This window comes from Cricetulus griseus, chromosome 2 (genome assembly GCF_003668045.3).
Source record: "Cricetulus griseus strain 17A/GY chromosome 2, alternate assembly CriGri-PICRH-1.0, whole genome shotgun sequence".
NCBI lineage: Eukaryota > Metazoa > Chordata > Mammalia > Rodentia > Cricetidae > Cricetulus > Cricetulus griseus.
The window spans coordinates 357,997,092-358,118,987 of NC_048595.1; the positions used below are offsets into that span (position 1 = coordinate 357,997,092).

The following is a 121,896-nucleotide window of genomic DNA, read 5'->3' on the forward strand; positions in this document are numbered from 1 at the left end:
AGCAGCCAGAGGCCTCAAAGCAAACCAATGACTCATGGCAATGAACAAGTGAAGATTAAAAAGGACTAAAGGGTTTACTGTGTGAGACTCAATGGGCCACACTACAGCTTCCACAATGAGATTCTTCTCCTTTGAAGGGGAGGTTGTTTAATTGTTTTCTGTTTTGTTTTGTTTGTGTGCTTTGTTTTGTTTTTCTTTTAAATTTTGTTTTGTTTTGGGGGGGGCGGTTGCAAGGGCAGAGGGCAGATGCAGTAGATGGGCAGGATCAGGATGTACCATGTGAAATCTATAAAGGATCAGTAAGATGTTAAAAAAAGAAAAAAGAAAAAAGGCTATACCAGAAAAACAGTCTAGCTTGTAAATACAAAGCCTTCATCTGTGTTTCATAAAAGGGAGATCACCTGATATAATGATGGCAATGGCATCATAAACCTGTCCCCTAACTGTCTGAGCATGTGTCGAAGGATGGAGAGGCAGAGCATGTATCTGGAGCTGCAGCTCTGTGGTCTGTCCACCACTATCTGCCCATCTGTCCATCCGTGCAAACCCAGGTCTATGCCTCACTTACAGGACCTGCACCTCAGTGACTTGGCTCTCTCCATTGGGTTTATATTTTTCCTAATCACCCGCAGTGGCTCTCTGTACCACTCCTGTATCAACTCTCAGCAAGCACCTTCAATAAGACCCATGAGTGAACTGTAATATGTGATTCAATAGTTAACATTAGTAGCTAAAGAACTAAAAGAACCTGCTATTAGTGGTAGCTACACCATCCAGGAAAGCTAGATTGCTTGGTGAATTGCAACAATAGTTTCTGTGAATTGACTGTTACTCAATACATTTCTGACACAGTGCACTCATGGTAATCAGTGTTGTTGATATATCCCCTTTCCAGTGGACAATCTGGTGATCATAGCTGAGTGTGAGTAGGTGGCCCTGCTTCAGGATTCTTCAGCTAGAATGACTCTGCTCCTCACATCTCTCATCTTCCTGGGACCACTGGATAATCCAAGACATGTCCAGTGGCAGAGATACCAGAAGGAAAGTGAGGTGTCAGGCCCCTGAAGCCCAGGCACAAAACTGACATACTTTTATCTCCAGCCACACAGTACTGATTCAGGAAAGCTGTTTAGGAAAGCCCAGAGCCAGGGGCAGTAAGTGAAATCCATCCCACCCATAACAGAGCAACTGAGTGAGAGACATAAAAAGAAAAAAGAACTGGGTCTCATAATAAAGCTGAACACAATTTTTATCCCTAAAACCCTGGTGGATAGAAACTGCATTCAAACACAAAAACTGGATAGTTGTTGTTTTTCTTTGCAGTGTCCAGATGTAAGTCATATTGAGAACAGAGCTCCTTGAATCAAAAGCCTTAGCCAAAATGAAGTGTATATGGGGAAGCTACTTGGAAACCTATGGTCTTGCATTCCTAGTTTTAAAAAAAAAAAACTGTAATGAGAGAGGACAGTGAATAGCCTATCATACCAAAGAATGGGGAGAACTCCGGAAACTAACAAAGATTTAAGCAGAGACGGGGACCGGTGGAAAAGGAAAGGAGAGGTAGAAGTGGGTCAACCAAAAAAAGAATGTATTCATACACTTGGAAAATAGCTCCTAAACCAATTAAAAATAGAATCTTATATTTTAAAAGGAATTTTAACAGAAGTAGCCCACATAGTAGTTACTCATGTGGTGAACAGCGAGGCTCCCAAAACACATGGACTCTTAAGTGAAAATCTTAGAGCCAAATACAGGTTATCTCCCTACAAATTAATCTTCAAAGAGGTCTCGGAGGCCCCCAAAATAATGCAGTCTACTGCCAATACTATCGGTGGCCCACTATAACTAGAAGGTAATACCCTATGCTGAAGACATCATACGCTTTAGTTGCAGGACACAAATGTGATGCTGCTACATCTCTAAACAGATGCAAATACAAGTGCTGAACCCATGTGGGAATCATGGCTACAGTTATGCCCTGAACCTAAGGCAGCTTAGGTCATGGGGGAGGGAACACGTAAGCACCAAACTTACAGGAACACTTCAGCTGAGGAAGGTTGGCACACACCAACAGTGTTGTGTTAACTTGATAGTTGGCTTTCCGGCTTTATTCAATGCCTTCTCCTCCTGACTGTAAAAGATTCCTGGGTTACTGACTCTTTGCCACGTAATAATTCACTGGACTCTGTGGGTTATTACATGGTTTTGACTGAGACATAGTTCCCAATGATGTCCCCATCCTAACCCTCAGAACCTGTAACAGCTTACTTGGTGGGAGGGACTTTGCAGGTGTGATTCAGGTACAAACCCTGAGTTGGGAGATTATGATGGGCTTTCCAGAAGGGTCCGATACAATCACAGGTGTCCTCCTAAAAGGAAAACAGGAAGGCCAGAGCCCGAGAACTTGTCATATGGACACAGCATGGTACAGCCACATATCAAGAATGTGAGCCATTTCTCAATGCTTGAAAATGTAAGGAAGTAGACTCTCCCCCAAAACCCCCTAGAAAGAACTTAGCTATGATATGTCATAAAACTTGCCTCAGAATTCTGACCTCTGGGCCTGTGAAATAAAAAAAAAAAAATTGTGCTGAGTTCCCTCTCTGGATGTGTGGTCATTTGCTACACCTACAATGGGAAAGTAACATACTTGATGGGAAATAATTAGTGCTACATTGTCTGTGGATATAGCTCAGAATTCTAGACTCAATGAAAGCAAGACGCTCAAAGCAATCGGCACTTCTGCCTTGTGGTGGAATGCCATGTGGATGATGACAATGAGTATAGGATAGAATGAGTTAGGTCAAGAGCTGAGTGGAGAGCAGTTAAATGCAAATCAGACATAGTCACCGAGGCCTGGAATGCAGTCAATTCATGGCATTTCAAGAAACCCTTCAGTCACCCCTCTGCAGAACAATGCTAGGCTGCTACTGCACACCATTCCCTTTAATAAAGCTGCTGACAAAGGATGGGTCTGGCCCAAACAGTCACTCACTTAGATGGAAACTTGGCCTTTGGCAACAAAAGAAAGAAGGGAAGAAAGAAGAGCTCATCTCCACTTTTAACACTGTAGGGACGCATCTGAACAGCAGGGAATCCAATCTCCGTTCCAGTTCACATGATGGTAAAGAAGGTAAGAAGTTAATGTCTTCCTCGCTCCATCACTGGATGCAAAAGTTAATTCAGTGGGCATGGTGGCACCTGCCTGTAATTCTAGCACATGGGAGAAAGAGGCAAGATCTTAAGTTTGGGGCCGGCTTGGACTACCAAGGGAAACCCTGTCTCAAAAGAGAAAAGCAGAGGTTGCAGTTGTCCTGAAAGGGGATTTGTTTTTTAAACTTTTTTTACTTATTCACTGTTGTGGGAGTGCATATGTTTGTGTGTGCTCTGACATGTGTTTTCAGCCATGCATGTGAGGGGTCAGAGGACAGCTGTCACGAGTTGGCTCTCACCTTCTGCCCTGTGGAGGCGGAGATTGTCAGTTATTTCTGTTGCTGTGCTTTGTTGGCCATACTAGCTAACGAGTAGGCTGCTAGACAATTCTACTGTTTCTACCTCCTATCTCTCTACAGGAGGGATTGCATTACAGATACACACAACCACAGCTCGCCTTCTCCCAAGGATCAAACACAGGTCATCAGGCTTGTGTGGCTACAATTTTTACCCATGTAGCCATCTTGTACCCCAAAAAGAGATTCTTCTTTCTTCATCATAGCTACCTAACACCATTTCTTCCTAGACAATTACTACATTAAATGGTACCAACATGTGCCACAGGTTGGACAACGGGAGGTAAGTGGCAAACTGCACTCCATGGCCTCAATAGCACCCAGAGCTGTTGGAGAGTGTAGAAGAAGCCCCAATCCCAACTGGATTTTTTCCACTAGTCCAGGCTCTTCTTAGGAATGAAAAATGTCTAACTTATGAATTTCAGCAATTTGACCACAGAATGACATGCACGTGATCTTGTAGAAAAAGACATGAAATTTCTCATCCACAAGAGAATTAAGTTAACCAAAAGTGTTCTTGGAGAGATAAGTAATGAGTTCTCAACAATTGCTGTGTGAACAAAAACCTGAAAGCTAGGTTAGACTTTAAAAACTCCAGTGGGGAATTTATATGGCTTGGGGTTTTGTTTGGGTTTCTTGGGGGTGGTTGGGAGTGGAGATAGTTAACAAAGAAAGTAATGGACTTCACTGTGGCACTTTACACGTGTATCTGGTTATGCTTGGTGTTCCTTTGCCCTCCCACTGCTACCCTACCCCAGTTCTCCCCCAACATCCCTCCCTCCTGCTTCCTACCCATGGACCTCATTGTCCTCTCCTTTTTCCATTCCCTTTAGACTTCTCATTGCTTACTTTCTACTTTTACATCCCATATACATGTATATATACATATGTATACATGCTTAAACTTAGTTTACAGGAAACCACTCTCACTGTAAGTCCCTTGTCTTTGTGACCTAGGTAGACCATCATCTTGATGCCTTACTCCACGGCTATGATTTATGAAGAAAGTCTTCATGGTTTTATAAAATGCTATCAGATTCATCTCTGGCCAATCTCAACTCAATGCATCTTCATTTTACAACTGTTTGTTTACACCATGCTTATCGCAGGCCCACATTATGAACTCGGTCTTTGATTTAAGTGGAAAATAAAGGTCTCATGCTAATAAAAGGTAAATATGTTAGGGATGGAGTGTTGGCCTTAAATCTTGTCAGGTGAAGGAAGGAGAGGAAAATTACCTCGGCTCTGGCTTTTTGCAAACATTTACAACACACTCAGTTCCCTCACAGAAGGGTATAGCTGCAAGGTACAATGAGCACAAGCCTGCTTCTGCTCAGAACAACTGGAAGTTTTGCTTGTCTCTTACTGGACTAGGCAACCATTAGCTCTTTAGCTCTGAAACTCAGTCTTCCCACCTGGAAACCGTTTCAGAAATCTTCAGCCTTGCTAACTGTGTGGCTGATAAGAAAACAAGTTAAATTTTCAACCAGTGTCCAAGATAAATAAATATGTATAAACCCATATAAATCCAAGGATTACAATGGTGGGGGGTACTGGCAAAGCCAGATCCTGAGATCAACAGGGAAAACAGACAAAGTTGAGAGTTCCCTCCCTGCAAACAGAGCACCCCGCATACAACCCACCTCACAGCTCACACTGCAGGCCTTCTCTCCTGCAGAAGAAACAGTACAAACTGATAGATCTGAATCATCCCTGAACTTAGGAGGGTTCTTCCCGGTTTATCCAAAATTACCACTGTGTATAATTTTTATTAAGCTTTTAAAGAGGCAAATACATTAAGGCAAGAAAAAGAGCACAAATGTAACTTATTGTCCATTATAACTAAAGAGGAATGTCCTAGGTTTGCTGTCTGTTACTGAGATAAAACACTGACCAAAACCAACTTAGAGAAGAAAGGGATTACTTTCATTTTACAGTCCATCGAAGAAGGAAGCCAATGCAGGAGCTTGAAAGGGATTCTCAGGGGAGCAACACTTACAGGCTTGTTCCTCTGGCTTGATCAGCCACTTCTTATATAGCCAGGCCCACCAGCCTATGCATGGTACCACCCAGGGTATGCTGCACCCTCCTACATAAATTAGCAACTTACAAACCACCCCAAACATGACAATAGGCCATTCTGATGTAGGCAACTCTCAAATGAGATTTCCTTTTCCAAGGTATATCTAGGTTTGTGTCAAGTTAACAAAAATCTAACTGTGACAAGATCTTTATTTTCTGAAGGTTTTGCTTAAAAAACTGAAGTTGAGAACTATACAGAAAATAAGTCCAAGACAAGGTTGAAGACAGAAAGAACTCCAATGGCATGTTTGAACGATGATGGCAATGATCAAGATGGCGCAAAATGTGTATCACCTAAGAGAATGAACAGATTGGTACAGTGGAAGATTTTCTGTTTTTTTTATTCCTCCATGCTGATGGGGGATGTTCTTCTGCATATATGTTTCTCTTATTGATGATGAACAAAACACTGTTTGGTGAATAGAGGCAGGAAGATAGGTGGGGCTAGGAGACAAGGAGAATTCTGGGAAAGGTAGACAAAGAGAGCCTGCCAAAGAGATTGCCATGTAGGAACCAGGAAGAAAGGATGCGCCAGGCATTCTTCAGTAAGATAAGATCACATGGAAATACATAGATTAATAGAAATGGGTTAATAATTAAGACAGAACTAGCCAATAAGAAGCCCTAGCCATTGGTCAACAGTGTAATAACAGCGTCTGTGTGTTTATATTGGGCAGAGAAGGGCAGTGGCGGGACCTGGCGGGACAAGAAACCATCCACAACACCATGCTGTCAAGATAACAACTGTGTAGTGAATTTCCTAGCTGGTGTTATTCCTCTGCCTTCTCATATGTATGATATGACAGCTTAAAGATACACAAAAGGTTTTAAAAATAATTAATGCACAGAGTCAGAATGTAGTATATTTAAAAAGAGTTTGATGACTAAAAATATCAGGTATTGGATGATGTCACAAGTGACTCAATTTATTTAATATAAGATGCCCCAAACTGTGAGAGTCTTTGGCAACTAGATGGCCATTGGGGACTTCCATGTAATTCTACTTTGTGAAAGCATAAAGGCTTTTGTTTAAGAGTACTCATTACCCTACATCCTGCCCTGTTCTCTGTTGTTACATGCTTAGCAAATACTGGCAACTGAAAAGCACAGACTGTGTTTTATGTTGTTACCAAGTACATTGAGAAGTCCATCAAAGGAGTGGGTAGAGAGGTTACACCAAGGAAAGGGAGAAAACTTCCTGAATCAATAAGCCAACATGCCCTTCGAAGAGTTCCTACCTTAACCTTTTTGTTTCCACATCAGAAACAGCCTGCACTCCTGATTTATACCCTGAAACCTGGCATTCCTAGCAATATTACTCTGTTGTCACTTATACAAAGTATATTTTTCTATGCATCAGATTAAAGAATCATATGAAGTTTTTCTTCCACAAGCTAGAGTTTTCCTTGTTGTATTTTGGTCCTTTGATTCTATGAAGGTGGGGGTGAGGGTGGGTTGTTCTCTGTAATCTCAGGTAATGTTTTCTTTCTCATCTCATTTTGAAATGTTAAGCAGGATCTCCCTGAGTACATACTTCTCTCAGCATAAGTACACTTAAGGAATACAGGAAAGCCTTTGTCTCTCACATCAGAAGTTTGTGTTTCATTTACTCTGATTTACCCCGTGAGTTTTCTGTCAGATTGCTCTAATCTTCCGCGCCATTACACTCTCAGCTTGACCCATTTCTGTAGTGCCTATTTTCTGTCATGGTGACTTTTCATTCTGACATCATGGCTCAGCCTGGCTGCTCTGCATTATTCTTCCCAACAGATAGGAATTCTTTTAGGCTTGTTTCTGTCTTTGGGAGGGGTTTGCTAGGGATCAACCCCAGAGTCTTCAGCATGCTGGGGACATGTTTAATCACTGAGCTGTACCTCTCAAATACCTCTGCTCCAGGAAAAAGAAAAAAAACTAAGGATTTTGAGGACTTGTTCCTTCTTGGGGTCCTATTATTTTATGGATTCATTTTTATTTACTTATCTGTTGATTTAAAATGGTAACTCCACCCATAGAAAAAATGAACTTCTGGAAGCTGGAGAGATAGCTTAGTGGTTTAGAGAACTTACTGCTCTTGAAGAGGACCTGAGTTCAGTTCCTCTCGTCCACATTGGGCATCCACATTAGAAAGTTTGTAATTGCCTGTAACACTAGCACCAGGGGCATCCAATGCCTCTGGCTCTCACAGGCACTTGCACTCATATGTGCACATACACACACACACACACACACACACACACACACACACACACACAATTAAAAATAAATAATTTTTAAAATATAATTTCTGTCCATAAATTCTACCACTGAGAGTATATATTAGCCTTCAATTATGTATATATTTAATTTGCAAAACTATTCAGAAATTGTTACATGAGAAATGAAAGTTACTGAAATGAGAGGGTAGCGTGATGCCCATCCTTGCTTTGGGTATAAAATACATCTCAAAGACTATAGATGAGACACCCCTTAAGGTAGTACCTGCCTGTGTTCCTAGCACCCTGCTTCCCGAGTGTGGATAGAAATGTGGACCAGCCAGCTTTGGCTCCTCCATGTCATGCCTTCCTCATCATCATGGACTCTAGCCCTCTAGAACCATAAGCCAAGATAAACCCTTTTTCCTTATGTTGCTTTTGGTCATGGTATCACAGCAAGAGTAAATGGAGTCAAAGACTAGCCTGGGATACAGAGTGAGGTCCTGTCTCAAAATATGATAAAAAAAATTAATGGAGGTGCTTTCATCTAAAATTAATAAATGAGTGATGGATGCCAGAGTACAGATGCTGCAGTAGGGCATCCTGGCTTTGCCTTCACTTTGAGAAAGACTTCCAACTGGACTAAACAGAATGAGAATGAAATGTCCTTTCTGTTCCCAAGGAACTCCTTCCTGGGAAGAGCAGCCAGTGCAAAGCCAGAAAGAGGGAGAGGACTGGTGGACTCACAGAAAGGATGGTGGACTCACAGAATGGATGGTGCACTCACAGAAAGGATGCTGGACTCACAGAATGGATGGTGGACTCACAGAAAGGATGGTGAACTCACAGAAAGGATGGTGGGCTCACAGAATGGATGCTGGACTCACAGAATGGATGGTGGACTCACAGAATGGATGGTGGACTCACAGAGTGGATGGTGGACTCACAGAATGGATGGTGGGCTCACAGAATGGATGGTGGGCTCACAGAATGGATGGTGGACTCACAGAACGAAGGGAGAGAAGGGACAGCCCTCTTACTTCTGTGAGGTGAAATCGTGTTCTATATCAACAGTTAATAAAATTAGATTATAAATGGGATTCATATAGACTCATAAAAGTTCTAGTAATTTGTATGACTGGACAAAACCAGAGAAATCACAAATCTAAATCACTTTTCCTCACTTTTATATTTTCGTGTGAAATCATAAGGCTAACTTATTGACATTACAATATATCAGATTTTTTTTTCATGACATGGTTTCTCTGTGTAGCCCTGGCTGCCCTGAAATTCAACTCTGTAGATCAGGATAGCCTTAAACTCAGAGCTCCACCCATCTCTACCCACTGAGTGCTGGGATTAAAGGCATGTGACACCTGACCTCACATAGTCTTTTTAATTAACTTATTTCATATATATATATATATATATATATGAAATATATATGAAGTATATATATATATATATATGAATTATATATATGGTGTGTAACCATATATATAAATATAATTAATTTCAGCACCACATAGGTGCTGAAAATCCATGGACTAGTAGAGCCTGGAGTCAGTTCCTGCAGTAATTTCTAGACAAGCAGCTAACCCAGGCTGCTTCCCCTACAGATCCCAGGAGACATCTGTGCAGTAACCCTTACTGTGGCAGAATATTATTTTCAGGTGTGTGACTTTTTTTTATGCTGCATTTGTTTAACTCTGTGAAGCTGTGATCTTTTGCCTGCCTAAAACACCTGATGGTCCTAAGGAAGCACTTAACAGCCAATAGCGAGGCAGAGTGTGAACAGGTAGGGCTGGCAAACAGAATAAATAGAAGGAGAAATGAGGAAAGAGGAGAACAAAAGAAGCAGAAGAGGAGAAAATGAGGACCCAATCACCCAACCAGAACCAGCCACAGAGAAAAAAGTGAGAGTAAGACTTACAGAAGAGAGAGATAAAAGTCCAAAGTTAAAAGGTAGATGGGATAATTTAAGTTAAGAAAATCTGGCAGGAAAGAAGCTAAGGCTGGGCATCTATAACTAAGAATAAGCCTCCGTGTGTAATTTATTTGGGAGCTGAGTGGTGGACTCCCCAAAATGCCAAAACTTCTGCAACATGAACATTTTCTGTGAAGTCTGATGATGTAGCCCTCGACCCACAGGACCTGGAAATGTGGTCTTACTCCTTTCCTAGATGTCTTCTGGGAATCTCACAAACAAGACCAAACCTTTGTTTTCAATAAAAATGTCTTAACTGCCTTGCAGCTCATAGGCTTTACTTTTATCATCTGAGTTCCCACCCAGAGAGCAAGCATCAGGAACCACCCTAAGATGCCATTTATGGAAAAAAACATTCCTATATGTAACTTCAGAAGCCACATGAAACAGTCACACGGCCACTCTCAGGATGTCTAAAGAAGCCCACACCATGCTCTCAAGTGTGTCTAATTCCCCCAGTGTCCATTCTTTCTATTGATGCTACACTTAAAATCTATGTTAAACTTTCTTCCAAACAAACCCCAACTCTGCTTCACAATGACTCATCCTGAAATGTGTTTCTGTCATAAGTCAAGAATCCCTTCCTCACCTGAACATAGGTCTCTGAAGAGGATGTTTCAGGTTTTTACCATCCACATGGAATTATGATGTCTTGGGCCCACACCCCTCTGACCAGTCACTGACTGAGTTACATTTTTATGTATGTCCAGCCTACTAACCACTTGTATATTCCATCTCTCACTCATGAGCCAAACTCTGGTCTACAACTAAAATCAGAGCTGCCTATTATCTTCATTTTATATGATGCTTAGGACACTAGTTCTGGGTGTGAACTGCTTCCTGTTATAACTGCTTTCTCCTTTGGAATATGACCTAAAAGAAGGCTGAGTAGAATTCATGGTTGTCCCATCCTGTGATCATTACCTCCAGAAAAAGTGTGGGACCTATATGTTGCCACTGTTTTCTTTCAAGCCTGGTTCTATGGCCACTGTAGCCCCAAACAAACCCACAAAGACTTATATTAACTATGAAACTGTTGGACTATGGCTAGGGCTTCTTATTAGCTAGCTCTGCTTTATTTATTAGCCCATTTCTATAAAATTATGTATTTCCACATGGTCTTGGCTTACCAGAGAATGCCTGGAGCTGTTACTCCTTTTGGCGGCTACATGGTGTCTCCTCATGGTCTCTTTCTGCCTACCTTTCCCAGAATTCTCCTCATCTCCTAGTCCCACCTATCTTCCTGCCTCTATTGGCCAAACAGTATTTTATTCACCAACCAATAAGAGAAACATATATACAAAAGGACATCCCCCATCACCTATACTTTGTTTTTCTAGGATAAATGTCTTTTCAAGTAGCAACTCTACTTTAAGCATAAACAGGGATGTACTGGCAGATCACCCTTCTAGGAAGGCTTGCCCTAATTTGTGAGAGTGCAGTCAGTAGACAGTCCTGCCTGATTACATTAGCTTTCTCGGGTTTCCCAAATGCTAAAGACTACCTCATCCTACAGTATCACCCAGGGGATAAACAAACCCCTGAGAAGACAGAGGAAAGAAACCACTATTTTTTCCCAGAGAGAGTAACAGAGAAGAATTTCCTCAGCCTACAGCCTAATTTCATCATTCATATGACCCAGATCTCATCTTCCTTTCATGAAGGCTGGTTCCTCATAAAATCTTCATCCAAAACTCTACATAAGCAAATGTTCTGGGGAACCAAACCTGTGAGTCTACACGAGAGCCTCTCTGCCATTGGCTCCTGGGTTTTATCCTGCAAGTGAATCTGGTCAACAGAAGTATGAATACACTCAATTCACAGCTATGATCCTCATTCCTTTACATCATAAACACTCATGTGCATGCATACACACAGAGAGAAACAGAGACAGAGTAATTAGAGACAGGATATTCAAGGAGATGCACAAGTAGCAGCTTATTTGTGACCCTGGGTGTCTGATATGCAGGGATGGAATTCAAATCCAACCATAGGCCCTGGGGAATATAGCTCAATTGGTGGTGTGCTTGCCTAGTAGGCACGAGGCCCTGGGGTTGGTCCCTAGTGCTATATAAAACAGTGTATCAGTGCAAATTGTAATCCCAGTGCTTTGGATGCAAAGACAAGAGGTTTGGGGGCATCCTTGGTTACATGGTGAGTTCCAGGCCAGCCTTGAGATCCTGCCTCCAAAACAAAACAAAACAATAAAGCAAATCCAGAGAGTAAATTGTCATCCTCTCTGTGGAAGTAATGGAAGAGCTGAATGATATCATAGCTCCCTGAGCCCTTCATCCAAGTGTGAGGAAGCACTGAATCCAAGCTTGTCTCTGAAGTAATGTAAGAACAGAAAATAATAATAGAAAAAGTTAACAGAAAGAAAATTAAGATTGGGTTTGGGAAAGTTGTCAAATTTCCCTCATGGTTTACAGTTTAACTTCCAGGCTCAGAATCCCAACCCACAGAGAGAATTTAGCACAAATCCTCTGAGTCCCTGGCTGGTTTGGGCATGTCTAACTGTCTGGCCATGTCTACAAAGTCACCAGCAATCTTAGACTGTAGTTCCAGACAGCTCCTGGATTAAAGAGAAAACTTTTTCATTGGTGCTAAATTAAATATGATCCAAAGCCTCACATGACTAATATTTTCTACTTTCTTCTCCTCAGATGATGATTTATCAGGAAGAGGAGATAGACATTTGGAGCAAATAGCAAAGCGAATGAGCCTGAGCCTGAGCCTGAGCCTGAGCCTGAGCCTGAGCCTGTGAGAGGAGGAGAGTGTGTGGACCCAGCCTGCTGACTGCTGAATCATCCACCCACTGTACAATTATCACCAGCAATGAGAAAACATCCATCAAGCTGACACTGTGCAGCAGAGTCTATGAACATGAGCCAAGGAAGCAGCCCATTGTCCATTTTGCCCTCAAACAAAACCTCATTGCTGTGAATCATTGTGTTCTGGTAGCTGTCTGTCTCTTGCCCTTAAGGCTTTGTATTGTCATCTTCTGTGAACAGGATGCCTGGACCCTGACCATGAATAGCAGGTCACTTTTGGGTTGAGACATTATAGAACTACAAAGGACAACACCAAAACAAAACAAAAAATGTGGTCAAGTCTGCAGGTTGAGAGCATAGGCTACCTCCCCTCCCATTGCAGACTGTAGAAATACCAGGGAAGGGTTTGAGGGTGGGGTCCCTGATCTTCTGTACACAGGCATCCATGAGAGGTGTGGAGCTTTGAATTATCTGATAGGATTAGAAAGATTAGGACGTGTGTCCTTGTTGGAGGAAGTGCATCACCAGGGGTGGGCACTGAGATTTTCAAAAGCCCACATTAGCCCATTGTTTCTTCCTTCCTACCTACGGGTCAGGATGTGGCTCTCAGCTACCGCTCTAATGCCTGCCACCATGCCATGATGATAATGAGCTAAACCTCTCTGAAACTGTAAGCCAGCCTCCAAAGAAATGTTTTCTTTCATAAGAACTGCCTTGGCCATACTGTCTCTTCAGAGCGATAGAACAGTACTAAGACAGGGGTGTCTGCAAGTTCCTGTGCACAAGCATACATGGGTGTATGTAAGAGAATTTATTCAGTGCCTTAGTCCACTTTCTGCTTTTACATCAGAATGTCTGAGGCTTGGTTAATACTATTTTTAAAAGTTTATTTTGCCTCACAGTTCTGGAAACTGTAAAGTCTAAGATGGGGTGGTGAGGACCTCACACTACTGCAACTTGGGAGCAGAAACACAAGCTATGCATGGCACATGTAAGGGACAAAGCCTGAAAGAAGGGGCTGCCTCACTTCAAAAGATCCCATTCTCAAGGCTGCTAGTATGCTCCTGTGAGAACCAACCCGGTCCTAAAGGAAGGCATTGAGTCTTCTTAATACCTAATTACCTGTTAAATGACTCGTGCTAGACAATGGATTTCAACAGGAGTTTCAAGGGAACAAAAAGCATTTAAAAATAAGTAACAGTGTATCAGTGGGCTAGAAACCTAACTTCCAAATGACATTGGTTTGACAGAGTAAAGATCCTTCCAAACTGAGCTCAGGAGAGGGAACTATGAAAAACAGAATCCCAGCTGAGTAGCACCTGATCCTGAATGTTTACTTCCAGAGAGGTGATAAGGCCACCAGTGTTGTGGAAACATCTGTAGCCATGTGAGCACCTAGTCAGGCTCATCCTACCTTCACCATCCCCGCACTCCACACTTGTACTTCAGTCAGAAGAAGGCATTTTCTCTGCTCTGTAGAAGCTAGTCTGAATTCTCCAATGAGAGGAGATGGTGGGTGCCCACAGTAACTCCTGAAAAAGAGAATGAAAAGGAATGCTCAGAAGACAAAGGCTCCAGAGTTCTGCCAAGAAGCACATTCTGCCCTTTCTCTGTAACACAGGAGGCAAATGAGACACCATCACACACATACATGGGCATGAAACAAATATTTAAGGGAAACTAGCCAGTGTGTACCATTATGTGTAATAATGGGTAAACTGACAGAATTATGTTCATGCCCTTCTAAGATAATTGTGGGTATTATTATTTTGTTAAAATTTGACCAATATATAGATGAGAATTATTGGGATTTTTAGAAATAGAATGATACGTTATATATGCTTGAATCATTTCAGAACAATATTGTCTAACATTTATATACTTATTTTTATTTACTCCCTCCCTACTTTCTCCTTCCCTCCCTCCCTCCCTCCCTCCTCCTGTTTATGGATCAGATACAAGCTCTCAACTACTGCTCCAGCCCTATGCCTGCCTGTCTGATATAATGCTCCCCACCATGAATATCAAGAACTTTCCCTCTGAAACTGTAAGCAAGCTCCCAATTAAATGCTTTCCTTTATAAGTTGCCTAGGTCGTGGTGTCTTTTCACAGCAACATCCTTCTGGGGCTTTGAAAAGAAAATTCATCTTACAAGCAATCTTACCTCACTTCAGAAGGGTCCAGTGACATCCATGAAGTAGAGCACTGACACAACTTGAAATGAGTGGATTGAGAATATAGCAAAGTCATAAAGCAAAGCCAGCTGTGAGAACATCTACCAAAGAGCCCTGCTGCTCACTGAAATTCCTTCTGCTGCCGGATCAGCACAGCTTCCTTTGTCCTAGAAGTTCTGTCCTGTCTTGGACATCATGTCCCCAGCACCTTTTCACTCTGTCCCTGCTTCTATGTCTTATTTCAAACCTTTGAATATTGAAGAGATATGGAAAGAGTAGACAGCCTTATCTTGTTCCTGATTTTAGATGAGTAACATTGACTTTCTCTCCATTTAGTTTGATATTAGCTGTTGGTTTGCTGTATATTGCTTTTATTATGTTTAGGTATGTTCCTGTTATCCCTGACCTCTCCAAGACCTTTATCATGAAGGGGTGTTGGATTTTTGTCAAAGGCTTTTTCAGCATCTAGTGAGATGATCATGCGGTTTTTCTTTTTCAGTTTGTTTATGCGTTAGACTACATGGATGGATTATTGTGTGTTGAACCATCCCTGCACCCCTGGGATGAAGCTTACTTGATCATGGTGGATGATTTTTCTGATGTATTCTTAGATTCTATTTGCCCATATTTTATTGCCAAAACAACACTGTACAATAAAGGAACTTCTGGAAGCATCACCAACCCTGACTTCAAGCTCTATTATAGAGCTATAGTCCTGAAAACAGCATGGCACTGGCACAAAAATAGACAGGTAGACCAAGGGAATCCAATTGAAAACCCTGATATTAACCCACACACCTATGAACCCCTGATTTTTGACAAAGAAGCTAAAGATATGGAAAAAAGAAAACATCTTCAACAAATGGTGCTGGCATAACTAGATGCTAACATGTAGAAGATTGCAGATAGATCCACATCTATCATCATGCATAAAACTTAAGTTCAAATGGATCAAAGACCTAAACATAAATCCAGCCAAACCTCCTCTTAGAAGAGAAAGTGGGAGGTATCCTTGAATGAACTGATACAGAAGACCACTTCCTGAACATAACACCAGTAGAACAGACACAGAGATTGACTATTAATAAATGGGACCTCCTGAAACTGAGAAGCTTCTATAAGGCAAAGGACACAGTCAACAAGACAAAATGGAAGCCCACAGAATGGGAAAGATCTTCACCAATCCCACATCTGACAGAGGGCTGATCTCCAAAATATACAAAGAACTCAAGAAGCTAGTCACCAAAACACCAAATATTCCAATTAAAAAGTGGGGTACAGAATTAAATAGAGAATTCTCAAAAGAAGAATCTAAAATGGCTGAAAGACACTTAAGAAAGTGTTCAGCATCCTTAACCATCAGGGAAATGCAACTCAAAACAACTCTGAGATACCGTCTTACACTGGCCAGAATGGCTAAAATCAAAAATACTATGACAATCTATGCTAGAGAGGATGTGGAGAAAAGGGAACAATTCTCCACTGCTGGTGGGAGTGCCAACTTGTACAGCCACCTTGGAAATCAGTATGGTGACTCCTCAAGAAAATGGGAATCAGTCTACCTCAAGATCCAGCAATTCCACTCTTGGGCATATATCCAAAAAATGCACATTCATACAACAAGGACATATGTTCAGCTATATATTCATAGCAGCATTGTTTGTAATAGCTAGAACCTGGAAGCAACCTAGATGCCTCTCAACAGAAGAACAGATGGAGAAAATGTGGTATATTTACACAATGGATTATTATTCAGAAGGGAAAAAAACAATGAAATCTTGAAATCCACAGGCAAATGGATGGAACTGAAAAAAACAATCTTGAGTGAGGTAACCCAGTCACAGAAAGACAAGTATGGTATGTACTCACTCATTTATGGATATTAGACATAGGGGAAAGGACTACCCATACCACCAGAGAAACTAGGAAACAAAGAAGACCCTAATAGAGAAACACATGGGCCCCTGAAGAAGGGGAAAAGGGACAAGAATCCCTGAGCAAATTGGGAGCACAGGGGGTGAGGGGAGGGAGGTAGGAAAAAGAGAAGGGGAGAAGAAGGGGGAGGAGAACAAGAGGGATGAGGAAGACTAAGAAAGGGGAGGAATCGATGAGAGCAAAAAAAGAGACACCTTAATAAAGGGAGCCAGTATAGGTTTAAAGAGAAATCTGGCACTAGGGAAATGTTCAGAGCTCCACAAGGATGACCCCAACTAAGAATCTAGGCAGTAGTGGAGAGGCTGCCTTTGATGCCTTTCCCCTATAATGAGATTGATGACCACCTTAATTGCCATCCTAGAGCCTTCATCCAGTAGCTGAAGAAGAAGGAGGCACCTACAGCTAAGCACTGAGCCATACTCCTGGAATCCAATTGTAGAGAAGGAGGAGGGAGTAGCAAAGGAGCCAAGACTGTACTGGAGAAACCCACTGAAACAGTTGACCTGACCTAGTGAGAGCACAGGGACCCCAGTCGTAAAGCTGGGAAACCAGCATTGGACCAAACCAAGCCCTCTGAATGTGGGTGCCAGCTAGGAGGCCTGGGTAGTCTATGGGACCTCTAACAGTGGAGCCAGTGTTTATCCCTAGTGCACAAATGGACTTTGGGAGCCCATTCCCTGCGGAGGGATACTATTGCAGCCCATAAACAGGAAGAAGGGCCTGGGCCCTATCCCAAATGATGTGACAGACTTTGATGATGCCCCATGGAAGGCCTCACTATCCTTGGGGAGTCAGTGCAGGTGGGCTGGGGGGTTCGGTGAGGGCATGAGAGAATGGAAGGGCAAGGGAATGGGGGCGTTGATATATAAAATAATATTGTTTCTAAAATAAAAATTAAAAAAAAGAAAAGGCCACTGCTTTTATATTATTAAATGTATCTGAAGGTTTGTTTGGTAATGTCATGCTTTTCATAAAACCCAAATCCTGGCATTTCTTAATTTCAGATTGTTTTTAAATATCCTTATCAAATGTTGGGAAGTTGGCCTTGAAATTCATCTTCTTATTTTGCAAAAAGAGAAGTCTATCTAAGAGACCTCGGTGGCTGGGCTGGCGTCATTCTAACTAGATCTCAGCCTGCCCCAACTTTGGCTTAGACAGTTCTCACCACTGGGCTTATGAAGACAATCTTTCTATCACTCCTGATGTTTTTGTAGTGCTGTTGTAAAATGCCATGGGAGTGTTTTGAACAGATTGGTTTTCAAAATGAACAGTCTATACTTGAAATAAGAATTCAAAGGTCGCTCTTCAGCAGAGATAGCAAAACTTCCTCTCTTTAAATTTTTAAAGGGAATGTAAAGTGCTTACTATATTAATATTCAAATGACTATGTGCAGTTCCATAAGGTGGATAAGCATATGACCTTTCAGCTACACTGCATGATTATATGAGAAAAAGTGAACTGTAGATATAGTGTTTTCATGAAGATATTGTAAAATTTATTCCAGGAAAATTGGTTTTTAATGGAAGATTGAGAGCCCAGGAAGAAAGTAAACTAAAACTGTCCCAATTCAGCGCATATTAGAAGGTTCTGGTGGTGGGGTGCTTGTGTAAGAAGGGGGTGATGTTTGCACGTGTGTGCACTTATCATGCATCAAGATGCTGAAGTGATGATAAAAGCTCGAATACCCTTATCTAGGAACTGAAAAGCAAAAGCAGATCACATCAAAACCTCAGGGTGTGTGATGGAGCCAGAGCACATCTCCAGGGCAAGAATATTGTCCATGGGATGGTTTCTGAAGCCAGGAAAATGGTAGGCAGGTAACTCATCCCTAACTCATTGCCTTCAACTCGAATGCACAGGCACAATAATTCCACTCTGAAGAGAAATCCCTTCATGATCACATTGCCTTTAAACAATTGAATGAAAAGTTGCTTTTGTGTTTTTATCACTAACGTGTGCTCCAGAGGCTGGAACTCTAACGTGCTACAGGGTGGGAAGCTGGAATGAGGAAATGCATGGAAACACATGAGCCTTGCAAATGGGGAAGTCATGGCTCAGCCTGACCTATAACTCATCCCTGGTAAGAGGTCCCAATGTTGGCACAAAAAGTCATGTTTCTGTTGCACTCTGGGTTCTGAGTCCTGACTCAATGGTACACAAGAAAATACTCTCACAACGATGTCCTCTGTGAGGTTAAGCAAGGTACAGAGGAATCTAAGGAAACAAATGCAGGATATTGTTTCACAATATATGAGAATGACATCGGAAATGGAAGCAACTTGACTTAGCATCACACATACTCGAAAGCCCTGCTTTAAAATAATGTGGGGTACCTGTGAAAAAGAAAAAAAGAAATCCAGGTGTGTACAGAAGGTATTTGACATCCTTCCTTGCCTCCCAGGATGAAGCAGGCCTGAGGATTTGAAAGCAAGCAGCTGGTTTGGTCCTGGTTGAAATGCCTTCTCAGCACCAGACAACAATTATTTATAACGCTTTTTAAAAGAGGATAACTGAGTCTTGAGTCTTCCCATTACTTCTGCAGTTTCTGGGGAGCCAGCAACACGTGGCAAAGTCAATCATGAGTGTTAAAAGATTTACCCAATTTCCTTCAAAAAAGTATAAGTCCCACAAAACAACAGCCCCAGAAGCAAAGCACCTGTGGGCAGAACCAGATGCCTCCTGGGCCTAGGTCCCAGGTGGTGAGTCCAGGAGTACAGAGACATCTGTAGACACCTATGGGAAGGGTCAAAATGACTGGAAAAGGACAAGCTTAGGACCAAGGCCATCTTCATGGATGCAAGATCGGTGAGATCACATCTTTCAGAAGGGCCTCAAACTTGATGTCAAATGCCCTCTGGTCTTGAAATTCTTTAAAACTGTCTTTCAATTTGTATTTATAAAGATTGGTTCGACAAGAGAGACACACACAGGAACCTGGAGCTCATGTCACCTGGAGTCCCTCTTCTACTCTCCCAGTACCAGATCTTCCCAGCCCACAACTGACCACTACCACACCCTCTGCATCCAGCAGGGCCTGATCCCTGGCACAGATTCAGGGAACAAGAAGCAGAGTCCAGGGGCATGTGGCCTCAAGCATCTTAGGGTGTCCGGCTACAGCTATCCTCAACCAGGGTCAGCACTGTGGTGTATTAGGAAGCCCCTCAGTAACAACCTTATCAAGATATTTTACAAAGGTTTTAACTCTTACACCACCATGGACTGTGACTACTGAACACAGGAAAAGGACACCAACTCACCTATTTCCCTCCCCTCTCCCCACAGGCATAGTACCCACTCCAGAGACTGACACAGTTATCCAACAAGACTTTCCAAGTCACAAGGTGGGACTTCTGGGTCTCATGTAGGTATAGATTGGCTCAGTCAGTGTTCTCATGCCCAAAGAACAATGATATTAAATAGAAATTGAAGATGGACCTGAAGGTGCGGGCCCATAATCTCAGCTACTCGGGAGGCTAAAGCAGGAAGATTACAAGTTCAAGGGCCAAGCTACAGAATGAATTTAAGACCCACCTGGAAACCTTATTAGACACTTACTAAAAATGAAAGGTGAAAGTGGAGCTTGTAATATAGACCAGTGCTTGTCTGATATGTACCAGACCCTATAGTACAATGTCCAGTACATATCTATTAAAATAAAAGATGGGGGAGGGGAGTTTGGAGAGATGGTACAGCAGTTAAGAGTACCAAAGTTCAATTCCCAGCATGCACAGCAAGTGGCTTACAACTATCTGTAACTCCAACTCCAGCGAACATGACACCCTCTTGTGGTCTAGCCTCTGTAGGCATCTGCACAAAACACAAAATAAATAAATAACAGATTTTTTAAATTGCTATGGAGATGGCTCAGCAGTTAAGAGCACTCGCTATTCTTGCAATGGACATACAGGTTCAGTTACCAGCCCTCACAGGGCAGCTCACAACCATCTGTAATTCCCACTCCAGGGAGTCCAACACCCTCTTCTAACTTCTGCAGACAACAAACTGTATATCCCAAACCAAAGGCATAAAATAAACTGCTAATCTGTACAGAGCCCTGGTGTCCCCAAAATGCTATCCACTCTGTACACAAGTTTCTCAAACCAATAAATTCCATTTTTTCCACAAATCTAAACTGGAGTCCTGTCACATTCAATTAGAAGTCATGAGATGCACAGAGATTCTAAAATCAATAGTTATTAGTTTCCAATCCTAACTTTCGCTTCTGTAGCTCAGGAGAGGGATCTTGGAAGAAGAGAAACACATTCGCTTCACATTTGTCTCACAAAATGCATTTGATTAGGCCTAATCTATTGCCTCAGACCCCACAGACTGAAGATCATTTCCAAAGAAAAATTTAAATTAATTGAATGCTTATTCCAAATCCAGAAAATAACAAAAAATAGGCAAGATGTGAGAGCAACCTTGATGAGAAGACTATCGTAAACAATGGGTTCCTGGAAATTAAAAGGCAAAGGAGGGGTTTCTTAATTACTATCCTTTAGTCAGTGTGTGTGTGTGTGTGTGTGTGTGTGTGTGTGTGTGTGTGTACGTGCATTCATGTGCCATCAGCATGGCATACATTCGGAAGTCAAAAGACAACTTCTAGGTTCTTTTGTATGGGACAGAGAAGAAAAGAGGGAAAGGAAAAATGAAAGAGGGTTGGAGAAAGATGCCTATTTTTGAAGAATGATTTTTTAATAAAAAGTCAACCAATATCTACCTGCCCCTACACACACATGCACACACATGTGGACACACATGTGCACACACACACACACACACACACACACACACACATGCACGCACGCACGCACGCACGCACACTTACAGATGAACATCGTACACATGCCTGCAGATACTGTCAGCTGTCACTAGAGGTTACCATGGCCTCAACTCCCTGTTCCTCTCATTATTCAGATGTCCTTTTTCCTGGTCTCCTCCAATTTATAAACTATGTTAGTAAACAAAAGAAAACCACCACTAATATTTTCAACTTTGAGAAAGTAAAAAAATCCACTTATAAACCTACCACGAAGACCCAAAATAAAGTGAGTTTGCCTTTGTAATGACCCTTCACCACCTTTCTCAGAGTGAAATAAGAAACAGACTTGAACACTAGAGGGCAACATGGATCCTCAAATACATACTCAGGAGCCAAAGAAGGATCATAAAATTCATATACACAAGCACATGTACATATATATTTCATGTGTGTGTGTTCCTAAATATATCAATGCAACCTTCTCAGTCTGTACCATGATATCTATGTGTATATAATCTCAGGTCTGACCACTTTGCATTGGATAACCAACGGGTTGGGATTGGAGGTGAGGAATGGGAAATGAGGGATTCTGCTGAGGAAGACCTTTTATCTCCCACTCTCAGCAGTCCTCAGTTGCAGCAGTTCTTTGTCTGGGGTTCAGACCCCACAAGTTTTCCCCTTCCATGTTAGCATGTTCATTGGTGTCTTGGTTGTTCATGTCTTGCTTAGGTAGCCATACTGATAAGACATCAGGAGTGTGACCTTTCTGACATCTCTAGGAGACATAATTTCACAGCAAAACCCCTGTTCCTCTGGTTCATACTATTTATCAGCCTCTTCTTCCACAATGAACCCTGTGCTTTAGGTGCACAAATTGTGTTGTAAAATAATCAAAACATTGTTTCAAATTTACAACTGAAACTGGGCCATATTTCATATCATATACAACAATCAACCCAGGGCTTAAATAAAAAGAGTTGAAACTATTTTTAAAAAGTATTTGACACTCCTTCTTCCCTTTAAGAGACTTTTTTGGAAAAGCACTGTATCCAGTGTGCTCCATCCACAGGTCAACACACCCCAAGCCAGGCACATTGTCTGTCTGTCCCTTGGGTGTCTGTTTTTTCACTGGGTGGATACTACTTGCAGATACCAAGACAGAGATTTATAAGACAGCTTTTTGTTGCTAGCTTCTCTCACTTCATTTAATTGTCTGCTTGGTTCACTCTCATCCTCAACAGACTTTCCTTCAAGAAGATCAGGAACTTGGTTTATCTTATCAGCTATTCTATTCCCCAAATCCAGCAGTGTCACTGTCATGCCCTGGGGTTCAGTAAACCCCAGTAGATAAACCTCACTGAACACATTCTAGACATCTCCCTTCTCCTATTCTATGCTTTCCAACAGCTGTCTAACTCAGATTCGTTTCTAAATGTCGCTAATTTGTTTCTTCCCTCCATGCACAAAGACCTTTACCTGACCAAACTTTGGTCAGGCAGCTGTGTGTGTCCTTGTAAAATCTGGTTTCAGGGGGAAAATCTACAAAGTAAGTTTAACAATAACCCAGGCCCCTCAATATCTCATCATGTTTCTTGTCCTCCATAGTCTTCCAGGTGAGTTCTGATCAGCCTGGCCTGTCTCCATCATGAATTCCACCATGTCAATTTTGCAAGGGTTCCCCTATCTGCTCATTGTTGCCTCTTAGTGACTTTCTTTCTTCCAACCCTGACCCTCCTTGTCTCTACATTCTCTTTGCTCATGCTGTATTCAGAGTTGAGTGTAATCTCTCTGCTCCACTGCAAAACCCTACTGCTGTGCTGCCTGAGCCCCTCTCAGTAGACTTGAAGAAAGTCTTCTTTCCTGCTCTTTACCAAGTCCCATGGTTATCTTTTAAAAATACCATTTCCAACATTCATCTAAGCCTTCCTCATCCTTTGCATTAATAATGGGAATAACCTATTAAATAGAAACTACTTCCCAGCTCCTCTCTACCTTTATGTACACAATAATATCCCTTCCTGGGTACTTTTTCAATTCCTCGAGTATTGTTCTGGGTTAGAGAGATGGCTGAGAAGTTAAGAGCACTTGCTGCTCTTACAAAGAACCTCGGTTGAGTTTCCCAGCCATAGTCCAGCTCCCAACTACCTGTCCAGGCAATCCAGTGCCCCTTGTGGCCTCCATGAACATTGCATGAGCTTAGTACACATAAATTTATGAAGGCACATGTACACATCAATTTAAAAACATATGTATTTTTTAAAGAATTCTCCTTGTCTAGCCTTCTCCACCAGTCTGAATCCCATCTCTTCACCCTCCATGAGCCCCTCATTCCCCAACTAAACTGCTTCCCTGGGCAGATCCTGTCCTACTGCTGCCTCTGTCCCCGATTCCATCTAGGCCACTCCCACACACCTGAGGCTGCTTAACCCACTCTTGGTCATTTTTAGATCATGGGTAAACACCTCCAGGACAGTGACATCCACTTCCCCAGAATTCTGCTCCATCTTCTTCCCAGAGCCTTGAGCACAGTTCTGATTGCTTCTTCACATCCTGGAAGTTGGTTTGAAGGACCCTCAAAACATCATGAAGACATCTTTCATTTTTGGCCCGGCCTTCCCCTTCATTTGTCTGTACTTCCTTTAGTTTCTCTGCTTCTCATGGTGTCTTTTGTCTGGTTGACTTTTTGGATTTCGTTTTGTTTGGAGACAGGGTTCTGCCAAGTGGACAAGGCAGGACTGGAATCCAGAATCCTTCTTTCTCATCCTCCCAGAGCTTCCATGATGAGTGTGCAGCACCACACACACAGCTAGGCTTGTATTCCTATGACTTCCTTAATGTAGATTTTACTGAACGTAGACATTGGAATTCTGTGGTGAGTGGGTTAGGAGGATCCAAGAAATGACTGGACTTCCAGACAGTTTATGGAGGCCTGAGGTTTTCCAGCTTCTAGACTGAGGCATGTGAACTCAGGGAGGTCTTGCCTAGACCTGCTCTGAGCGACAGACAGAGCTGCCATCAACCTGGGCCTAGGGAGAACTGATTGCTAGCTCCTCACTTGGTATGTTCACAAAGAGCTCACTTGTTCTCCTCAAATATTCCTCAGTTCTTGTTCTTAAGCTCAGAACCTCAGAATGTGGTCAGAGACAGAGGCAGGGTTTTTCATAGGTTAAGTTCAAAGGAGATCCTAATGTCATCTGACTGGCGTTTTTATACAAATAGGAAATGGTGACACGGTCTGCACAAGCTGACAAAGCAAAAACACTGTCATTTCAAGGCAAGTCTAGCAGCCTCAGAAAAAACCAACTCTGAGGACACCTTCATCTCAGACTTCTAAGCCCCAGAACTGTTTATGCCCCAATCTTTGTCTGTAGCATGGCAGTCCTGGAAAATCCCTGCACCAACAGCCTGAGTATCTGTCCTGGCTCTCCATCCCTCTCCCAGGAGTAGGGTCTTACTAAGCAGTGTGACAATGGAATTAGGCATATATAATAGATAAACTTCTTTCCAAGACATCATGTTATTAATTGCCATTGTAGCCACTGTTATTATTACTTCTTTTAATGGGTAGAATCATATGCCATGGTACATTTGTGGATGCCAGAGAGCAACTTTTAGTAGTTGGTAATGTCCTTCCAACATATGGGATCAAACTCAGGCTTGACAGCAAGCACCTTTATCAGCTGAGCCAAATTGCTGATGCAAGGCTCATATTTTCAATGGTGTGGAGCTGTTTTGAAGTAGCAAGACACTAGAGGACTGGACCTGGTGGTGCACAACTGGAATCCCAGCATTCAGGAAATAAAGGCAGGAGGATCAGGAATTCAAGGGTAGACTTGGCTACATGAGACCCTGTCTCAAGAAAACAACAAAAACATTCCACAGTATTTTCTTAAAGGACTTTCTAGGACAGTTTTTTTTTTTTTTTTTTGACACATGATTTCTCTATGTGTCCCAGGCTGCTCTCAAACTAAACTTCCTGTCTCACCCTCTTGAGTGCTAGGATTACAGGTGTGCACTGCCGCTCTCAGGACCCTTTGAAACACACAACAAAGTGATGGACTCTTTCTGACAGATGCTCTCTGGCTACCTGATGGCCACCAGCCGTATGTCCTTGCTTTTATTTTGGGTGGGTGGGACTGGGAAAGAAGAGAAGAAAAATAATGAATGAGACCATAACAGCCTCTCTTGGCCAGTCCTCTGGCTCACTTACCTTCCCCTTTGCAGCTTCAAACACAAAGAATTAATGACTCCCCACCATCATGGAACACATAAAAGTCAGTTTTTTAAATACCATGGGTCTTTGTGTTTGTTTGTTTGGTTGGTTGGTTGGTTGGTTGGTTGGTTATTTGTTTTGTTGTTTGATTGGTTGGTTGGTTGGTTTGGGTTTTTTGTTTTGGGAGGGGGGTGTTTAGAGACAGGGTTTCCATGTATAACAGCCCTGGCTACCCTGAAACTGGCTTTGTAAACCAGGTTGGCCTCAAACTCTCAGAGATCCAGCAGCCTCTGCCTCCTGAATGCTGAGATTAGAAGCATATGCCACCGTGCCCAGTTTAAGACCACCTCAGGTCTTAACAGTCTATTTTTATGTATTCTGGAGACAAAAGACACAGTCAAGAGATAGCTGGGAACACACTTGTGGTAGACTTGTAAAGTGTATGTATGTATAAGTATAAAGTATATTTAAGGTATGTCTAAGTCAGAACATACTGTGGCTCACTGTGCTATTATACACAAAAAAGTGTCACTGTATTATTAACTGTAGCATGGTGTACCTTAGTATATTCACGTAAGCTATAATACAATGTGACTTGTTAGATATTAATGCTATTTGTCATGTGTCTGTTGTTTCATATTTGGGTCCTGTAAAATAGAACAAAATATCTCATAGGCATGTCCAGTGCCTCTTGTGGGTTTGGTTCATGAGAGACACTCTACTGAATTGGGTATGAACTTGAGATTGGGTAGTTGACAAACCTCTAGTCAGATCTCAACCATGCTACTAATAAAACCATGACACTTGGGCTGAGTCTTTGTCCTGCGGGGATCTGGACATCTGAAACATGACATGAAACTGTTTGAAAAAAGTTTCAGAAAGTAAATATAGACAGGGGCTGAAGAGAAGCCTCATTCAGTCAGTCAAATGCTTGCTCTGCAAGCATGAGGACCTGAGTTTGATCCCCGGGACCCACGAAACAAAGCCAGGCAAGATGGCATGTTCTTGAAGTCTCAGGCAGTGGGAAGGTGGAGACATGTAGATCCCTGGGGAAGATTGACCAACTACACTGGATAATTTTGTATATACTCCCAGGCCAGAGATAGACCCCGTCGTTAAAAAAAAATTAAAAAGTGGACAGCATCTAAGGAATGACACCCAAAGTTGTCCACTGTTCTCTGTGCAGAGGTGTACCTGCACACCCCTGATTATTCACACACATACACGTACAGAAGAAAGAAAAGGAGATGAGGAGAAAGAAACATGATGATAACTACACACAGGTGGGTAGAGAATGATGGAGTTTGATGTTCCTTGGGCCTGAGGCTGTAGAAAGAGAGGATTCAGTGAAAGCTGTGTAAATTTGGGCACTGGTTGTTTGTTGTTGTTGTTGTTGTTGTTGTTGTTGTTGTTGTTGTTGTTTAATGGCTTGTTTGTTGAGTCAGGGTCTTGTTAGGTTAACACCACTGTGCCCAGCTTCCACCAATGGATATTAATGGCTTCATGCTTTAATAAGAAGTTGTCATTGTTCCCCATAGTTAGACAACTTCTTCTGCTCCTGTGTAGTTTTGGAGAACAACAGTTTAAACAAAGTCATTCTCTTCTCACAAAAGTTGATCTCAGTATTTTTAAAGAATTTGGATGACTCGAATGCACCAGTGTAATGTAAATCAGCCACATTTTGCAGCTAATTTGAGCTTTCCCTGGGAAAAAAAATTATACCTCATACTTCCTCTGCTTGAGAAACTAGGTTGCTTTTGCTGCTTTTTAATTTTAACCATAATCTCCTTTCTCAAGTCAACAACACGGCTTTGAAGGATTCCAGCCTTCCATCTACCCTTCATCAAACCACTTCTGATTATGATGTGGAGAATCTAGCCCTTTGCCAGAATCCCATAGTTCACTGTATAACAGGGCAGGCAGGCTAGCCTAAACACATCCATCCATGACTCTGAAACTTCTGAACTGTGTCTTTCACAGAAAACCAAAGATGCCCTGGGCTTGGCACCAAAGCAGCTTTCCTTCTAGAAGCACACAGAACCTGAACAGTGTCTGAGCATCATTGATGTCGGTATTTAGGCATTTTACTGGCCTGCCTTTGGAGTTCTGACAAGATATGTTCTCAGTTGCTGCCACTAAGAGCACCACCTGTGCCTGTTCACTATGTTCCCTTTTCAAAGGGTCCTGACCACCTCCCATCCCTCTCTTTCTTTCTCTCCCTTTGTCTGTCTCTCTCTCTCTCTCTCTCTCTCTCTCTCTCTCTCTCTCTCTCTCTGTCCCTCTGTCCCTCTCTTTCCCACTCCTCCTGTCCCCAGGAGCCAGTCTCCCTGCCTCCCCTTTCTCCCATTTACAATTCTTTTCCCTTAATAAAAAAAAAAAAAAAAGCCTCCACTTGAACTCTGTTGCATGGCTTCTCTGTCTCTCAAACTGCTTTTGTTTTTTAATTACAACATTTGCTAAGAGATATTATGTGTTTCCCTGTTATCGACTGAGGGCTGGTTTGCTAAACTAGTATATTTCTTTTGAAGCTAAGGAAAGAGAAAGCCTTAAGGAAGACAGGGGTTTTTTATTACTGAAAAATTACTTCAGGTTCTTCATCTCTCCTCCCTGCCTGCCCACACCACTGCAGGCAACTACAGGAATCCAGCAAAGCCAAAACACACTGGCTGAGTGGAACCACAGTGCTTCCTGATGCGCCCCACGCTCAGTCTTTGGGTGAGGGAAGAGAGTTAGTCATGCACAAACAAGAGTGTCCCTTAACTAGCTTTATTTGCTTGGATTCCAAGGATCACCACCTACACTGGACCAAGCCTAGAATGTTGATGACACTTCTCTTTCTTCCTTCATGGATGCAGCAGCCCATTTATCGATCAGCATGAAGATTGGTACACTGGAATAAACTTAAGTGAAGGAGTGTCCATGATGGTACAGAACTCCTCCAAATCAGCTGATAAAAATGATACAGGAACTCAGGGGTGGGTAGGAAGCAACAAAGATGAACTTCTAACTCAGGGGACAGGGAAGAGGCTGTAAGAAGACAACCCAGGAAGAGCAAGACCTCAACTGAATGGGATACTAGAAGTATGTGGACCTGGAGGTCAAACTATTCTCAAAGTTAGGTGTGTTGCCACATGCCTGTTAGCTCAGCACATGGGAGGCTGGGACAAATAGATCACAAGTTCAAAAGCTAGCTGGCGTAGCTAATGAGATACTGTGTCTAAAAATAAATAAATGAGGGAGCTGAGGGGACAGTTGAGTCATTAAAGTGCACGTTGTATAAGCATGAGGACCTGCGCTCAGACCCCATAGTAACTTGTGCCTGTAGCCCTGGCACTGCAAGGAGAGGGAAAGCAGATCCCAGGGACTGACTCACTGACCATCCAGTGCAACTAAAACACTGAGCTCCAGATTCGGTGAAAGACTCTTGAGAAGAGTCTCCCGTGGAATCTACACGGGAAAATGTTCATCGACCACACACACACAGACACACATGTCACAGACACACATATCACACACACACACACACACACACACACACACACACACACACACACACACACTTCATGTGCTTAGCAAAGTCCCCATGTGGCCAAGAGATTACTTCTCAAGCCAACAGGCTCCACAAACATTGGAAAATGAGTTCCGGAGCTGTGATTTCATTTGGGGATTAGTTTTTGCTAATTTGCCTTCACTTCTTCACACGGGACTTAAATTATGAGGCCTGTCCACACAGGTATGCCTTTACTCACAAGACCTTGGTAAAGAAAACATTTATTTCCTGCTCAGTTAAACAAGGTCCTTGCAGATGCTTGTTATCAACCTTCTGCCAAAGCCAAAACAGGCATGGGCTATGATGATTGGGCAGACTTTAAATGGGAGCATTGGATTCCAACGGGTGTGTCTCTTTGTGATCACTGATTTGGGGAAAGGTATTGTGTGCCTTTCCAGCCTGGGTTGTTCAACTTAAAATACATTTTGCATATCACTTAGGGGGAAAATAAAAGCCCTTATGAACTGCCTATAAAATTCCCAGCACAGGCTAAGTCCCATCCTCAATTATTTCATTTTTCCATTGGACCCAACTTCCCTGGAGCTTTAAAAAATAATTGAGACTTTAATTAAAGACAAAGCATATTAGTCTTTTAAGGATGGAGAAGCTGAAACATTAGCTCAAAATGAATCATAGTTGCAGGAAAGAATCAAGCTCTATTTGCAAGGGCCGATTTTGATGCCAATTCAGTAGGTATCATTTACTTCTGACATTCCATTTTAGGATGATGCTTTCATTATCTGTAGTACAGTATAACTCTGCAAAAGAAAATACATAATATCAAAATGGACATCAGGACTGTCAGGTTGCACTTCAATTATCTAGTGCACTATATTAAAAAAATATCCTGTTGCTTGCTATATATTTTTTCAATCTTTCTGAGTATATGCCTATGCTATACTGTCTACTAAACATTTACTCAGAAGGATCTGAGTAAAGCTGTCTCTGTTCTCCATAAAGCACATTCTCTGGCCATACGGATATGAGGCTGCTCTTGTGCAAATGTGTTGGTTTATCAGCTTGCTTTGTTTGTTTATGGCACCAAATATTTACCAAGAAATACACAGATGGGGCTGGAGATATGGTTCAGTGGTTAAGAGTGCTTGTTGCTCTTGCAGAGGACCAGAGTCAGTTCCCAGAACCCACATCAGGCGGCTCACAACTGCCTGTAACTCAGCTCCAAGAGCTCTAACAAGTATCCTGGTCTTTACAGAGCATGTCCTTGCACTTACTCACACAAGCACAGATAAGTAAAACTAAAGCCTCCTTAAAAAAAAAAAAAAAAGGACAGAAATACATAGTTAATTCTAGACAGTCAGATGGTAATATGCCATTTTGTGATAAGACAGCTCTTCGCAGACAGTGTCCTTAGCAGATTTCTCTCTCCTTTATCTCCTTCATCTCCCTCCCGCTCAGTCGAGGTTCTAATGCGTCCACCCAAATGGTGATGTTAAGGCTAAGACTTCCTTTAGATTCTCAGAAGCCATATCTGACACCCTCTGTCCATAGCCCTTGGTTAATTAGCTGCAGGAAGTCTATGGACTCTGTTGTGTTTGGTGAGAGAAAAAGAAAAGTGACAGCATCCTAGATAATAAAGACCTGTGCCTTCCAGCCAGTGTCTCCTTATCCTCTCTCTCTCCCATCCCATAAAAGCCCCTTGTACCTACCTGGAAGCACCAAATAAGGACCCTGTGTGTGGCAAGACCTTCCTTTTCACATCTTCCTATCTTTACCTTCATCGTGGAGACAAAAGTGGACAAGAGCAGACTAATGAACTGGTGGGGCCAAAACCAACTTCTGCACCTGCCAGATATTGTCCTGCTATGAGCATAAAGGTAGGATCGGAGATAGGATTAGGGATGGGCACATTCCACACATAAGGAGGACTCCAGATGGATAAAAGGCTATGAGTTCAGAGCTTAAGAACCTATCTGTCTAATTCCCATAAGGGACACCTCTCTACTTGCTAAAAATTCAAAATCATTTTCAAGGAACTAAAAAAATCTTACCTATGGCCACTATGAGCCAGCTCCCTGCACACACATTTCTACCCATTACTCCCAGCTCCTCCTCCAGGAGGAAGATAATCCCTGTCTCCATTTTGCAGAATAAACTGAGGTTCTCAGAAGATACTGTGATTTTTCCCAAAGACAAAAAAACAGAAAACTGACTGGGCTATGACTTGAACCAAGGGTCCATTTGACCTCTATCCATCAATGTCTATCATGTCTTCCCTTTCTCTGGGACCCACTCAATCAGCAGTAACTCCATCAGGTCCTCACAATATTAACCAGCAAAGGCCCGCACATTCATGGTGAGGGACACAAAGAAGGCTAGTGTCTTCCTAGTAGCAAAAGGGTGATCCAGACAATTTACATACACTCTCAGTCCCTAAGTTTCCTTCCCAACAAAACAGCAGTTTCTCCCTTCCAGAGTTCTGAGATGATGAAATACCATGACTATGAACCGAATTCTACACAACGCGTCAGTGTGCAGACACACCAACACTTGCTGGTACAATTATCTTGATTATTGTCATCACAGTTGGTCACACATCCCTCCATCTTTTTACTCTGGATAGCCTTTAACTTTTCAGAGCAGAATGTGGTGACAACTTTAAATGGAAAACTGTAAATAAGACTACGTGGAGAAGGGCTTAGGCCATATGTAGAGTGTCCTACAGCAGTAGGGTGGTGACAAGCAGCTTTGCCCATTTCCACTAGATGGTGCTAATTTATTACAACCCACCCACAACACTTTGCACATACATTCCACAATAAAAGAAATGTGCATGAGGGCTGGCAGGCACTAAGGTATTATTTTCTAAAGGTCACCCACTATTCCACTTCTGGCACAGGGCAAGACAGTACTCTGCATCAGACCATTCATCACTCCTAAAGAAAGGGACTCTAGGCTACTTGCTTTATTTTAGAAAGAAGATGTACATGGAGTTCTTAATCGGTCTAGATAATAAAAACCAGGAGTCAGACATAGAGGGAAATGCTGAGAAATCAGAGAGAAGAAGCAAGCCACAGCACACTTTACCTCTTTAGCATCTCAGCAGACAAGAGAGTGATTTCCTGTTTCTCCCTGCTTAATTCTGTTTTTGCCCTGGTACCTCACTTCCTGTCTGTCTGCACAGACCTCCAGACCTCTATGGTTAGCTAGTAGCAAGCTCGGTTCTCTGACACTCATCAGGCTTTATTTGTACAAGCAAGATTAATGGGGGACGTCCTACTGTATACATTGCCACAAGATGATAGCTTGAACCATTCATTGACTTTTGAGATTAAAATAAGGGGGTCACACAGTCAACAAAAGGAATCGCTTCTCTATGGCAAACACAGAGCACCATGAATTGCTGCAATATGTGAAACTGACGCCAGGGGAGATTAGTGACAGTCTGAGAAGTTTTATAGTAGGTTGTTTTCTCCATTAAGAAAAATCACCTGTCATTAAAGGACCGCAACTCAACAGTAACTGTGCTAAATTTCTCTCTGCCCAATTTAGAAAGAGTTCCTGCCTTTTCTTTACTTTCCGGTAACAATAGTCCCCCAGTCCACCCACAGATGGAAACCCAGATGCAAGGCTTTCTTTTTTTCCCCCTGCAAGGACCATTCCAGGATTCCTGGTGATTGCCACATTGTCTGGGCTTTATCTGAAATGCTTGTAGACCTGCCTGGGAACCACGGGAGAGAGGGCTCTTTGCATTCTCTCTCAGGGAGGATTCTGCTTCAGCAAATTGCATGTCTCTTTCTCCAAGTGGAAAAATCTTTTCGTGTCCATCCTCGGATTTCCCGAGAGCAGTTCAGATACCTCTTTGGAAAGGGTGGGGTGGGGGAGGAGGAGTGCTGTGCCAAAAGGAAATATCTTGTTTTCTGTCCCCATGGCCAAGAGTGATTTCAAAGGGAGCCTTTTTAGGCATTTTGTTTTAAGCTCTATCCACGCATGGCAAACAGCCCTTGAGAGCTCTATTTCTGGAGATTAAATACGAAGGAGACTGGCTTGCCCAGGCAACCTTGGCATGGTGCAGACACTTCCCATATCTCATCTTCCAGTTCACAGCTCTTCTTACACGAATTTTATCCAGTCTGTCTCCACACCAAGGTTACTTGCAGACAGGCAGGCAATTCCTATGACCCCTCATGAACACTCTATTATAAACTGAAGATTGAAAATCAGGGGACCAGTAAGATGGCTCAACAGGTAAAGGCACTTGCCACCAAGTCCAAGGACCTGGTCAATTCCTGGGACATACATTATAGAAGGAGAAAACTGATCATATAGGCTGCACATAAGCTATGGTGTGCATACACTTTGCCCACCCCCCATACACATACAAAATAACTAAATGAAAGAATAATTATTTACATAAAAGAAGCAAGTTAGGGATGAAGTTGAAACTCAAACCTAAGTCTGCAGTTTTGCTCTTGCTTTCACCTTCGTATGTCACTTGCTGGTTTTTTGGTTTGTTTGTTTGTTTTTGCCACATTTTGCTCTCTTTGTAGTCACCATCAACTACCAACTATTTTTCCTAAAACAATGTAAAATTGTTAGACTTTTATTCTGTAGAAAACAAGAAGACTGATGAACTTGTTTTATTTATAAGCTATGGGTTGCAGAGAAAACTCAAAATTTAAACTCTCCTTCTATGTAGGGGAAATTTTATAAAGACATTAGTACTGGGAAATCAACTACTTTTTCTAATTTATTTTAAATGGAAAAAGTATGTCAGTGTGGAGCATACTCATTTCCTATTCTACAGCCATGGTGGGTTAAGGATATAATTTTGGATGACAGTAAAGGCACTGGGGTGTTTTGCTGTTTTCCTTTGCTAAATGACATGATTGAAGAACAAGGAAAATTGTGTTTCTGTGGATTCACCTCCATATTTACTCTCAACCTGACTCTCATTTTCCAGTGTCTCATAGTCTGGAGAGGAAGTGCGGTCTAGTGGTCAGAAAAACAATTTAGGAGACTAGAGTTGTGGCTTCTATTCCTGTCTTACCCCCTGAGTCACTGTAAAATGCTAGAGAGTCATTTGATGGTGATGAGACTCAGTTTACTCATATGGCACTACCTAAAGATGGGACTCAAAAATAATCAGGCGTTCTGACAATGTAAAGTTAAATACAAAGTTGGCTCTAAAAAGAAACAGCATGGCACCAATACAAAACCACATGCATACATCACAAGGACGTCAGAGAAAGTGTGGATCCTCTAAATCATGCATCAAATGAAAGATGTCATCAGGGATGCTTCCAATAAGTGTTGGTTCTGCTGGTGATGGGTGATGGGTGATGGGTGATGGGTGATGGGTGATGGGTGCTGGCTGTGATCACTTCTGAAAAACTACTCAAGATGGTCAGAAAATCTCAGAGCCAGGAGTCTAGAGAAGAGAGATACCAACAACTTGCGGCAGGGGACGGGGTGGGGGAGGGGCTGCTTTCTTCTAGTCGCCAGGGAAAATATAACTGAGGAGGAGCAGCCCAGGTTCACTTGGCATTCATATTCTGAGGTGTAACAGGACCTCCCCAGGGGCAGCTATTGGGTAGGTTGTAAGATTTACTTGCATCCTTTTCCCTCCTCAAGAAGAAAGCTAGTGCACACACACCCTGTTGGATGAAAGGGTGTGCTCGGCAAAGCCACTCCAGTTACTGCTGCATACAGACTCATTTTTATTCCACCGAATGCTCTCCTGCCTGGTTTGCTGGCTGGCACTCTGTGCCAAGAGTCACCCAGGAGAAGAGAACAGAATTGTCCTCAGAATTCACTGTTTGGCTCTGGAGTCAGTGTCATTGTGTTAGCAGTTGTGGCCTTCCCAAGACAGAGCCTGATGAATTGGTAGCACACTCTATTTCTGACACTAAAGCTAGTAATAGCCGCTGTTGCTGCCATAGACTAACATCTACTTACTAAGAATACTAAGAAGCGTCAGGCACAAAGCTCTACATAACCTCGATTACCTGTCCCTCAAATGCCATAAGGTAAGAATTGTTATCTTCACTTTATAAACAGGAACTCTTAGATTGAGAAATAAGATCACAGAGTGAGAAAATAAACCTAGAACTCAGTCCTGAGGTCGTGATCTTGGCACAAGGACTGGAGAATCAACAACTTGTTCAGATTCACTTTAAATGGAACAAAGTGTGTCCATTCGGGGCAGACTTGCATCCTAGTTCATATCTGTTGTGGCTGTAGGCTATAATTTTGGATGACAGCAAAGACAACTGGGCATTTTGCTGTTGTTCTGTGCTAAGTAACAATGGGTCAAACAGGAGCTTCCTTCAGCAGCTGTTAGGGGAGAAAGGACCTGACACTCACAAGCCTTCTATTCTGAGAAGCAGACAGGGCAGTATCCATGTCCTTCGGGTATTGCACTAAGTCCCCAACTGGCCAAGCTGGCCTTAGGCTTAAAAAAGTAGGTGAAAAGCAGGGATGATCCCCGTTGCTCCACACAGCAGAGCACTCCAGGGCAGAAGAAAGAAACTGATAATTTAGGACATCAAAGATCCTGCTGATATGGATGAGTGTGAAAGAAGAGAAGGAGAAGCTATTCTAAGACACTTTACCTTCATGGAAAGTGAAACCCAATGTCCACAGACAATGGGAAAAGAACCTGCTTAAGGATCAACCACGGCTATCCATCCTTCATGAAACCATCACAAAGCCTGAACATTGGAACCACTGAGTCAAAGCACCCACAAAAGTAAAGGACACATCCAAGCAGAAGGCATCATCCAGAATACGGGAACTTCTATGGCTGGGAGCATATGAATGGAAAATCCCCAAGAGCTGGAAGGAAATTAGAGAACCATAAAACACAGATGCTCTTATCTTTATTGTGAACACTTAGCGATTTAGACTTTGAGACACGAGAGCATGAGGAATCAGGGGTATAGTTCAGTGGTAGGCACTTCACATACACAAAGCCCTCTACTTGAATATGTTACTGAAGAGAAAAAAAGCATAGAATGTGGGAAAGAGGTCATAGATGAGGTCCCAACTAGCACATTTTGAAAAGGAAAGGAGGCATTAGTTATTAATTACTCCAAGAACAATAGGTAAGTCATCCTAAGGAAACTATGGTGGGCATCACTCTAAACTTCAGAAAAATGCATGATTTAAGGAGACTAGAGAAACCTAGGTGGCCGTAACATGGATACATGCATAAAAAGGCATGCACATGTGTATATAATGTACACACAACAGATCGAATAAAGGGGTGCTGTAAGGGAGCATGCTAAGGAAATTGGCTAATGTGATTGTGACACTGATCATTAAATTGGCCTTACAGGCAAGGAATCAAGGAAAGGGTTTACCTGCTCAGAAATACTGGAAATTTCCATCTGCTACTCATGTCATCAGATAGCTGCCTGAATTTAATTTCCTTACTGACAATTTCATTTCTCAGAATGTGAAGGAAATGGCAAAGAAACTGCTACAATGGACATAATTCTCTCTAATAATGGAGAACTCTTAGGGGTTGCCATTTGTGTCTTTCTGCAGTTCTCACAAGTTTAAAAAAAAAAAAAGGAGGTAGAATTGCTCAGACCAAGGTGGCTCCAGGAGTGAAGAAACCTCTGCAAAATCAAGGAAAGACATGAAGTCAGAAATGCTAAAAGCAAGACAAGATAAAGCTGGAGCAAGATCTGAAACAATGAAGGAATGAAGGAGGCCAATCACAGAAATCACCTCAGCATTGCCCTGTGAAGAGGACTCTAAAGAAGAGAACAGCTATGAGCATTTTCTCGGATTTTTAACATGACACAAAATGAATGAATTATTTCAGATCTACCCCCATTAAACCAACTAAGTGAGGAAAAAAATAAAGAAATTTATTAGCCTATATCTTAGGCACTTTACCCAATTTTCTAAACCTCAGGTTTCTTTTAAAATCAATTCAAAAGCTGGGTGTCGTGATAAACTTTTGTACTCAAAGCACTTGAGAGGTGAAGGAGAAAGGATCAGGCATTCAAGGTAATCCTTGGCTATGGAGTTAGGTCAAGGCCAGCTTGGGCTACATGAAACTGTTTCAGAATGAAAAGAGTCTCTGAATCACTGAATGAAGGCTATAAATATAATTATATAATGTTCTGTTTATTTAAATAACCACTTTAAAGGCACCTTACCTTGAGGATGGTGGTTTCTTGATTGAATATTTATACGTAAACTACCTAGAATTTTCTGATTGTGTATTTATTTGGACTTGTTATTCAAAATCCATTGGATATAACTGAAGTAATTCACTAAATCTACAAGCTGTTGAGTTAGTAAAGTTAAGGTACCTTTTCTGTTCTTTAGCATCCCCTTCATCCAGACAGCTAATATCTGACTAGTCACCTATATGAAAAGACAAAATGAAACAAACCATCAGATGTCCCGGGAGCTATGACTGATTTTGCATAAAATACAAATAATCTAGTGAAATAAAAGATGTAACGGTCATAGAGACCATTCAGGTTCAACCCCATCTCAAGTACAGTGCTGCATCATCTAAGCAGAGTCATCTGTTGGGAAACACATGGTGTAAACATCACAAACCTTAACTATAGGGTTACATACATGCACACACATTTACACACACACACACACACACACACACACACACACACACACACAGAGCATAGTCTATTTCTTCTCAATCCACAATAAAAAAGCATGAGATTAGATTTAGTTCAAGAGAAAATGATGCATGGGAAAGACCATAAACACAGTTGGATGAGGCTGCTTGCTGCAGGCATAACACAGTGTACCCTTTTACCTTTAACTTTCTTATAAATCGAAAGAATGCATTCTAACAGTTGAAAAGCATAGTAAATACGTAAACCATTAACAGCCATTTGTAAAAGCATGCCCTGTACTCTCATGCAACTGTCAGTGCAGTGGGTTTGCTTATACTAGTGTCTTCAGAAACATGAGTGATATGCTATGAATTAGAACTATGACATGTCTAAGTGGCAGGAATTTTCCAGTTCCTCTTGAATTTTCTGCAGGCATCATTTTTATATATGCCTGTGATGGCTTGGAATTGTCAGTGTGACATCATTTAATATACCTGAAAAGGGAGTCTTAATGAAGGTGTGGTGATTTGAAAGAAAATGATCCCCAAAGGAAGTGGCACTATTAGGAGATATGGCTTTCCTGGAATGTGTATGGCCTAGTGGAAGGAAGTGTGTCACTATGGAGGTGGACTTTGAGGTCTCATATATGCTCAAGCCACAACCAGTGTCCCAGACCAGTTGCCTGTGAGATAAGATGTAAGACCCTTAACTTCTCCAGCACCATGTCTGCCTGCATGCTACCATGCTCCCAGCCATGGTGACAATGAACTAAACCTCTGAAACTGTGAGCTGCCACCTCAAGTAAATGTTTTTCCTATATATAAGAGTTGCCGTGCTCATGGTGTCTCTTTACAGCAAGAGACACCCTAACTAAGACAAAGGGATAGTCCAGATTAGGTTGGCCTGTGGATATGTCTATGTGGGATTCTTGGTTAGTTTGGTTGAAGTGGAAAGACCCACCCAATGTGAGTGGCTCCATTCCCTACTCAGGAAATCCTAAACTGTATAAGAGTGGATAAATCAAGATGAGCACTGGCATTCATGCATGAATCCATTGCTCTCTGCTCTCAACCACAGATATAATGTGATTAGGTACTTCAAGTTCTGCCACCCTTACTTCTCTGAAATTGTAGCATGAAAAATAAAAGATACAATGACTGATATTGGGGTTCAAGCTTCAAGCTAAAGACAAGAAAAGCAAAGCAGCTGGCCACTCTCACCTCTACTGAAAGGTAATACTGGCTCCTCAGACTGCATTCCCAGACTGTTATGCTCTCCTCAGTGTGGCTGGAGAATCCTGAGACTTCAATGCCTTCCTATCCTCAATGTGGCTAGAGAATGAATGCCAGCTCTAAAACCCTGTTCCTGTATTAAATACTGCTCATGAGTGCTGGAATTAGAGGTGTGTGATCCCAAGTGCTGATATCATCTTTGCATTAGCTGTTTCTTTTCAGGACTGGATATATTTCGTGTAGCTCCACGTGGTCTTGAACTAACAGATCTGTCTAACTCTACCTCCCAAGTGATGGGATTAAAGGTATGTATGTACCACCACCACAGCCTGGCTTCTAAAGCTTGTGGCTGACTTTATTTTCTGAATCCAGCTTTAATAAATCATAAATAATATATCACCACATGAAAGGATGGACTCTAACCCAGAACTGTAGCCAAATAAACCTTTTCTTCCTTAAATTGCTTTTGTTGGTGCATTTCATAACAGCAACTAAAAGTAAAACTAAGACAATGGCATTGCCCAAGGAGTCATTATCCAGAATATGACCATACACAGAGGGTAGAAAAGCTTTCCGTTTCAAGCATTGTCTACAGAAGAAATAATAAGTAACTGTGTGAATGTATAATTGGCAAAAACATTTGAAATTTGTTGTAAAAAGTGTTTGGTCTTCCATCTTCTCTCAATCTTTCCATGGATTACTGCCTTCTCTGATTAATTGGCATATTAGATTTGATATTTGTGTTCATTACCAAACATCCTGCTATAGTCATATCTAATCATCCTCTGTTGGCAGATGATATTGCTCTTTGTCAATTTCATTCCTATTTGAGGATTGAATGGTGCTAGGGAGTTGCTTCTAAGCAGGTAGTGTCACCCATAAAGAGCAGAGTGTGCATAATCTCTGAACCAACACTTTGAATGACAATATGTTCCTAGCTTGATATCAACCATGAAAGAAATATTGGTGTGTGCGTGTGTGTGTGTGTGTGTGTGTGTGCGCGCGCACGCGCGCGCGCGCACACACACACACACACACATGTGCACGCGCTTGCAAGTGCATGCTTTCATATGCCTATATATGTATAAGTAGTTACGAGCTTGGAAGCAAGGGCTTTATACTCACTAGGCAAGGGCTCTATTACCGAGCTATACCGCCTCTACTCATAAAGAAATATATTTACACTAAGAAATCAGTAAAGACTATAAATAAATTCTTTGTTAAATATTCACAAGGACACTACAGTGTTCTCAGCCACAGTCATATGAGTTGTTGTAGCCAATGACATGAGAACAGTGGCCTCCATCACTCACATGCAATTCTAAAAGCCAGCATGTGTTTGACATGGTCCCTCTGACACTACTACTGGCAATGCTCCACCTAGCACCCATCCCATCAGCACAAATCCTACCATGAAACACCACAGTGATAGCCCATGCCAACCAATAAGAAGGTAGGATATGAACAGAGCAGCTCTTTGTATAGAGCCACTCCAGTGTGGAGATTGTCTCTTATGTAGCCTAATCTTGTTTTCTCTGTCCAACTACAAACACTCTTGCCTCAGATAAGTATCTTTACATCCCTGAACCCCATTTTTCTCATCTCCAAAATGAAGGTATTGAGTGCTAGCCTCCTGCCAACTGTAAAATCTATGAAGACGTTACCAGAATTAACACTAAGAAGATGAAGATACCCCATTCCAACGGAAACAATCTCAGTTGCAGTTATGAGCCATATATCTAAGTCTAGCACTCCGACAATGAATCTCTTTGAACTCTACTTTTATTCCTCCATAAAATGAAATGAAAAGATGGAACCAGTTAACTTTTAAGAATTTAAACTATTAAAAATAATCTTATTCAGAGACTCCTGCTGATGAAAATACAGAACATTCATATTTTAAAACAGAGCTTCCCAAAGCTGAACATGAAATATGATGACTCATTGGAAAATCTTCTAACATGGATTCTGATTCAGTAGGTCTGGGATGAGCAAGAGTTTGGCATTTGTGAGTTCTCAGGAGATGTGCATGCCACTGGCTGGTGGACAACCAAGGTTTCTCTGGAATGAATGAGCCTCATTTTACTCAAGGAGGAACATTCTGATGACTGCTTTGTCATAAGGCCAAATTTTGAAGCAATCACACAGAACAAATAGGACAAAAGGGACCTGTATTGAGAGCTTAAGATATCAGTTTTTGTCTCCTCATTACACCAATTTGCCTACGGTGATAATACATTTGTTTTGCTTTGGGGTTTTTTTATTTTTTTTTTTTTGGTTTTTTTTTTCGAGACAGGGTTTCTCTGTGGCTTTGGAGGCTGTCCTGAAACTAGCTCTTGTAGATCAAGCTGGTCTTGAACTCCCAGAGATCTGCCTGCCTCTGCCTCCCAAGTACTAGGACTAAAGGTGTGTGCCACCATCTCCTGGCGAATACATTTGTTCTTGATCTTGAGAAAAACATCACAAAGGAGATCAGGGCTTGACTCTGTTTCCTCTGCAGACTAGCATTACCAGAATCAAATGGGACATGTCAGCTTCATCAGAGGATGACATTATCAAGGGCAGCCAAGCACTCAGGACACTGTTCTGTGACATCCATCTCTAGCATCTGCCTCCAGTCCATGCAGGTCTGGCATACAGGTGGGTCAGAATATTCACAGAAAAGGTCAATACTAAAGGGAAACCACATCAGAGGAAACATCCACTCAACTTTAATTCCCAACAACCAATGAGAAGTTGATGGATATTCACTATGAACACGTTCCTGTCTCTGCAGCATTCTGAGCCCACATTGGAACTCACCATCCTCTCTAGTTGCTTCCTGAACTACTCATCACTCTCCAGAGAAGCAGAAACAGCAGAACCATGGTTGTGTGCAGAGAGAGAGCACTCATTGAGGACCTGGGTTACCCCTTACACAAGCTGGTGAGCTGAAGCCCACAGGGACCTGTGCAGTTCTAGTAAAAAAAAATCAGCAAATAGGGCCAGCTGGCCAGCTCAAGCCCAAAGAGAGGACATATGGCCAGTAGGAATTCTCTTCCTCAGGGGAGAATAATGGTTTTAAGTTCTTTACCCAACCAGGTAGGGTCCACTCCAACAGCAGGGAGTCCATATTGTCAGTCTACATGCTTGAATGTGACTCTCTGCTTTAAAGTCACCATATAAATACCCTAGAATACACAAATATCTGGGTACTCCATGCCCCAGGCAAATAAGCACATAAATTTAACAACTGTGGTCCCTTTTGAATCTGTTTCCTATGAAGCATTAGAATTTCTCATTTTGAAAATATTAGTAACTTAATAAAAATACAAATCTGCTAAGGAGTTGAATGGAAGCTTCTTCAAATGAGATGAGATGACAAAGAGCAAATAGACATCCATAAGGATGGCCAATCCACGAGTCAATAAGGAAATGTAAAATGTACCACAATGCAACAGCTTCGCAGGTGCTCAATGACTACCCAGATGTAAGAACTGAAGCAGCAATTGACAGGTAATGGCCACTGGGGGATGGGCACCATTCTTCTTGAGGTATCACCACTAGTGTCCGTGTTCTGGTGAATGCTCCCACACCCAGGGTCATGTAAGAGACCCTAATTAAACCTAGTTTGTCACTTAGGAAAAACAGAGATGAAAGTCATACAGGGACCTTTTGGGAAGAATAAAGAATCTATATGTATTGAGAAAGTAATAAAAGAGGTTAAGGGGGATGAATGTGATCAAACTACATTATATGTGTAGTGAGATATCCACCCCGCCCATACCTGATGCACTGACCACGCCCATTTGGTCATGGTCTCAGGTGAGGTATTGACAGAGGGAGGACTAGATCTGGGGTCCTGGACTCTAGAGCTTTCTCTCTTGCTTCTTGGCGGGTCACAGAAGAGCAGCCTGTGAGGATCCTTAGAGCCAGAACCTGTGGCGGCCATCTGTTTCTTCTGTAAGTGACTTCTCCCCGAAAAAAAGTTATTAATATTATTAATCAATATTTAATATTGATACCTAGTCCAATAAAACATTATCCCTTCCTCCACATATATGCATGTATGAAACTGACAAAAACTAAATAAAAATATTTCAATGTTCTAATTGAAATAGAATTATGTCATTTCCTCCTCTTTTTCCTCCTTCCAACTACCTTCCCTCATGCTCCTCCCATGTTCCCACCCACTCTTAAGTTGATAGTCCCCTTTTTTATTACTGTTAGACACACACACACACACACACACACACACACACACACACACACACACACACGCATATAATCTCCTGAGTCTATTTTAGTTGTTGTGTGTATATGATTTCAGAGCTGTCCACTCTGCATTGGACTAACAGTAAGGGTCTTATCCCTCAGAGAGACTAATTCTTCCTCTCCAAGAGACATTAGTTACCTGTAGTTCTTATGCTAAAAGTGGATACAGTTTTTTCCCCTTCCACATTAACACATCTGTTGATACTGTAGACTGTTCCAGTCTTGCTTATCCAGTCATTTCTAGGAGAGACTGCTTCACAACAGTCTTAGTGATATTCTGGCTTTTACAGTCTTTGTTCCCCTCTTCCAAATGTTCCCTGGGCTGCAGATGCAGTAACTGTGATACAGATGTATCCACCGGGGCTGAGTTTCCCCATAATCTGGTGATCTCTGCATTGTGCCCAGTGCCTTTCTGTAGAAACACTAGCTGGTTGAAATAATGCAAGAGAAATAAATTAAAGGGATACAAATAGGAGAAATAAAATTATCCAAATCTCCAGGTAATATACATAAGAGATTCCAAAAATTCCACCAGAAAACTTCTAGAAAAAAATCTACAATTTCATCAAAGTGGAAGAATAAAATAACAACTTATAAAACTCAACAGCCATTCTGAACACCAACAAACACACAGAGAAAGATATCATGGACACACTCCCATCTAAGTAGTATCAACGACAATAAAATTTATCTTGGAATAAGTCTAACCAAGGAAGCAAAAGACTTTCCAATGAAAACTTCAAATCCCTGAAGAAATAGCCTGAGACACTAGACAATGGAAAGACACCCCATGTTCCTGGATCAGTAGAATTAATGTTGTTAAAATGACCAATGTTCCAGAACCAATTTAAAGACTCAATGCAATCCCAAACAAAATTCACACACCATTCTTCACATAAACAGAAAAAAAATCCCCAAATTCACATGGAACCAGAAAAGAACCCAGATAATCAAAGCTACCCTGAGTGAAAAAAAAAAGATTAATACTAAAGGGATTGCTATTCCAGATTTCAATATATATTATAGAGCTATAGTCTTAAAAAAACAATATGGTACTGGCACAAAAACAGACATATAGACCAATAAAATAAAGTAGAAGCACTTAGTTGACAAAGAAGATAAAAAAAGCCACCCACCAGAGAAAAGATAGTATCATCAATAAATGGTACTGAGAAAACTAGCTGTCTACAAAGCAGAAGCATGAAATTAGACCCATACCTATCACCCTGCACAAAAATTAGATCAAAATGAATAAATGACCTCAATTTGAAACCTGAAATGCTAAAACTGCTCTAAGAAAATATAGGCAGCACTGTACAAGAAAGATATAGGTATAGGAAGGCCTTTCTGAACAGCACTCCATTTGCCAAGAAATCAAGGCCAAGAACTGACAACTGGGACCTCATAAAATTGTAAAACTTCTATACAGCTAAGGCAACAACCAATCAAGTGGAGAAGAATAGGAAATAATCTTTGCCAATGTGGTGGTTGGAATGAAAATGGCCACCATAGGCCAACAAGAAGTATCACTGTTAGGAAATATGGCTTTGTTAGAGTAGGTGTGGCCTTGTTGGGGCTGGGGGTTAACTAGGGGTGCTTCCATGCTTCTCACTATGATGGTAATTGACTAAACCTCTAAACTATAAGCCAGTCCCAACCAAATGTTTTCCTTTGAAAGAGCTGCCATGATCATGATGTCTCTTCACAGAAATAGAAACCTGAACTACGACAGCCAGGTACATGTCTGACAGGATTAATGTACAGAATATATAAAGAACTCAAAAACTAATTCAAAGAAACAAGTGACCTAATTTTTAAAATGGGTTAGGGATTTAAATAGAGACTTCTCGATATAAGAAATAAAAATAGCTAAGGAATGCCCTGAAAAGTGCTATCATTCTTAGAAATTAGGAAAATACAAACTAAAACAACTTTGAAATTTCATTTCACCACAGTCAGAAAAGCTATGAGCAACAAAACAACTGGCATCCAGTACTATTGAGGTTTGTTGGTGGAAATGCAAGGCGGTGAAACTACTCTGGACATCAGTGTGGAGAATCAGCAAAGGAAGAAAAGCAAATCTACCATATACCCAGCTGTGCTATTCCTTGCCATATGCCCAAAAGGCTTGATGTCCTGCTCCACAAGTACTTGCTCATCAATTTTCATTACTGTCCTATTCATAATAGCTAGGTGATGGAAACAATGTAAATGTTTCAGCAGACAACTGGATATGGCTTATATATACTGTGAATACTATTCAGCTATAAAGAAAAAGGAAATCAGAATTTGCAGGTATATGGATGGACCTAGAAAAGATCATACTGAGTGAGGTAACACAGACCCAGAAAGACAATGTTACTTGTTCTCTCTCATCTATGGTTCTTACCTCTAAATTCTGAGATGTGGGTATACAACATGGATTAAACACAGAAACCAGGAAAACATGAAGAGACCAAGAGGGTGGGGCACAAAATGGGAATAGAAAGATACAGGTGATATGAAGTGGGAAACAGAACAATGGAAGGGGACTCCAACTGAGGAAGATAAAGGGAGTTCAACACATAAGAGAAAGTAGGGACAAGAGACAAATAACACCAAGATTGTTTAACAAGACCTCAAGGAATCATATTATTTTATGTATACCTGAAATTAAACACAATACATTTCAGTGTATATACACAAATACATATGTAGATGTTAAACCACTCACGCTGACAATGATCCTCACAAGAGCCATAAACTAGCCAAAACCTCAGTATCAGGCCTGCTCCTTTTGAGTAGTTGAGACCTTACATCTTATCTACAAGGACTAGGCAAATGGAATAGGCTTTTGAAATGTCAAAGCCCACATCCTGTGACACACCTCCTCCAACAAAGCCACACCTCCTAGTCCTTCCCAAACAGTTCCACCAACTGCATACTAAGCATTCAAATATGCAAACCTATGGAGGCCATTCTCATTTAAACCACCATAACCAAGCTTTGGAAATAGCTCATTTTATTTTGCTTCTTTGGTTGCTTCTTTGATTGGTTAGTTTTTCAAGATAGTTCTGACTGTCCTGGAACTCTCTGTAGACCAGGATAGCCTCAAACTCAGAGATCTGCCTGCTCTGCCTTCCCAAGGCCTGGGATTAAAGATATGTGCCACCACTGCCTAGCTGGAAATATTCCTTTTATTTTTTTATTTTTTTTAGTTGTTTATTTTTTTATATATTAGAATTACAAACAAGATTGAATTACATGACAATCCCAGTTCCCTTCTCCCTCCCTTCCTCCCCTACCACCCCCCCAACTAGAATCCTACCTATCATATGTCCTTTCTTCTAATCTACACCTGACTCAAAATTTCTGCTTCCTCATGTTCTCTGCATCCTTCCTTTTCTTCCCTTCTCATTCTTGTAGCTCCCTCCCCCCTCTTCCCATGTTCTCTATTTGCTCAGGGGATGGTGACCCTTTTCCCTTCTCCAGGGGAGAAAGTTTGTCTATTTTAGGGTCCTCCTTGTTTACTAGTTTCTCTGACAGTATGGATTGTAGGATGGTAATCCCTTACTCTATGTCTAAAATCCACATATGAGTGAGTACATATCATATCTTTTTGTGATTGGGTTACTTCACTCAGAATGATTTCTTCTAGTTCCATCCATTTTCCTGCAAATTTCAAGATTCCATTGGTTTTTTTTTTTTCTGCTGAGTAGTACTCCATTGTGTAAATGTATCATGTTTTCTCCATCCATTCTTCAGTTGAGGGGCATCTAGGCTGCTTCCAGTTTCTGGGAAATAGTTCCTTTTAAAAACACTTGCCTAACATATGTGTGATTCTAGGTCTGATCTCAGTATTGAAAAAAATCCACTCATGTGATAGCATTAAGAACAACCCTTGGCCTGATACTATGTACACCAAAGATGACCTAGAATTCATGGCTATCCTGCTACTTCCTACTCCCACAGGCTGGGATACATCCTTTTAGAATTTATTTATTTTATTATTGAATTGAAACTAGGCTTCCTATGTGTATTCTAGGATTCCTTCCTCTAAGTATAAGAGCCTCCTAGAACCATGGGATGAGTAGGATCATCTAACTTGACTTTGAACCTGAGACTTCAGCCATTCTAGTCTGTACCAGCTGTATGTAATTCTGCCCCAGCTGCACCTACCTGATCTTATGGTCAAAGGAGTTCCCACAGAATTTAGAGCATTCTATATACAAAGATATAAGGCTGTCTTCTTTGGTGTTAAATTGAGACTTTCTGGTATGTCTGTGTGGTGGTTTGATCAGGAATGGCCTCCATTGGCTCATATTTGACTTTTTGGTCATTAGAGAGGCACTACTAGGAGGTGTGGCCTTTTCATAGTAGGTGTGGGCTTGTTGGACAAACTGTATTACAAGAGTTGCCATAGGGGGAGGGCCTAGGCCCTGCCCCAAATGACTTGACAGATTTTGATGGGAGGGAGAAGAAAATTAGATCATTTCTAATTTAAATAAAATGTATAAAATCATTTCTATTTAAATAAAATGTACAAAATTGTTTCTGTTTAAATAAAATTTATGAATAAAAAGAAAAAAAAGAACAGCTCTTAGGAGATCATGAGTGGGATAACCTTCACATATATAATTAGAGCTCATCTAAAGGTGGCATAAGTTATTTTGCCTTTTTCTCCCACATGAGGATAAAGAGAAGTCCCCATACATGAACCAAGAAATGGACCTTAAGGATTCCAAATAATAATCCTCTTTAGCATTTAGCCTCATTACTGTGAGAAATAAAATTTCTTCTGTTGACAAGCCTCCAGGTTTGTGGTATTTCATTATAGCATTTGCAATGGACTGAGACAGTGTGGTCCCCAGAAACAAGCAAACTCACAAAGATAGAAATAATAAATATTTTCAGAAATTGGAGCTATCAAAATCAAAAGATGACAATAATTAGAATAGTAAAAATGGGTTCTAGTCAGAAATATTATAATAAAAAAGAAACTTTAGCATAAAAGAGAAACTCAATTCCACAGGCACTAAGATAAAGAGGAAGCTCACAGCCACAGAGTGGGTAGCAAGGCAGTGACTAAGAAATTACTAAGAAGAGACATGAGAGATTCACAACTGACCCAGCATGATTCTGGCTAAGATCCGGCCACAGTAACCAGACGTCACCTGGAGGACAGTGGAGTGGAGTCGTGAAATTTTATCAGATACTCAGGGGCCTCAGATATTGAGGGTGGAGAGTTCCCTCAAAACTGACTTATCAGGATTCTAGCAAATGATGCAATCTTGACAAGGACAGGTATCTAGGCCAAGGTCAAGGTCTAGTCTTGAAATTGACAAAGAATACAACTAAAGCGACTCCAGGAGAGTCACAGAAGTGAGATGAAGACCTAGCATACAGTGGGTGCAAAGTTCTATTCAAGGAAAATGGTTACTGATAGCTACATGGCATTGTGGGTGCATTCAGCCTCAGCCACCTATGCACATCAAGACTGTAGAAAAGGTACATGTACGTTATGTGTATGTCTCCATAGTAAGAAAAGCTCCACTGTAAAGAATGTTGCACATTGCAGGAGCTTTCAGCATAAGGTCTTTTATCTGACTGTACAGGAAGTACAAAAGCACTAAGCCCCTGGGACTGTTTCCACCCAGTGCCATCAGAGAAACATGGTAGATGACATCCAGATTCCTGCATCCTCCAATGGGGTAACTGAAGATGTTCTACACCCCTTCCTGCATTTCCTCTGGAGAGCTGGTCTCTAGGTGTCTAGAGTGGTAGCTGGTTTATGACATGCCCCTCTGGTAACTCCTAGCTTTCCTGCACTTTTTCCCCAGACACTTTCCTAGGACCACCACCCTTCTACTTACATCCAGTCCCCTGTCTCAAGGTCAGCCACATGGAAACCCAAACCAGATCACATGCTGATCTCAAGGCTGCTTGTGTCACTGCATCTCATCTGGGGTAATAACAACAGCATCTGGCTGAAGCTCCACATTAAATAAAATAATAGATGGCTGAGAGACATATTCAGTGTCGTGGCACAAGAGACTCCCACTCACAGGTTCTATAGCCAGCCCCCCTTTGTCCCTGTTTTGGTTGGAAAACCTATAACTAGAGACCCCCACAGTAGGTGCTCCAACATTAGCTATGTGAAACCACTGTAGTTTTTTGAGGAGTAAGATAGCAATAGACATTGTATTTCAGCAACTTAGTCTAATGTTAGCACGGGAAGGATAGCAATCCCCTATTCCAGTCACCTGGAAGAAAGAAGCAGTAATTTAGACGTTCTGATCCAAATACATTGGGAAACACAAGACCAAATGAGAGAGAAGATGGTTCTATCAGGGATCCCCAACCCTGTCAATAACTGGCCACCCTGAGACTGAACAAAGGTCCAGGAAGAGCAGGGCTGGGGATTAGGGCATTCAGCCCTCGGCAGGGTGCAGATGGCACACAGTAGCAGACAGAGCCCAAACCACAGGCAGGAAGTCGCCTCTGTCTGCAGCCCTTTCTAAGGTATTTATACTCCCCACTGTGGCCAGCAAACATAACTGGTGTGACTTGGATGAAATTTTAATTACACAGGATTTTAATGATTTAAGTTGCTGTGGGTGGAGAGGGGAAGCCAATAAATAGACAGCAAAGGTTCACCCAAGTACAGCCATCTATTTCCCTACAGGCTCACAGGAAAACCAGCTACCCTCCACACCCCCAGAGGAAGGTCTCGAGGTTCATGGTCCAAGGTAGTAGAGAGCCACATTGTAATCTGCTGGCCACGGCACTGGCTTTGTCAATATGCAGCCTCACCACAGCAGTGCAACAGGTTCACAGGTCTGGAATTGATCACCTTGCTATAAAAAGGATTATGGAGAAAGCTGTCATCTTTCCACCCCTCCCCCTTCCCATTCACTGTTCTCCCCATTTGTCCCTCTCTCCATTTCTGCTCTTTCCTTCAGAATGAGGTTTCCCCTCGCTTCTCTCTATTGTCGTGAAGTATGACAGAGGAGAGCACGCTGTTCTGCACTGCATAAGCCCTCCGTCAGCCTACACACACCAAGGAAGGATGGGCTGCAGTGTCCTCAGCCCACTAAGGACCCTGACGAGACTTTCACCCAGCACTGACTGCTGATGCATTCCTGGATCATGCAAGAGTAGCAATACCAACAAGCTCAAAAGGCCCTAGCTTTAATTAGCATGCGGCCTTATTTGGCAGACAAATACTATCCAACTACCACAGTGGGTGTTACAGGATGGCTAAATGGGCAATGCCTCGACAAAACATGTATTTCCATTCCAAGCATTTACTTTAAAAAAATAGCTGCTGAGGTTGATATCTTAATTAAGGCCATAGTAACTGAGGAATATGACAGTGGTTTTATCCTGAAATCACTGGTGGTCTGGCAAAAGGTAAGATGGAGTCAGAAGCACAGACTTCTGGGAATTCAGGAAAGTTTCAAACAACATTTGGTTTGGACTTAAGAGAATATACAGGACTTTCACACAGAAAGCGAAAGCATTCTGAGTAAGGTGAGCAAAGAAAGAAATGTACGAGGTAGCAGCATCCAGAGTCAAGAAGAGTTTCGTTTCTGCTAGTGTATGGATGCTAAAAGAGGGACCGTTGTGTTTTAAACAATGGCAGAGGAAGTGAACATCCGAGTACCTAGTCCTGTCCTCAAAGATTAGCACCTAGAGAAGTTAAAAATCTTTCCCAAGATCAGAGGGCAAGTCAGAGCCTATGCCAGCTCCCAGTCCAGGGCCCTGCACTGTGTGTGGCTATTTCACAATCAGAACTGAGCCTCGGGGTACCAATCTGGCAGCAGGCTAAGGAACAGATCCTACACGGGAAGGCTGTGGGCACTGGGCAGCAAGGTGGCCTTTACAGTTTCCAAGAAATGAATAGTAAGAACCTGGGCCAAGCTCCTGCCAGTGAAGGCATGAAGGAGGTAGGAAGCCAAGAGGAACTGTGGAGGGACATGTGAAGGACAAGATGACTGTTTGGATGTGTAGCAGGGAAGGAGGACAGTGGATCCCACGGTGACAAACCCAAGTGACAAGGAATGCCTTTAATGAGCAAAGGAACTTGCCCACTCTTTCCTTAGCCCCAGCAGTGTCCTCTTCCTCCATTCCTGGGAGGTTATCCTGACTCCCACGCCCATGATCCACACAGCACCAGTGTTCTCCAATACATGACAACATTCACACTGTGAGCCAGCCCCCTTTTTACTCCCCCTCTCTACTTTCTGCAATTTCTTGTCTCTGCAGACTCTTAACACTTACTGTTTGAGTATTCACAAACCCCTGATAAAGTAACTGTTTTCTACATTTGCATTTCTTTTTTATTTCACATTAGTGACATATGACAAAAACCAGTCCAAACATGTTTAAGTGAAGAAGGGACCTTACTGGTTCATAAAATTGAAATGTTTGAAGCCATATGTGGCTATAATACACCAAGACTCAAGGCCTTCAGGATTCTAAATTATCTCCCTGTGTCTCTCTGTCTCTGTCTCTCACTTTTCTTCTCTCTCACTCTCTCTCTCTCTCTCTCTCTCTCTCTCTCTCTCTCTCTCTCTCTCTCTCTCTCTCTCACACACACACACACACACACACACACACAAACACACACACTAGAAGATCTACAGTTTTCATGGCTTTACTTCTATGTGTAAAACCCAACAGTCAGATGGCCTCCTAGCTCTATTTTTACATTTGCATTTCTTTTACATTTGCAAGTTCTAACAATTGTGATAAAAATAGTAGAATTGGGCCAGTGAGATCTCGGCAGGTACAATGCCTGCTGTCAAGCCTGATGGCCTGAGTTCAATCCCCATGACATACATAGCAGAAGGAGAGAACTGACTCCTGAAATCTGCTTTCTGGCCTCCACATGCATACCGTGGCATGCTTGTGTGAATCCTTGTGATCTTGGGTAAATACACATATGTATTCCATGGCATGCTTGTGTGAATCCTTGTGATCTCAGGTATATACACACATGCACACACACAACACTAAATATAATTTTTTTAAGTGCTGAGATTTTAGTGCATTGAACCCAATAGGATGACATTCTATAACCAATCTGAGGGAAGGAACGCACTGATTGGTGAGTCTGGCTGGAGAGAAACAAAGTTTAGAATAATCCACACAAAACTGGGAAAATCAGAGTATACCATAAGGAACTCAAAATAAGACCACATAATTGTGGGCAATACAGAAGAAGAGTGAATGCCATTGAGGAGAAACAAAATGTTTTTCTCATCACTTGCACATATTCCCATCTAGCCACATCCTTAATATTTTAATCCAGTGGCCTGGTTTCCCTTGGCATACTTGGACTCCTCATTAGAAACTGTCTTCTAAACACACTGCTTCTGTTACAAAGTCTATACATTAAAAGATGTGACCAGTTTCATCAATTATATAACATCATATGTATTTTTTAAATAACCTTACTTAACCACGTATCGCTTAAACATTGCATAAGGATTCCACACAAATCAATCAGAATGGCCTGTGCTTCTCTAAGAACTTAAGTGATCTTTATTGATTAAAAACCCCACTCAAATGAAATATTACAGTACTGAGAGAGAAATGGCTTACTGCACGTCCTTCCGATTATTTGTCAAAGCTACTGTGTTTAATAGGCAATTTTAATCAAGCCAAGTACCTATTAAGTTACTTAAAGATCGAAATACTAAATAGTAAAAATTTCCCTGACCACCCATGCATTAATCCACCTGTTTTCCCACACAGTCTCTAGTGACTTCTGAAATGATCCCAGGAGAGGATGTCCCTACCCTAGAGAATCCCCAAGGTTGGGATCAGGACACGGGAAGGAACTGCTGTAGAAAAGGAGAACACTTTAAAAGTTAAATTGAGCATTCTTTTTGTTAGTAAAGAACCTCACACAGTTTCAAGCCAGATTCCAAAGCCCTCCGTTTTAGTGAGTGCCGTGGTCCCAGCAGCCAGTCTGTTGGCTGTCTTTACTGCATTTCCTCCAAGTGTACAGGAGGAAGAATAGTTGGCTCCTCTGCCAACAGGTAAGGTTAAACGGAAAGATTTTTTTTTATAGTCAGTCATAAAAATAAACAGTTAAGAATTTTGTTTTTGTTGAAAATACACCACCAGATAGGCAGAGGTCAACCTTAGCATAATCATAAAACAGGGAGAAGTGAGTGGCCTTGGTTCCTGGAACAAAGGCGCTCCTTGTGCTGGGGCACTGTCGTAACACTAGGTAGGCACTCTGGAAAAACACGATGCAACTCTAAACCTCAGACTATTTTCATCATTGTCACTGCTAAAACACACAAGGATATTCGATAGAGACAGCAAGAGGAAGAAAAATAAGAAAACAGGGCAAGAAGGATCTGATTTGGAAGGTACAACATAAAACCTGAAATAGTTTAGTATCATGAGACCATCAAATACATGCCATAAAATCCACCAGGGTCTACCATTCAGTATCTTGTGACAATGTTGTTTTCAGATGGCTTGCATGCAAATTGACATTTCCTGTCCTATTATAGATAATTACAAAACTCAAGAGCTTAAAAAAATTTCACAACCTATCCTACCTGCAAGATGTGCTTAGACAATGATGGCTCAGAACTTGTAGGAGTGGGAAACTGGTCTAACTTGAGACTCACACATTGAGAGGGAACCCCTGAACAATGCTGCCTCAATACCCAGGAACCAGAAGCTGGATAGCCCAAAGATGTAGGGAAAAACCAAACATGACTGCGGGCCCGGGGGAGCCAATGAAATGATTCCTAATAATAATCTGCCCAATTGTCATGAGCAAGGCTTCCTCCAGCAGCTAATGGGAGGAAATGCAGAGATCCACAGCCAAAACACTAAGCTAGATTCAGGGACCCCCTCAGTAGAGAGGGGAGAAGTATTATAGGACACCAGGAGAACACCACCCACGGAATCAGTTTAGCAAGGCTCATAGGGGCTCACAGAGACTGAAGCCGCAATCACAGAGCCTGCATGGGTCTGCACTAGGACCTCTACATATATGTTATAGTTGTTTAACTTGTGTGGGACTCCTAACAATGGCAATAGGGGTGTCTCTGATTTGTTTTGCCTGCTGCTGGGACCTATTTATTCCTACTAGGTTGCTTCATCCAGCCTTGATATGAGGGTTTATGCCTAGTCTTATTGCATCTTCTTAGGCTGTGTTTGGTTGCTATGCCTGGGAGACCTGCTCTTTTCAAAGTGAAATGGGGGTGCAATGGTTATGGGGAAGAGAGACAATAGGGAGGGGTGGGAGGTGTAGAGGGATGGGAAACTGTGATCGTAGTGTATTGTATAAGAGAAGAATACATTTAAAAAATTTAAAATTCACAAGAGATAAAGTTTGAAGAAATGATGATGGGGCTTAAAGAGATGGCTCAGTGATTAAAAGCACTTGATACCCAATCACTGGGATCAAAGTTAGGATCCCAACACCCCTACCTAACAAGACATGCATCCCACACATTACTATAGCCCTAGATCCAACAGGGTCAGTGGCAGGAGGATTGCTTGGGTTTAGCCAAGAAAATTCTACGCCTGGGTTCAGAGAGAGATCCTGCCTCAAAGGACTAGTCAGACAATGAATAGATGATACCTTCCTTTGGCTTCTGCATTCATGCACAGACACACACCCAAATACTCTCATACACAGACACACATTAAACCAGAAAAAAAAATGTAGTAAACAGACAAGTTTTATTTGCTTTTACTCTAAAATACCTCAAAGAACATACCAGAAAACAGTATGTGTTATATATATTGTATTGCTGGTTACTCTTGGTGTCTCTCAGTGGAATCACAGGCTAACCTTTTAGCTTTTTCCAGGTCTCTCTTAAAGAGAAACCTAAAATGGATTTAACTTTAAAGGGATCATAGACATTTCACTCTTCTAAAGCACCATGAATGTGTGCAGCCGTAGGAACAGACAGCATAGATTAAAGACTAACCCCCAATGGCTCTGTTGTGTTTTCCTCTTCATGGCAATGGCACTTTATAACCACTGATAGAGGTTAAAATGAACTGCTACAACCCACAAAAATAACAGGGCAAAAATAGGCAAGTCCCATGCAGCTGTTTGAGAAAAGCCAGAATTTCAAAGTTCTGATGTGTCCTATATATTACTAGGTCCTGTCTCCCCAGCATGGGCTGAAAAGTTCATACACTACATTTGTGAATCTATAAAAATACTGCTGCCATAGAACACACACAAACTGGGCCAGGCCCTGAGTGATACCAATATTCATTTCACAAAGGTAGAACTGAGATTTTTAAAAAGGATTCTCCCAAGATTGCACACCCAGCCAGTTTCAGAGCAAAGAGGAGAAACTGAGTCTCTAGCCATGCCACATAACGTTCTTTCATTTAGGATAAATAAGTAACCACGGAACTGTTGAAATAAATATTTCCTTGTAACAAAGCTGATAATGATAATGTCAAAGACAGACACGTGGATTGAGAGCTTTGCTTTGTAAGAACATCTTGCAATAGAGGGTTTTTTTTAATTTGTTGAGCAGAAGATCATTGAAAATCATTGCAAACTTATTTTAAAAGTTTACATAATCTGTCCACAAAACAAATCAGCTAAGAGTAATCAGGCCCCCATAACATTTAGTATCCCTCAAAAGTGATGGTCAAGTCATAAAATTACTTTATAGAGTACCAGAAGTGACTGGTAAGTATTGTTTAGTGACTGCTTGATAGTCTCGAGTGCTCTTCTGTTGGCTACTCATTACAGCCTATGGCCATCACCATCCTTGAGCTTCATGTGACTTACCTTTGCTCCAGATGCCATGTAACAACAAAGTACATGCAGAGTGGGAATCTCTCTGCATTACACAATATCTCCAACAATCTTAAGCCACCATTTTCTCAGCACATGCCCAATATCTGAATTATATCAGAGACTGTGTCACAATGAAGAATCAACTTTGGCACTGGAGAGATAGCTCTGCAGTTAAGAGCATACTGTTGCAGAGGACCTATGCTGGATTTCTAGCACTTACATAGGGCAGAACACAACTTCCTGTAACACCACTTCCAGGGACTGAACACACTCTTCTGGACTCATTGGGCACCTGAATTCATTTGCACATACTAACATGTAGACTGAGAGAGAGAGAGAGAGAGAGAGAGAGACAGAGACAGAGACAGAGCTAAAAAAATATTACTTAGTGGGCTGATGAGATGGCTCGGTGGCTAAGAACCTGTATGTGCTTACAGAGGACCTAAGCTTGATTCCAGCACCCACATCAGGCAGTTCACAATTTTCTGAAACTGGAGCTCCGAGAGATCCAACACCCCTCTAACCACCTTAGGGCTGTACATATACACACACATATACAGAAGTAAATTATGATAAAAGTACCTTTTAAAAATAAAAAATAAATCCTTAATAAAAAATCAGTTATGATCCTTGCCCTCAAGGGTTTCATAAACTTCAAGTGCTACAGAGCTGGAAGAACATAAAGAAATGCTTCTCACTGTACAAAAAGACCAAGCCATTATTAAGGCAACTTCAAAGAGCTGTGACTGCATTTATTGCTTTTAACAAGCTACCCAAAACTCAGCAGTTAAGACAACATTGACATTTATTTTGCTCCTGAGTCTGTAATTCATTGAGTGTTTGGTGGGATGATTTGTCTCTGTCCCCTTTATTGGCTTCATTGCCTGCTGCAAGGCATGGTACTAGAGTCACTCACTCAGCTGGAGATTGGTGCCCAGTGCCTGAAATACAGATTGGGGAATGTATCTCCACCCCAGTTGAATGATAATCAAAGTCACTGTTTCATCAAGCTGTGAATTGTGAATCTCCATTCATTGAAAGAAATAAGTGTTAAACAAGTTTTTACATATTTCATATTTCATATTACATTTTACATATTTCATATTTACAAATATGTAAATATTTACATATTTACATTTACTCTATGTAAATATTACATTTTTATTTAATAATATGTAATTATTTAAATAATATGTAAATATTACATATTTACATAGAGTCAAGATATGAGACTCTAAAACTACTAGCATATAATCTATACATAACCCATCAGTAATTTCCTGTTTATAAAGCAGGTGGTGAAAATTAGAGAATGAATTCTCCTGTCTAGAGTAGAATAATAGGCAGCCAGAGTTAAAAAACATCCGTGTACAAGGATCATGGTGGATTGTTCAATAAGTGAGAAAACCCATCATTTAAGGATTAGTAAGGTGCATAGAGACATTCCATATATAGATGATATTAAATGAACCTCACATTTAGAGTTTGATGACATAAATGTGTACACTACAACTTTAGCCACTTACATTAGGCTTCCTGTGTCTTTCCCTACACATCTCTTCCCCTTCTACAAGCCAGCCACAACTGCCTCTTGTTCCACTTTGAATATCAGTCATGTTTTTATCTTGAGTCCTTATTCTGGTAGGAAGAAAAGCTTGCCAAATAGGGGTAACAGCTAGAATTTCTTAGTATAATTTGCAACATAGGAAAGTTAATCTATTCACAATAGCATCTACAGTTTAGAAGGCAACTATTCACAATATGGAGCTGATAATTCTACTTGGTTTACAAAAGGAAGGCCCCAAAGCACTGCCCAAGACAAAACAGCAGGCTTCATGGGACAGTGGTGGACCACTAAAGGGCTCTGGACCTGACATCTTATCAGTAGATGAAATGAACATCAGTTTTGTTTTCTACGAAAACAGAATGAGGGACAGCAAGGTAGCTGGGGTGGGGGATGAAGATGCCTACCTCCAAGACTAACGATATGAGTTTGATCCTCAGAACCCACACTGTGGAAGAAGAGAACCCACCCCCACAAGCTATCCTCTGACCTCCACTCATGTGCATGGTGCCTAGGTGTACACATTCACATACATGATGATGATAGATAGATAGATAAATAGATAGATAGATAGATAGATAGATAGATAGATAGATAGATAGATAGGCAGATAGATATAGATAGATGATAGATGATAAATTTTAAGATCTACTTTAACTTTATATGTATGGGTGTCTTACCTGCATGTCTATCTCTGTACCACATATGTGCAATGCACACAGAAACCAAAAGAGGGAGCTGGATTCTCTGGAACTGGAATTATAGACCATTTTGAGCTCCCGTGTTGGTGCTGAGAATTGAGCCCATGTCCTGTGAGAGAGCAGTCCATTCTCTTAACTGCTCAGCCAACTCTCCAGGCCAAATAAGTAAATATAATTTTAAAGAAAATACAATGTGTCTTTAATAAGAGAAGATATGTAATCAGCAAGGTTAAGATATCATTTATTAGATAAACCCCAGCCAAACACAAGCCAGAGCATGCCAGGGGCAGCAAGGCAGGGAGGCCAGAGAGAAAGGGAACCCATGTGCTTTGTCTATCCCTTTAAACCCTATCCTGTGTCACCCTGACATCACCTTGACCACGCCCTAGTGGGCGTGGTCGGGCACACCTGTAGCCAGCTTCTAGCAGGCTACTGCAGTGTTCCCTATATCTCTTCTTTCCATTCTTAGTTTTTTTGGTTTTTTGGTTTGTTTGTTTGTTTGGTTGGTTGGTTGGTTTGGTTTTTCGAGACAGGGTTTCTCTGTGTAGCTTTGGAGCCTATCCTGGCACTCGCTCTGGAGACCAGGCTGGCCTTGAACTCACAGAGATCTGCCTGCCTCTGCCTCCCAAGTGCTGGGATTAAAGGCACCAACTCCCGGCCCATTCTTAGTTTTTGAGACAGGGTTTTTTGATGTAGTTCTGGCTGGCCTGGAATCTGTTAGGTACATCAGGTTGGCCTCAAACTCATAGATATCCACCTGTCACCACCTTCTGAATACTGGGATTAAAGGTATCTGCCACCACACCAGGCTACAATGTTGTCTTCATAATTCATGAATACACAAACTTCTAAGATGAAATTTATCCATCTTTATCTATATCTTTCCTACTCTAATAAGAATACAAAACCACAAATTTTTAAAATCATAGGATTGGGTTGATCTATAACTTTGGGGTGAGGGAATTATTCACCAGTAAACTCAGGAAGTACTGAGAAGACCTCAGCTCTGCTTAATAAAGATGTTCAGGGCAGAGGTGAGACTTTCTGGGGTGGTGGTTTGAATGGGTATGGCCCCACTGACTCATGTGTTTGGATGCTTGGCCCATAGGGAATGGCACTATTAGGAGAGTATGGCCTTGTTAGAGAAGATGTGATCTTGTTGGAGGAAGTGTGTCACTGTGGAAGTGGGCTTTGAAGTCTCACATATGCTCAAGAAACCCAGCAGAGGTCTCTTCTGCTGCCTGTAGATCTCTCAGCTGTAGAGAGATCCTGATAGATGGAAGATCCTGATAGATGCTGCCTGTAGAACTCTCAGCTCCTTCTCCAGCACCATATCTGCCTGCACGCCACCAGCCATGACAACAATGGATGAAACCTCTGAACTGTAAGCCAGCCCCAATTAAACATTTTCCTTTATAAGAGTTGCTGTGGTCATGGTGTCTCTTCACAGCAACAGAAACCCTAACTAAGATCCTGGCCAAGTCTTTAAGAACTTAGGGAGTAGCCCTGAACTAAATAGAATGTGGAGAACGGGTTTCCACTGGAGATGCTTTTCTTTCTGAAAACTCTAAACCTTCCCCTTCCTAAAGGAGGCTGCAGTAAACTAAATGTTTGTATCCCTCCCCACAAACCCTTAGGCTAAAGCCCTAATGCCCAGTGCAATGATATCTGAAAGCAAAGCTTTGAGGAGACAGTTAACCCTGATGTGCGTGGCACTAGTGAATGGGAACAGAGCCCTCACAAAACGAGACACAAAAGGCTCCTCTCTGCCGTGTAGAGGCAGGTCAAGAAATTATCTGTGGTCTGCACATGTGTCTCATATAGAGTGATCACTCAGCACAAATGAGGCTGTGAGCTTGATGTCTAGGACTGCAAACAGGAAGGAGGAGAAAGAGGAAGAGGAAGAGAAAGTGGAGGAGAGATGTTCTGAAAAACAAGAGATAGACTTCGCTGGGAAACAAATGAGCCAGTGCTATAATCTTCCCAGCTTCTAGACCTATGGGGAACAAATGTCACATGAGCATTGGTGGTAGCAACACAAAATGATTAAGGGGCTAAAACCATTGTCAGCCAAAAGTTGTAAGTAGAGTCTCAGCTCCTGAGAACTTCCCCTGAGCTCTGAGGCATTTGAGCCTCTCACTTTACCTGTGTTTAGAAACCAAGTTGTTTAGGGAGCAGACCAAAACAGAGCAGAAACAAGGGCAAGGTGTTCAAAGCCTCGAGTACATCCACCCACGGGCAGAACAACCCAAGTTCAGGAATAGGAACAGACTGACAGTGCTCTCCCCTCCCCATGACTTATAAAAAGATTCATCTCCTAGGTGTTTCCTTTGATAGCTTTCCCTCCAATGGGTCAACATTAAGGAAACATTTAACTACCTGCAAAGCCCCAGTGAAATCTGCATGTGAAAAAGATCACAAGGATTCCCAAGATTTTTCAAAAGCCATTTCAAACATAAATGTAAAAGTTAAGCTGATTTTTTTTGCCAACTTCAGACACAAAAACATAAAAATAATTTCAACTCTAATCATCTATTGATATTTTTTACACATTCTTCCAGGATTATATATGACAGTAAAAGGGAAAAAGCAGAAACCATCACAATATTAAAAAATGGAATTTAGCTAAGGAAATCATAGTGTCAATAATGTATTTTGCACTTAGAGCTACACTGTGCGGTTTACATGCATTGTCTCAATTTGCCTTCATAATAAACATTTTACATAGGGATCATCCATGACATAAAGATGTGAAGTAAATTCCCTGAGACCAAGACTCCAAGAAGTCATATTTTAAAGATACCATGTGATACAGGAGCAGAATAGTCCCTCCAGAAGGGTATTCATAGTTCCTAGTAGTGGCATATATGCAAGCCAAAATAACTCCAATATCACATACTTAGTATCATGGCAGAAGCCCAGTATCCTAAAAATACAGAATTCTAAAATCCCCACAAGGTTTGAAGACTGAATGGAATAAAAGAGGGGTAAAGAGAAAGCCAGAAGGTTGTCATCGCCCCCCCTTTTCTTGTTTCCTCTCTCACTGTGACATGAGCCCCTCTGCTCCGCCACACTGTCCCTTCCACCTCTGAAAAACCAGGAGCTGAAATAAGCCCTTCCTTGAAGTTGAATTGGCAAATAATTTTGGTCACAGCAACAAGAAACATCAAATGCAAAGCCCAATAACATCTCATCTAAAGAAATGACACTGAAACACAGCTGAGAACTTTGTTGGGTATAAGACAAGCATAGGCTAAATGGTGAGGAGAAGGGGGATGCATGACAAGGGACCACAGTCCTGGAGGACAGCACTGCATTGAGTCCCCTGTTTGTCTCTCACAGAGCTCAGGTAGATTGTTGAGAAGGAAGCAATTCACAAACAAAAACAAAGAAGACCAAAACTGCCACCAAGCAAAGTCTGTTCATTCGAGCTGAACAGTCTAGAAAGGAGTGACAGAACACAATGCAAAACATCTAGATGGTAACTGCCCTCCCCCCAGCTGGAAACAACAGGGAAAAAATGCAAGCCCCCTTCCCCAAGTACCAAAAGACAAGCACAGAATTTGTTCTTGGTCTAGGTGTGTATTAGTCATTTCTGCTTCTATAACAAAATGCTGGGGTTGGTGTGTGTGTGTGTGTGTGTGTGTGTGTGTGTGTGTGTGTGTGTGGTGTGGTGTGTTTTATGTATCTGTGTATTAAATATGTATAAAAGAGCTCCATTAATCTCAGGGTTTTGAAGGCTGAAATCCCAACATCAGAGGCCTGTGTCTCCAGCCTCTGGAAAAGTCTCATGGCAGATACCATAACAATGTCAGAATTGTATGCAAGGGGGAAGAGGTCAGACAGTGAGAAAAGCAAATTTGGAATCTAGACTTAATTATTTTATAAAAATACACTTGGTAGGAAGTAGACAGGATTCCATCATAGCTACATTAGTTTCTGCTAAGGGCCATTGCCTCATAGACCTAAATATACCCTATGTGAATCTATGGAGAGGGTTGGGTAGAAATTTCCTTCAAGTTGATATATTCCAGTCTGGTCAAGGCTCAAGAAGTTCTAAGTTGAAACATTCCCTAGGAACGAAGAGAGGTTCATGAGATTCAGGATGTAAACAACTCACAAATCTAAAGAAGTCCTAGAAATCAACAAGATTCACAAGCCTCCTCCTCGGGGTTATGGCAGAACTAAAAATGCTGTGCTTTGGCACTTGTTCCCTCAACCATACTGCTGTAGGTAACCTCAGTAAGCTCAATGGTTTGCTAAAACAGACTTTGGTAGAACCGTTACTTTAACATTTATGTCACATCTCCCCAGAAAAAGCCTCATATAGAAGGGGACACACTTAAATCACATCCAAACCATGTACATCTCCCAGTTCAGAAAATTATTAGGGAAGAGGAGCTCAAGATTCTCAGTGGCAAGACTGAATCCCTTCACTTCCAGTGTCAACATAGGCCATGTTGTGTCCTGGATTTCCATTCTTACTCAGTGCAGTTGAGGTCTCCTCTTCTCAGCTGTATCGGAAGGGTTTAGGGGATCAGATCTGCCACAGTGTCCAGTGTAAACACAGTTCCACAGGGTGTCAGTGGATGTCACATGGGGAACAAGAAGGAAATACCCTTTCCTTTTCTGTCAGGATGGCATCAACCAGGAACTGGAGTTACAGGAATATGGATGCCCTATGGGTGCTTTTGGTTCCCCTGCAAGAGCAGCAAGTACTTTTAACCATTGTTGAGTTCCTTGTGTTTTAAAAATACCTACAAGACACCAGAAAGCCCATAGTTGTCAACTGCCACCCTATCTCCAATCATTTAAAGGTCAGGAAAGCACTTTGGTAATATCAGTATACAGCATCAACATCAACACCACCAACAATGGAAAAGGAAATGAATGCTAACACAGCTGTCTTAGTGATGAATTAGACATGAGAATGAAGGGTGGGGAGAGAAAAATAACCACACAAAGATTACGAGTTCAGGGAAAACTGGGCACTGTCCACTGGAGTAAGAAACTAGAAGCTTTCCAGGTGGTGGTGGCACACACCTTTAATCCCAGCACTCAGGAGGCAGAGGCAGAGGCAGGCAGATCTCTGTGAGTTTGACACCAGCCTGGTCTACAAGAGCTAGTTCCAGGACAGCCTCCAAAGCCACAGGGAAACCTGTCTCAGAAAAAAAAAAGAAAGAAAGAAAGAAAAAGAAAAAGAAAAAAGAAACAAGAAGCTTGGTAATAAACTTAACAGGTTCGTTTAGATAAGCAGTTCTCAACCTGTGGGTGTGACCCTTTGGGGATGATAGACCTTTTCACAGGGTCTCATACATATCAGATATCTACATTAAGGTTCATAATAGTAGCAAAATTACAGTTATGAAGTAATGAAAATGATTTTATGGTTGACGGTCACCACAACATGAGGAACTGTTTTAAGGGGTCGCAGCATTAGGAAGGTTGAGACACATTGGTTTAGAGGCATGTCCAACTGTATGAGTCTGAATATGAAGGCACGAAGCAGAGGAGAGGCTGTTCTGCTTGTGTGCGTTGAGATGTCAGCATGGGTGGGGCAGTCCAGGAAGAACACAGTGAGGGGCAGAAGCAGGGGCAGTTCCCAGGGAAAAAAAGAAAATCATGGTGGATAGGAGAGGTTCCTGAAGAGGAGTTCAAAAGAACCAACTAGCAAGGAAGTGCGCAGCTGGAGAGATGGTGCTGTCACAGAAGCCAAAGGGAATGCCGAGGGTGTGGTCGGGTAACATAGGGCACAGAGTAAGACAGGGCACAAGGCTCTCCTGGGAATTGCCTTGTGGAAGTCAAAAGTAGGGGCACAATGTGCAAGTAGGGACAGGTCAGGTGGTGAATGAAAGAGTGAGAAAAGCCAGAGGATGCTTTCTTAGGAATGGTGGCTCTCACACTGGGTCCCTGACCATCAGCAGCACCTGGGAACTTTCTAGAAATGCAAAGCAAAGTCTGGGGACAAGGCCCAGAAAATCATATTTTAACACATTCTGTAGGTGCTCCTGGGATGCCCTTAAGGCTGACAAATGGATCTAGAGGCTGTCACACCTGCAAAGGACAGCTGGAGATGGTCATGTTTTCCAAAATGGGGGAAACTTTCCATGTGCTAGCATGGCATGAGGACAGAGAGCATTTAAAGAGTCTACACATAGAGAATAGAGGAGATCTGCAGGGCTGACTCTTGGGGGGATGAGGCAGTAGATGATGGTCATTTGGAGGCACAAAGCCAGAGAATCAGTTCAAGTGCACATCCATGAGTCAGCAGTGGCAGGACGTTCATGCCAATGAGTGGGTGTCCAAGACCAGTTACTGGCTCCTTCGAAAATCTCTGTATTTCCTTTGGTTGCATGACTAATATCTGTAGGCTTCGGGAGCATTTCATAGGATCTGATGTCTGAAATCTAGACAGCCCCACTGCAGCTTCCCACTCATCGGGTCTCTTGGGAGCTGATGGAGTAGCATCTTTGTACCATCCCTGAGTACAGCACCTGTTTCCACACATGGGAACTGAGTCCACACTGGCTCCACCATGCCCTAGACAGGCTGAGAACAGAATTCCTGGGCTGAGGATATGAGAAGATGTTCAGGGCTTTCCCGGACGGCATAAGTGGAAGACACATGGCTTTAGCAAAAACAAAGTTTCGTCTTCTACAGTGATTCAAAATGTCAACTACAGACTCAATTTTAATGAGGAAAAAAGACTTGTCTGGTAGGAAAAAAAGAAGGCTGCAGGCTGTGACGGACACTGCTCATGTTTATTTTGTTTTTCCTCTGGTTGAGTTGGTCTGCAAAGACCTGGCACACCCAGGCAAGAGACAGTTGCAAAACAAGTGTCTGTACATGAGACCTACAGGAAGACTCAAAGACTTTTAACTTTCATTAACCCTGGTTTTGACTTTCTCTTAAAAACATGATGCTAAATCTTTGTGGTCAAACCCTTCATTGACAGCCTTTAATAAAGAAGTCCAGACTCTGGAAACCCCAAAATAAACAAAACTACAGACCAAATCACCCCCTCCTTTGAAAGTTACTTTTGAACACCCAATGGAGCACCACTAAGAGGGCAGGAAAAGCCAGCAATTAATTCCTTCTTTGAGGTTGTTTAGTGTATTGGCCAGAGCCGACCATGAGCACAAATGAATACCATGTCCTGACATTACTCCAGATGATTAAGATCTTCTCTGCTAGGCACTACTGTTTACTGCTGACTACACTGGGGTATGAGCTCTGAAGAAAGTCCCTATTCCCCGAACTCTCCAATTGTACCTGATAATGACTTCCTTCCTAACCTACCCCATATCTGAGAATGAAAAAATCAACTTTGGGAACTATACAGTTAAATAATAAATGGATAAATAAATCCAGGCATTCCTGCCTGTGAGAGAGCACAAAGGAGAAAGGTTACAGATATTGGCAGACTTAGTACACCTGCACCACAACTGCAATACACTATACCTGCACTGCACCTGCACTGTACCTGCAATTCACTATACCTGCACTGCACCTGCACTGTACCTGCAATTCACTATACCTGCACAGCACCTGCACTGCACCTGCAGGCAGCAGAGTGTTCAGTGCATGAGAGCTTCTTTCATTGTAAGCATGCTACACTGCTGACTTTATTTTCTAGAAGTAATCAGTGGTTTGCCCTAAATATTAAAGTGTAGGCTAGAGAAATGGCTCAGCATTTAAGAACAATTGTTGCATTGCAGATGATCCAGGTTCTGTTCCCAGCACCCACAATTTGGCTCACAACCATGTGTAACTTCAGTTCCAGGGAATCTGGCACCCTCTTCTGAACTCTGTAGGTACCAGGTTTGCACAAAATGTACATACATATATGTGGGTATATCAGTTAAGGTTCTTTTGAGGACAGAACTGATGGAATGAACACACACATATATAAAAGGGGGATTTATTAGATCAGGTTGTAGCTTAGCTAGTCCAACAATAGCTGTCTGCCAACAGAAAGTCAAAAAATCCAGTGATGGTTCAGCCCATGACACTAGATGCCTCAGATAGCTTTCAGTAAACACCAAAATCTCAAAGAAGTAGGCTCTGATGCCAGTGAAACAAGGGACTTGACAGTGAGAGCTGGGGCAAGCAGGCCAAGAGCAGGAGCATCCTTCTTCCATGTCTTTATATAGGCTACCCTAAAGGCGTGGCCCAGGTTAAAGGTGGAGCTTCCCACTTTAAATGATTTTATTAAGAAAACTCCCTCATGGGTATACCCAGGAACTTGGGTTTTGGTTAATTCCAAATGTAGTCAAGTTGACTACCATGAATAGCCGTCACAGCAGGCAAAACAATAACACACATAAAATAAAAATTTTAAATGTCATAAAGGCATGATTAGAATTTTAGATAGAGAAATATAGGATAGGGTAGGGCCAGGCATAGTGGTACATGCCTTTAATCTCAGAATTTGAGAGACAATATCAGGCAGCTTTTTGTGAGTCAACCTGGTCTACAGGCCAGCTAAGGCTATATGGCAAAACCCTGTCTCTAAATAAATAAAATTATACGTGTGTGTGTGTGTGTGTGTGTGTGTGTGTGTGTGTGTGTGTGTGTGTATGAGAGAGAGAGAGAGAGAGAGAGAGAGAGAGAGAGAGAGGAGAATAGTATGGGATTTGATAAAATAAAGTAGGATGGGCAGGAGAGAAGAGTAGAAGATAATGTAAGAGAGGACAGATAGTTTTAGATAAAATCAGAAAAGCCCAGAATCGAGTAGATAAGATTAGAAAGGACACAGTAGATCACGCTACTTTGCATTTCTTTGCACTAGAAAGGATAGATCGAAGTATACAAGAGAGAAATGGGCTGCAATGGGGTAGGGTGGAGTGGAGTGAGGTGGGTTTGAATTCATTGGATTTCACTGGGCTGATCTTGGATTGGATTGGACTGGACTGGACTGGATTGGACTGGACTGGATTAGATTGGATAGAAGAGATTAGAGAGAATAGGATAAAAAGTATTAAAGCTGGTAATGTTAGTAAAACTTTAAGTTCATTATATATGTACGTACACAACTACAGCTGTGCTCTAAGTCACAACGTAAAATGGAACTTTCATAGCCTGAAAACTTGATAATAGAAGTGAGACATCACCACCAGTAATTAGTGATTTCCAGTTTTCACTCCTAAGTAGAGAACTGCTCCTGCTGGCTAACTTTGCTAGCAGCAGTAGCTAGCTAACCAGCAGAGCAGTGTTTGGAGGGCAGAGAGCCGACCCTTGCACAGTAGGCTTTCCCCAGAACTTTGAATCTCTGTGTGATGCCTCACTGGAATATCAGAGCCAGATGTTCTGAGGTTAAACGCTGAAAGCAGACAGATGGTGGGACTTCTTTCTTAGATTTTATAGAAAGAGTATGTCCAAGTCAGAGCACACTCCACTCAGCACCCATGGGCAAATGACACGGCACCCAGCCACAGCCCACCCATGCATGAACTAAAGTTCACAGACTGCTTTTTCCTACTTCAAATAATGTTTTGAGACATGAAATATTATCCACTGATTAAACAGTTACAAGTAACTCAAATTCAAACATCCCCATTCATGTTTTCATCCTCAGATCAAGACACAAGACACACTGGCTTAAAATCCTTCCTTTCCATTCTCAGACTTTGCCATCACAGGCCGAAAGCCTGCAGTGGTTGACCAACATGACACACTCATCACTCTGGAGTGGCTGTCTGTCCTTGTAGTCCTGACTTGATCAGCTCATTAGATGACATGTGACTACCTGCTCATGAACTGCAAGTATGAACATGATGGGTTTGTTTTTTCAGGACAGAGAACCTCAAAGCCACCTGGTTTTATTCTTGTAGCACTCTCTCAATGTAATTTCATATGAGAATAAAGACCAAAATATTTAAACTTCTTCCATCCTGTATAGTGATCAAGTTTGGAGATCTCCAAAAAAAAAAAAAAAAAAAAATTTGCAAGGACTACCTGCAGCTGTCATACATCTTACCAAGAGGTAAATGTATTCAGAACTACAGCACTGGTTTCTTGTGTTGTTACTCATTTTTGAAATAGTGTTTGACTGTGTGACCCAAGCTGGCCTCAAACTCACAGTCTCATAGCTTTAGCCTCCCATACATATGCACCACCATGTCAGGCAGAGAACTTGCATTTTCAGGATACAGCTGGTAATATGCAACCACACAAGAGACGAGAGGCTCAAAATAGGTTTGGAAGAGGAGAATTCCTGCAACCTCACTTGACAGACTACATTCAACAAATACTTTAGATTATTTTCCTCTTCCACATTGTATTTCTGTTGTGTCAGTATTTAGTAGTTGAGCTATAGAATCCAAGTTTCAGTTCAAACTGATTTCCTTTCTTATCAATGTATATTACATTCATCCATTGCTTTTCTTTTGTACACACTAAGACAATATACAGTTAATCTATAAAGTTACTAATCAAGAAGGGGGAGGAAGGAGGGACAGAGAGGGGAGACAAAGGCAGAGAGAGACTCAGAGACTGGAAGAAGGGAAGAGGGACTGCTGAGCAAACTGAAGAAGATATACAGAGTCACATTTAGTATGATCCTATCTGGAAAAAAATTATAACGCAGTAATGAAAATTTCTATAAAACCAATATTGGTTGGCCAAGTGAACTCTGTTCGGTTTTATGGCTCTATTTTTCTTACATTCTCTAAGTAAATGATTCATGCTTACAGAACCTTCATTCACTTTAGTACCTTTCAAATTATTCTTCAGAACAGAACCCAGGCTATATACCCCCAAAGCCACCCCTGGCACATGCTCCCCAGAAGTAAAGAGAAAGAGGCCAGGCAGTGTTTGGCTGCTTATCTATTCTGATTATCTGTTATTTTTAAAAAGGGGGGATGTTCTACATTTGAGTCTACTGTCCTGTGATCAGACTGCCACTGAACTATTAAGGACTGCAGAGGGAGTGGGGGCAGCAGGGGTGGAGTGAGGTAGGAGAGGAATGTGTTCTGGGTTTTTTTTTGCATCACAAGGACTCTTGGATGGAGTGGGAGCAGTAGCTGTCAGGACAAGCCAGGCCTTCCAGCCTGAATCCACTGAAGGACACTGCTGGACGATTTTCTTCAAATCAAATGAAGGGTTTCCATGAACAGTGATGACAGTTCATCTTGGCGAGGCTCTGGTACACTGTAATCAGCACTGCCTCAAAGGTGTTTTGTAGAGGTGGTTAGCATCGGCAGTCAGTGGCCTTTAGAGAAACATTGCATCCAATACACTGAAGGCGATAGGAGCAAAGCTGAAGTCTCCAGAGAGATAGAGAAATCAAACTGGGATCTCTACTCTGATCTGACACATTTCTGAGGACCCTCTTCTTGACACCCGTTCCAGGAGGGACATACAGAGCATCCCCTCTCACAGTTGCTGTTCTGTCTGATGATACATAATCTGTTGATTCTGGATATTAGTCTAAAGTCACCTGAACACATAGAGCACCTCTTCATCACCTAAACTTCAGTCAGTTTCTAAACACCATACAACGGTGTTTAATCCTTGGAACACAAAGAAGCAGAGCTTTTACTTCACTTGTTCCTGTATCCTTAGAGTCCATGTAGCTGATATCTAGTAAAAATGTACTCTCTCTATTGCACAGCCAGTTGGCCCAGTTTCTACAAAGTTTAAAATATGCTTGAAATAGGCATTTGTGCCATGGGTTTCCCTTGTTAAATAAATGGCTAGTCTTTCAAGGCAAAAATGAGTATATATGTATTATGGTCTGTGCAATATCACCAAAACCAAATCTGTCTAAAACTAAGTCCACCTTTACTAAAGTTTAAATGAACATGAAACTGGTTCGTTCCATCCCCAAATTGCAGCTCTTTTGATAATTCTACCTTCCTTACTCCTGTCAACAGTCTCCTGGAGGGCTTCCCCTGCCTGCCTCCATCTAAGAAGGAAGTTTTACTCTTAGATTTCACACACAAATGATCATTGATGAATCTAAACTACCCTTTCCTTACCACAAAAGATGGAACTTTTCTTTTGGTTACATTCCTTTTTGGCCAAAATAGGCCCTCATTGCTGGATGGTTTTATTTTATTCTGTCATATTTCATCCCATTTAATATAAGCTTGTCATGAAAAGAGACAGCAGTGACAGTTAAACGAGAAGCAGTACCAATTAATGTATTTATAGAAGGCCATGCACAAATAGACAACAGATGGGGGAGAATATTTATACACCAAAGAATACACCAAGTACCAGCAGTAAGGGATGCTTCAAAGGAGTGGCACCCTTGACAAAAGGCTACAAGAGGCCACCCCACAGACCAAAGGGGTACAAAATATGGTCATTATTCCCACCACCCAATTCCCCCCAATCCAATCTTGGTGCCTAGCATGTAGTGGCAGAGGGGAGAAGTCAATGGAGGAGTTCATTGGCTAATACCATAGTTATCTTTCTATACATTTGTACAGACTCCTGGTCCATGTAGGAAAGGAGGAGGCTCAGAGAAACCAGTGCCTGCTGCAAAGACAGCATCAACAGGCCAGGCTCTAGACACAGCTGAGGCATGGTTCTAATGTGGGGAGACTTTTTCCTTTTTCAGTTTCTGTCTTCCTATCATAGCATGCCTGTCCCAGTGGCCCATTCCTGCTCCTATGGATAAATCTAGTGACACTCACCAAATCCAAGATCACTCTAGGATCTCAATGTCTTGAAACTTGTAATCCTCAAGCTATAAAGATTGTTTCCTCATGGAAAGAATTTCTGGCTGGGTAGCAGGCCTGTGGGGAAAGGAAGGTTGGAGGCCCTTCCTAGAATCCTAAACACTCGGTGGTCTCCATTGCATTATTTGTGTTACTCTAGAGCTACAAAGGGTGAGATGGAAGCAAACAGCACCCTCTCCCCACACTGGATGTTAACTTGGGAGAGTCTGGAGTTGGCAAGGGTTTCATTTTGTTACTTCTGTTACTTCCTTCTGTTACTTCTTCTCACATATAGACTCTTAACACTCTTAAAGTTTGCTGCTTAGATGGCCAAAGGCTTCCCATATGCCAGAGACTATATGATGAGAAGCATAACTATAGGACTTTTTTCTGGCTATGATGGAATAGTCTTAAAATTTGAAAAAGAAATACAGAAGAACAGAAAAACTTTTAAAAAGTCACTAAAAGTATTATGAGGCTTTTCCTAAGATGTGAATAGATGTGTAGTCACCCAAGATCAGACGCAGACATCAAAAGAAACGATTCCACTCAAGACTGGCTTGGCAAAGCAATGAGTTTATTGAGGTTATGGAACCACACATGACTCAAAGGTAGTAACATCATGGAAAAGCCCAATGCAGCCATGTAGCCTAGAGTTGACTCCCAAAGACTGCATGTCTGAAGCCGTCTCCTCAACCACTAGAGAGGCTCCTCTTCCTCTTCTGCAGCAACTGATTACTGATTATACAACTTTCGGTGGTTTGGGTGAGAATGGTCCCCATAGGCTCATATGTTTTCATGCTTGGTTCCCCCTTGGTGTGACTGTCTCAGAAGGATTAGGAGGCATGGCCTTGTTGTAGGAGATATGTCACTAGACAGTGTGTTTTGAGATTTCAAAAGCCCACACCAGGCCCAGTCTCCCCCACCCCAACACTCTCTTTGCCTATCTCCTTAAGTTACGGTATAAGATCTTATTACTGCATGAGTGTCATGAGTGCCATGACTGTACCCCTGCTGCCATGATCCCCACCATGATGGTTATGGATTAACCTTCTGAAACTGTAAGCCAGCCATTTATGCAATCTGCTTCTTTTATGTGTTGCCTTGATCATGGTGTCTCCTCACAGCAGGGCAACACCGACTAACACCCACCTGGACGAGGGACATCGTGTCTTATACCTCTCTGAGCACCCTGAGTCTTGTGAATTTGATAAGTTTCCTAGGCTTAAGAATTTCCTCAGCTTCTTCCAAGAGGGAATGTATCAATTTGGAACAAACAACCCAAAGCAGGGGAGGAGTGCAGAAGTCCAGCAGGTGGAATTTAAGCCCTAGATCCAAGAAGGAAGAGAAAATTTCAAAGTAAAGTAAGCGTTGATTGCACCTTCTGGACAGATGCTAATTCCTTAGGACTGGGCCAGAGACTAAGAAACAGGGTAGAAAATGTGAAGAGGCAGTGCACCTGCAAAGCTTCAAGCAATTTTATAGGGCCAAGAATACAGCATCTTTATTAAAGAAGCCTTGAGAAACCAAAGGGAAGAAGGGGAACAAATGTGACACTCAGCAGTGTTTTCCCCAGTGTCCGTCACAGAATAATACAACACAAAATGGATTTAAGGTTAATGAGCAGTGAAGAGCTAAATGAATATTAATTACATAAAACAGAAATAGTGCCTTGTGGATATCTAAATATGTAGGCAATTCAACTGCATGGCAGGGGAGGGGTGTCTTTCCACAGGGATCTAGAAAGATTGTTGTTAAAAGGGTCATTAGATTCAAACATAGAACATAGAACAGGACAACTGGATTGTATATCAAGGAGAGGAGCAACAATACCAAAGGTGGAAGGTTCTTTCTAAATCAGTTTAGTGAGATTTTGCTACAGTATTCAACCTGGTCCAGTGAGGACAAAGACCAAAGTCATTGCTCAATCACAAAGAATCAGGATAGCCTGACTTTTGTTTTGCTGAGGAGAGTGCTTTTGTCAGTAACTAGATGGCTTTCCTGGGGGGATTCTCTCTAAACATTCAAGAATCAATGATAGCAGGGCCAAAGATATAACTCAGCAATTAAGAGCACTGGCTGGTTGGTCTTTCAGAAGACCCAGCATCAATTCCTTGCACCCACATAGTGGCTAACAACCATCTGCAACTACAGTTCCAGGGAGCCTAATGCCTTCTTCTAGCCTCTTCAGATACCAGGCACATGTGTGGTATAGACAAAACACCCATACATATAGAATAAAGTTAAAAACCAATGAATTCTACAAATGCTTAGCAACTTTTCTGAAGAACAGAGAAAGGCTGCACTTCCCAATGCATTGTTCAGACCAAAGTAAGTTTGATACTAGAATCTGAAAAGAACGAACACAAGAACAAAGTGCCATGGTCATTTGCTTCACCAACATAGATGATGAACCATAAAAAGAGAGCAGCCCTTGACCCCTAGGAGATGCCTGGCCCTGACATCCAGGCTTTGACATTCCTAAGAGTGGACTTAGAAAAGCCTCCATGTTGTCATGTGGAAAACCAGTAGCCTGAAAGGTCAGTGTGTAACTACAATGAATCAAGTTTATAACCATGTCCAAACACAGACCAAAACAATGCTCAAACATAAAAACAACCTACTGTCTTCTCAGTATGGCTACTGAAGGTTTCACCAGTTACAGCTCTGGCTTCAACGCACTTTTCCATCTCTGACACAAGATTGATTAAGATGAGATCTTGTCCTTTCCCCTTCTCTGGGGGACCATGTATGTCTCTCAGAGTCCTTGTTGCCTAACTTCTCTAGTGGTGTGGGTTGTAGGCTGGTAATCCTTTGCTCTATGTGTAAAATCCATATATGAGTGAGTACATACCATGTTTGTCTTTTTGTGACTAGGTTACATTGCTCAGAATGTAAGACCAGGCTGGTGAAACCCAAAGAAACAGTTGACCTGAACAAGAGGGAGCTCTTGACCCCCAGACTGATCACTGGGAAACCAGCATGGAACTGATCCAGACTCCATGAATGTGGGTGTCAGTGATGAGGCCTCAAAAATCTATGGGGCCTCTTATAGTAGATCAGTACTTATCCCTAGCATAGGAATGGACTTTGGGAGCCCATTTCACAAAGAGGGATACTCCCTCAGCCTAGGCACATGGGGGAGGGTCTAGGCCCTCTGCCAAAGGATATGACAGACTCTGAAGATGCCCCCATGGAAGACTTCACTCTCTCTGGGGAGCAGAAATGGTATGGGATAGGTAGAGTGTTAGTGGGGGGCAGAGGAGGAGGAGGGGAGGGAGAGAGAACTGGGATTGACATGTAAAACAATATTGTTTCTAATTTAAATAAAAAATGGAGAAAAAGGATTGATTAAGATATTTAATTATACAGCATCCTCATTTCCTGGCAGTGTGACTGAAGCAAAGCACTGCTTCCTTGAAGTCTCCCTGAAAATAGCAACTCCTTTCCAGATTCCCTCCTAACCCCCAGCTCTCACTCCAGTGCTCTTTTTACCCTAGAAGAGAGTTGTTTGTGGGATAGAGAGATGGCTCAGTGGTTAAAAACACTGACCACTCTCCTGAGGATGTCGGTTCAATTCCCAGCAACCACATGGAAGATAACCAGCTGAAACTCCAGTTCCAGAGTACCCAGTACCCTCTTCTGTCCTGAAGAGAACTGTATGTATGTGGTGGACAGACATACAGACTGTATGTATTTCTTACATACATGCAAGCAAAAACACCCATACATATATTATTAATTTTACTGCTAATTATTAATTAACTGCTCATGCTGGCTTCAAAAATGCTCTCCCTGTGTCTCTGCCTCCCAATGAGCTGGGATTACAGACATGTGGCATCATGTCTGGCTCCTCACTTCTCAGCCCCTTTTTCTGCAAACAAGTCTTTTCCCCTATAAGAGGATGGAGGGATTCAGGGGGATGGAGAGATTTCTCAGTGGCTAAAAGCACTGAACACTCTTCCTGAGGACCAGGTAGACCAGTCTGGATTTGAACATGGAGTGAAGTAAACCCCGGCCTTTAGTTTCATTTACCTTCATAGTTCCAGTTCATCACAGCTGTGGATGTCACACCAGCTCCTGACTGCCTCTTAAAGAGATAGTCAGTGATGGCCAAGATTCCTTTGCATTTTATGAGCCATAAATCAAATTCACTGAGTTTCAAATATGTCACTGGGTATCTTTAACTATAGGGGATTCACATATGCTGATGTATTCACCAAACACAACTGATCCAGCCATATATGAATATAACAATATGGAAGGCTGAGGTAGAAGACAGCAGAGAGTTCGAGAGCCCTGTGGGCAATTTAGCAAGACCCTGTCTCAAAATAACAATGGTAACAAAATAACAATATAGCACAGGTTTGGGAAAGATCTCAAGATTAATTTGATATTCAGAAAACTACAAATAAGTCTTTTATATAAAGGGGCCCCAGAGAGTTTCTGGGTTTCCTCTACCATGAAAATACAACAAGGTACCATGTATGAAACAGAAAGTGGCCCTTACTGGACATTGAATCTTCAGTGATCTTGGATCTCCCAACTCTACAACTATGAAAAATAAATGTCTCTTTATTGAAACAAAAAGGTAAAACAAAAATTAGAAAATCAAGGCAGCTAGTCACAAAACAATAAAAGTTAAATGTAACAGGTTGAATTAATAAACAAATTATATGTGGTAAAACTGATGCTTATCCATGTTAACAACAGTACATTCCTGTAGGAACAGAATAGACTTCCTCTTCATTGGGATAAAATGTGTTATATTTTTACAAACTTAAACAAGCCCAATGATGAAATATGAAGGAAGTCTTCCTTCAAAACATTGAATCAAATGTGTTCCACTGTAGTCATTTCTACTCAAACAACAGGTATTAGCTAATATAATAATGCAAGAAAATGGTGAAGCAAAGCTAACAATGATTTGCAAGACCCTTGCACTAAAAATTTAAAATATCAAAAGAAGTCTTTAATATGAAGTTTAGTGAAAAATGAAATGTTGTAAAGGCATCGATTATTCCTAAATTAGTCTATATCCCAGCGGGAGTTTTCATCAAAAACTGAAATCTGATTTAAATTTTACATGGTATGTCAACCTGATACAAGCTAAAGTTATCTGAAAGGAACAAACCTCAATTGAGAAAATGCCTCCATAAGATCCAGCTGTAAGGCATTTTCTTAATTAACGATTGATGTGGGGGGTCCCAATCCATAATGGGTGGTGCCATCCCTGGGCTGCTGGTCCTGGGTTCTATAAGAAAGCAGACTAAGCAAGGCATGGGGAACAAGCCAGTAAGCAGCAACCCTCTATGGCCTCTGCAGTGATGAACAGCAACCCTTTTTTCTGCAACTTGCCTTTTGGTCATGGTGCTTTTTTTTTTTTTTTTTTTTTTTTTTTTTTTTTTTTTTTTTTTTTGCAGCACTAGAAACCCTAAGACATGCGGAAATGAAAAGGCCCAAGAAAGCTTTTGTTGTTGCTCTGTGTGTGTGTGTGTGTGTGTGTGTGTGTGTGTGTGTGTGTGTGTTGTGTGTGTGTGCAGTTTTTTCAAGACAGGGTTTCTGTGTGTAACAGCCTTAGTTGTCCTGGAACTCATTTTGTAGACCAGGCTGACCTCCAACTAACAGAGATTCACCTGCCTCTGCTTCTAGAGTGCTGGGATTAAGGGTGTGCACCACCACATCCAGCCCCAAGAAATTCTAAGACCATCTAGAAGAAAAATCAAACCTGGAATTTTACACAAGCAAACGCATGTGTAAAGACACATGGCAAAGACACAGCAATTCAGAATATGCTATTAGCTCTGTGATGGAGTGATAGACCTATGAGCAGAAGATAGTTATCTTTAGTTTCCTATTATGTGACAAAATATCCAATGACTTAAGGGGGAAAGAGTTTATATGGTTCACAATTACGGGTTGTGAACAGTCCATCACTGTAGCAGGAACTTCAAGCAGCTAGTTGTTGTGTACCCACAATGAAGAGCAGATAGCAATGAATCAATGCATATAATTAGCCTCATCTGCTACAAGAAAGGTGGTCACAAGAGTTGCTAATGATAATCAGAAAGAATGGCACCTCGTATGGGAAGACCTGCCAAAAAGTTAGAATCCACACCTGCCAAGGCCATTTCCTTTAAAGTTGATAGTGAGGAAAATAGTTTGAATTATCAGTTTAACAAATGGAATGGATCCAGGTGAGTCCTCCCAGAAATGGGCAGCTTACCTAAGACAGTGCCTACCAATGTGAGAGAAAAGAATTCCTTTGCACCACAGCATTGTATATTTCAGCCACTTCATGTTCTGAAGACCTACTAAGTGGCATCCATGTGTCCTAGAAGAGCCAAAACTTCATTGACACCAAGTTGTGATTAGAATCCTTTAAATCCAGAATGCATTGCCACTTGAAATGCAGTAAATGAAATCTTGATACAAAAATCTGTACTTACTCTTGCCAATGCAGTACAGGGAGAACCGAATAAATTACAGTGTGCTTTGGATTCTCCCTAACAGTTTGTAAAGAAAAACATGGCTTAAATCAAAAGGAATCTACTATTGCAGATTCAAATTATTTTTTTTCAATGAAAGAAGTCACGGCTCTTGAAGTAGTTGAAGGTCAGAGATCTCAGCCACAGCATGTTGTGTTCTATTTCAGAAGAATTCTCCACTCAGAGACTGACAAATTAACCTCACACTGTCTGGAGTGGGACCGGAAGATGGAACTAGACATTCCTGATGATGGTAGATGATAAACAAAAATATTCAGCAATCTGATTAAGCTTGAGGAATCTGGATGGAAAAAGGACAACAGTCCAAGCAAAATAGTGCAAAACTTGTGACAGGTATTACAAGCAAAAGAAAACAGGATGATGGAGAAAGGATGGCAGCTGGAAATAAAGTAGCTGCCATTAAAGAAATGCAACGAGAGAGTGAGAAAATGATATTTGATGCTGGGTTTTTTTTTTCCAGAATTGAGAATCCCATTAAATGGTTTCCAGTACTTTCTTCTGAACATTGTTCTCAAATATTTGGAACACTTATGTCTGCCAGCAAAGTTGTGCCTGAGAGCAGGGCTAAAGTGATCTTCTAAGAAAGGATGTCCCTGGAGAAGCCTGCTCCTCAGAGCAACAAAACTGAGCACACTGATAAGACATGATTTTCAGATATCTTTAAAAGCAGGGGTAGCCAGCCAGATAGAAGATGCTCCGTGTCCTTGAAAACTAGTGACAGATCACGGTGTCAATAAGATAAATCTCAAGTTGAAATGTTTCCCTATTGTAAAGATGAGTTTTGCCTCTTCCGGCTGGTGGAGTGGAGGTGATAATAACATAACCACCACCCCCCAAAAAAAATAAAGCAGTTTCAGGTGTGGAAGGAGTGGAACTAAAGTCCAAAGTCATGTCCCAGAATGTGGCGGTGAGTAATCCTAAGAAAGATACCCCATCACAGAGTAAGTCCTCACAAGAAGCAACTCCAATGTCCTAGTTGGAGGCCAATTAGAGTCCAGAATTCCTTGGTGCCGTAATACATACTCAGATACTGTTGGAAGAACCGAGGGCAAGCCAACTGCCAAATGCAAGTTGAAGATAAACTCTCTTAAGTCTCTGATTAAAGTTACAAGGCCCTCATTTAGAGGCAGTCGTGCGCATCTGTAATGGCAGTACTGAGGAAGCAGAGGCAGGCAAGATCCCTGAGTTCCAAGGCACTGTCTCAAAAAAAAAAAAATTAAAGCATCAATTTCCTAAATGCTCACTTGAGAATTGGGAAAATACTAAAAACATTAATTGTGGTTTTCTTGCACTGAGATGAGGCCTTGTTGTGTTGCCCAGGCTAGTCTCAAACATATAACACATGTGCTTAAGCTTAAACAGTGACTCAACCTCATAAAGAACTATGAATAGAGATTGCCTTGGGCACTATGGTCTAGCTGTTTGTCCAGGAGTGGAGAGCATGCTAGCATGCACAGATCCTGGCCTCTGTGATTCCAACATGGCCAAAAAGCAAACCAATTAATTACACTGCAAAAATCCCTGAATTTTATGTTCACATTTCTCCCGGGCAGAAAGCTTTTTCCTGGGGTTCACTCCCTTCCTTTAAGACATCCCCCCACATTTAAGCACTTCAGTAAGGTTTCCCTGCACTGCTCCAACTAAAAATGTCACTCAGTGCGTACTCTTACTGCTATCTCCCATCTAACATACTATATATGCTGATTTTATTTCTAGGCCTTCACCAAGCTCCACAGAGCCTTGGAATTTTGTTCATTGCTGTATGGATCCCAGAGGCTAGAAATGTTACAGGGACACAGCTGTGACTCCAATCTGTTAAGAACATAAAACTTGACAAAGCATCACACCATTTCCTATGTAACATACTTCTTTCTCTACCCAAACCTTCATATTTAGTGGACCCAGAAATGAATGGCACCCCTACTCTGTGCTTTCTTTCTGATCTGCCCAAGTCACCATCGATTTTCATACCTGTCAATAAATCACTATGTTTACACCCGATTTTATGTTTAAAATGGAATTACAAATTTTGTGTGGGGAAAGGGTACAAGATGTTATTTTATTAACAATTATCTATATACAATGATACCTTGGTCTATTACATATGACCTTTGGATGAAAGGCTTTTAAACAGTCAAAAACGGATCAATTTAAAAAATACTGATAAAAGTTTTTCCCATGTCTCAGTTTAAAATTAAAATTTATCCTTAACTATTATGTCATAAAGACACTTGCTAAGTTAATTATTTATTTATTCAGTTCCAGAGTTAAAGGAATTATCTCTCTATTTCAAGTTAAGATCACAAATGTACCTTCTCTGGTTTGGTTTTCACACTCCTCTGGTCTTGCCGGGAGGGAAGCATAGCAGGTTGGTGGAGACCCACTTTGGACATTCCTGGTTTGGCTTTCTCTCATTGTCCTTTTGATTTGGGGGAGTTGCTCTTCTTTGTATTTTTGGAGCATTTGTTTCTATTGGCCATTCAGAATCATATCCACTGACCCTAAGGGGAGACAGATGTCAAACAACAATCCATAAAACATTTTATACAAAAATATTGCATCAAATTTCTAAAAGCAGATTTTTGTCTAACTTCATCTTGTAACAAATGCTTTTAATTGTGTACTGTTAGTTCTCTGATACTCTAGCATAAGCTATTTCAAGCTCTAATCATCTTGAAAATTGTATTCACTGTGTATGCCTTCATTTGCTCAATTTAAAAATATTTTTGGTATATTGATTACTTCAAGCTGAATCACTCAAAGAACTTTAGAAAGGCCGTTTAATCTGCCTTTTCCTACATTCAACAATATTCTATATTCTTCTGGTAGTTTTTGACAGATGCCGATAATCCATCACTTGAGAGGCTGGGACAAGAGGAATGCAGGTTCTTGGCCAGACTGGGCTATATGGCTAATGGCAAGCCAAACAGAGCTATCCATAGAGACCTGGTCTCCAGGGTTGGGACTATGGTTTGGTGGTAAAGCATTTGCTTAACTGTCTAGCACAGCTGAAGCCCTGAGTTCAATCCCCATAACCTTGCAAACTAAACAATAAGAACAAAACCATTCTTTTGTGCCCAAAGCCCAAGAGGATAGCCTTCCTCACTGGGACTGCAAAGACCTGAATGAACCCGCTCCTCCTCTAGTTTCACCTCCCTCACTCAGTGTGTTAGCAACACTGGACAGTAACATCGCTTGGACTTACTATATTGTTCTGTCTTCCTGCACAGCTCACCGATCTTTGGTATAAGAAGTATTATGACTTGGTCATTTCTTTGGATTTCATTGTCTATATGAAGACACCCCCCTGCCCACCCATGTCTTGTCCCTTTCTTTTCTGTGAATGGACTCATACATCAATAATGTTATTAGGCCCAGCCCAAGCCCAAATAAGAAGTGGGCCTTTGATGGGCTCTTGTTTTTGCCTCCTCACGTTTATCACTTATTTCTAACCACTATGTTTTTCTGTAAAGTAGAAATTACATCTAAGGATTTTATTAGACTCAGGTTCAATCTTTGAGGCAAGAATGTGTCTTAGATGATACCTCCATCCTCTGTTGAACCCATTCCTATCTGGCTCTTCTTCCCCCACCCTCCACTCCAAATTTTGAGCCAGGGTCTCACTATCTAGTTCCTGCTGGTCTAGAACATGCCTCTGCCTCCTGAGTATTAACTGGGATTAGAGGCATGAGATACCACGCCAGGCAATTAGTGCAATAAACTGAGAACAGTGTGGCCATATAATTAACACTAGCCACAGGCCTCCCCTGTGGTCATCAACTCTTCTCCAGAGCATATCCACAACAGCAAATGAGTACATAAATGGACCAATAGACACACCCCAGAGTGCTGAGAGAAACTAATTTCCCAATAACGAAAACTGAAAACCTGAAAGCAAAGGACTAGAGTCAGTGGTCCATAAACAACAGTTCATGAGTAAATAGTGATTCATTCATGAAGTAGAATTGCCAGATGAAAGTGTGAGTGAACAAGTCACATATATGTATGTGACTATATGTGCACACATATATGTATGCATAAATACAACCTTTTTGCTGGATGTGTTGAAGTCACAATGCCTATTGGGCATGTAAGGAGAGACGATAGTGAACAACCTGTAACAGCCAGCACACACGAGCATGTTGACTGAGAGACATTACAGGCTAACAAGTATGGATGGTAGGAGTTCATTTGAATAGCATTCTGTTCACACCACCAATAGTGACTAAATCAGGATATTGCCTCACTCGGGAAATGAGACTGGAGTCACCGAGCAGGCGCTAAGATGAAGCTCTGAGTTCACAGCAGTTCTGTGTCTTGGCTTGGGTGACTATGGATCATTTCATTCATCTTGTGGCATTCTCGATCACCTGCTTTTCTCTAGTTTTGCTAAGTAAAAGTTTTATTAGCTAGGTAGCTAGCTGTGCTGGGGATTAAATCCAGGGCTTTGTACATAATGATCACACAGTCTTCCACTGAGTCACATCCCAACCTCAAAGGTCTGTCTTTGCTCTCACTTTTTGTTATTATTATTATTGTTGTTGTTGTGAGACAGGGTCCACTATGTTGCCTAAACAAACCTGAAATTTACTGCTTCAGCCTCCTGAGTGCTAGGACTACAAGCCAGCACCATCATGCTAACCATGCTTATTTTTTAGTACACCCCAAATGCACATTAGCTATTGTCTAAAAACAACAGTGAATATGAAAGGAAAAGTGATACTCCTTCAGGGACATGTAAATGAGCACCATGGAGGTGTTAACTTTGCCTGGTATCTGAATTAGGAGTCTTGGGAATTAATGGGCTTCCACAAATGTTCCAGTTACCTGCAAAGACACAACACACTTGTATGCGTTTATGGAGACCATCAGTGGCCTTATTTCTCCTTCCATCCTTTCCCACTTATTTTTCTAAATGCCCTAAGGAAATCTGCATAGCACAATAACCAGCTTGCTTTGTTCCTGGCTCACTGGCACTACTTTAAGGCCTGAACAAAAATAATTACACTGTTAAACCCAAGTCTCCTTCTCCTGACGGTGTCTGTGAAGCCTGGAGCACCAGCCTGGCTCAGAATGGAAACAGGAGTTCTGGCAATTTCTAACGCTCAGCTCACTGTGGGACTGAAAAGGCCAGGCTTTCAGGACAAAACTCCTCAACAGAAGGATAAAATATGCCTTACCCTGGCTGTTCTAACACAGCCTATGCTGATTCTACTGTAGAAATGAGCACTCTTTAGTTAAGGTCTGAATAAATAGTACCCAGAGGAGAGGGTCATGAAGGAAATGGGTAAGGGGTTGCTGGGGCAATGCACTGAATCTAAATTTTGGCTCGTTTTGTTGCTGTTGTTTTGGTTTTCACTAGAAGGTCACCAAGCTGGAGACTTTTGTTTGGTTAGTTGGTTTTAAATTCTACTTCAGTACCTGATAACCTCAGGCTCTTAAGTAGAACTAAGGGCTGGTGGTCCTTTGGCAGCACACGGCAATGCATTGTCTCAGTACTGGAATCTTAACTAGTTGTGCTGTGCTCCCTGCCAAGGAGCTTGTGTTTGGAGACCCTCTTATGCCCTTGGTGCTACACTTACCCAGCCAGACAATTGTGCTACTTAAGCCTAGAACTTCTGGTTTTATTTCTCACACAGCATTGGCTATAACAGTGCATACTAACAAACGGTATTCTTCCTTGGTGCCAAAAACACCAGAACAATCCTTTTCATCCGACTGGTCAGATGGTTGTTAGACAGGAAATTTTCTCAAATGTTTGGGCAGGATGTGGCTTCCAATCAGAAGCATTTTAAAATGTTCTGGGCAAAGTATGAAACCCGCATCTAATTAACATGTTACAAAAATGGAAATCTCCCAGCTTACTTCCTCTTATATGGACACATTAGACATCTCCCAAATTCAGTTGCCCTGAGCATGATATGTCCAATGACAATGCAAGCTCCCAGCCACCCAGATGCAGAACAGCTGTGTGATCTACCCTGCCTGGCCCTGCTCCACACCGAGTACTTCAAAAGTCAATGTTATCACCATCTTTGAACTTCTTGAAACAGCCTGAGGGCAAATGGCAGAATCACTGCGAGCTTTTGTGTGCCAAATGTTACTCTAAGCACAGGATATACAGTAAAAAACTAAGACACACAGACACAACTGTTGACATCATGGAAATTACCCAATGGAAGTAGCTTTAGGAGGAAAACCAGAAGCTCAGGTTGACAAAGGGAAAGCCCTTCATATGGTTTTTAAAAGACCTCCTTAATTTTGTACATGGAGCTTTGTTTTGTTGTTTTGTTTTGTTTTCTGGTCTTATTTTGTTTTTCAAGACAGGGTTTCTTTTTATGATAGCTCTGGCTGTCCCCAAACTTGCTTTGTAGACCAGGCTGGCCTTAAACTCACAGCCTGCCTCTGTCTCCTGAATGCTTCAAACACAGAGTATGAAGAAAGGCTGTTTTCAAGGTTTTATTTATCAGTACCAACATCTAATTTTGCTTCTATATTGTCTGCTGTCCAATATTTAAAGGATATCGATAAGAAAAGCAGCACATTGTATAAAGGAAACCCCTTCAGGCATAAAGAATGCATAACCTACATTTGGCTGCAGATTAAAATGATAAAAATTCATAAGCATAAACTGTAATGCTTTCCTGGAGAAGGTAAGAAGAGATGCAGATAGAAGAAAACTCCATGACACCTCTTCAGTGAGGATTAGGGGTTCGGGAAGAGACCTGTCTGTGTCAGTTAACAAATCTAAGGTCTAAGGAACAAGAGTTCAGATTAGTGGAGGAGATGGGTTCATTTAAATATCTAATGGGGACTCACTCATAGACAGAAATCAACTTAATCCAGGAAGCATCTTGCTATGTTTTGTTTTGCCTGTACATTCCAGAGGTGGCCAAAGATGGTTGTCAGGTTGTTCCTGGGTTCATGAATAGTTAACCCAAGTGGCCAAGAATTCAGGGCAAGGCTGAAAGAGGCCTAGGTGAGTAACAGAGGGAATGAGGGACTGGGTGAGGTAAACAGAGATGGGGGACCTCAATACAGAACAATTATTCACCCCCTTGTGTGGCAGGAAAACCCTCTGAAGAGAATTTCAAAAATGTTCTAATATTTGAAGAAGTATATATCCTACTTGAGGATGGGGCCTATTCGAGAATGATCTGCTTAAAACAAATCCCAGAATGTAATAAATGTATTCATCTAATGATAAAGTAAAATGGGGTGGGTGTAGTACAAGTAAAAACAGCCAGGAATAAATATTGACTCTGAGTGGGACACAATTCCTTTCATTGGAGATGCAGGATCATCTACAAGGCTAAACACAAAGCCAACCACCATTGCGTCCAGTGGAAATTGTTACTGTAGTGTGTCTTAATGCTGAGACAAGATTTCACCATATAGCCCAAACTGATCACAAATTCCTAATCCTACTGCTTCAGCCTCCCTAGTGCTGCAATCACAGGGACCAGCATCATCTGCTTTGAGTAAAACAACTACCTAATCGCAGTTCAAAAGATAAAGAAGAGTCTGTGTAAATAACAGAAAAGTTTTATATATGAGATGGCTAATCTTGGTTGTCTACTTCACACATGTGGGAAGAGGGAAACTCAGTAAGGAAATTCTTCCATCAGAGTGACCTGTGGGCATGTCTGTAGGGCATTTTTCTTAATTGCTAATTGATATAGAAATGCCCAGGCCACTGCAGGTGCCACAGTCCCTACGCAGATGGGCCTGGGTTGTATAAGACAGGTAGCTGGACACAAGCCTGGGGGCAAGCCAATAAACAGTGTTTCTCTGTGTTTTCTGCTTGAAGCACCTGTCTTGAGTTCCTGCCTTGCCTTTCCTCAATGAAGGACAATAAGCTTCGAGATGAAAATAACCCCTCTCCTCTCCAAGTTGCTTTTGGTCACAGTGTTTATCACAGCAACAGAAAGCAAATTGGGACAGTATGCCATCAAGTCAAAGCTTCCAGTAGCAGCTGCTTGAGAACCCAATAGCTAAGAAATTTTCCTCAGTGAAGTTCTTTTTACCTGGGACTGGTGGCACTAGTCTGTAATCCCAGTACTCCAAAGGCTAAGGCAGGAAGGTAACAAGTTCAAACCCAGCCTGGCCAACACAGCATAGCCTTGCCACTTGCTCAAAAGACAAGAGGCAGTAAGAGAAGGGGTGGGGGAGGATAAAGGGCAAGAGTCCTTCATTCTGTTCTCCTGTCAAAGCTGGTAATTTGATGCATTGTTTCAGGCAGAGATGGGGAGGCAAGAATTCTGAACAATGCTTGACTTGGTAACTCTAAACAGTTTTCTATGATTGGCTATAGAGTGATAGGATGTAGCCAATGCATACGTCTAAGGTGGTAATGTTTCTGTTGGGGTATGCCATTCAATTGATTAAAGAAGGCATCATCATTCTTATGAAAATATGAGCATCGTATTTATGAGTTCTCTGATGCCGATATTTCAAAGCACAAGCCACTTAAGGCAAAACTTTTTTCCTTAAATATACATTCCCTGGGTATCGCGTGTGTGTTTGTGTTGATGAACACTCATCTGAGTGCTAAATAACAACAAATCTAAAGTTAGATTTCATCATTCTTAGTCAACTTTGGGACAGCATTAACTAATGTGATCTTGTCATCTCTCCTATACCCTGTATGAGACTTGATAAATGTCACGGTGAGTTAGGTGAAGAAAGCATACTATATTTAACTTGACAGATGTAATAAGCTGTTGGGCTGGGGACCTGAAGGCAGGTAATCCTTTATCCACCGCCTCTCTGAGTGCCTGTGGATCATACAGTTCTCTGGAGATCACATTAGGCAGGAAAATCTGCATGGGACACTTGGCTTCATACTGTCAAATAGGTTCAGGCTTTCAGTTTGACTTAACTGTTATTTTTATTATTGCCTAATGGAACTAAAGCAGAGTAAACGTGTACTAACTGACCTGACTCCCAAGCCTTCTCTCCAAAGAAGAGTATACACCAAATCCAGAAACTATTGTCAAATCAAGCTGATGTCATTGATGCCAATCCACTGAGGACTCATTGGAACTGAGATGTGACAGATAAGACAGGAAAATGTCCAAGATAAAGGGGGCATTTGATTTTATGAGATAGGTTTGTTTTCACACAGAAAATGAAGGAAATGCCCTTTGTAACTCTAGGTCCCCTGGTCTCTGAGCACAGGAGGTGACATTCTGTTTAATGTGGTCTCTTCGTTCATGCCGAGAGCCTGGGGAAGACAGGTGGCATGAAGGTACCTACTCCCGGATATTACAGCAGGTACTTCACTTCCTTGGGCCTTCAAGCTAGAATGCACTCTGTGAGAAATTCATTTTCCCTTGGAAGTCGAATGAAAGAAATGCCTACTGCAGTTATCTTTTTAAGTTCTGAATCATAATGAAAGGCTGGTGGCTATCAGAGATCTCTGCCTTATCTATATTAAACCAAGAAGGAAGTGGCATGTGTGGTGGCACACCGAACTAGGGTCTGAGCACTCAGAAGGATGAGGTGAAGACTGAGTTTTAGGCCAGTCTGGGCGACAATGTAAAACCCAATTGGAAAGAAAGAAAGAAAGAAAGAAAGAAAGAAAGAAAGAAAGAAAGAAAGGAGCAAAGGAGGGAGAGGGAAGCAAAGGAGAGGGAGGGGGAGGAAGATAGACAGGGGGAAGGAAGGAAGGAAGGAAGGAAGGAAGGAAGGAAGGAAGGAAGGAAGGAAGGGAGAGAGGGAGGGAGGGAGAGAAATTGAGGGAGAGGATAAAGAAAGAATAAAAAAGAAAATTTTTAAAAAGGTAAATAGGCTGGATATGTAACTTGAAGTAGAGCATTGCCTAGCCTGGGAGGCCCTGGATTTGGCCCCAGCACTGCAAGAACAAAGTGAAGGAGGGGAAGTATTTTTGTGTTACCCTTAGGAAGTGCTGTGTGCTTTTTCCTGTGGCTGTCTTAGAGTCATTGCCCTTTGTTCTACTCAGACAACTTTTAGTCATGGTTCGTGGTAAATGCCCAGTAGATATTTCTCTAGAGGGTTTCTGTGCTTTGTCATGAGCACAGCGAGTTGTTCTTGCAGCCACATTAAGTGTTCACTGGACTATAAAGAATTAGTGAAAACTAAATACTTAATTCTAAGCTGAGCTGAAAAAACAAGCTCCAGCTGTGCTCGGGGCAAGTTATTGGACAGCTTAGGCAGGCTGCCCCACACCAGGAACTTTCTAGAAGATTGGCTCAGTAGAAGGGAAAGGTTTGAGTATTTCTTTCAGGAGAATGAACACACTGGAAATGTCTCCTCATACTGGCTTGGCTGTTTTACAAAGACTGTAAACAGCTGCCCTGTAACTGAGTTTGTAGGAGAAGACACAAAATAAACGAACAGATGTCTTATTTCCTTCATCAAGAGATCACTTTCGATTGCATCCAAACAACATCTCACTGGATCTCTTTTTCTTCAGATGAACATTTCGTTTTCAAGGAACAGATAGGAAAGCTTCCTGCGTGATCAGGTGCCCTGGGACACTGGGTATCACTGTTCCAGTCTGAAGCAACAACCCAAGAGGAAACTAAAACAGCCAACAAATCACCCAGGGAAAAGCAGTAGTGTTGCTTTCATGACAGGGTTTTGTTTCTTTTACTTTTTACATTCCAATCCCCATCCCCCTTCCTTCCTCTCATCCTGCTCCCTCCCCACTCCCCTGCCTCCTACCTCCCATCTGCTCCTTAGAGAGGGTAAGGCCTCCCCTGGTAAGTCTAAGTTTGTCCCATCATCTTATTGAGGCAGGACCAAGACACCTCTCCACCCTCCACTTATGTCTAGGGTGAGCAAGGTATCTCTCCATATAGAATGGCTCCACTTAGTCAGTTTGTGCATTAGTGTTAGATCTTGGACCCACTGCCAGTGGCCTCATTGTCCCAGCCACACCATTGTCACCTATATTAAGGGAGTCTAGTTCCATCTTATGCAGATTTCCCATTTGTCTGAACTGAGTCAGTGATCTCTCACTAGCTCAGGTCAGCTGATTCTGTGGGTTTCCCCATCATGGTCTTGACTCCTTTGTTCATATTATCACTCCTCCCTCACTTCGATTGTTCTCCAGAAGCTTGGCCCAATAGTTAGTTGTGGATTTCTGCATCTACTTCCGTCTGTTTCTGGAAGAGGGTTCTGGCTTCTCTGGGGTTGTGGATTGTAGGCTAGGTATCTTTTGCTTTATGTCTGGTATCCTCTTATGAGTACATACTATATTTGTCTTTCCAAGTCTGGGTTACCTCACTCAGGATGGTTTTTCTAGTTCTGTCCATTTGTCTGTGAATTGTAGAATGTCATTGTTTTTTAGTGCTGAGTAGTACTCCATTGTGTAAATGTACCACATTTTCCTTATCCATCATTCAGTTGAGGGGCATCTAGGTTGTTTCCAAGATCTGGCTATTATGCATAATAAGATAGGGTTTCTTTCTCATCAAGCTCTCTGGGCTTACCATTTTCTTAAATTCTCTGGAGGGCATAACCAGGCTCCTCCCAACACTTCACCTGTGACTATCTCCTACAGGTCCCCAGTGGCTATTGACATTCATCTTGAGGTCTTTAACTGAAATGGTTAACTCAGTTTAGTTGAAAAGCAGAGAATGGGTATGAGGCAAAAGTCTGTTACCGTGGATGGCACTTTATCCACACATCAAGACCCTGGCTGAGCCTTGTTTTCAGTTCCTAGCTCACAGAAAGCAACACTGAGTTTGATAAAGACCATTAATGGGTGTATCTTTCCACTCTCTACACTACGACATCACATCATAAAGACACAGGTATCATACATGCAGCCTTCTTCCTTGGTGATGTCTTCTCACTGATGCCAGAGATGGTCTTCAGCATTAACTGGCTGCTTTCTATATACCAGTCCCCGGCAAAACACATTGTATATATTATCTATTCGAATCCTCACCATAACCTCGAGGGTGGCATTGTTATTAGACTGATATACAAAGAGGCTAAGTTCACTTAGCTGACTAGTGAGCACCAGTATTTTAACCCAGAGTCAATATACTGGGTTCTCAACCTTCCTAATGCTACATTTCAATATACTTTCTCATGCTGTGGTGACCCAAACGGTAAATTTTCATTGCTACTTCATAACTGTAACTTTGCCACAGTTAGAAATCATAATGCAAATATCTGTGTTTTCTAATCGTTTAGGCAACTCCTGAGAAAAGGCTGGTTGACCCCCAAAGGGGTCTCAACCCACAGGTTGAGAAACAATGCTATAGCATATCCCCTTTCAATGATTTTGACAAATTGCTTGGAGAAATAAATAAAATGGCAACTGTAAAAGTATTGTTCTCGAGATGTTCCTGACCACTGAGAGGTGGTGGCGCACGCCTTTAATCCCAGTGCTCGGGAAGCAGAGGCAGGCGGATCTCTGAGTTCCAGGACAGGCTCCAAAGTTACAAAAATAAAAATAATAAAATAAAATAAAAATAATAAAAAGGCATTCCTCACCATGATCAAACAAGGCTCTGAGTTTCCAGGGTGTCAACCTGAATGAGCACATGCTAACACCTCGTGTTAGACTGTTAGAATTTCTCATACATTTCCATAGACTAAGAAGGACCATCCCCAAAAAAACCCTGGAAACTTAAGTAACAGTGAACAAAAACTAATGAATTCAGATTAGGCTTGGAACTCCAACTGAAGAAAAAGAAGATGACGATCCATCCTTCCTATCTCTCCACAGGATAATCTACATTGAAATCTCAAACTAAATTGAACTGTAGCAACAGAGCAGGAGACAGAATGTACATTTCTCCATGTCTATGACTAAGCCACCTGAGTGACAGGAAGTCTGAAATGGCAGGGGTACAAAGGGAGAGAAGGAGACAGAGGGGAAGAGAGGGAGGGACGGGTTAAGAGAGAGAACACAAGGAATCCCACAATGTCCTTGAAGGGTAAAGGAAACCCAGGGATAAATGAGGGGAAAGTCTGTCCTCTTCCTACTACCATTTACACTTCTAAAAGAAGAAACTTTTAAAATTAATTTTTATTTAAATTGAAAACCATCTTATTTTACATATCAATTCCAGTTTCCTCCCACCCTCCCATTCCCCTCACCAACCTGTCACCCCACCCCCCATCCACTCCTCAGGGTATGTGAGGCCTTCCATGGGGGATCAAAGTCTGTCACATCATTTGGGGCAGGACCTAGGCTCCCCCCCCCCCCCCCCCCGTATCTAGGCTGAAAGAGTATCTCTCCATAAGGAATTGATTCCCAAAGCCCATTCTCGAACTAGAGATAAATACTGGTTCCACTGCCAGAGTCCCTATAGACACCAACTGACACCCACCCATGTTCAGCAGGGCTGGTTCTCTCTTAAACAGGTTCCCCAGCTGTCAGACTGGGGTCCATGAATTCTCACTTGCTCAGGTCAGCTGTTTCTGTGGGTTTCCCCATCATGGTCTTGACCCCTTTGCTCATCACTTCTCCCTCTCTGCAACTGGATTCTAGGAGTTCGGCTCAGTGCTTAGTGGGAAGTACCCTTGAACACATTGGCATGCAGGGGACTACTTCCTGAACATAACACCAGTTAGCTCAGACACTGAGATCAACAATTAATAAAAGGTTTCTCTTTAAACCTATAATGTCTCCCTCTATTATATTATCTCTTATCTTGCTCTCTTCTGTTCTCCCAGCTCAACTTCCCTGCCCCATCATGTCTTCCTCTCCCCTCCTCTTCTCCCCTTCTCATTCACCTAGTTCCCTCTCCCCTCCCCCGCAATGCTCCCAATTTGCTCAGGAGATCTTGTCCCTTTCCCCTTCTCCAGGGAACCATGTATGTCTCTCTTAGAGTTCTCCTTGTTTACTAGCTTCTCTGTCAGTGTGGATTGTAGGCTGGTAATCCTTTACTCTATGTCTAAAATCCACATATGAGTGAGGACATACCATGTTTGTCTTTTGTGACTGGGTTACCTCGCTCAGAATGGTTTCTTCTATTTCCATCCATTTGCCTTCGAATTTCAAGATTCCATTGTTCCCCCATACACACTGAGTAGTACTCCATTGTGTAAATTTACCACGTTTTCTCTATCCATTCTTCAGTTGAGGGGCATCTAGGTTGTTTCCAGGTTCTGACTATTACAAATAATGGTGGGAAATGTCTGGAGAGCTACAAAGATGACACCAACTAACAATCTAAGCAACAGAGGAGAGGCTACCTTAAATGCCCTCTTCTAATAATAAGATTGGTGACTAATTAATTCATATGCCATTGTATAGCCTTCATCCAGCAGCTGGTGGAAGTAGAAGCAGACACCCATAGCTAAACCTTGAACTGAACTGAAATCCAGTTGCAGAGAAAGAGGACTGATGAGTATAGAGGTCCATACCAGGCAGATGAAACCCACAAAAACAGCTAACCTGAACAAGGGAGAGCTCTTGGTCCCCAGACTGATCCCTAGGAAACCAGCATGGGACTGATACAGACCCCATGAATGTAGGTGTCAATGAGGAAACCTTGGAAATCTATGGGGCCCCTTGTAGTGGATCAGTACTTATCCCTAGTATAGGAATGGACTCTGGGAGCCCATCCCACATGGAGGGATACTCCCTGAGCCTAGACACAAGGGGGTTGGCCTAGGCCCTATCCCAAAGGATATGACAGACTTTGCAAACCCCCTACGGAAGGCCTCACCCTCCCTGGGGAGCAGAAAGGGTATGGAATAGGTAGGGTATTACTGGGGGGGGCAGGAAGGGGGAAGGGAGAGGGAACTGGGATTAACATGTAAAATAATCTTCTAATTAAAATAAAAAATTGAAAAGAAACAATTAATAAAAGGGACCTCCTGAAACTGAGAAGCTTCTGTAAGGCAAAGGACACAGTCAACAACACAAAACAGCAACCCACAGAATGGGAAAAAATCTATACAAAGAATAAACTTTTAAATGGCAAAGACTTTTAAAAGACACAAGTGTATTGAAAGTCTTTTTTGTTTGTTTGTTTGTTTTTTTGTTTTTGTTTTTGTTTTTCAAGACAGGGTTTCTCTGTATTGCTTTGGAGCCTGTCCTGGAACTTGCTCTGTAGACCAGGATGGCTTTGAACTCACAGAGATCTGCCCACCTCTGCCTCCCAAGTGCTGGGATTAAAGGCCTGCGCCACCAACACCTGGCTGAAAGTCTTTTTGATAACTTTTTATACTGTAAAACCATTGTACTCAAAGTGATTTCAGATATGTCTCATTTCCACCAGCTTCCTGGGATTCAGCTCGGACCTGTGCTACACTCTCTAACAGGCAAATAAACCGTGAGTCAGAGAGATCACATGATCTAACACCCAAGTCCTATGGTTTGTGTCTCAATTGTTCTCCATTATCTAGAACATCTATGTATTGAGGTCAGTAACACAGTGGGAAAGGCGTGATCTTTAATTCCAGTTCTGCATCCATCGCTGTTGATTAAGCAAGCACATTACTTTAGGCAATTTGCACCTGGTGTGAAACCTCTGCTCATGGGTGACCTTTATTGCAATAGTTTCCCCTTGTGCAAGGATAGGATGTTCTTAGACCCACAGTGATGCCTGAAATGGCAGGTAGTACCAAAATCCATGCACACTGTATTTCTTCTTATAATACTTTCCCATGCTAAAGGTTAAGTTTTATATAAAATGACACTAAAGATAGAACCATCTTAGGATCCAGCTATACCACTCAAGCATATGCCCTAAAGACTCTTAAGTCAGCATGCCACAGAAATACTTCTACATTCATGCCCCTTGCAGTACTGTTGACAACAGCCAGCACATGGGACTAGCCCAAGTGTTCATCAACTGGTGCACAAACTTAAAAAAATGTGTTACGTATATTCAAAGGAATGCTTTCCACTCACAAAAAGAAATGAAATCATAACACTTTCAGGAAGATGCATGCAGCTGACCATCATCTTGTTGAGTGAAATAAGCCACTCAGAAAGACAACTACCACATTTCCTCTTATATATAGGACCCTATCTTTAAAATTGTAAGTACATGTCTGTACAAAAGGCTGTTTATAAATCAGGCAGGCATGGTAAGAGAGAAACAAGGAATAATACAGTAGAACTTTCATAACAATACAAAGAATAGACATATGATATGCATGAATACCCCCCCAACACACACACACACACACACACACACCTTTGCTTTTCTCATAAACAAATACTGTACCAGGCTTTTTCTTTTAGGCCACCAACCAGCTCCCAAATCATGACACAGAGACTTATTATTAGTTTTGAATGCTCAGCCTAACCTCATTTCTGGCTTGCTCTTTTAACTTAATCTTTTTCTCTTTACTTTTGCATTGGGGCTTATTAACTTTCTTCTGATTGTCACTGCTTCTCTATGTTTGGCCAGCTAATGGCTGCCTGGCTTCTGGCCCCAGGTATGTCCCTCATTCTCTCCTCTCTTTTTCTCGTTCTTCTCCCGAGCCTAGGAGTCCTCCTCCTATTTATTCTCTCTGCCTGCCAACCCTGCCTATCCTTCTCCTGCCCAGCTATTGGTGGTTTAGGTCTTTATTAGACCAATCAGATGCCTTAGGCAGGCAAGGTGAAACAAATGTAACACATCTTTACATAATTAAACAAATGCAGCACAAACAAAAGTAACACACCTTTTTGGAGGGAGTGTAAAAAGGTTTTATTAGTTATTTTTATTTATTTACTTTTAATGCATCCCAACTGCAGTTTCCCTTCCCTCCATTTCTCCCAGTCAATCTCCCACTATCTTCTCTCTCCACACCCCCCCCAGATCCACTCCTCCCTTGTTTCCTTTCAGAAAAGAGCCAGTCTTTCAGGGATATCAACATAAACAGAATAACAAATTATAATAAGACTAGTCCCCTCCCCTCCTATCAAGGCTAGAAGAGGTAACCCAGTGAGAAGAAAGGGTCCTAAGAGCAGGCAAAAAGAGTCAGAGATACCCCACCAGCAGCCTGTGTGGGCCACATTCAGCATTATTATATGACTTGGGCTGAATGTAGTCTACCCTGTTAACACAACAGGTCACCTACACAGAATAATCAAATGACTGGAGAGGGAGACTCCACAGTAATAGGTTTGGCCCCTTGCAGGTCTGCAATACAGTGTGGAAGAATGAACTTTTCTCTTGTTATTATTTCCTCCTCTGTGGCCAAACAGATGGAACAGTAAGAATAAAACTGCAGTGGTCTTAATGATTTAGCTAGAATGACCAGCTAGAATGACCAGTCATTGCACCAACTATCCTTATCCAGTTAATTAGGCATTCTCCTTTCCTCAATGGTTTCCTGGTTTAGAAAATTAGCCATGTGGTTTCTTTAGGCTGAGTTGTTTAGGTAATGATGCTCTGTTCACTGGTCTACATATTCAATAGTTGAGCTATCTACAAATCACGCCCATAGAGGCTCTTGAAGAAAAATCATCAATCCGCTTTTACAAGAATATAATTGTGATATTTCACATCTGTTCCCTAACCCTTCATCAGAAATGTGTCTGAAGAACTGTCTCAGTTGATCACTTAATCACCTCATATAATGGATGACTTCCCTGACATTGGTGAAGAATGAAATAATGTGCAAATATATAAATTCTGTGAAGTTTAAATGTTCTCCTCTGAAGTCTTCGTGTGTTTCTGTTCAAGTTCCCACATAATTAGGCTGATGTTCTATGCCTGAGCCACACCCTCATCTGTGTATTATTGAAGGCTTTGTAGTAAGTTTTGAAACCAGGAAGTGTATATGACTGCTAAATGTTCTGAATATTTTATACTAAACATAATTTTGTCTTTCATCTAAATAAAGGTCATTACAAAAGAATATTTTCTATTGTGGTCTCCCAAGCCTTTATAACTGTCTGCGTCCCCAATGTTCCCATCTGCTATGGCTAGAAGACCTTGGGGAAGATGTCCCAGAAAGACCAGGCATGGGTTGCAAGATGAACTCAATTTTAAAAATTTACTGATTGCTGACCTCATTCATCTGGTGAAGGTGCCTGCCACCAATCTGCCACTGAGCCTGATGACCTGAGTTCAATCCCTGAGATCCTCAAGGTGGAACTGGAAAACCCTCAGGTAGACCTCTGGCCTTCACACACATGCCACAGCAAGTACATATACACCCACAAGTAAACAAATAAAGCAATATTAAAAGTTTCTTGCTTTACTATTGTGCCATTGGTGATGGTGTGATGGTATAGGGCTGTTAGCATGACCATCAGGAAAGTCTTGCTGGCTGACCCTCACTAAATTCCTTTTACTTCTGCGTTTCTTCCACATTTGCTTCAATTGCCAACCCTTGTTTATCAAACTGTCCACCATTGGCAGTTCCCTTTCCTCCTCATCCTTTAAAATTCCATTATACATAACTGCAAATGACTAGAAATTTCAACAATAGACAGTGCTCTCACTAGCCAGTAATCCTAATTTTCTGAAAACAGCTCAGAGACAGTGGGCTCCTATCAGAGAGTGGGCCCCTATCATAGAGTGGGCCCTGAGTGAGCAAGGAGCATCTGTAACTCTAGAACTGGAGAGACTGAGGCTGGAGGAGCATGAGTTCAAGGCTGCCCTGAGTTACAAAAAGAGACTTCACCTCCAGAGAAAGAAGAAATGGTAAACCCCGCCATCTTAGAAAGAGTAAAAGGCAGTCTTGAGACAGCCATCACTTTCCTCCCAGGAGGATCATCCTATGCCTACACCCCCAGTTATGAATATCCTGTACAGAAAATTTGCCCCCAAATCTAATCTTTAAAAAGTTTTGAATCACCGGCCTCAAACTCACAGAGATCCACCTGCCTCTGCCTCCTGAGTGCTGGGATTAAAGGTGTGTGTGCCACCACCGTCCAGCATCAATGGAAGATTCTTACATCTCCCTAGAACCCTGTTTATGTCAAAGGGTGGAACACTCCTGAAAAGCAGGCACCCAGGAGTCTAAGGCAGGAGGATCTGGAGTTCAGACCCAGCTTAGGCTCCAAGAAAAAAAAATTCTAAAAAATGAAAATAACAATAATAGTATAAAACACTTCAATAGGAGCTAAGGTAAAATAATAACTAGAGTTACTTCAAGAAACAACCCTATAGGCTGGGGAAGCAGCTTACTGCTTAGGAACATTTGGGGCTCTTGCAGACCTGGCGATTCCCACATGATGACTTCCAGCAATCTCTAATCTAGTTCACACATGTGCTACATGTCATGCATGTTTGCAAAACATTCATATACATAAAATGATCCAAAAGATGGAAAATGACTCCAAATTTAGCTGATATTTCATAAACATTTTAGTAGACAAAAGATGTCTTAATAAATTGGGATTTAAAAACTTTTACTATGCAGCTAGAAGGGAGAATGATGTCGCTTAGTCCAAACCTTACATGATATGCAGCATAAATAATACTAAATAACCAATAAAAATAGTTAATCTGGCCAGTTATTTGTAATCCCAGCACTCAGAAAATGAAGGCAGGAGGGTCAAGAGTTCAAGGCTATCCTCGGCTACATAGCAAGCTCAAGGCCAGACTGGGTTGCAGAGAAATCTCACGAGCACTGAATTTTTCAGGTAGCTGACACTGCACTGAACAGCTTTCCTCTTCGCCCTCAAAATAGTCCTTTGAGGTCTCCACTCCTGATGGCTTTTCACTGTCTGGATAAGAAATCAGAAGCCCAGAAACGCTGAATAACTGGTTCAAAGTGAGAGCAAACAGTGGGAGTTTGACTTTGAACCAATTTTTCACGAAGACTCCCAGGATCTCAACAGCCACACAGACTCGAGTTCTCATTTTGTCTTCCTTGCCATGCCTCAGCATGAGAGCTCTGTGTTACAGCCATGCAGATTCATAAACCAGGATGCTGAGAAATATAGTACTCAGCCTGAATAATGTCTATAAAAGTCAGACTGTGGTTAATTGAAGAATATTATTAATATTCTTTTGAAAGTATTCCTACTTGTGATATTAAACACAGTTTGATGGCCACAATATCGCCCTTTCTGTCTAGCCTTCCTCTGTCAGTATAGATCTTGAAAAGCAGGTTTGTATATTCTAAGTGGGTGAAATATCATGAATAACATATGTTGAAGCAAAGGGCTGCAACATAAATCAGTGTTCTTCAATGAGAGCTCTCATGTCAATTTGACAGTAAGATGATAAAAGCTAAGTTGGGGTTAATGGTGAATGGAATGGCATATATGTTAAATAGACTTCTTACATATAATTTTAAAAAATAATGTGGGGTGTAAAAAAAATCCATGGACAGCATTTCTTCTGTATAGAACCCAGCTCTGACCAACTTAAGTCATGAGTAAAGGCTCATTGGAAAGCTTTTCACTAGCCCCTCCAGCAGCAGTAGGTACCACTGAACAGCCCTACTTGGCCGTCCACAGGGAAGGTTTGCTTTTATGTCCCTTCCTTTTCCTGTAGTATTGGCGTTCAAACCTAGAGCCTAACATATGCTCAGCAAGCATTGCAACACTGAAGTATTTTTGTTGTTGATCTTGTTGTTTTTACATCCCTAACTGCAGTTTTCCCCTCACTCCTCTTCTCCCAGTCCCTTCTCCCACCTCGCACCCCCTCCTCAACCCACCTCTCCTCCTGGGTTGCCTGCTATGGTGTATCAAGTCGCAGGAAGACTAGGCATCTCCTCTTCTGTGAAGGTTGAATGAGGCAATTTAGTACAAGGTAAGGGGCCCAGATGCAGGCCACAGAATCAGAGACAGCCCCTGCTCACACTCTCAGGAGTTCCACAAGAAAGTTAAGCTACCCAACGGTCACATTTATGCAGAGGGCCTAAGTCAGTCCCATGCAGACTCCCTGGTTGTCAGTTCAGACACTGTGAGCCACCTAGGAGCCCAGGTTAGCTGATTTTGTGAGTTTTCTTGTCATGGCGCACACACACACACACACACACACACACACACACACACACACACACACACAATAACACATAAATACTTTTTTTTTTTTTTTGGTTTTTCTCTGTGTAGCTTTGACCCCTATCCTGGCACTCGCTCTGGAGACAGGCTGGCCTTGAACTCACAGAGATCCACCCGCCTCTGCCTCCCGAGCGCTGGGATTAAAGGCGTGCGCCACCAACGCCAGGCTTAAATACATTTTTTAAAAGTGTGTGCATGCATCTCTGTGAATCCCAGGTCTCCACACTCATTACCTAATCTAATCTAATCATTTCCCACAGGTGTCATTTCTAAATAGGTAGTGAAATGAAGTTTTGACCTCGTTATACCATTAACTCGAGCACTTGGAGAACGAACCACCTGGTGAGCTCAGGGTGGACACGTTGAAGCAGGGCAGTAGGTGCCTCACCCCTGTCAATGGAGCTCTGCTTGAGTACATTTCTGAGATTCAAAAGGTATGGCCTCTAGACAGGACAATCATAGACAGTCAGTGGAATGATCCTAGCTGGATAGAGAGGACACATCTCAAAAACAGGAAATCTATACCCACTTGGACTTGACCACAAGACATTTCTCCTTGGGTCTTAAATGCCATCATCAACAAAGCCCAGGAAGAAGTGGGGATGGTCAGGAAGCTCTCTGCTTCCAGCACTGGGGGACCCCAAGGAGCCTCTGGCGTTTTCCAATGCTGGAGAGGCAGGGGGCTGGCTCTGCCTGTTAAACAAACAGCACAGTAGAGACAGGGAGCTATGACTCCATAGCAAGCACAGGGTGAGTCAGCCGGAGACTAGGGAGAGCCAGGCGGAACTCAGCCCACACTGGCTGGGGATGAGTGGGTGGTGGAGAGTGTTCCCTCACACCAAACCTCTCACCACAGCTGTCTGGGCTTCACCTTCCTCGCTGTCCTTAGAGATGAGATTCCGTGAAAAACATTCAGAGAGCAGAGGAGGTGAGTCAGCGCCCTCATTGCGAAGGGCTGTCCGCCTCCCTCCACACTGTTAGCTTTGCCAGGGCTGCTGAGACTTGTAAGGCTCTTGGCAGTGTGTCAAGAATGGCACGGTTTCTATCCAGAGTTGAATGACAGCACACGGTCTCTGGTTCTACTTCCTCCTTACAAGCAGGGTGATTTTTCTTGTAAAACTCTCAGCCTCAACCATCACACATGACGTATTCCCTGCACAGCTGAAGACTGCACCTTCAACATTAGCAAACCGCTGTGCCATTGTACCTGGTTTTAAGCTTAAGCTTGGGAGAAAGGTTTTTTATTATGTATTTGTTTCTAACAGTCGAAAGTCCATGACAGTGGATGAGTGTGTTTCAGTTTTGTTTGGAATGGAGTCACAGTCACATATTAAAGCAAATATAACAAACTAACAGACTCCTCTTCCTGTGGTTAAAATGATAGAGGAAGTGATTTGTAATCTGTCACCTTATTAGCTCAGCTAGGCAATAAGGACTTTTCCCACATTTGGCTAGCATGGCATAAAACACTTGGAAAACAAACACACACACACACACACACACACACACACACACACACATATGCACTAAGCGTGGGGGCTACATCTCAGTGGTATCACCTGGCATACACTTTAGGCTGAGGAGAGGGTAGGTACATCTCAGTGGTATCACCTGGTATACACTCTAGGCTGAGGCTACATCTCAGTGGTATCACCTGGCATACAATCTAGGCTGGGGAGGGGGTAGATACATCTCAGTGTATACTCTCTAGGCTGGGGCTACATCTCAGTGGCAGAGCGCTCACCTGGCTCACCAAAAGTCCTGAGTTCAATCACCAGAACTGAAGTGGGAGAGTATTATCCATTCTCAGCCAACAATGTTAAAAATCCCAAAAGGCTGAAAAAGTTAAATGGGAATTTAAATATGTACACACACACACATATATGTGCATATATATATTACCTGTATCTTTTTAAAATTTTGGATTTACATATATAATTAAGAGTCCTCTCAATTAGTGGTCAGATCTGGAACTCCTGTCTTTGGGGTATAAGCTACTTATTTGAGAGAATGTGGGGAATCTGATGATAAGATATGAATATGTTTTATTAATATCTAAAATGTAGATGTGGACAAATACAGTACTATAAAACACTTTAATGCAACTACTACCATGAAAACTTTAATAATACCATAAAAGCTGTTCATCGTCACTGTTCAGAGTCATCTGACACAAGCGACCTGCATGCCGGACGAGTTTGGCAGTGGGATCCAACACACCAAGGCCCGGTGACAGCTCTGCCTCCAACTGCCAGCCCGGCGGACCTGGCAATCCTGAACACTGCCAACACCCGGGTAACAGTGACACCTCCATCCATGAGAAGAGGACCAACATCAGAGTATTGGATCTGTTTGCATCTACCAGAAGAGAATTTTGGTCCCACACCCACCAGGAGAACAAGAAACTCTTGCTACACCCACCAGAAGAAAGGATGAGAAGAGGACAAGGTAAAAGCACATCTAACAACAGAAAGCCCAATATGACACCACCAGAGACTAGGAACCATACACCAGCAAGACCTGAACATCACGATGCAGATGAACCAGAAGAGAATGACCTTAAAAGCATCTTCATGAAAATGATAGAGGACATCAAAGAGGACACGAGAAAATCCCTTAAAGAAATGTAAGAAAAAACAAACCAAAAAATACAAGATATCAACAAATCTCTCAAGGAAACAGTTCAAGACCTAAAAACTGAAATAGAGACAATAAAGAAAGCACAATCTGAGGGAATGCTGGAAATAGAAAAGCTGGGTAAAAGATCAGGAACTACAAATGTAAGCATAACCAACAGAATACAAGAGATGTAAGACAGAATCTCAGGAGTTGAAGACACACTAGCGGAAATAGATTCATCAACCAAAGAAAATCTTAACTCCAACAAATGCCTATCACAAAATATCCAGGAAATATGGGATACCATGAAAAGACCAAACCTAAAAATAATAGGTATAGAAGAAGGTGAAGAAATCCAACTCAAAGGTGCAGAAAACATATTCAACAAAATCATAGAAGAAAACTTTCCCAACCTAAAGAAAGACATGCCAATGAAAATACAAGAAGCCTTCAGAACACCAAATAGACTGAACCAAAAAAAAAGGTCTCCTCGACACTTAATAATCAAAACACCAAATATACACAACAAAGAGAAAATATTAAGAGCACCAAAGGAAAAAGGTCAAGTAACCTATAAAGGCAAACCTATCTGAATCACACCTGACTTTTCCATGGAAACTCTGAAAGCCAGAATGTCCTGGATAGATATTCTACCTACACTAAGAGACCAGCCCAGACTACTATACCCAGCAAAGCTTTCAACCATTATAGATGGAGAAAACAAGATATTCCATGACAAAACCAGATTCAAACACTACATATCCACCAATCCAGCCCTACAGAAAGTACTGGAAGGAAAACTGCAACCCAAGAAAGTTAACCACAACCAGAAAAACAGGCAATAGATAATCCCAATTTACCAACAGCCAAAAGGAAAATGGGACAGAATCCCACACATAATCTCGCCTCCATCACCAAATCAAAAACAAACAAGAATGAATAATAATCAATGGTCATTAATATCATCAACATTAATGTCTTAACTCCCCTATAAAAAGATACAGATTAGCAGAATGGATAAGAAGACAGAATCCTTGCTTCTGCTGCATACAAGAAACTCACCTCAACTTCAAAGACAGACGGTACCTAAGAATTAAAGGTTGGGGAAAGATCTTCCAATTAAATGGACCCAAGAAACAAGCAGAGGTAGCAATCCTAATATCCAACAAATTGGACTTTAAACTAAAATCAGTCAAAAGAGATGAAGAAGTAGGAAGTCATTTCCTACTCATCACAGGAGAAATCCATCAGGATGAAGTCTCAATTCTGAACATTTATGCCCCAAATATAAAGGCATCCACGTTTGTAAAAGAAACATTACTGGGCTGAAGAGATGGCTCAGAGGTTAAGAGCACCGACTGTTCTTCCAGAGGTCCTGAGTTCAATTCCCAGCATCCACATGGTGGCTCACAATCATCAGTTATGAGATCTGGTTCCCTCTTCTGGTGTGCAGATATACATGGAAGCAGAATGTTGAATACATAATAAATAAAATCTTAAAAAAAAGAAACATTACTAAAACTCAAATCACACATAAAACCGCACACACTTATAGTGGGAGATTTCAACACCCCACTCTCACCACTGGACAGGAACACCAGACAGAAACTTAACAAACAAACAAAAGAACTAATAGAGGTTATGGCGCAATTGGACTTAACAGATATCTATAGAACATTCCATCCAAATACAAAACAATTTACCTTCTTCTCAGCGCCACATGGAACCTTCTCTAAAATCCACCACATACTTGGCAACATAGCAAACCTCAACAGGTACAAAAAAATTAAAATAACCCCCTGTGTCTTATCAGACCACCATGCTTTAAAATTGGAATTCTACAACAACAAGAACTACAGAAAACCTACAAACTCATGCAAATTAAGTAACACCCAATTGCACAATTCATGGGTCCAGGAAGAAATAAAAAAAGAAATTAAAGATTTCCTAGAATTCAATGAGAATTCGGACACAACATATCCAAATCTATGGGATACTTTGAAAGCAGTGCTAAGAGGAAAGTTCATAAGGTTAAGTGCCCACATGAAGAAACAGGAGAATAATCACACTAGAGAATTAACAGCACAACTGAAAGCTTTAGAAAACAAAGAAGCCAATACACCCTGGAGGAGTAGATGCCAGGAAATAATCAAATTGAGGGCTGAAATCAATAAAATGGAAACTAGGAGAACAATACAAAGAAGCAATATAACAAAGAGTTGGTTCTTCAAGAAAATCAACAAGATAGACAAACCTCTATCCAAACTTACCAAACAACAAAGAGTGAACATGCAAATTAATAAAATCAGGAATGAAAAGGGGGAAATAACAACAGACACACAGGAAATCCAGAGAATCATCAGGTCATACTTTGAAAACCTATGTTCCTCAAAATTTGAAAATCTAAAGGCAATGGACAATTTTCTGGACAGATTTCACTTACCAAAATTAAATCAAGAACAGATAAGCAACTTAAATAGACCTATAACCTCTAGTAAAATTAAAGCAGTCATTAGAAGTCTCCCAACCAAAAAAAGCCCAGGGCCAGATGTCTTCAGTGCAGAATTCTACCAGAAGTTCAAAGTACAGCTAATACCAATTCTCCTCAAAGTTTCCCACACAATAGAAGCAGAAGAGTCATTACCAAACTCTTTTTATGAGGCTTCAATAACCTTGACACCCAAGCCACACAAAGACACAACTAAGAAAGAGAACTATAGACCAATATCCCTCATGAACATTGATGCAAAACTTCTCAATAAAATATTGGCAAATCGAATCCAAGAACACATCAGAGAAATCATCCATCCCCATCAAGTAGGCTTCATCCCAGGGATGCAAGGATGGTTCAACATATGAAAATCCATCAATGTAATCCACCATATAAACAGACTGAGGAAAAGAAATCACATGATCATCTCACTAGATGCCGGAAAAAGCCTTTGACAAAATCCAACACCCCTTCATGATAAAGGTCCTGGAGAAATCAGGGATAACAGGAACATACCTCAACATAATAAAAGCTATACACAGCAAGCCGACAGCCAACATCAAATTAAATGGAGAGAAACTCAATGCAATTCCTCTAAAAACAAGACAAGGCTGTCCACTCTCTCCATACCTCTTCAATATCGTCCTTGAAGTTCTAGATAGAGCAATAAGTCAACAAAAGGAGATCAAGGGAATACAAATTGGAAAGGAAGAAGTCAAACTCTCACTATTTGCAGATGATATGATAGTCTACATAAGTGACCCAAAAAACTCTACCAGGGAACTCCTACAGCTGATAAACACCTTCAGCAAAGTGGCAGGATACAAGATTAACTCAAAAAGATCTGAAGCCCTACTATATGTGGATGACACATTAGTGGAGAAAGAAATCAGAGAAGCATCACCCTTTACAATTGCCTCAAACAACATAAAATACCTTGGAGTAACACTAACCAAAAAAGTGAAAGACCTGTACCGTAAGGATTTTGAATCTCTAAAAAAAGAAATTAAAGAAGATACCCAAAAATGGAAAGATCTCCCATGCTCTTGGATAGGCAGGATCAACATAGTAAAAATGGCAATCTTGCCAAAAGCAATCTACAGAATCAATGAAATCCCCATCAAAATCCCAACACAATTCTTCACTGACCTCGAAAGAACAATTCTCAACTTTATATGGAGAAACAAAAGACCCAGGATACCCAAAACAACCCTACACAATAGAGGAACTTCTGGAGGCATCACCATCCCTGACTTCAAGCTCCATTACAGAGCTATAGTCCTGAAAACAGCTTAGTATTGGCACAAAAATTGGCAAGTAGACCAATGGAATAGAGTTGAAAACCCTAGTATTAACCCACACACCTACGAACACCTGATTTTTGACAAACAATCCAAATATATACGCTGGCATATAACAAATAGAACATCTTCAACAAATGGTGCTGGCATAACTGGATGCAAACATGTAGAAGACTACAGATAGACCCAAGCTTTCGCCCTGCACAAAACTTAAGTCAAAATGGATCAAAGACCTCAACATAAACCCAGCCACATTGAACCTATTAGAAGACAAAGTGGGAAATACCCTTGAATTAATCAGTACAGGAGACCGCTTCCTGAACATAACACCAATATGTTGATCTCACAGACACTGAGATCAACAATTAATAAATGGGACTTCCTGAAACTGAGAAGCTTCTGTAAGGCAAAGGATACAGTCAGCAAGACAAAACGACAGGCCACAGACTGGGAAAAGATATTCACCAAACCCCACATCTGACAGAGGGCTGATCTCCAAAATATACAAAGAATTCAAGAAGCTATTATCCAAAACAACAAACAATCCAATTAAAAGATGGGGTACAGAACTAAATAGACAATTCTCAATAGAGGAATCTAAAATGGCTGAAAGACACATAAAGTGTTCAACATCCTTAGCCATCAGGGAAATGCAAATCAAAACAACCCTGAGATACCATCTTACTCCTGTCAGAATGGCCAAAATCAAAAACACCAATGACAGTTTATGCTGGAGAGGATGTGAAGAAAGAGGAACACTCCTCCACTGTTGGTGGGAATGCCAACTTGTACAGCCACTTTGGAAATCAGTATGGTGATCAAGAAAATGGAAATGAGTCTACCACAAGATCCAGCAATTCCTGCCGGGCGTTGGTGGTGCACGCCTTTAATCCCAGCACTCAGGAGGCAGAGGCAGGCTGATCTCTGTGAGTTCGAGACCAACCTGGTCTCTAGAGAGAGTGCCAGGATAGGCGCCAAAGCTACACAGAGAAACCCTGTCTCAAAAAACCAAAAAAAAAAAAAAAACAGATGCAGCAATTCCACTCCTAGGCATATACCCAAAAGAAGCACATTCATGCAACAAGGACATCTGTTCAACCATGTTCATAGCAGCATTATTTGTAATAGCCAGAAACTGGAAGCAGCCTAGATGCCCCTCAACCAAAGAATGGATAGAGAAAATGTGGTACTTTTACACAATGGAGTACTACTCAACAGAAAAAGGCAATGGAATCTTGAAATTTGCAGGAAAATGGATGGAACTTGAAGAAACCATTCTGAGCGAGGTAACCCAATCACAAAAAGACAAGCATGATATGTTCTCTCTCATATGTGGATTTTAGACATAGAGTAAGGGATTACCATCCTACAATCCACACTGCCAGAGAAACTAGTAAACAAGGAAGACCCTAAAAGAGACAATCTTTGTCCCCTGGAGAAGGGGAAAGGGTCACCATCCCCTGAGCAAATTGAGAACATGGGAATTGGGGGAGGGAGCTACGAGAATGAGAAGGGAAGAAAAGAAAGGATGCAGAGGTCATGAGGAAGCAGAAATTTTGAGTCAGGTGTAGATTAGAAGAAAGGACATATGACAGGTAGAATTTTAGTTGGGGGGGTGGTAGAGGAGGAAGGGAGGGAGAAGGGAACTGGGATCGTCATGTAATTCAATCTTGTTTGTAATTCAAATATATAAAAAATAAAAAAAGAACAACATAAATTTATAAGACTAGCAAACATCAAATTCTTTACAATCATCAAAAAGAACAGTTTGAAGTAATGTGCTTTGATGCTTTCAACAGAAAATAACAAAGGCATAAAAGTCAATGAGTTCCATTTATAATATCAAAAATCTGAATAAAAATTTTCCCAGTGGAAGAAAAGAAGAAAAAAGACAGTAAAAATAAAGCATAATGAAACAATTATTATGAAAGGACATATCCAAAAAAACAAAAACAAAAAACAAAAACAAAACCTGGAAATTGAAACATTAAAAAGAATAAAGCACATACAAATCTCTGGCGATGTTCAGGAAAGGCTTAGTAAATGGCATTGCATTCCTGAACAACTGGAGTGACGACTACAGAACAAGCAGTAACACAAGAGATGCAAAATAATAATAATAATAATAATAATAATAATAATAATAATGCCATAAAATGCTATTGCCTTCTGAAGATTAATCCCATCTTCCAATGGTCGATTACATCTTCCTGATTTGGGTCCATTTTTAAAGCATCTAAAGAAAACGTCATAAGTTCTAGTACAGAGTTTCCTAATGAACCAACCACTAATGTGAAGCTTATATTGTATTTAGTGGAGACTCTGAAATATTTGGTAAGTAATTACCTAAAATTCCAGACTATACCACTCACATTAACCAAAAAACATTAGCTGTAAAATAAAGGATCATGCTTGAGGCCAACACCTGGAATGCCAGCATTTGCAAGACAGAATGTGGTTATTTTTTAGTGTCAACTTGACTTCACCTAGAGTCACCTGGGAAGAGAGTCCCTAAGGGACAGCCTAGATCAGGTGGCTCTGTGGGCCTGGAGGGGTAGTATGTGAAGAGATTGTCTTAATTAAGATAATATATATGGCCTGGAGCCTTTAATCACAGCACTTGGGAGGCAGAGGCAGGCCAATCTCTGTGAGTTTGAGGCCAGCCTGGTCTACAGAGCAAGTTCCAGGACAGTCAAGGCTACACAGAGAAAAAAATAAATCACCGTACTCATTGCCTATGCTCAGGTACTTCCTCCTCACTGACCTGATCTCCCAGACGCTCAAGGTCAGGGAAGGCCTTATGAGTCACCATCACCCCCTCTTTTACCCATTCACCCACTTGCCTGTGTCCCTCCTCAAATCAACACCAAGAAAAGGAGGGAAATTCTAGATTCCATTTGTCCATCTGCAGAAGCAGGATTAACTCAATGAAACCTTGGTCCCTCCCTGCTTCCTAGTCATCTGTGGTGACCCTACTGCCCCAGCTTTGAGAAGGATCAGCCTACAAGACCACCCCAACCCCAAACTTAAAGCATAAAGTTGGGGTAAATGCCCTTGCTCTCAGCACTTTCTACTTCCCAGCATGCTCCTTCCCCTGGATCCTTTTCCAGAGAGATGTGATCAAGACTACCCATCTTCCTTCACTTTATTGTAATTTTCTCTGAGAAACAGGGATGGGGTTTGAGAAATCTCCTCTAGACAAAGCTTTACTTTCATCCTACAGCTTGGCAGCAAATGCCCAATTTAAATGTCAAATCCCCATTTTGCTTTTGTAAAAATTTCCCTTGGCATTTCTGTTATGGGGACGTGTTGCCGTTTACTTATCTCAGGTGCGTAACTCACATAAAGATGGATATCTTGGGCTGAGCAGGGCAAGGCAGTAGACCAAAGAGTGCAAACACAGAGCACATGAAACTTCTTTTTAACAGCTCATCTGTTTTTGCAACCATTGCTGGCATTAACCTCCTTTAAACCTACCTATGTTTATATCGGAACATAACTTATTGCACAGATCACACTGTTCAATGATTCAAGATGATAAGTAACCTCTGCCCTACAAATAAAAAAGGAAGGAAGGAGGGAGAGGAAAATAGAATGCAAAGAAAATGAAACATGTCTTACCTACAGCAGGGAGGTCATAGCTAAGGCAGGTTAAACCCAGAAAGTCATACAAATTTATTTAATAATACCTTCTGTATGCTCGGCATGTAAGGCAGGACTTAGCCATGTGGCCCAGCTGATCTTGAACTTGAATACGTAGCACACAGACTATCTTCAAATTCATGATTATCCTGCCTCTGCCTTCACAATACTAATATTAATGGTATTTTAATACACTTTGAAAAAGATATGTGAGCTTTCAAAAATTAAGACTCCAAAGCACAAACTCATATAAATTTTTATTATATCAGTCCTAGTTACCATTAACTCTCGACTTACACATCCTAGCATCACCTGAAAGGAAATTTTAGTTGGATGATTGACTTTATCAGGTTGGTCTTTGGGCATGCCTGCAAGGGATTATCTTTTTTTTTTTTGCATGCTTTTCTTTTCTTTTTTTATCATTTTTTATTTGAATTAGAAACAAGATTGTTTTACATGACAATCCCAGTTCCTTTCTCCCTCCCATCCTCCCCTAACAACCCCCACCAACTAAAACCCTACCTATCACATATCCTTTCTTCTATTCTTCCTGACTCAACCTTTCTGCTCCCTCATGACTTCTGCATCCTTCCTCTTCGTCCCTTCTCATTCTCTAACTCCCTCCCCCCTCTTCCCTTGCTCTCAATTTGCTAAGGGGATTGTGACCCTTTCCCCTTCTCCAGGAGACCATGTATGTATCTCTTAGGGTCCTCCTTGTTTACTAGCAACTCTGGTAGTATGGATTGTAGGCTGGCAATCCTTTACTCTACATCTAAAATCCACATATGAGTGAGTACATATCATGTTTGTCTTTTTGTGATTGGGTTACCTCACTCAGAATGGTTTCTTCTGGTTCCATCCATTTTCCTGCAAATTTCAAGATTCCATTGTTTTTTTCCACTGAATAATACTCCATTGTGTAAATGTACCACATTTTCTCTATCCATTCTTTGGTTGAGGGGATTATCTCGATTATTAATAGATACAACAGGGTCAACCCACTATGGGCAACACCATTCCTTAGGCAGGAACTCCTGGGATCTATAGAATCTGACTGAACATGGATGACAGCAAGTTATAAAGTGGGCCAGAAAGCATTTCCTCCATAGTTTCTGCTTCAAACTCTTGTTTGAGACCTTGCCTTGACTTCTCTCAATGAACAGATAATGAACTGGAAGTATTAGTCAAATAAACTTTCCTCCCCAAACTGCTTTTGATTGGAGCGTTTTTTTATTACAGCAACGGAAAGGAAAGAAGAACTTTAGGTCTGAAGAAGATGTGGACAAGTAAGGGGAAGAACAACTGGACAAATGGGGGTTGATCTAATGGTGAGAAACTGAAGGAAACATAGTAGGACCCACTTGCTCATATTCTTCTCTGGGCTCCCTTGTCCTTTCCCCCAGGTGTGAGAAGGACCACTCTCAAACTCGAGTCTATGACCTGCTTGCTGCAGGGTACAGGGTAGGGATGGTGAGAGACATCTTACTTCTGTTTCTGCTAATGTGCCAAATCTATGGCATGCCCTGAAGACCATCATATCTAAGAAATCAGAGATGGTGCTGAACCTCAAAGCTATGAACACAGCCTAAAAGATGGCATCAGTGTGGCTGGTTCCACTGAATAAAAATTATGGATCTATGTTGAGTTTTCAAGATGTGATGAATTCGGACAGAGGTAGGATTTGGGAATCTGAACTTCAGTGTGAAATGGCTGAGAGGTATCCAGAAGGGATGTTCTACACAAAGATGCGAATCTTAGCTTCTCTTTTAGCTCACACAGGCCAATCAATGGATGGCCAAGCACCGTGGCCACCCCAAAACACAAAGCATCTCAGAACAGAACCAACAAGGGAAAGGGCATTGTCACAATCAGGACTGGGGTCCCCACACCAGAGAGCACAGAGGAGTCTCCAAGTTCCTGTGGTTAGGTCAGAAGATGTCACTTGGGATTACAGCCTAGGCAGAGAGAACACTAAAACCAAGCCAGATGCCCAGGTAAAATAGGAAGGCAGATGAGGCATAAACTAAGCAGGAGACACTGTATCAACAGGAGCAGGTCCGCAGGGAGAGCATGAAGTCACTCACTTGGAAGTTGACTGACTTTTGTCTCCCTCTGACACACGTCAAGCATCTTTCTTAGTGTGAGCAGACAATAATGGCCAATTCAACAACCAGAGCTGGAGCAGGCCCTGAGGCTGCTATCCAGGGGAGCCAATCTCTAGATGTGCTTCCTGGTTCTAGCAAATGAGAGAACTGGTGATGGAAACAGGAAGAAGTGGGCATTTGCTTTAGAGCCTTTCGGATCTCTAACAGGATAATTGCTGTCATGGCCAAGACTGCCGACTCCTGCAATCCTATAGACTGGGACAAAGTAGGTCGTTAATACAGGTTACAAGAGCTTCCAGGCTACTAAAGTCTGCCCTTCCTGGCACTATAATCAAAGTTAGGGCAGTCAGCTCTGGTAATGCATGGAGCCATTTATAGCTGAGGTGGGGGGAGGGGTGTTGCTGTAATGCCAGATTAATGGGAGAATGTACAGTGACTTTCTAGAGGCAAAACCTCTGAATTAAACACCATTTCAGTAGGTCCCAATTAAGTATGGAAAGAAACACAGTGTTGAGCCAAACAAATGGTGCTGAGAAATTAAAAACAATGAGTGTAGTGGCCATTCTATAAAAGCCAGTTCCTAGCAATAGCTGGTAGCTGTCCAACATTCTCAGCTGGAAACTATAAACTCACTTTATTTGGGGACAACTAAGGCCTCGGGGCAGGATATGATGAGTCCAGTAAGTGCTGACATCCTCCCAACAAGTATTTCCAGAACATACCACCTCTAGGCCACCCTCAGCATCTGCACTTGGACCAAGCTCCCCTCAGCTCTCACCTGAATCACTGAAACAATCCTTCCCCTTGCAGGGCCAAGTTCACTCCTCTACCCACATGGTGAGCTTCCCAGGAATGAACTAAGAGCCCCTCTGACCCACAGAGTAGCACATGGACATGCTAAGGGTTCTCTCCGCTTATGTGCCATGAAAGTCCTCCTGTGGGTCCTGGATGGGTAGAGACACTGTCCAAACATTGTCCCTAGCTTCAGGGCTCATAGCCAATCTCAGGGTAAGGGACACTTGCGTCCCACTCCTCCATAGCAGTAAGTATCTCCATGTGCATTAGACCATCTAAGTGCTCTTTTCTGCCTGAGAAGCTTTGAACTGGCCCAGGCTTCATTTACATCCCTAATCCTTTGATTGTTATGTGCCCTTAGACAAGCAGATCACTCTGAGCCTCTGAAAACTGAAAATTGTGGAATGTATCATGAACACATGGATGATGCTGTTCTCTATGCCACATGGGCATTACTTGAAGCAAAGCCAACAGCTTCCCCTCCAAGAACTGGGCTTGCTCTTCTCATTTTACAAGGAAACTGGGGTGCACAGTGGCAAGTCCCAGAGCCAAGCTAGGAGCCCAGGCAGCCTCTCTGCAGAGGGCAGACTCTAACCATATTCGCCTGGTTGGCTTGACCACAGTAGCCTTTGAGGTAAAGTGCAAGGAGACATGCAAGCTTGATCTTTAGATACCATCCTCCCTCATGTTGCCCAAAGGAGCTAAATGAATTCTTCATGACTGGGCCACTGTTGAGGATTTAACACACACTCAGAAGGATGTCTGAGAACTACTAAATGTTGAAAAATAAGCTTTTGTTTTTCCTTCTTGTTCAAAATCTTGTCTTATCCACAGGACATGAAAACACCAGCTGGCCTTTTGTGTGCTGAGGGTATCGATTTGGAGGCAGGTCTCTGAGAGTGAATCAAAGTTATTGTTTTCGTTATAAGTATCCCCCCCCCACCCCGCCGTCTGCTCTAGGCTCCATGATTCACCTCATAGCATGGCCGGTGATCTTTTGATGTGATGGCTTCCCCTCATCTCCTCAGATGGTCCTGGGACCTCCTACATGGTAACTGCCATCCATTACCCTGAAGGGATTGTCTTGCTGCCTCATGTCAGTGCAATATGCCCCTGCAGCAAGAATGACACTTGCAATGCCAAGTGAGTTCCACCTAGAAGGAAGGGGTAAAAAGGAAGCAGCCCTGGCTGCTGCCACACGACAGGATGACCCTCTTCACAATGGGTCAGGCCATGCCAGGTCAGAACAGCCAACACATTGTAAGTTCTTGGATTCCCTCCCAACCATGCTTGGGACAGCAGGGGTAGTAGTGATGCAGGAAGGACTTCCGAAGTAACCTCCAGACACAGTGTTATACCTTACCAGATGTGTTGCTCCTGTTGTCATCTCCACATTTATAAAACAGATAAAACAAAAACCCACTCTGCTGGATTTTTCTGAGGCAAGACTCAGGTCATGACAGAAGCCCATCCAAAGATAGCAGACACTGTGGTAAACAGATCAGAATAGTGTCCAAACTGCAGAAGACCATCAACAAGCACCTCTGACTTTATTTTAAGAGCACAAAACTTCCAGAGCAATCATGTTCCAGTGTCTTTGTTTCACTAATGACTTGGTAGTAAGTATCAAGATCCCCATGATTTCTATCCTGAATATTCTTTCACACAGAATATTCAGCTGCTTTCTGGTATCCCATTCATCCAACTATCCACACAGTTCCACACAATTGTAATTGTGAGTCATAACCAGGACCCGGAGACACGGCCGTCTAACCAGAGCTGTCTTCTGAATCATTGGAAAACAGCGGATGGTGTTTTAAGTGGCATGCTTCCAAGTGTAGGCTATCATGCTGTTTCCTTGGATGTCCATTTACTGCAGAAGAGACTTTCTTCTGTTTGAAGACATGGTGAAATGCCCTTTCTTTCTCATTCATTTTTCTAACAACAGAAGGCAGGAATGACTCTACCAAGCGTCAATGAAGCCACTACGCTCACTCTCTTGCTGAAGGTTGAAGAATGCACACACCTTCCAAGAAAGTTCTTCACTAGTCACAATCCCAGCAAGAAATGGGTGACGCATCAGCATTGTTAGTATCATCACCCATACTCCAGTTTGCTTTATATGCCAGACATTGGGTGGGCCCAACAATAAACCCTACAAGAGTCTCCACTGATGTTGCCAGACTTGCAGGTCACAGAACATACTAGAAAAGGAGACTCAAAGTTACACAGCATAGTCATTTTATAAAACTCCTCAGGAGTTCCCTCTTGTCATGGAGAAAGACTGGATGTGTGGGGGTGTGGTTCCTTGTGTTCTGCTCCTTTGCTCTCTATAGCTGTTATAAAATGACATGGTCAAAGGAAGCCTGGAAAGAAAGGGGTGTATTTGGTTCCCAGATTACAAGGCAGGAACCGTGAGGCAGGAACCGAAGCAGAGACATGGAAGAACATTGTTTACTGGTTTGTTCCGCATGGCTTCTTCAGCTTGCTTTCTTCCACAACCCATGGTCACTTATCCAGGGGTGGCACTGCCCACAGTGGGCTGGCTCCTCCCACAGCAATCATTAACCAAGAAACTGCCCCACAGACCTGTCTTATGAGGCATTTTCTGAATCGAAGTTTCCTTTTCCTATGTAACTCTGACTTGTGTCAAGGTGACAAAAAACTAACCAACACAGCTGGTTTGTTCACTTGAGGTTTTGTAGTGATACATTATTTATGATTTATTAAAGTTTACCTGAGGATTCAGAAAAGCAAAGTCAGTCTCAAGCTGTAGAGATCAGGCAGAGGTGACACACACCTTTAATCCCAGAAGCTAGGAGGTGGTGGTACACACCTTTAATCCTAGGACTCAGGATTAATAGGTAGATCTCTCTGAGTTCAAGACCACCCAGAGATCCACAAGATTGAATGAGTCTAAAAGAGTAACAGATCACATGCCTTTAATCTCAGCACTAGAGGGGTATAAAAGATAGAAGCAGGGTCTTCAGTGGTGAGTAGAAGCATTCATTCTCCATCCACCTGAGGAGAGGCAGCAGTTTGAGGCTTGGTGAAGAGCTTATGCATGAATCAGCCCTTTCAGCCTAAGCTTGAGGTGAGAGCTAGTGACCAGCGGCTTTGCTTCTCTGATCTTCAAGTTGAACGCCAATGTCAGTCCCTGGGCCTTTTATTAACTTGTGTTACAGGGTATTCGTAGAACAGTCTGAACTTCAACTTACTGTGTAGCTGAGGCTGAACTTAATTCCTAGTCCTAGTTAGGGTTTCTATTGCTGCAATGAAACACCATGAACAAAAAACAAGCTGGGGAGGAAAGGGTTTATTTGGTTTACCTTTCAACATTGCTGTTCATCATTGAAGAAAGTCAGGGACAGAAACTCAAACAGGGCAGGAACCTAGAGGCAGGAGCTGATGTAGAGGCCACAGAGGGGTGCTGCTTACAGACTTGCTCCCCATAGCTTGCTCAGTCCACCTTGTAATAGAACCCCAGACCACTGACCTAGGGATGGCACCACCTACCATGTGCTGGGCCTTCCACACAATGGTCAATAATTGAGAAAATGCCTTACAGCTGAATCTCATGGAGGCATTTCCTCAACTGGGTCTCCTTCCTCTCTGATGACTCTTATGCCAAATTGATGCCCCAAACCATCCATTACACTCCTAATCCTCTCATAACCATGCCCCAGTGACTGGAATTATAGGAGTACCTGTCACACCTGGCTTAAAAAGACTGAGTTCTTAAAACCTGACATAAAACAGCAAACCAATGATCATGCAATCATCTGGATGCCATTCTCTGAATCCCTAGATGTAATTTCTGCAGCATCTTTCCTTCCTCGGGGGCTTTGTGCCGCACCTGCTTAGGATGCTAACATTTCTGCTACATTACATCTATATCCCGAATGCACCTCACATTTTCAAAAATCATGCATGAAAATTACAGCTTTTATGAGAAAAAATAGGATCCAAACCCGTGCAACTTTGTAAGTGGAGTCTTCATATAAACAGTAATTGGTTCCTGGAAGATAAACTGGAGCATGCTAGCAGGCAGTCCAACAGGCTGGAGGCTACCACTGGCCATTAACAATACACAGAAATGACACCATAAAATAGAAAAAGCTAGAGCAGAGTTGGCGGTGCTCAGACAGATGGAGAGGGGGTGGGAGCCTGGGGCTGTCCTGAGGCCTCCGACCCCATCTAAACATGGCTCTCACTTTAATTCTTTTAAAAGGCAGTCAATGGCTCTTGCTGGTGAATCAGGGCTGAGTTGAAGGCTCCACCCTTTTCTAATGAAGAACTAATTGTGTTCCCATTATGTCTTGCATAGAAATCCCCTGTGAGCCAGCCTGACTTCCATGGTTTTATACTGGCATTTCTTCCCTAGAAAACAATAGGTTAGAGCAAAGCCCACCGGTTACTGGAGCAGTAGCAGGAGTGAGAACACAAGGTGAATGAAAAAGAGGAGGGGCCAGAGTTAAGGCTGTAGGTTGCAGAGACAGCCATGGCTTCCTCCCAAATATCCCCATACTCTGGGTTAAGTGGGCCATCTCCAGAAAGGCCATAGGAAGCTACCCCTTGGACAAGGCAGGAGTGGAGAGAAGTGGGCAATCTCTCAACTAGTGTCTTGTCTCTTGTCCCACCTGGCATGAATTCTACCTGTCAATTCTGTCATAGAAGCAGCTGTGGAAACCAGAGGCCCTGAGGATTCAGCTAGGCAGATAGAATTTCACCCATCAGAGCCCTTAAACACCAGACCACCTCCATTGCACCCAAAGGAGACTGAAGCAACCTGCAACATGCTAATGGCAGCACTAGCTGTCACGGAGGCCTCTGTGGACAGGAGGTGGAGAAGGGTCTGATTTTGAAAGATGTAAAACTGAATTTGATATCAACATTATTCCCTGTGCACAGGATGCATGTGGGGGAAAAAATGGGCCCTAAAAGCTTTCGCTGTAGCAAAGCCAACCAGGCTGTAAAGCTCATGCCTGTGGCATCCTGGAGCTGTGTTCTCTTGTTCAGTGTGTAAGATGGGAGGCAAACCTGAACTCCAACACCCTTGCCCAGCAAATCTATGCCTCAGTAGGCATGGGAATGTTTTAGTGCATATCCATTCACCCCACTCCTGTCCTAAAAGGCTGCAGAACTTCTCCAGGTCTTCACTGTAGGAGAACATTGTGCTGCATATATAATTTAGTACTGTCTTAGTTTCATTTCTGATCTGTGACAACTACCCTGACAAAGCTGGTTGCTTTTAAAGGGAGGAAAGGTTTTATTTGTCTTATAATTCCAGAGTACAATCTATCACTTCAGGGGAATCAAGGCAGGAACTCAAGCAGCTAGTTATGTCATAGCCATCGGGGGAAAAAAGAGTGGGGGGAGAGGGAGTAAGCGAGAGATGGAGACACACACACACACACACACAGAGAGAGAGAGAGAGAGAGAGAGAGAGAGAGAGAGAGAGAGAGAGAGAGGATATATATCTTTGCTTGCCTGCTTGCCTGTGCTGGCTCTCCATTCTTTTAGTGTTTTGGGTGTCCTGCCTAGGGAATATTGCCACCCACAGTTGACTCAGTCTTCCTTCATTAATTTTTATCAATTATCAATACAGCCCTCCCCAAACATGCCTATAGGCCAACCTGATCTAGATAACTCCTCATTAAAATACTCATTCCAGGTGGTTCTAGTTTGTGTCAAGTTGACAAGTAGAACTAACCAACATGGTCACACAACTCACCTGTTGAGAGGCATCCCTTTCAAGGTCATCTTTCCCAAAACAGTCAGCAGTTGTCAAACCCCTGATTGTCCACTCTCTACTCCTTCTGCTCTCTGCCTGACTCTTTGCCATCCAAGACCTGGGAAAATGCCTGCAGGGCATATGTGGTGGGGGAGGTATGACATAGATTGCATTCATGACGAGGCAGTTACTGCTTCAGCACGATGCTTATCTGTGGATTGACTGCATGGACTTAACACTTGTTTGCAGACTGAGCTATGCAACTTTCCATTACTCACATAGCATTGCCACACAGTTGACTATAGGCCTCATTAAGTTTTCCATTATGATAAATAGGATGCTTCTCTGGGCTTTTTTTTGCATTAAAGTATATGTATCTGAAGCATGAGAGTGTACAAAAGGAAAAACAGTGGCTGTCTTAATCTACTTTCATTTACTATGGTTAAGTACATGAATGTGGACAATTTACAAAAAGGATTCACAGTTCTGGTCCTTGATTGAGCTCAAGAGCCTGTGTCTGGTGATGGCCCTGTTGTTAGCAGAGTCTCAGGTAGTACAGGGTGTCACACAATGAGAGGCAGAGATTCTATGTGCCTGTCTGTCTATTGGTCTCTGTGTCTGTGTGTTTCTGTGGCTCTGTGTTTGTGTGTCTGTATCTCTGTGCTTGTGTGTCTGTCTGTGTGTTTGTGTGTCTATGTGCTTGTGTGTCTGTGTGTCTGTGTGTGTGTCTGTGCTGTGTGTCTGTCTGTGTCTCTGTGTGTCTCTGAGTTTGTGCATCTCTGTGCTTGTGTGTCTGTGGATCTCTGAGTCTGTGTCTCTCTGTGTCTGTGTGTTTCTGTGTCTCTGTGCTTGTGTGTCCATGTGTCTCTGTGCTTGTGTCTGTCTGAATGTCTCTGGATTTGTTTGTCTCTGTGCTTGTGTGTGTGTATGTGTGTGTCTGCCTATCTGTCTATCACTGTGTTTGTGTGTCTATGTGCTTTTGTGTCTGTGTGTTTATGTGAAGTTTTCTGGAGACTCTGCTGTGACTCCACACCAGCTGCCATCCTACTCTCTGCAGAGACTGAACCTTTAGCAAATGTCTAGGCTTCCCAGGTTTCCCTTAAAGTCCAGGTGAAGTTATCATCACACTAGCTGTGTTCTCTCATTTGAATACTGCAGCATCTGTAAGGTCCTCACCCATTGGAACTGGAGAGACAAGTCCTAAGCCCTTGGCCCCTTTCCTGAGCTCAGTCTCTGATACCTTCCACCCTGCAAGTTCTGCAAGCCTGAGTGGTGGGGAAGATTTGGAAACACTCTGGAGGCCTTTTACCAATTATCCCTAAGGCCTTAGCAAGTAGCTATGTGGCTAGATTTTCCCACTGTCTCAAGTCTCTTTCTGTTTTGAGACTTTTAGGGTCAGCCTTCCAGAAAGCCTCAGAACTCAGACACAATGTATCCAAGTTCTCTGTCATATGAGACCCCATTTCCACTTTCCAGCACTATCCTCATTTCCATCTAACACCAGTCCCCTTGTCTTGTTTCTTAAGCCCTGCCCAGCATCACTTGTAACTATTTACATACAGAATTTTCATTTGCTTCTTCCAAACTCTCTCAACCAATCCCAAAGCTGTTAGCACAATCTGAGGCATTTTTTAAATTAGCAACAGCCTCACTTTTAGTACCAATTTTCTGTCTTTGTTCATTACTGTTATGAAATACTTGAGACTGGGTGTGTTGTTAGGAAAGGAGATGCGGGGGGCGGGGGGGGGACTTGTGGCTATGGAGGTTCAAGGTTGGTGGTGCAGACCTGCTAATGGATTTCTCCAAGAGTTCTGAAGTGATGCAGGGCAAGATGCACACATACATCTGTTCTGGCTCTCCTCCCTTGCCCTGAAGAGACCAGGATTCAGTCATGGAAAGTCCATCCTGATGATTTTACCAAATCTTAGTCACCTATGACCAGCCTGACCTCCAAACACTAAGTTCCTCATAATGGGGACTAGCTATAAACATATGAAACTTTGAACCCTTGGAGAACATGTACTCCGATTATCTCTTCAATTTACAATCTCTCTCTCTCTCTCTCTCTCTCTCTCTCTCTCTCTCTCTCTCTCTCTGTTTCTCTGTTTCTCATGATGGGGATTCAATCTGGGGTTTTGTGAATACTAGGCCATCATGTACTGCTGAGCTTCACCCCAGCCTATTTTTGTGTCCTTGTCATCTGTCTATTTTGTGTTGGAGCTGGAGACACTGAAGCACCCCGTGTCTCACACCATTCTTGTTGAGTGTGGACTTCCACCCAGGGGATGGCCTATAGTAACTGAGAAGGTGGGGACCACCCTTGGCAGTACCATTTGTTCAACAGGGTTTCTAATCAGGGGATGAGGCAAAACAGAAACAGCACCTCAGCCAGCTGTCTTGGATATCTCTATCTTCTTCCATCTCAACACATCTGCACTGTCTATCCTTTGGCACCAGACTTTGGCCACCATCAAATGGTAAATGGCAAGCATGTAACATGCCAAGTAGACAGATACCACCTGGGCTTCTAGCTCCTGTTAATCAAGCTGGTGTCATCAGTTTCATCTCCAAATTAATCAGTTGCCTAAATGTGCTTGATTGTACTCCTCTCAGCCCTGATACAGGGCAGGGGGGATATTTAATAACTTTTATAGAGAAGCTTCCATAAACAAATAAATTTGGGACAGACCAGGTTACATTCTTATAAAAAGTTATCTTCACCACAGAACTACTCAGGGTCTTTATGTTCATATATAGTGAGATTTACCTTCCAGAGGGGAGTATAACATACAGTTTCTCTTTCTATCCCCTTCTTCTTAATGACTAACTAGTTCATTTTATGTGCCCATTTAGTGGATATTTTGGGTTGAGATGAACACTTAAACTGTTGAATTTTGAGTAAGGCAATTGAGCTGCAGGCTGTGAATGACCCACACCACAAGCAGCCATAGAATGGGAGGACTGGGCCCTCAACAGAGGGAGTTCCCCAGCAGCCTGTGGGCACCACTGACACCAGTGACTCTCCTGTCTCAATCCCACTGGCACAAACCACAGATATGTTTGTATATGACAGGCTCCATAGTCATGTGGCCCATGTCCCTCTAATGGATTTCCTCATCTACATATAAATACACAAACATACTATTAATTTTCTTTCTTGAAAGAACACTGGCTAATACATCCAGTTCAATGATAGTGTCCTTTTCCCTCCCTGAAAAAAACAAAAACAAAAAGCAAAAAAACAAAACAACAACAACAAAAAACTACTGACATTTTTGAAACAGTAGAATTCTAAGGAGAAGAACCAGTTAAGGACAAGCCACCCTCACCCTAAATCCTAGCAGGCTAGAAGATCTGCTGTCTTTCAAACACAGAATATTTTTAAGGAAGAGAACTGAAAATAAAAACAGAGGAGCCCACAGCCATTATTTATCACCACTCATCTCAAGCTTTCATCTTCCTGGTTTTACTTCACGGGAAAATTTTTATAGCACTGAGCAGTTACTACCCCTCACGTACTAACAAAAAAAATAAAACCATAGAGGTCAGGGAGATAGCTCAGTCAGTGCACTATGCATAAGCCTGAGACCCCGAGATCAATCCCCAGACCCCATATCAAAAGCCCGACTATGGTGACACGTGCTTGTAGCCCCAGCACTGGAGAGGTGAAGACAAGGAGATACCTGGGAATCACTGGCCAGCCAGCCTGAACAAATGGGCCAGGCCCTGCAACGGGAGCACCTGCCTCAAAAAGAACAAGGTGAACAGAACCTGAGGAGCGAAATTCATATTTGTCCTTTGGCGCGCGCGCGCGCACGCGCGCACGCACGCACGCACGCACACACACACACACACACACACCTCAAAAAGAAATGTAACATGACTGGAGAGATGGCTCAGCATTTAGGAGCTCTTCCAAAGGACCTGGGTTCAATTCCCAGCAGCCACATGGTGACTCACAACCATCTGTAACTTCTGGAAGATTCATGTCCTCTTCTGGGCTCAGAGCACACCAGGCAGCACTCATACCCATAAAATTATAGGAAGGAAGGGGAAGGGAAAGAGAAAGAGAGAGAGAGAGAAAGAAAGAAAGGAAGGAAGGAAGGAAGGAAGGAAGGAAGGAAGGAAGGAAGGAAGGAAGAAGTTAACAGATATTAACATATTAACATGACCTCAGGAATATTTAATAGATGCTCTTCACCCCCTCGCCTATATTCTGCTATAAACACATGATAGTTTTTCTGTGAGAATTACCTGCAGGAGTTAAATCTATGACGCCTCTATGCTGACTGACTTTCCCTGTATGTGCCCGGATCTGTTGTGATTCACCCAGCAAATGGAAACTTTACTCCCACCTCCCCATGTGCTGAAAGAAACGTGCTGAGGAATTGTTAGCTGTCCTCCTCCACATCCACTACCAACTCATCAGCCAAAGCATACATCCCAGGCAGCAATACTGAATCAAAAACCCTCTGCTTTAAAAAGAAAACAAGGCACTGTGAAGTAGCCCTAGCACTTAGGAGGCAGAGGCACGAGGATCGGGGAAGCAGGCCAGCCTCTACTAGGACTTCTGGCCTAGTCTAGGCTACAGCATACTCTGTATCCAAACTGCATAAGTTCCTAAGTTCAAAAACAGAACTTTAAAATAAAAACACTGATGAAATCATAAGCTCCTTGAGGGGTTTCAGCAACACAGTTGCCCTTTGAGTCATTCTGGTCTTCATCAAAGACCATGGCCTTTCTGGAGCAGAGCAAAAGCATGCCTTCCTTGTTACAATGCATATTTTCAGGGGCTCACATCATCAGCTTAAGATAGCTGTTCCTAATGGCCATGCAACCCCCACCCAGGAAGGGG

At 42.1% G+C, this 121,896-nt stretch overlaps 1 long non-coding RNA gene across 1 annotated transcript; it reads right to left on the bottom strand.

Moving 5' to 3' along the window:
* Positions 1–29,719: 29,719 nt before the first annotated feature.
* LOC118238401 lies at positions 29,720–117,132 on the bottom strand. Its single transcript, XR_004768583.1, has 3 exons — positions 117,042–117,132; positions 79,768–79,956; positions 29,720–29,934 (listed from the first exon to the last, which is right to left on the bottom strand). It is a non-coding gene; the product is annotated as an uncharacterized LOC118238401 (long non-coding RNA).
* Between the last annotated feature and the right edge of the window lie 4,764 nt (positions 117,133–121,896).